This window comes from Mobula hypostoma, chromosome 9 (genome assembly GCF_963921235.1).
Source record: "Mobula hypostoma chromosome 9, sMobHyp1.1, whole genome shotgun sequence".
Taxonomy (NCBI): domain Eukaryota; kingdom Metazoa; phylum Chordata; class Chondrichthyes; order Myliobatiformes; family Myliobatidae; genus Mobula; species Mobula hypostoma.
In genome coordinates this window covers 110,004,809-110,148,987 of record NC_086105.1, presented here as the reverse complement: position 1 = coordinate 110,148,987, position 144,179 = coordinate 110,004,809, and the positions used below count along the sequence as shown (strand labels likewise).

General features: G+C 40.8%; 3 protein-coding genes across 7 annotated transcripts; 1 reads left to right on the top strand and 2 right to left on the bottom strand.

The window, feature by feature from the left end:
* Positions 1 to 24,914: 24,914 nt before the first annotated feature.
* On the bottom strand, positions 24,915 to 69,957 carry hagh (hydroxyacylglutathione hydrolase). 5 transcript variants are annotated; one of them, XM_063058881.1, is made up of 10 exons: positions 68,930 to 68,983; positions 61,901 to 61,986; positions 61,258 to 61,428; positions 59,578 to 59,638; positions 55,822 to 55,939; positions 55,045 to 55,153; positions 44,550 to 44,653; positions 38,025 to 38,126; positions 37,002 to 37,081; positions 24,915 to 26,560 (listed from the first exon to the last, which is right to left on the bottom strand). In XM_063058881.1, exons 3-10 carry the CDS (start codon positions 61,364 to 61,366, stop codon positions 26,461 to 26,463), a joined length of 783 nt encoding a protein of 260 aa, XP_062914951.1. In that variant the 5' UTR covers positions 61,367 to 61,428; positions 61,901 to 61,986; positions 68,930 to 68,983; the 3' UTR covers positions 24,915 to 26,460. The 5 variants fall into 5 exon arrangements, with proteins under 5 accessions (XP_062914951.1, XP_062914952.1, XP_062914954.1 ...); XM_063058882.1 differs by having other exon boundaries at positions 68,914 to 68,932; XM_063058884.1 differs by lacking the exons at positions 61,901 to 61,986; positions 68,930 to 68,983 and adding an exon at positions 69,910 to 69,957.
* On the top strand, positions 69,146 to 73,196 carry fahd1 (fumarylacetoacetate hydrolase domain containing 1). The gene has a single exon (XM_063058885.1). The coding sequence runs from the start codon at positions 69,350 to 69,352 to the stop codon at positions 70,007 to 70,009; it is 660 nt and encodes a 219-aa protein (XP_062914955.1). The 5' UTR covers positions 69,146 to 69,349; the 3' UTR covers positions 70,010 to 73,196.
* Positions 73,197 to 73,225: 29 nt separating this feature from the next.
* meiob (meiosis specific with OB-fold) lies at positions 73,226 to 132,163 on the bottom strand. Its single transcript, XM_063058879.1, has 14 exons — positions 132,143 to 132,163; positions 126,120 to 126,200; positions 124,332 to 124,389; positions 121,021 to 121,152; positions 117,649 to 117,721; positions 113,015 to 113,210; positions 110,688 to 110,788; positions 109,865 to 109,917; positions 109,674 to 109,769; positions 107,192 to 107,284; positions 102,538 to 102,691; positions 100,825 to 101,014; positions 78,259 to 78,345; positions 73,226 to 73,344 (listed from the first exon to the last, which is right to left on the bottom strand). The coding sequence occupies exons 2-14, from the start codon at positions 126,186 to 126,188 to the stop codon at positions 73,234 to 73,236; spliced, it is 1,413 nt and encodes a 470-aa protein (XP_062914949.1). The 5' UTR covers positions 126,189 to 126,200; positions 132,143 to 132,163; the 3' UTR covers positions 73,226 to 73,233.
* Between the last annotated feature and the right edge of the window lie 12,016 nt (positions 132,164 to 144,179).

The following is a 144,179-nucleotide window of genomic DNA, read 5'->3' as shown; positions in this document are numbered from 1 at the left end:
AAACAAAGCCATACCCGCCAGGGAGTTTTGCAATTTTATTTGCTCAGCACTTTACTAAACAAAGTTAGTAATTAACATTAATTGGTTTGTGTGTTAAAGGGGAGGGGACCGGGTCAGGGTGACTAATGTGTTTCACCATTAAAAGTGATGCTGCGACACTCTTGTTTGTGGAGCATCATTACTAACAGGTAAGTCATTAATACCCACATATGGTGCATCTGCCAGTCTCCTACTGGTCCAGGTACACTCTTAAAGCAAACTAATGTACTGGAATGTTATTTATCAGCGCAACTCTCAGAGCGGAACACTTCAGCACACGAAGAAAAACATTTAACGCTTTGCAGACTGAATTGTCTCTTAATTATCACCTTAATGTTTATAGTTAAATAATGAAAACCTTAGGAAGTTAAAATAGGAACAAATATTTATCAAGTGTGAATAAAAATTTAGAGGAACAATTCCTTGCTACATAATTAGCTGGAACACTCTTTTCTATAAATAATTTAGTCTGTTGCTGTAATTAGTTTTTGGTTACAGCCACCACGTAACATAAGTTTAGCAAAATACTTTATACTTTATACGTTATTGTCGACAAACAATTGATACTAGAACGTACAATCATCACAGTGATATTTGATTCTGCGCTTTCTGCTCCCTGAATTACAAATATTAAATATTAAAAATAGTAAAAATTAGTAAATATTGAAAATTTAAATTATAAATCATAAATAGAAAATAGAAAAATGGCAAGTAAGGTAGTGCAAAAAAACCAAGAGGCAGGTCCGGATATTTGGAGGGTACGGCCCGGATCTGGGTCAGGATCTGTTCAGCAGTCTTATCACAGTTGGAAAGAAGCTGTTCCCAAATCTGGCCGTACGAGTCTTCAAGCTCCTGAGCCTTCTCCCGGACGGAAGAGGAACGAAATGTGTGTTGGCTGAGTGGGTCGTGCCCTTGATTATCCTGGCAGCACTGCTCCAACAGCGTTCGGTGTAAAGTGAGTCCAAGGACAGAAGATTGGTTTGTGTGATGTGCTGCGCCGTGTTCATGATCTTCTGCAGCTTCTTTCGGTCTTGGACAGGACAAGTTCTATACCAGGTTGTGATGCACCCTAGAAGAATGCTTTCTACGGTGCATCTATAAAAATTAGTGCAACACATGTCAAAGTTGCTGGTGAACGCAGCAGGCCAAGCAGCATCTCTAGGAAGAGGTGCAGTCGACGTTTCAGGCCGAGACCCTTCATCAGGACTAACTGAAGGAAGAGTGAGTAAGGGATTTGAAAGTTGGAGGGGGAGGGGGGAGATCCAAAATGATAGGAGAAGATAGGAGGGGGAGGGATAGAGCCAAGAGCTGGACAGGTGATAGGCAAAAGGGGATACGAGAGGATCATGGGACAGGAGGTCCGGGAAGAAAGATAAGGGGGGGGGAACCCAGAGGATGGGCAAGAGGTATATTCAGAGGGACAGAGGGAGAAAAAGGAGAGTGAGAGAAAGAATGTGTGCATAAAAATAAGTAACAGATGGGGTACGAGGGGGAGGTGGGGCCTTAGCGGAAGTTAGAGAAGTCGATGTTCATGCCATCAGGTTGGAGGCTACCCAGACGGAATATAAGGTGCTGTTCCTCCAACCTGAGTGTGGCTTCATCTTTACAGTAGAGGAGGCCGTGGATAGACATGTCAGAATGGGAATGGGATGTGGAATTAAAATGTGTGGCCACTGGAAGATCCTGCTTTCTCTGGCGGACAGAGCGTAGATGTTCAGAAAAGCGGTCTCCCAGTCTGCGTCGGGCCTCGCCAATATATAAAAGGCCACATCGGGAGCACCGGACGCAGTATATCACCCCAGTCGACTCACAGGTGAAGTGTTGCCTCACCTGGAAGGCTGTTTGGGGCCCTGAATGGTGGTAAGGGAGGAAGTGTAAGGGCATGTGTAGCCCTTGTTCCGCTTACACGGATAAGTGCCAGGAGGGAGATCAGTGGGGAGGGATGGGGGGGACGAATGGACAAGGGAGTTGCGTAGGGAGCGATCCCTGCGGAATGCAGAGGGGGGGGAGGGAAAGATGTGCTTAGTGGTGGGATCCCGTTGGAGGTGGCGGAAGTTACGGAGAATAATATGTTGGACCTGGAGGCTGGTGGGGTGGTAGGTGAGGACCAGGGGAACCCTATTCCCAGTGGGGTGGCGGGAGGATGGAGTGAGAGCAGATGTACGTGAAATGGGGGAGATGCGTTTAAGAGCAGAGTTGATAGTGGAGGAAGGGAAGCCCCTTTCATTAAAAAAGGAAGACATCTCCCTTGTCCTAGAATGAAAAGCCTCATCCTGAGAGCAGATGCGGCGGAGACGGAGGAATTGCGAGAAGGGGATGGCGTTTTTGCAAGAGACAGGGTGAGAAGAGGAATAGTCCAGATAGCTGTGAGAGTCAGTAGGCTTATAGTAGACATCAGTGGATAAGCTGTCTCCAGAGACAGAGACAGAAAGATCTAGAAAGGGGAGGGAGGTGTCGGAAATGGACCAGGTAAACTTGAGGGCCGGGTGAAAGTTGGAGGCAAAGTTAATAAAGTCAACGAGTTCTGCATGCATGCAGGAAGCAGCACCAATGCAGTCGTCGATGTAGCGAAGGAAAAGTGGGGGACAGATACCAGAATAGGCACGGAACATAGATTGTTCCACAAACCCAACAAAAAGGCAGGCATAGCTAGGACCCATACGGGTGCCCATAGCTACACCTATAGTTTGGAGGAAGTGGGAGGAGCCAAAGGAGAAATTATTAAGAGTAAGGACTAATTCCGCTAGACGGAGCAGAGTGGTGGTAGAGGGGAACCGATTAGGTCTGGAATCCAAAAAGAAGCGTAGAGCTTTGAGACCTTCCTGATGGGGGATGGAAGTATATAAGGACTGGACATCCATGGTGAAAATAAAGCGGTGGGGGCCAGGGAACTTAAAATCCATCCACGGTGAAAATATTTTATTAACTTTGCCTCCAACTTTCACCCGGCCCTCAAGTTTACCTGGTCCATTTCCGACACCTCCCTCCCCTTTCTAGGTCTTTCTGTCTCTGTCTCTGGAGACAGCTTATCCACTGATGTCTACTATAAGCCTACTGACTCTCACAGCTATCTGGACTATTCCTCTTCTCACCCTGTCTCTTGCAAAAATGCCATCACCTTCTCGCAATTCCTCCGTCTCCGCCTTATCTGCTCTCAGGATGAGGCTTTTCATTCTAGGACGAGGGAGATGTCTTCCTTTTTTAAAGAAAGGGGCTTCCCTTCCTCCACTATCAACTCTGCTCTTAAACGCATCTCCCCCATTTCACGTACATCTGCTCTCACTCCATCCTCCCGCCACCCCACTAGGAATAGGGTTCCCCTGGTCCTCACCTACCACCCCACCAGCCTCCAGGTCCAACATATTATTCTCCGTAACTTCCGCCACCTCCAACGGGATCCCACCACTGAGCACATCTTTCCCTCCCCCCGTCTCTCTGCATTCTGCAGGGATCGCTCCCTACGCAACTCCCTTGTCCATTCGTCCCCCCCATCCCTCCCCACTGATCTCCCTCCTGGCACTTATCTGTGTAAGCGGAACAAGTGCTACACATGCCCTTACACTTCCTCCCTTACCACCATTCAGGGCCCCAAACAGTCCTTCCAGGTGAGGCAACACTTCACCTGTGAGTCGACTGGGGTGATATACTGCGTCCGGTGCTCCCGATGTGGCCTTTTATATATTGGCGAGACCCGATGCAGACTGGGAGACCGCTTTTCTGAACATCTACGCTCTGTCCGCCAGAGAAAGCAGGATCTCCCAGTGGCCACACATTTTAATTCCACATCCCATTCCCATTCTGACATGTCTATCCACGGCCTCCTCTACTGTAAAGATGAAGCCACACTCAGGTTGGAGGAACAGCACCTTATATTCCGTCTGGGTAGCCTCCAACCTGATGGCATGAACATCGACTTCTCTAACTTCCGCTAAGGCCCCACCTCCCCCTCGTACCCCATCTGTTACTTATTTTTATGCACACATTCTTTCTCTCACTCTCCTTTTTCTCCCTCTGTCCCTCTAAATATACCTCTTGCCCATCCTCTGGGTCCCCCCCCCAGTCTTTCTTCCCGGACCTCCTGTCCCATGATCCTCTCGTATCCCCTTTTGCCTATCACCTGTCCAGCTCTTGGCTCTATCCCTCCCCTTCCTGTCTTCTCCTATCATTTTGGATCCCCCCCTCCCCCTCCAACTTTCAAATCCCTTACTCACTCTTCCTTCAGTTAGTCCTGACGAAGGGTCTCGGCCTGAAACGTCGACTGCACCTCTTCCTACAGATGCTGCCTGGCCTGCTGCGTTCACCAGCAACTTTGATGTGTGTTGCTTGAATTTCCAGCATCTGCAGAATTCCTGTTGTTTGCGTATAAAAATTAGCGAATGTTTTAGCGGACAGGCCAAATTTCTTTAGTTTTCTCAGGAAGTAAAAGCGCTGGTGGGCCTTCTTGGCAGTGAACTCTGCTTGGTTGGACCAAGTCAGGTTATTTGTGATATTGACCCAAGGAACTTAAAGCTTTTGACCTGTTCCACTTGCGATGTAAATTGGGTTGTGCGATCCGCTACTCCTTCTGAAGACAACAACCAATTCCTTCGTCTTGCTGACGTTGAGGGATAGGTTATTGTCTTCACACCATACCACCAAGTTCTTAATTTCCTCTCTGTACTCAAACTCATCATTACCCGAGATACGGCCTACAATTGTTGTGTCATCAGCACAACACTAAGTATCATGTGCTTGCTATAGACGAACAATGACTAACTTGCCGGCAATACAGTAGTCAGCCAGATTTTAGTTAGGGTGAGTGAATCTATGTTCACCACAGCTGTAATTTTTCCCCCTGTCAGTGTACTGCTTAGACAGCAAGGGAGCACACAGCATTCCTGGCTATTAAACCTGAATTACAGAAACTCCAAGGGAATCACATTTTGACCATTTCCCTTGAAAATACAAGTACCAAGACTTGTGTAAGGTCACTCCTCTATGATCCCTTCCAGAAGTCCCATCACGACATAATGGAATCTCTGAATTAATATACTTAATTTACTCGTAATCGCCAATTTTCTCTCTAACTCCTGGAAAAATCATTAAGAAAATTTATGTGAAGGGGGTTTATTGATAATCCTGGTTAGAACAGTCACTGGGAAACTTGATGGTGAAGTTAATTATAGCATAATTCAAACCAGATTTCACTTGTTAATCCCCATGTTTTGAAGTATATGCTGCACCTACTTTTTGTGATGCAGAAGGGGGCTTTGCAGCCTATCTGGTTTAGCTGAGCTTTCAGTAGAGCAACCCCATCAATGCCACTCCTCCTCCACTTAGTTTCCTGTTACTCTCACTTACTGTTTCATTCTTTTGTCACTTCCTGCCACTAAGAAGTAATTTACAAAAGCAAATTAATCTAAAGAACTCAGTTCCTACTGCATCATAACAGACAAGAAAAGCTCTAAAAATCATCTCACTAGAGCCCTCGCCAACATCTCCTCCATTTCCCAGACATCCAGGCTGACCCCATCTTCCTGCCGCCTTAACCGTGATAGTTCCTCTTGTTCTTACCTACCACCACATGAGCCCCCGCATCCAACACGTCATTCTCCACAACCTGCACCATCTCCAAAAGGATCCTACCACCAAACATATCTTCACCTCCCCTCCCTCCTCCGCTTTCTGCAGGGATCACTCCCTCCATGACTCCCTTGTCCATTTGTCCCTCCCGGCATTTAACCCCTGCAAGTGTCGAAAGTGCGACACCTGCCCACTCACCTTCTCCCTCACCTCCATTCAGGGCCATAAACGTGAGGCAACACTTCACCTGCAAATCTGCTGTGGTCGTCTATTGTGTTAGGTGCTCCCAATGTGGCCTCATTACTGAGACCCGTCGTAAATTCGGGGACATTTTCGTGGAGCAGCTCCGCTCCATCTGCCAAAAGTGGAATTTCCCGGGGGTCAATCATCTTAATTTTGATTCCCATTCCCATTCTGACATATCTGTCTATGGTCTCCTCTTGGGTCATAATGCAGTCACTGTAAGGGTGGAGGAGCAACACCTAATATTCCATCTGGGCAGCCTCCAACCTGATGGCATGAATATAGATTTCTCCTTCTGGTAAAAAAAAATCCCTCCCTCTCCCCCCTTATTCTATTTCCCTTTCTGGTGCTTTACCTCTTCTCATCAGCCTATCACCTCCCCCGGGATCCCCTTCTCCTTCCCTTTCTCTTATAGTCCACTGTCCTATCTTATCAGTTTCCTTCCTCTCCAGCCCTTTATCTTTCCTACCAAACTGGCTTCACCCATCACCTCTTAGCTATCCTCCTTCCCCTCCCCTCATCCTTTCATTCTGTCATCTTGCTCCCTTCCTTTCCAGTCCTGGAGGGGGCAGTGTTGGGACTGTTTCTTTTCACGTTATATGATTAATGATTTGGATAATGGAATTAATGGTTTTGTGGCCAAGTTTGTGAATGATCAAAATATGGGTGAAGGACAGGTTATGGTCCTCCACCGGTAAGGATCATTCATAGATATTACACCCAAGCTGTCGAAGTCAATATGCAAACCAGGGCTGTGCAATATGGAGAGCGTGCTACTGCCCATACAGCAGGATTCCTCTCTCCACATAACTGATGGATTCAAAAGGAAAGGCAGAGAACTCAATGTAGGACTGCCTTAGGGACTCCATTTTCAGATTTTCCCTCAGGGTTTACTCCCAAAGCCTTCCCCATGAGTGAATATAGCCAGAAGGCAGCAGAGGTTTGAAATTAGAGTTTTTCTTCTCGTAGATAGGCTGCCAACCATGGCTGATAAGCCCTATCTGCCAGAAGCAACTGGTTTTAAGGCACCAGTAAGCCACCTTTGCCCCTTCTCCTGTCAGTGGAAACGGTTCCACTAGCTAAGTAGCTAAGCCACGTGTGAAGATCAGGAGATGAACTTGGTTGTCAGAGGCTAGTTAAGACGCACATGATTGGGAGCATTTAATAAGTAGTGGGAGCTTATCCCCATTACACCTCTGCCCTCCCAGTTATGACAGCCTTAAAGAGGGGCAGGTAGTGTTGAAGGGAGTCTGCAAAAGGACTTAGACAGACTAGAAGAATGGGTAAAGAAGTGGCAGATGGAATATAGAGTAGTGAAGTGCATAGGCATGTGCTTTTGATGAAGAAATAAAAGTGTGGACTGCGTTCTACATGGGAAGAAAATTCAGAAATCAGAGCTGCAAAGAGACTTGGGAGTGCTCATGTAGGATTCCCTAAAGGTTAACTTGCAGTTTGAATTGGTGGTAAGGAGGGGCAAATGCAGTGTTGGCATTCATTTTGAGAGGACTAGAATATAATAAATAGCAAGGATATAATGCTGAGGCTTTACAAGCTTTGGTCAGACCGCAGTTGGAGTATTGTGAGCAGTATTGGGCCTCTTATCTAAGAAAAGATGTGCTGGCATTGGAGAGATCTAGAGGAGGTTCACAAGTGTTTCTGGGAATGAAGGGGTTAATATAAGAGGAGCGTTTGATGGCTGTGCCTTTACTCGCTGAAGTTTAGAAGATTGAGGAGAGATATCACTGAAACCTATTGAATATTGAAAGGCCTAGATGTGGATGGATGTGGAGTGGATGTTTCCTATAGTGGGACACAGACTCAGAATACAATGATGTCCCTTTGACAAGGAATTTAGGAGTTGAAGAGGCAGATGATGGTATGTCTCTGGAACGCATTGCCAAAGACAGCTGTGGAAGCCAAGTCATTGAATATATTTAAAGCGGAGGTTGATAGGTTCTTGATTAGTAAGGGTCTCAAAGGTTACAGGGAGAAGACGGGAGAATGGAATAAAGAGGGATAATAAATCAGCCATGATGGAATGGCAGAGCAGACTTGATGGGCTGAATGGCCTATTTCTGTTCCTATGTCTGTGGTCTCATGGAATTGTTTACACTACCCAAAAGAACACACAGAGCCTTTGTGTAACATTTTTTAAAAATGGCAACCCTTAAATCAAAAGCACTCACTCAGCACTAGAATGTCAGTCTGGACTCTTGTGGGGTATGAATCACAAATCCTGACTTGTAGGGGTGGGAAGGGCGACATGTAAACGATTATCAACTGAGCAAGGATTAACGCTGACAGTTCTCCACAACAATTGCTGGGAATATTAACCCCCAGCGAAACCAAAGAATAAAAGGTAACCAATTTAGGAAAAATGCTGGGTACTTCTTTCTGAATAACCATACAGCAATCAAGCCAACTTTGGTTGCCTTTGATAGTTCACAAACTTAGCTATGTTATAGGCTCCATAATATTCTAAACCTGTGAGAATAACAATTAAAATTGAGCTTTGTTTTTGTCTTTTATACGCCTGTGTTTAAGGTATGATTTCCTATTAATCCACCCCATAAGGCATGGCTTAGATTTCTGAAGTTTTGTCTATCAGTTGTCAAATTTAGCAGAGGAGCATTTCTGCTTTTTAGCTTAATAAAGCCGGACGGCTGTGGTTCAAGGCAATGTTTTAATGGCACTTTCTTTGTAGTAATAAATACTGTCTTTGTTAGCAACATCCCATTCTTGAGAGCCAATGCAACATAAAACGTATTCACATAGAAGACTTAGGAAACATTTTTCATTGAAGTATAGGATTTTGATGGAAGCTGAAGCCTGAGAATTAAAAGCACCTAATCTTTGCAAGATTGTAAAATTGTTCAAATGTGATTAAAAAAACACTTTTTGAGAAATCTTAAACAACACAGGAAAAAATGGGAAATTAGTTTCAAATAACAAATATAGCCATCAGCATATAATTGTTTAACAATATTACCCACTTTACAGTAAATAAAATTATACGGTACATCAGTGTGTATCGTCTTTAAACAGGTATGAAGCAATTACATCTAATTATTGTGGCAAAAAAGGTGTTTGCTTCACATGTGCCTAACCCCTGGGAACGCCATGTCTTAAAGATAAATGATTATAATTTTGTTGATTAATGCATTGCCAATTAGTATCAATTGATATGTAACATCAACCACCTTGAAATATCTGCAGTGGTACACAACAATATTCTGATTAAATAGTTAAAATACAACAATTAGATGAGCTCAATTAACTTTATTAATGGCTGATGCTCGGAAAGTAAACATTGTGCAGATGGTTAAATCCTGCTGACATTTGCATTATTACAACCTTTTAAAATTGCACTTAATTAACATTAATTATTCTTCAATAACAGATTGCACACCCCAGCAATCTGCATTCATTGTTTCAGTAAATAGTTGGAAAATCAATATATTAAACCAACCTATAAATATTGATACATCTGGTTAAAAATGAACTGAAGTTAAAAAAAGTTCTCAATGTAAAGAGAGACGTAATAGTTGTCCTAACAACCGGTTCCTTTCTCCTCTTTGTGAAAAGAAGCTGCACTCTGCCCAGCAGCTCTCTGCTACTTCAACAAGAACTCATCAAGTAAGGAGCAATATTTACAAGTATAAATCATATTCTGTTAGCATTACACACTGAAATATTTACTAGGTATTATTCACGGTGATGTCTCCAAGCTAAATATGTCTTATCCAGTGCATTTTAAAATGACAAATTTTCTCACTTTTTGATCTGTTATCTGGTTTGATAAATATATTCCCAAAAGAATGATGAAACACAAATCTTGCATTTTAGATTATCATTATGAATGATTACCCAGTTATGCATTTCTAAACGATTACAGCTTCAAATCCACAGAAGTGTTATTAAGCTGATGCTGGTACTCTTTTTTTTAGCGGGTGAGGTAACACAGGGAACTGCAGCTGGAGCCAATTGTAAATAGAGTATGTAAATCATAGAATTAACCTTGTCATTTTGGGGAATGCAGAAAGGAGTTTGGAAAATTTGTGCTGGGGCACCAAGAAGCAATTTTAGAGCCTTGCTGTGACTCTGTACACGCTCTAACAAAAGCATTTCAGTACCTCGATGGCTAACTCTGCTTGAATCCTGATAATTACCTCCTAGTTTGGATTTACTTTCATGGATACCTAGTTAACAGATGTGGTACTGTTGGCTGGAAGCTTCATGACAGAATCTTTGGTTTGTAGCTGAAATCTGACAGGATTTCTTACCAGGCTCTTTTAAGCAAAGAAGTAGCGGTTGATGTACCTGAACTGTAGTGTGACTAGAATTCCAATATCATGTGCATACTTTATATCAAGAGTGAGTTAAACACTTATGCACTGCTGCAGTGTGGTATTACAAGCAAACAACTCCTGTCTTTACAGTTTATATAGAATCCGAATAAATCACCATTATTATCCACAGTAATCATCAAACATGTGGTCTTTGGTTAGCTTGGGCAAAATTCAGTTAAATTGTGTTCAAATTATTAATGTTAAAGATTCATTGATGCATTCTATAATCAGCCTCAGAATATCCACTGAAAATATGATGAAAGGAAAGGGCTTTAGAGGTTTAATTCAAATCTGCTTAAGCACTGTATATTCATCAGATTTAAGTTTGACATTTAGCGTGAAAATATTAATCCATTGATTTAGTGCAGTATATTAAAAACAAGAAAATGGAAATGTCAAACAGGAAAAGAAAAGTCAGTGAAATTGGTATACTGGCATTGCAATTATAAAAAATAAGAAATGCTGAAAATCTCAGCAGGCTGGGCAGTGAGAAGAGAAACACTTTAGTGGGCACTGTGCCCACCAACATTACAGCTAAAGACAAGGAACGCAAGTATTTGAGAGAAGTCCTGAAAGCTTGTGGCTACCCTGACTGGGTCTTCATCAAGACAGCAACAAAAACCAGCCGGAACATCAGCCCAACGCACAGAGGTAAAGAGCAAAGCAGACGGAAAAACATAGTCATCCCATATGTGGCTGGAGTTTCAGAGAAACTCAGAAGGATTTTCAACAAACACCACATTCCTGTGTTTTTCAAACCTACAAACACACTCCGACAGAAGCTTGTCCACCCCAAGGATTCTACACCCAAACATAAAGAGAGCAATATTGTATGTGCTATCCAGTGTAATGAGAAGTGCTCAGATCTGTATATCAGCAAGACAAAATAACCAATTCACAAATGGATGGCCCAACATAGGAGGCAAACACCTCGGTCAAGAGTGGGCTTTATATCTACATCTAAATTTGAAGGGACACTCCTTTGATGATAACAGTGTGCACATTTTGGACAGGGAGGACAGGTGGTTTAAAAATGAGGTTAAAGAAGCCATCTTTGTCAAACTGGAAAACCCATCCCATGGGGTACGATACCACCTAGCAGCTGCTTACTACGCAGTCCTAACGTCTCTACCCCAGCATCTCCACAACAGTTCACACCTCCATTCAACCAAAGGTAAGACTAATGACCCTCACATTACCTCTAACAATTCTTAACGACTGCTATACCTTTAAACAACTCACAGAGTTTATAAGCCGGAAAACTACCCACCGTGGATCAGAACTGAAGAAGCCTCTTGGGATGAGTGGTGAAACGTCTTCTAGACAACACAGCAAGTCCAGTTGCCTTAATTTACCATTGCTTGATATACTGATGCAAAATACTTATCCAGTTCATCTGCCATTTCCTCGTCCCCCATTACTAGCTCTCCAGCGTCATTTTCCAGTGGTCCAATATCTACTCTCACCTCTCTTTTACTCTTTATATATCTTTAAAAAAAACTTCTGGTTTCCTCTTTGATATAATTGGCTAGCTTAAGTTCACATTTATTCTTTTTCCCACATGGCTTTTTAGTTGCCTTCTATTGGTTTTTAAAAGTTTCCCAATCCTCTAACTTCCCACTAACTTTTGCTCTATTATATGCCTCCTCTTTTGCTTTCATGTTGGTTTTGACTTCCTCTGTCAGTCACAGTTGCATCATCCTGCCTTTAGAATACTTCTTCTTTGGGATGCATCTATGCTGTGCCTTCCAGATTGCTCCCAGAATCTCCAGCTTTGGCTGCTCTGCAGTCATCCCTACTAGCGCCCCCTTCCAATCAACTTTGACCAGCTCCTCTCTCATGCCTCCACAGTAATATTGAGACATCTAATTTTAGCTTCTTCCACTCAAATTGCAGGGTGAGTTCTATCATATTATGATCACTGTTTCCTAAAGGTTCCTTTACCTTAAGTTCCCTAATTAAATCTGGTTCATTACACACACCCAACGCAGAATAGTTGATTCTCCTACTGGGCTCAACCGCAAGCTGCTCTAAAAAGCCATCATGTATGCATTTTACAAATTCTCTCTTGGGATCCTGAACCAACCTCATTTTCTCAATCTACTTGCATACGAAATCCAAGACTATCATAACAATGCCTTTTGATATGTCTTATCTATATCCCATTTTAATTTGTAGCCCACATCCTGGATACTGTTCAGAGGCCTATATATAACTCCCATCAGGGTCTTTTTACCCTTGCAGTTTCTTAACTCTACCCACAAGGATTCTACATCTTCCAATCCCATGTCACTTCTTTCTAAGGATTTAATTTCAAGGTGTATCCTTGGATGTTAAGCTCCTAACTATAATCTTTCAGCCATGACTCAGTGATGCCCAGAACATATACCTGCCAATCACTAATTGGGCTACAAGATCGTCTACCTTATTCCATACACTGCATGCATTCAAACATAACACCTTCAGTCCTGCATCCACTGACCTTTTTAATTTTTGTTCCCCTTTTACACTGCAACTGCAATGTTCTGAAATCATCTGCCTGTCTTTCCTGACAGTCTCACTACATACTGCCTCTGCTTGTAAACGTACAAGCCCTATCACCCCGGTTCCTTGTTAGCTCGGTGAGTGCACCTCTGTAGCATAATTCTAAACACTGCAACATTTCACTTGCTCTCTGAGCATTTTTCCACTGTATTCTACATGCCTACATAAGTTGCAGGATCGTAAATGGTCTCATTTTTACTTATTTTCACATTACTGATGATTTGCGCAGACATAAAAATTGCTGATGATTTACACAGACATAGATTTAAACTGTCCAATTGTTGTGCCAATTGCTGCAATCACATGAGAGACAATTGTCAGCATCTGGTTTAAAAAATAACACCATTCTCTTTTTTTCCTGATCTGTTCTGTTTAATGATGCACATCCCAAAACTGTTCATCATTTAGCACCATGGGATTATTGTTAATTTGGCCAATTTTTTTTTTGCAATCTTTACATCCCTTCACCCTGTGCAGAACATCATGCTTTCCCACATAATTATCCTAAAAATCTAAATGCTATAAATACAATAATTTTATCAGGATCATTTGTAAACAGTATGTACAGCTAGACCCAAGGGCTGATCCCTGGAGTACTTTCCCAGTCACAGCAGCCCAATTAGACCTATTACAATTGATAACTACCCTCTGTTTCCTATTTTCTAACCAATTTGTTAGCCAATTTTCAGCTTCCTCTTTGGCCCTTATGGCCATTTTGTCTGTAAGTCTCCCGTGAAAGGATTAGTAAATATTTTCTGAATGTCAAGCAATATAATAAATCATCATTTCCCACCAATTCAATCCCTCATTTGTTAAATACTACCTCTCCTTCATAAATGTGGAATGACAATACATTCTTTTCACTTTAATAGACACTTAAATTGTTTCTCCTATGACTCAATCCAATATTTCTTCCTATGCAACGCTTAAACTAATAGCCCTGTAATAAAACTTGGGCTTCATTTGAAAATTAAAGAATATTAACTATAATCACAACCTGAAATAAATGGTGAAAACTTTCAAGTAGCACTTCCTACTTCCCTGATTTATGAAAATACTCTTGAATATTTTCCATTTGATCTGATTTTCTTGTCGATGTTGACCGTCTGCGACACCATGTCCTTGCTAAATCTGTGACCCCTTTTCGTCCAGCTCAAATACCAACTTCTACCTGATGTATGGTATGCCTGAGGTAGGATAATGCTTTACAAAATGCTTTGAAATTTGAGCTCCTGCATGCAGAGTGGAGGACAAAAATCTAGGCTGTATTATTGTATGAGTAAGCTGCACTGTCTGAGGAGTCACTGTTTGGATGAAATGTCAAATTGTATCTGCTTCTACTCTCTCAGTGCATAAAAGGTCCATTAGTGCAGTTTCACAGAGCAGAGCCCTCAGGTGCTGGCCAATTCATCTCTTGCCTCTAATCACATTATTGTTGCTGCACTTCCAAAGTACTCCATTGGCTGGAAAGGACTGTGAACATCCTGAAAAGATAACAAAACTGCTATATAGCTTTGCCTTCTTGCCCTTTCCTTTCCAGTCCTGATGAAGGGTCTCAGCTTCTTCACCATTCCTTTCAGATCCTGATGAAGGGTCTCGGCTCGAAACGTTGACCATTCCTTCCCACAGATGCAGCCAGACCCATTGAGTCCCTTCAGCATTTTGTGTATGTTACTCTGGATTTATATGTTATGTTATCTGTATCTGTATGTTATCTGCAGACTTTGTTGTGTTTATCAGTCTATAATGCCTGTTGTTAAAGTGTACATTAACAATGCTCAGCCTATTACCCTGTCTATGTCATCAGTCCATTAGCATATGTTTATTCCAGATAAGCCTACTTCATACTGGAAAATATTATTAATGTGCTATTAATGATTTCACATAGAAAACTCTAGATGTTGAATTGAATATGACAAATTGAAAATTTGAAATACTTTAAAAATTGCTTGTACCGAGTTCAACTCCTACTTTTTCCATCTTTATTTCTTGACATTAATTAAAGAATAATGTAAAACTCTTATCATATCCCTCTTCTACTTCCTCCATTCCATGGAAAACAAACTCAGTGTCTCTCATTTTTCTACCTAATTATAATACTCCATTCTATATACCATCCTCTTGAATTTTCTTTACACCCTCTCCAGGTTAATCATATCTTTCCTATGATATGCCAACCAAAATTGTAGACTTACACCAGTTGTGGCCTAAGCATATTGATAAAGGGTCTCAGCCAAAATATTGACTCTTTATTCTTCTCTGTAGATACTGCCTGACCTGCTGAGTTCCTCCAGCATTTTTTTTTTGGTGTGGATTTCCAACATCTACAGAATCTCCAGTTTTTCCTAATCAATATTTCATAAAGTTGTATCAGAACTTCTCTGCCTTTGTATTCTGTGCCTTGGCAAATAATGGTAAGAATCTCAGATGCCTTCTTCAGTAGATTATCTACCTATCCTGCTACATTTAGGGATCCCTAGACTTGTACACCAAAATCCCATTTAATCACTTCACCCAATCCACCATTTCATCATGGCTGATCCACGTCTCTCTCAACTCCATTCTCCTACCTGCTTCCTGTAACCTTTCCCTCCCTGACTAATTACGAACCTAACAAACAATCCAGTGATGTAGCCTCCACAGATGATTGTGGCAACGAAATCCACAGATTCACCACCCTCTGGAAAAATAAATTCCTCCACATCTCTGCTCTAAATGGAAGTCTCTCTATTTTTAGTTTGTGCCATCTGTCTCTAGACTCCCCCAATACAGGAAATATCCTCTCCACACCCACTCTATCTATGCCTTTCAACATTCGATAAGTTTCAATGAGATCCCCCTTCATTCTTCTAAACTGTAGTGAGTGCATGACTACAGCCATGAAACGCTCCTCATATGATAATCCTTTCATTCCTGGAATAATTTCCGTGAGCCTCCTTTGAAACCTCTCCAATGTCAGCACACCTTTCTTAGATATGAGCCCAAAACTGCTTGCAATACTCTCAAGTGAGGCCTCACCAGTGCCTTAAACAGCCTTAGCATCACATCCTGGTTTTTATATTCTAGTCCTCTCGAAATGAGTGCCAACATTGCATTTTTCTTTCTCACCTCTGACTCAACCTGAAAATTAACCTGTAGGGAATCCTGCACGACAACTCCCAAGTCCCTTTGCATCTCAGATTTTTGAATTTTTCTCCGTTTAGAAAATAGTCCACACTTTTATTCTTTCTACCAAAGTGCATGAGCAGACATTTCCTGATGCCATATTCCATCTGCCACTTCTTTGTCCATTCTGCTGAACTCCGTAAGTCCTTCTGCAGCCTCCCTGCTTCCTCAAAACGACCTGACCCTCCACCTACCTTTCTGTCATGTACAAACTTGTCCGCAAAGCTTTCAATTGTGTCACCCAAGTCACTTACATAGTACAATGTAAAAAGAAGTGGTTCCAACACTGGAACACCACTAGTCACTGGCAACCAATCAGAAAAGGCTTTCTTTATTCCCACTCTTTGCTTCCTGCTAATCAGCCAATGCTCTATCCATGCTAGTATCTTTCCTCTAATACCATGGACTTGCTAAGCAGTGTGGCATCTTGTCAAAGGTTTTCTGAAAATCCAAGTACACGACATCCACCAATTCACCTTTGTCTATCCACTTGTTATTTCCTCAAAGAATGCCAACAGATTTGTCAGGCAAGATTTCCCTTAAGGAAAGCCCTTAAGAATATTCTTCATAGTCCTGTTACTCATCCTCCCTATTCCACGCAGATGACAAACTGTTTAACTATCATAACTCTGCTGTCAGAATGATCATAAATGCTCCAATCACCAATCATCATCTCTTCTCCTTGATTTAAAACAAAGTTATCTAAAACCTCCCTCATCAAGTTAAACCTTAGATTTCCTCAGGGAGGAATAAGCAGTTAACATTTTGGGCCGATATCCTTCAAAGGGACTGGAAAGAAATGGAGGTGAATAAGGTGGTGGTGGGGGGTGTTGGTGGGAAGGAGTACAAGTTGGCAAGTGATTGGTAAAAGCAGAAGGTTGGTAGTTGGGTGGGGTTGAAGCTGGAAGATGACGGGCAGAAGAGGTAAAGAGCCGAGGAAGAAGGAATCTGATACGAGTGGAGAGTGGACCATGTGTGAAAGGGAAGGAGGATGAGCACCAGAGGGAAGTGATAGGTAGGTGAGGAGAAGAGAAGGTGTAAAAGGGGACCCAGAAATGGGAATAGAAAAAGAGAGAAGAGGGAAGTTACCAGGTTTGAGAAAGTAATGGTTATGCTGTCAGTTTGGAGGCTACCCAGATGGAATATGAGGTGTTGCTCTTCCAACATGGAAGTAGAGGAGACCATGGAGCATTGATTAATTTTTGAAGTAATTTTATATCCAGTCCATCAAAAGAATGTAAAAACTAAGCACTAGAAATTTCGGCATTCAGTAAAATAACAAAACAGAATGCTGGAAATACACTAAATCTATGGAGTGATTAAAAAGTGTATGTTTGAGATTGATGACAATTTATCAGAATCTTGGACAGTATTTAACATTTATTAAATGCTGAACATTCCTTAGATTTTTGATTTTATTAAAAACTTTCATCTGACAACATATTATAGAAACATAGAAACATAGAAAATAGGTGCAGGAGTAGGCCATTCGGCCCTTCGAGCCTGCACCGCCATTTATTATGATCATGGCTGATCATCCAACTCAGAACCTCGCCCCACCATTCCCTCCATACCCCCTGACCCCTGTAGCCACAAGGGCCATATCTAACTCCCTCTTAAACATAGCCAATGAACTGGCCTCAACAGTTTGCTGTGGCAGAGAATTCCACAGATTCACCACTCTCTGTGTGAAGAAGTTTTTCCTAATCTCGGTCCTAAAAGGCTTCCCCTCTATCCTCAAACTGTGACCCCTCGTTCTGGACTTCCCCAACATCGGGAACAATCTTCCTGCATCTAGCCTGTCCAATCCCTTTAGGATCTTATACGTTTCAATCAGATCCCCCCTCAATCTTCTAAATTCCAACGAGTACAAGCCCAGTTCATCCAGTCTTTCTTCATATGAAAGTCCCGCCATCCCAGGAATCAATCTGGTGAACCTTCTTTGTACTCCCTCTATGGCAAAGATGTCTTTCCTCAGATTAGGGGACCAAAACTGCACATAATACTCCAGGTGTGGTCTCATCATCTCAATCTCATGAGTATGCCTACTCTCATACCATCATGAAATTTTTGTACCTACATTTAGTTACAATCACAAAAAACTTGCATCACATTATACTTTCCTGATATATTATTACCATATCCATAATGACTGTTTCTACTATTTTTCCTATCACTGATGTCAGGATAATTGGCTAGTTTCCCTTTATCTATTCTCTTTCATTTCATGAATAGTGAAATTAAATTTCAAATCTCTGTAAACAGTTCTAAAATTTGGGGAATTTTGCTAGCTCAAATTCAAAACTTTAACTACAGAGACAATTGAAATCTTCAAAGGTAGTCATGGGATCTAGACTTCCCTTGTACTATTTCTTAAACAATATTAATTTCTCCAAGTTCTTTGAACTCATGAAACATAGAAACATAGAAAATAGGTGCAGGAGTAGGCCATTCGGCCCTTCGAGCCTGCACCGCCATTTATTATGATCATGGCTGATCATCCAACTCAGAACCCCGCCCCAGCCTTCCCTCCATACCCCCTGACCCCTGTAGCCACAAGGGCCATATCTAACTCCCTCTTAAATATAGCCAATGAACTGGCCTCAACAGTTTCCTGTGGCAGAGAATTCCACAGATTCACCACTCTCTGTGTGAAGAAGTTTTTCCTAATCTCGGTCCTAAAAGGCTTCCCCTCTATCCTCAAACTGTGACCCCTCGTTCTGGACTTCCCCAACATCGGGAACAATCTTCCTGCATCTCGCCTATCCAATCCCTTTAGGATCTTATACGTTTCAATCAGATCCGCCCTCAATCTTCTAAATTCCAACGAGTACAAGCCCAATTCATCCAGTCTTTCTTCATATGAAAGTCCCACCATCCCAGGAATCAATCTGGTGAACCTTCTTTGTACTCCCTCTATGGCAAAGATGTCTTTCCTCAGATTAGGGGACCAAAACTGCACACAATACTCCAGGTGTGGTCTCACCAAGGCCTTGTACAACTGCAGTAGTACGTCCCGGCTCCTGTACTCGAATCCTCTCGCTATAAATGCCAGCATACCATTCGCCTTTTTCACCGCCTGCTGTACCTGCATGCCCACTTTCAATGACTGGTGTATAATGACACCCAGGTCTTGTTGCACCTCCCCTTTTCCTAATCGGCCACCATTCAGATAATAATCTGTTTTCCTATTTTTGCCACCAAAGTGGATAACTTCACATTTATCCACATTAAATTGCATCTGCCATGAGTTTGCCCACTCACCCAACCTATCCAAGTCACCCTGCATCCTCTTAGCATCCTCCTCACTGCTAACACTGCCACCCAGCTTCGTGTCATCCGCAAACTTGGAGATGCTGCATTTAATTCCCTCATCCAAGTCATTAATATATATTGTAAACAACTGGGGTCCCAGCACTGAGCCTTGCGGTACCCCACTAGTCACCGCCTGCCATTCTGAAAAGGTCCCGTTTATTCCCACTCTTTGCTTCCTGTCTGCTAACCAATTCTCCACCCACACCAATACCTTACCCCCAATACCGTGTGCTTTAAGTTTGCACACTAATCTCCTGTGTGGGACCTTGTCAAAAGCCTTTTGAAAATCCAAATATACTACATCCACTGGTTCTCCCCTATCCACTCTACTAGTTACATCCTCAAAAAATTCTATGAGATTCGTCAGACATGATTTTCCTTTCACAAATCCATGCTGACTTTGTCCGATCATTTCACCGCTTTCCAAATGTGCTGTTATCACATCCTTGATAACTGACTCCAGCAGTTTCCCCACCACCGACGTTAGGCTAACCGGTCTATAATTCCCCGGTTTCTCTCTCCCTCCTTTTTTAAAAAGTGGAGTTACATTAGCCACCCTCCAATCCTCAGGAACTAGTCCAGAATCTAACGAGTTTTGAAAAATTATCACTAATGCATCCACTATTTCTTGGGCTACTTCCTTAAGCACTCTAGGATGCAGACCATCTGGCCCTGGGGATTTATCTGCCTTCAATCCCTTCAACTGACAGAGATGAAATAAGGTATCCCTATCCTGGTCCTTTACTTCCATTTTACACTACAACAATATTCTTCGAAGGATGTCCACATTCTCCTGCACAATCGACACAAAATTCTTTCTAAACCACCTTCCTGAAAGATTGGTTGCCAGCAATTTTCTAAGCAGTTAAAGGTTATAATATGGTTCTCTCCTGCTTGCTGTCTGTGCCAGATTCCCAGTGGAATTTCGCTGTAAACTTTTCAGCTGAAATCTGCACAGTGTAAAACTCTTTAGCATACACTGCAGACCATAGGTCTTTGCATGAGTAGCTGCCATGGTGGTAAATACTGGATACTTGAAATTTGCCAGGAAAAGCTGACATGATTCTTGCAGGCAATCGGTGACTCCTCTCCTTGGAAATATCAACACCTATCTTAGCAACTGCCCCATTCCTATTATACCAAGTATATAGAAAACAGTATTGAAAATAAGTTATTTTTCCATTATTTTTGACCTGCATTGTTAATCAACTGGCATAGTTGCCCTCCAATTTTAAGAGCTTCAGGGGTTTAGCCTTTTGTAGATAGTTTTTTTTATGTGAATGGTTTAGTTTGGTTTCCACAATATGCATCAGCCCTCATTTACCACAACTGCTGAGTAATTGTTTTGATTCCTGATATTGAGTTCGATCCTTAATATCCAGGAACCCACGTCCCAGCAGTTTTCATTGGATAGAAAATAACACTGCTGATTTTGTTCACCCCTGAAGTTTAGGAATGGTGAGAACAATTGCAAATTGTAATATTACACAGTTTTGTAATTTCAGTCTAGATCATAATCCAAGGACTAAGTGTAGGTGCTTTGTTATCTTTCCCTTAGTACCTGTCTAGGTCATTCTAGATCTCCTGGTATTCAACAGCTCAGTTGAGAGCATTTTCAGTGTCAGTGTTATCTATGTTGTTAATGGCAGGGACTGGGAGATTCTGCTTGGACCATGGGCTCTTTGATATATTGAGGCATGGACAGCTGCAAGGTGCGTAAGCAGGGCATATCCTCTTGTCCACTCTTCTTGTTCCACCAATGATCGCACCTTCTCCTGCAACTGCAAGAGCTGTAACACCACCCATTTCATCTCCTCCTTTCCTATTATCCAGGGTCTGTAGCACTCCTTCCAGCTGAAGCAGCAATTTACTTTGAAGTTAGAATATTCTATGCTCACAATGTGGTCCTCAGTAGATTAGCCAGGCATTCATTTAGACTGTAAGCTTCTAGTTGTCTCTCATGTTAAATCTTTATCACGTGGCTTCCTACAGTGCTCCAACAAAGCTCAAAGTGGACACAGGACTCAATTCTAAATTCAATAATTTCAGATAATAAACCATTATATTTCATATTTCAAATTTGGCTTTTTTTCTTCTGCTGGTATTTCAGATTTCATTTGTCTCCTATTTGCCTCTTCTCTATACAAACTCTACCTCATAAATTTGTCACAATCACTCCAACCCTTGCTGCTCTCTGTAATTTGTTTCATTTCTAATTTTGCTCAGTCCTAATGAAAGGCATTGACCTGAATATTAACTCTATTTCTCTCTCCATGAATGTTGTCTGGCCTGCTGAGTTTTGCCAGCATTTTCAGTTTTAATTTTAGACTCCCAGCACATGTGGTGCTTTACTTCTAGCTTGCGTCCATTTGTCCATCAGCTTATCCCGCTGATAAGCTGGTAAATGCCAGCAATAACTAATTTAATGCAACTGCCTACGATCTGTTGGAAGATATGGCCTGTATTACTTGTAAGCAGCATCAACAAGTTATCAGAAGATAGTGATAAATTGTTTCTAAACACTCTGTTTCATTTTGCAGAATTAATTATAAGAGAATTGGAGTTGTATGTTTGCAAAGTGAACAAATGACAATTGTTAAACTGTACATTAGTAACCACAGCTGCTTTTCCCTAATGCAATGAATGTTTGTCTACTCCATGTGACCCATTTTTGGTTTTCATCACCCCTCCAAGGGCTTCATCCAGTGAAAAAAACTTTTTAGTTACATTTTGTAGTATTTGAATTACAAATACAATAGTTGAGAAAAATGTTTAAACCATTTTAATTACTGTACTCCTAAGCTCCCAATATTTTCTGCAAATAGTGGGCAGGAAATTAATCTTTAATCCCTGTGGTCTTGAGGACAATCCTGGAAAGATACAAACATTGATGGACATTAATTTTTTCTTCATATTTTCTTAGCTGCTTTATAATTTTAAAATTACCTCGTTCCTTTCCCCTGTAAACAGTGGGTTCAATTGCAATGCCAAGATTATTTTGTAATTAGTTACACATTCCTTTCTCGTCTTATTTCACCAATGTGCTACCACTTGCATTGGCCCAATTGTCCACCACCGATTGGCCCAAAAGTGGCTGCTCACTCAGACCTTACTGTGCTGTCAGCTAGCCTTCATCTGGATTTGCAGCTCCAACTTGGTTAGTTCCTGTTCCAGACTATGCCTGGTTCCTGGGTTGAGTACTAAGTCTAGCAACAATGATTATCCCATTCGTATTTCACTTGCTGCCCACTTGCTCAATGCTCATTGATTCTCCCAGTTGTGTTTTGAACGAGCAGGCGATTGGATTGCTCAAATATCTGCTGGCAGGACATGGACCTGGAAAATCAGCTGATACTAGTCTCTCCAGAGATACCACCATTTTCTACTTTAGATTTGCAGTATTTCTAATATTTTACTCCCCTTGCTTCCATTTTTGTTTGCAGTATATGTAATATTGATTATGAACAATTATTTCTGCTTTAAGGCTTTCATTACTTTAATAATTGTCATGTGTCTGTCTCCAGGCTGTAACAATGTTGATAAAGTTCCAGACCAGCACTTGAATAAACAAGTATCCTGTTTTTCAGTCTGTGCACTTTATAAAGGACTGAATTACAGATTAATATCTGCCCACACATACACTGCTGTCTCGTCTTCTGTTTTTAATTAGAACACATAATCCAATTTTAATGTACAGTTCATAGAGAAAAACTGGATCCTAAAATATTAAAGTAATAGCGTAGGGATAAATATTGAAGAACTTATTGCTATCCTTGCATTGGATTACTGAAGTACCATTATCAAATGGCAGCACTAGACATGATACTTTGCCACATGCTTTATGGAGTGTTTTACAAAACGGATGATAAAACTTCAAGAATGAAGTCCAGAGCTTTAAAAATATAGCCATCAATGATGGCTTGAAGGCGATCAGGAATTCATTGAAGGTTAGAATTAGAGAAATGGAGAACTCTTAAAGGATAGTAAGGCTGGAGATGGCTACAATGTGGGAGACGGTGAGTCAATGAAGAGACGAATAGAGAATGAGAATGTTTTAAAGCTGAGGCTATACTTGATTGGGAGGCAATGTACTGTAGGTCAGTAAGCACAGGGATGGTGGGTGTACAGTATGTCGCTTTGAGAACTGGCAGCAGAGTTCCAGGTGAGTTGAATTTTGGAAGAGTGGATAATGGAAAAGTAGGCAGGAGAGGACTGAAATAGTTCAAGTTTCATATCTCTGTTGACATGTAACAAAGCAGAGGGTTTCAGAAGGGCAAAGACAGAAATTTATGTATCATGGAGTTCAAATATCCAAGGAGAGTGAAATATAATGCTGAGGTTGCCAAAGGTATAAGAACCTGTAAAGTTTATGGCTGGGCCAAAGTTTGATTTTTTTTGTTTGTTCATCTGAAAGGTACGTTGGAAAACCATTTAACAAATGTTAGCCAAGAAAGGGAGTATGGCAGAGTGAGTGGTCTTAGCAATCACATACTGGTTTTAAATTATATCACTGGAAGGTATTATTTAGATGAGAAACAGGAACAGCAGAATTGAAGATGTGGGAGTTGAAGAAACCAATGTCAAGTATTTCGGTTGTGGCCACGTCAGCAGAGATTGCAAGTTTCTAGTGTTCAGAAATGAGCAATTCCAACAGGACCATCTTCATTATCTATCTGTAGCTGAAAACAAGCTACACTGAATGTGTATGAAATCCTGTTGGGATGGTTTATGACTGCGAACAGATTAGCTGACTGCCTGGTGTTATAGTACAATACATTGCATAATTTATTAATAAGACACAAATTGTTAATGCTCACCATAGTTGAATTTCCTGTTGACATTTTTTCCTTAAAATCCAATTTATCCTTAAATACTTAATTTAATCTTTAAGTCTTATTCCTTAAGGTGCAGACCACACTGGGAGACAGTGGCACACTTGGACACAGCAGCTTCTACAGAGCCAGCCAAAGGAGTTATTGCTTTTTTTTAAAATGTATTTTTTATGATCATAAACTCCACTGGACATTAATAACTTAAAAGTACTGTAGGTTTACCTCATCAGCGAAATGCTCGTTGGCAGAGAAACTGAACGAGTTGGAATTTATGCAGCCTTTATGAAGAGGCCTCAGTGCCCGACGGAGGTATGCAGTCTTAACAGTGAGTGAGAGTCAGTCGCTTTTCTTATGATCTCGATACCCTGTTGGACATTAGTGGTGTGGAATTCTGTAAGTCCAATTCATTGATTTATTGGCAAAAGGTGGGGGAGCTGCGTGGCCTCGATTGTAGCAAGGACTAGACCTCAAGCCACAGTGTTGCCTGTTTGCAGCCGCCCAGGGGGAGGTGTCAGAATCAGATACTCCACCCACGTGCCGGGGCAGTATGACATGGTGTCCATGCTGGAGTTGGTGCTTGGCCGAAGACAAGCTGTACTGTGTTCAGCTGCAGACTGCTGCAACATTCATGAACTCAAGGACTTGGACTATTGATTTTTGCATGTGATTGTATCTTACCGCTATCTTACATGTGCCTTCTGCTGTGTATGATTTTCGGTACTGTGTTTTGCACCCTGGCCCTGGCATAACAATGTTTCATTTGGCTGTATTCATAGATATTCATGTACGGGATGAATGACAATTAAGCTTGAGTTTAAATCAGCAATTGAAATATTCTGATTTAATGTAAAAAAATAGCCTTCATATAATGAATAACACAAGATATTTTATTTACTCAATTATATTTCTCTTCACAACTTCACAAAATTAATATTATAATTCCAAAAATGTACAAAGAAGCGGAAACAATCACAGGTATATTGTCAACTGAGAAGTTCTTACTATACATTCCACACAAGGATGCCACTCTGAAGAGAACAACAAAATCTTTCTCTCAGATCTGGTTCTGCTTAGATAGATTGATGGAATAATAATAAATTCATGCAGAGAAGTCAGCATGTGCTGGTTTTATTAATGACTGCAAGGTCTTTGCTGAAGGCATTAACCTAGGTTAAGAAAAATAAGTTCTACAAGAGCAATAATTACAAGTTTTTACACAGAACCATTCAGTCAAGCAGCAATTAATTTTGGATGAAGTACTGCTTCAAGATACTTAATTTGTTGACACTTAGATTCTAGGGCATACCATTGAAAGCATCTGCTAAATATCTATATTACTTTATGTCTACCACAAAGAGATCTTGCATTTTTAAAATCAGCCCCTCCCTATAGCCCTTGACTTAACGCAAGCAATCCAAATACATTTTGTTATACAATTAAAGATGTCAAGAAGGAAGTCAAGACTAAATGTGATCTGCATCATAAAATACATTCTTATAGAAGATCTGTAGAACAGTTCTTTGTTTTTGAATGAAAGGTAGGAAAGTGTTCGTGCATCATTTTCAACTATATATTGTCCTTCTATTTGTTTTTCTCTCTATAAATGCCATTTAATGGTTTTAGTTCTAATAGTAAGATTCTTAACTTGTAGTTTAGTAATTAATAAGTCAACATTATATTACTTAAATTAGATTTTTACTTTTACTATTAACTTTTTTCACACTCACGTAACAGCAGGTCAAGAAAGTGCTTTTGAATTTAAGGATTTCTGGCACCTTCAAAGATTGTAAAACAAATAAAAGGTTGACGAAATGCCTGCGTCAAAAAAGGAATAGAATTATATTCTCAAACAAAGTGACTCCATGCAGTTTTAGCTAGAACCAGATTTAATTATTTTTTAATTTTTAAAAACTTAGTGATTTTTACAACCATTATCTTTCTCCAGAAGAACTTGGAAGGCCACTTTCAAATTTTTCATCCCTGGTAGTAGGATATCATTGGTACTTTCTACTTTTCATGCCTTGGTACAACAGGACAACTTGGTGATGTAACCCTGGGACGTTTGGTTGGGTATGAAATCAATTAAACTCTGGGACGTTTGGTTGGGTATGAAATCAATTAAACTGCTTGCCTTCCAGAAAATGGCAGCAGGTGAAATAAACTTACAAGCAGGCTAGAATGGGGAGAGAAACAGAGGAAACCAAATCACTGTACGACTAAAGTTAAAGAATGTGTTGATAACTTTCATTGACCTAAAATACAACAAAATTAAATATATTATACATATTCCATCTGAAAAGCAATTTCAATTTATTTAGAAGATTAATTACTAAATACACTTTGCTCCTTACTGTAATTCCAGGTACAGGAGATAATCTGTATTGAAGGAATGCTGTGGCCATATTCAACAATTAATCCGCTGGTACTTTAAAATGATCTTTTTCTTTTCTGATGGCGTCCATTGTAGAAATTGCATCTTTTTGTCCAGCATGGTCCTGAACACTCTTCTCCCTTTAAGGAAAATGTCATGGTTTACTGCATGTCCCTTAGCTTAAATGTCAATACTAACAATTGACCTAAATTTCAGCAAGAAGTCAGTCATGGAAAATGTGGCTTTTTTTTTTAATTAATTTTTTTATGCATTTCTACAAGAAACTACAGAGAAAAAACCCAAAATGGAGATTTATACAGTGCAAAACAAACAAATCCAATAAGTAATTCATAACAATAAGAAAAAAGCACCCAAAAGAAAATTATGTAAAATTATATTTCGGATTGAGTTCTCGGTATTCTCATGAGGGAGGGTGAGCAGCCAGATGTCGTGGTCCATGTAGGGACCAATGACGTGGGTAGGAAGAGTGAGGAGGTCCTGAAAGGCGAGTTTAGGGAGTTAGGTACCAAGTTAAAGGACAGGACCTCCAGGATAGCAGTCTCAGGATTGCTACCAGTGCCACGTGCAGGTGGGTTTAGATATAGTAAGATAGCGCAGATCAACACGTGGCTGAAGACATGGTGCAGGAGGGAGTGCTTCAGATTTGTAGATAATTGGGCAGTTTTCCAGGGAAGGTGGGACCTGTTCCGGCGGGACGGTTTACATCTGAACTGGAGGGGGACAAATATTCTTGCAGGTAGGTTTGCTAGAGAGGCTCTGGTGGATTTAAACTAGATACAAGGGGGGTGGGAGGAAACTAGAGTGTAGGAACAGATGTAGGGGAGATGGAAGAAAAAGAAAATAGTAAAGTTTTTTGCACCGTTAGTGATAAATACAGTGGTAAGAGGTGGAAAATTTCTTAAGTGCATTTATTCTAATGCTAGGAGCATTATAAGAAAGGTGGATGAGCTTAAAGCATGGACTGGTACCTGGAAGTATGATGTGGTAGCTATTAGTGAAACATGGTTACAGGAGGGGTGTGATTGGCAACTAAATATTCCAGGATGTAATTGCTTCAGGTGTTATAGAATCAGAGGGACAAGAGGGGGAGGTGTTGCATCGCTGTGCTCTGGCAGGATAGATTAGAGGGCTTGTCTAGGGAGGCTATTTGGGTGGAATTGAGGAATGGGAAAGGTGTAGTAAAACTTATGGGAGTGTATTATAGACCACCAAATGGGGAGAGAGAATTCGAGGAGCAAATTTGTAAGGGGATAGCAGATATTTGTAGTAAGCACAAGGTTGTGATTGTGGGAGATTTTAATTTTCCACACATAGGCTGGGAAGCCCATACTGTAAAAGGGCTGGATGATTTGGAGTTTGTACAATATGTGCAAGATAGTTTTTTGCAGCAATACATAGAGGTATCAACTAGAGAAGGGGCAGTATTGGATCTCCTGTTAGGGAATGAGATAGGTCAGGTTACAGAGGTTTGTGTTGGGGAGCACTTCGGGTCCAGTGATCACAATGCTATTAGATTCAATATAATTATGGAGAAGGATAGGTCTGGACCCAGGGTTGAGATTTTTGATTGGAGAAAGGCTAACTTTGAGGAGATGTGGAAGGATTTAGAAGGAGTGGATTGGGACAATTTGCTTTATGGGAAGAATGTAATGGAGAAATGGAGGTCATTTAAAGGTGAAATTTTGAGGGTACAGAATCTTCATGTTCCTGTTAGGTTGAAAGGAAAGGTTAAATGTTTGAGAGAGCCATGGTTTTCAAGGGATATTGGAAACGTGGTTCAGAAAAACAGAGATATCTACAATAAATATAGGCAGCATGGAGTAAATGAGGTGCTCGAGGAATATAAAGAATGTAAAAAGAATCTTAAGAAAGAAATTAGAAAAGCTAAAAAAGATACGAGGTTGCTTTGGCAAGTAAGGTGAAAATAAATCCCAAGGGTTTCTACCGTTATATTAATAGCAAAAGGATAGTGAGGGATAAAATTGGTCCCTTAGAGAATCAGAGTGGACAGCTATGTGTGGAGCCAAAAGAGATGGGGGAGATTCTGAACAATTTCTTCTCTTCAGTACTCACAAATGAGAAGGATAGGGAAACAGGTAGGGAAGTTATGGAAACTATGATGATTAAAGAAGAGGAAGTACTGGCGTTTTTAGGAATATAAAAGTGGATAAGCCTCCGGGTCCTGACAGGATATTCCCTAGGACCTTGAGGGAAGTTAGTGTGGAAATAGCAGGGGCTCTGACAGAAATATTTCAAATGTCATTAGAAATGGGGATGGTGCCAGAGGATTGGCGTATTGCTCGTGTTGTTCCATTGTTTAAAAAGGGTTCTAAGAGTAAACCTAGCAATTATCGGCTTGTGAGTTTGACGTCAGTGGTGGGTAAATTGATGGCAAGTATTCTTAGAGATGGTATATATAATTATCTGGATAGACAGGGTCCGATTAGGAACAGTCAACATGGATTTGTGCGTGGAAGGTCATGTTTGACAAATCTTATTGAATTTTTTGAAGAGGTTACTAGGAAAGTTGACGAGGGTAAAGTGGTGGATGCTGTCTATATGGACTTCAGTAAGGCCTTTGACAAGGTTCCACATGGAAGGTTGGTTAGGAAGGTTCAATCATTAGGTATTAATATTGAAGTAGTAAAATGGATTCAGCAGTGGCTGGATGGGAGACGCCAGAGAGTGGTGGTGGATAACTGTGTCAGATTGGAAGCCGGTGACTAGTGGTGTGCCTCAGGGATCTGTACTGGGTCCAATGCTGTTTGTCATATACATTAATGATCTGGATGATGGGGTAGTAAATTGGATGAGTAAGTATGCAGATGATACTAAGATAGGTGGGTTGTGAATAATGAAGTAGGTTTTCAAAGCTTGCAGAGAGATTTAGGCCAGTTAAAAGAGTAGGCTGGAAGACAGCAGATGAAGTTTAATGCTGATAAATGTAAGGTGCTACATTTTGGTAGGACTAATCAAAATAGGACATACATGGTAAATGGTAGGGCACTGACGAATGCAGTAGAACAGAGGGATCGACGAATAATGGTGCATAGTTCCCTGAAGGTGGAATCTCATGTGGATAGGGTGGTGAAGAGAGCTTTTGGTATGCCGGCCTTTATAAATCAGAGCATTGAGTATAGGAGTTGGGACGTAATGTTAAAATTGTACAAGACATTGGTGAGGCCAGATTTGGAGTATTGTGTACAGTTTTGGTCACCGAATTATAGGAAAGATGTCAACAAAAGAGAGAGTACAGAGAAGATTTACTAGAATGTTACCTGGGTTTCATCATGTAAGTTACAGAGAAAGGTTGAACAAGTTGGGTCTTTATTCTTTGGAACGTAGAAGGTTGAGGGGGGACTTGATAGAGGTATTTAAAATTATGAGGGGGATAGATAGAGTTGACGTGGATAGGCTTTTTCCATTGAGAGTGGGGGAGATTCAAACAAGAGGACATGAGTTGAGAGTTAAAGGGCAAAAGTTTAGGGGTAACATGAGGGGGAACTTCTTTACTCAGAGAGTGGTAGCTGTGTGGAACGAGCTTCCAGCAGAAGTGGTTGAGGCAGGTTCGATGTTGTCGTTTAAAGTTAAATTGGACAGCTATATGGACAGGAAAGGAATGGAGGGTCATGGGCTCAGTGCAGGTCAGTGGGACTAGGAGAGAGTAAGAGTTCGGCACGGACTAGAGGGCCGAGATGGCCTGTTTCCGTGCCATAATTGTTATATGGTTATATGTATCCCCCCCAACCTCCCACTGAAAACTGAAAAACCCAGGCCAACCATTTTGCATATAAAAGAAAAAAAAATCAGAGCATTCAACCCCAGAGAACTGTAAATATATATAGGAAAAAAGTATAATGCTGCCTATGAAAAGTGTAATGTAATTCACAAAAAAACCGTGTAACTTACAAAAAACAAAAAAGCTGAAAGTAAGGGATTGTAGCATACAAAAGCCAAACTTACTCTAAAGAAGAATTATGAAAATATTCAAGAAAAGGTCCCCACACCTTATGAAACTTTATGTCTGAATTGAATAGTGAATAATTAATCTTTTTGAGGTCTAAACAGGCTATAATACCACTAAGCCATTGAGCATGAGTGGGTGGGGCAGCATCTTTCCACCTAAGGAGAACCAACCGTCTAGCCAAAAGAGAGGCAAAAGATAATGTTCGGCATTTAGTCGGACTCAAGTGCAAATTTACATCACCCAAGGTGCCAAAAAGAGCAACCAGAGGGTTAGGTTCTAAATGGCAATTAAGAATATGAGATAGGTTTGAAAAAACTTCTCTCCAGAATTTCTCTAGACTAGGACAGGTCCAATACATATGACTAAGGGAAGCCTCAGCCCCTCTACACTTATCACAGACAGGACTAATGTCAGGATAAAACCATGATAATTTAATTTTAGACATGTGACCCCTGTGTACAACCTTAAACTGCAAAAGGTAGAGGCAAGCACATACAGAGGTTGAGTTGACTGACTTAAGAATTAAATCCCAAACCACATCATTTAAGGAGATATTTAGATCTTGTTCCCAGGTAGTTATAATTTTATTGAAAGGGGCACGCCTCAAAATCACTAATTTACTCCAAATAGCAGAAATTACACCTTTACCCAATGGATTGATAAAAAGAAACAAATCCAGAACATTTTTCTCAGGCACCTCAGGAAAGTTTGATGTCAGAGGGTTAATAAAATGTCTAATTTGAAGATATCTAAAGAAATGAGTATTAGGTAGATTAAACTTTACAGACAATTGTTGAAAAGATGCAAAATGATTATGTTTTTTATAGATGAGGAACTGTTTGTTGGGATGGTGATAGCCTGCAATAATGAAAAACTAAAGACAAGTGATGAATATACATGCGATTAGATTGCAAACGATGTCAGCTCTGTCTTCTGCACCCAGAATACTGATCAGTTGTTAACAAAAGCCTGCAAATATGCTCTATGCAAAAAAAATTAGCCACATATTATACAATTATGGTGAAACCAGTCAGCTTTGCCATGGGAGAGAGAGAGTAGTTGGTGGGGAAGAAGACAGTGGAAGGAAAGGCAGAAGCTAAGTGGAGAAGCAGAAGGGAGAGCAGAGGAACAGGAAAGAGGAATGCAGGGACTTAATAAAAGGGGGCTAAGAGAAAAAGTAAGATTGAGGTGAAAATAGGAATGGGAAATGTGATGGTATTGGGCTCACTGTCGCAAAGCCCTAAACTCAAATGAAAATTATAAGCCTTTTCCGATATCTAAGTGTACCCTTACTATAGGGAAGTTATATTGCATAAACCGATTCTTCAAAGACCAACTTAATTCCCTGTCTAGTCACTACAACGGAGTCCAGCTGCCAAAACCCAGTATTTGAGTTCCACCAAGGAGGAAATACTTCTGGCTAGCGAACTGTGTTTTTTTGATGCTATGTTTTTAAATTTAGACAAATAATTCGTAAAACACATTCAAAGCTCAGGGGATTTTTGATTTATAAAAATTTCCAGCTTACAAAAGATTTATAAAGAGTCTAACAGATTTCTAAATATAGCTAAAATTCTTACGAACTAAAAGAACATCAATGAGTTGCAGACGAATGAATCACCCAATGCAGAACCTGAAGGAATGAATTCTAGTTCACCTGTTACCCCATCTTTCTGTCATTTTCCTTGTCATTCCTAACAATCCCCAAAGCTTTCTAACATTTATACTGTTTTGCTACTAGTCAACATTTATTTGCATGTAATGTTTTCAGATACTTTTGCTGGGACAAAGTAATTCACACAGATAGTCTAAAAGTTTCTGGGGACAGAGATCCCAGGCACCCGAAATTAATGTTGTGAGGGCTGACTCAGAGTACACAAATATCACAACTATTGATTGATCAACTATACCTGTGACCATGCTTGGCATGCTAAATGACACCATCAGTCTGTCTGCAAACTTCCTTGGACTAAATAAATTAGCCAGTGTTGTCAGGTTTGATGCAGGTCAATTAACATAAACCCACTGTCCTATGTTTGGCTGATGCAGAAGAGAAGATCTCATGGTCACTTCACTTTGCAAACCACTTATCTTGAGCAGCCTGGACTCTGCTGTGGGCTGGCAGCCTGAGCTCGGTAGACAGTGCTGTCTGTCTGCAAAGCTGTCCTTACAACTTCAGACTGATTATTTTTGCAATTTACATTAAGAGCAGAAGACTGTTTTCCGTTTACAACAAGAAGCAGAGCAAGGAATACTAGTTAGAAGTTTAACTTTGACACAGACAACTCTGATCCTTTGTAAAGGTCATGCTCCTATGCCAGAAAGCTGAGGTTAGTAAAAACCTCTCAGACGCTGGAAAGTGAATATCTATCACAGGAGGAGGCAAAATGCAAGGAAGGGACAGGGTTAGGGGAAGACATGATAGCCAGAGCCTAACAAAGAATGCACCTACACATGTGCATATTAAATTAAAGTGGCAGAGCTTAATCTCTAGTGGTCTTGGATCTCTTAACCGTTGGACCACGGCCTTTGTCAATACTCAGCGATAGCTGATGTGCAAAGGACACCCCAGATTAAGAATTTATCCCTTCGAGGAAACGTGTTATCCTTCAAGTTGAGGGAGATTCTCTATCAATTCAGAAGCAAGCCAGGTAGCTTGCAATCTTTGATAAAAATAATACCGTAAGTCTTGGGGAGTTTGTTGCTTGAGGTTTAACTGAGTTTTTAAAATAGTGCATAGAGGGGGAAAAAGTTAGCATTTCAGACTGAAGACTCATTTTCAGTCCTGATGACCAAAAATGCTAACTTTTTATAGGTACTCCTGAGTGCTTCTCGATTTCCAGCATCTGCCACTTGATTATTTTCCTGCAGTTACACACTTCTTATAACATATCAATCCAAATACAATCAGTTTACTTGACTGTTCTTGTTAGCTAATCCTCATCATCTCAATCTCATGAGTATGCCTACTCTCATACCATTATGAAATTTTTGTACCTACATTTAGTTACAATCACAAAAAACTTGCATCACATTATACTTTCCTGATATATTATTACCATATCCATAATGACTGTTTCTACTATTTTTCCTATCACTGATGTCAGGATAATTGGCTAGTTTCCCTTTATCTATTCTCTTTCATTTCATGAATAGTGAAATTAAATTTCAAATCTCTGTAAACAGTTCTAAAATTTGGGGAATTTTGCTAGCTCAAATTCAAAACTTTAACTACAGAGACAATTGAAATCTTCAAAGGTAGTCATGGGATCTAGACTTCCCTTGTACTATTTCTTAATCAATATTAATTTCTCCAAGTTCTTTGAACTCATGAAACATAGAAACATAGAAAATAGGTGCAGGAGTAGGCCATTCGGCCCTTCGAGCCTGCACCGCCATTTATTATGATCATGGCTGATCATCCAACTCAGAACCCCGCCCCAGCCTTCCCTCCATACCCCCTGACCCCTGTAGCCACAAGGGCCATATCTAACTCCCTCTTAAATATAGCCAATGAACTGGCCTCAACAGTTTCCTGTGGCAGAGAATTCCACAGATTCACCACTCTCTGTGTGAAGAAGTTTTTCCTAATCTCGGTCCTAAAAGGCTTCCCCTCTATCCTCAAACTGTGACCCCTCATTCTGGACTTCCCCAACATCGGGAACAATCTTCCTGCATCTCGCCTGTCCAATCCCTTTAGGATCTTATACGTTTCAATCAGATCCGCCCTCAATCTTCTAAATTCCAACGAGTACAAGCCCAATTCATCCAGTCTTTCTTCATATGAAAGTCCCGCCATCCCAGGAATCAATCTGGTGAACCTTCTTTGTACTCCCTCTATGGCAAAGATGTCTTTCCTCAGATTAGGGGACCAAAACTGCACACAATACTCCAGGTGTGGTCTCACCAAGGCCTTGTACAACTGCAGTAGTACGTCCCTGCTCCTGTACTCGAATCCTCTCGCTATAAATGCCAGCATACCATTCGCCTTTTTCACCGCCTGCTGTACCTGCATGCCCACTTTCAATGACTGGTGTATAATGACACCCAGGTCTCGTTGCACCTCCCCTTTTCCTAATCGGCCACCATTCAGATAATAATCTGTTTTCCTATTTTTGCCACCAAAGTGGATAACTTCACATTTATCCACATTAAATTGCATCTGTCATGAATTTGCCCACTCACCCAACCTATCCAAGTCACCCTGCATCCTCTTAGCATCCTCCTCACTGCTAACACTGCCACCCAGCTTCGTGTCATCCGCAAACTTGGAGATGCTGCATTTAATTCCCTCATCCAAGTCATTAATATATATTGTAAACAACTGGGGTCCCAGCACTGAGCCTTGCGGTACCCCACTAGTCACCGCCTGCCATTCTGAAAAGGTCCCGTTTATTCCCACTCTTTGCTTCCTGTCTGCTAACCAATTCTCCACCCACATCAATACCTTACCCCCAATACCGTGTGCTTTAAGTTTGCACACTAATCTCCTGTGTGGGACCTTGTCAAAAGCCTTTTGAAAATCCAAATATACCACATCCACTGGTTCTCCCCTATCCACTCTACTAGTTACATCCTCAAAAAATTCTATGAGATTCGTCAGACATGATTTTCCTTTCACAAATCCATGCTGACTTTGTCCGATCATTTCACCGCTTTCCAAATGTGCTGTTATCACATCCTTGATAACTGACTCCAGCAGTTTCCCCACCACCGACGTTAGGCTAACTGGTCTATAATTCCCCAGTTTCTCTCTCCCTCCTTTTTTAAAAGGTGGGGTTACATTAGCCACCCTCCAATCCTCAGGAACTAGTCCAGAATCTAATGAGTTTTGAAAAATTAACACTAATGCATCCACTATTTCTTGGGCTACTTCCTTAAGCACTCTAGGATGCAGACCATCTGGCCCTGGGGATTTATCTGCCTTCAATCCCTTCAATTTACCTAACACCACTTCCCTACTAACATGTATTTCGCTCAGTTCCTCCATCCCACTGGACCCTCTGTCCCTTACTATTTCTGGAAGATTATTTATGTCCTCCTTAGTGAAGACAGAACCAAAGTAACTATTCAATTGGTCTGCCATGTCCTTGCTCCCCATAATCAATTCACCTGTTTCTGTCTGCAGGGGACCTACATTTGTCTTTACCAGTCTTTTCCTTTTTACATATCTATAAAAGCTTTTACAGTCCGTTTTTATGTTCCCTGCCAGTTTTCTCTCATAATCTTTTTTCCCCTTCCTAATTAAGCCCTTTGTCCTACTCTGCTGAACTCTGAATTTCTCCCAGTCCTCAGGTGAGCCACTTTCTCTGGCTAATTTGTATGCTTCTTCTTTGGAATTGATACTATCCCTAATTTCTCTTGTCAGCCACGGGTGCACTACCTTCCTTGATTTATTCTTTTGCCAAACTGGGATGAACAATTGTTGTAGTTCATCCATGCAACCTTTAAATGCTTGCCATTGCATATCCACCGTCAATCCTTTAAGTGTCATTTGCCAGTCTATCTTAGCTAATTCATGTCTCATACCTTCAAAGTTACCTCTCTTTAAGTTCAGAACCTTTGTTTCTGAATTAACTATGTCACTCTCCATCTTAGTGAAGAATTCCACCATATTATGGTCACTCTTACCCAAGGGGCCTCTCACGACAAGATCGCTAATTAACCCTTCCTCGTTGCTCAAAACCCAGTCCAGAATAGCCTGCTCTCTAGTCGGTTCCTCGACATGTTGGTTCAAAAAACCATCCCGCATACATTCCAAGAAATCCTCTTCCTCAGCACCTTTACCAATTTGGTTCACCCAGTCTACATGTAGATTGAAGTCACCCATTATAACTGCTGTTCCTTTATTGCACACATTTCTAATTTCCTGTTTAATACCATCTCCGACCTCACTACTACTGTTAGGTGGCCTGTACACAACTCCCACCAGCGTCTTCTGCCCCTTGGTGTTACGCAGCTCTACCCATATCGATTCCACATCTTCCCGGCTTATGTCCTTCCTTTCTATTGCGTTAATCTCTTCTTTAACCAGCAACGCCACCCCACCTCCCCTTCCTTCATGTCTATCCCTCCTGAATATTGAATATCCCTGAACGTTGAGCTCCCATCCCTGGTCACCCTGGAGCCATGTCTCTGTGATCCCAACTATATCATAATCATTAATAACAATCTGCACTTTCAATTCATCCACCTTATTACGAATGCTCCTTGCATTGACACAAAGCCTTCAGGCGCTCTTTTACAACTCTCTTAGCCCTTATACAATTATGTTGAAAAGTGGCCCTTTTTAATGCTTGCCCTGGATGAAACCTTTTGTTTCCTATTATTTCTAGACTATTATTAAATAAAGATCATTGGGGTGTTATCAAGATCTACTCATTTGAGGTGCATCTTCTACTTCAGCACATCATACCTTTGTGATAATATTTAACAAAAATTACTTATATTCATAGAACATCCATTCATTAAAACAAGCTTAATAATACATTATGATTGATAAAAAGACCTATTTTTCCTAACTTGGCAATAATTATACTCTGTGGAAAGGGATGCAAGGATATTTGAGATTCTTAAAGTGGATTTCGCCATACCTGACTCTCATGAATGGGTTATAACTAAATTCCTCTCCAATGGTGGAAGGGATGGTAGGATTTCCAAGATTATAGTGTTCCTAAAATAGATTAAAGATCAAAGTTTAAAATGAAAATTTATGAAACATTGGGTACGAGTTACTATTATAGCTTAATACATTACATTTAACATATGAATACAGATCTAGGAGAAATCTGAAGTCTTGCCTCGGAGAATTGGTTCTGAAGATTCACAGAAGGCAAGGACAAAACAAATAACCTTCAAACTACTTAATCCACACGTTTTCTTGACTTTTGTTTATTCTCAGATGCAAATGGCATCAGGCCTGTTTTTAACTATTTTCCCCAAATTAAGATTCATACCTGCTAGAAGAGGAGGCCGTGGACTGACATGTTAGAACAGAAAAGGCCACCAACCATTTGAAATGGTTGTTAACTAGTGCTTTTGGCCATCAACCATCTGAAATGGTTGTTAACTAGTGCTTTTTCTAGCAATGGATGAACAAGAAACAAAAATATTATTAAGGTGTGTATGAAGTTATACCATCTATATTTTGTTCATTTTGTTTTTGAATGAGACTTGCTTCTTAATTAACCATATTGTAACAACACATCATTAACATGGCTGTTTTTTTTAAAATATTGTGCTTCGATCCTCAGTGATGCAGATTCAAGAAGTAGTGAGTCATGCAGATGCTTTGACTTGATCTGTTATTGTGAAACATTTGGACTTGCACACATTACAGCCCCTGTTGTAATTAATGGACATTGCAGAAAGCCTATCCAAATATATATGTAGCATTGGGCTCAATACATGTCAGGTATTTGAACCTGTTAAGCCAGCACTGGACCAGCAAGTTCATAAGACGAAGTAAACTGCTCAACTATTAGAACTGGAACTGGAAACAGCAATCCTACCAACACAGACAAAATGCTGAAGGAACTCAGCAGGTCAGGCAGCATCCATGGCGGTGAATAAACATTTGACGTTTTGGGCCAAGACCCCTCATCAGGCAAACCTACCTTAGCCCAAGCCAATTTTTGTTTGATCACTTCATTGCTTGGTTCAACATGTCGCGCAAATTTAAGATTGTTGATTGTATACTCGTGCCCACAGAATACCCTCTGAAAATAAAATAAAGTCACTTCAATACCTCAGGTACAAACAACATGTCAAAACAGACACCAAACTAATTAATGACAGCTACAGAAAGCCACAAGAAAGGAACTGTTATGTTATTGCACCCATTAACTGAAAAAATATATCTTAAAATTTGTGGCACCACTCTTTCCTCGGCAATATTCTTGACAATTATTGTGTCTTTGAATTTGGTAACATTATGGCATGAGTGAGAAGTTAAGATACTCAAGGCCCACAGCAGAGTCTCAGGCTGATTCTTCACTTGTAGGATTGACGGGGCTTTGAGCATCAGATAAGATATTAAGGGAAGGGCAGGCTGAATTTCTCAGTGGAACAAGGTGATATGGATAACCAGATGCCATCAAAGATCAACAAAAGGTGAGGTATCACACAGGCTAACATTTTCTTCCACACTCAGCTTCTTCCTAAAATAAACATTAACTAGATCAGTTCCCATTTGTGAAACGCAATGAAATAGTGTATAAAGCAATGATTCCGCCTAAGATTAAGAGGTGAATGATCTGAGACAACCAAAAAAATGATGACGTGCTAGATAAATACAGTTTTGTTTCTGAAAGCCCCACTTGTACGTTTTCACTTCTGTGTAAAAGTAACAAAGTAGCACATATTAAAGCAGTGCCACTTGAGGGCTGGCTCCAGATCCTCATGTCGCCTCCAGACTTGAATGTCCTGTTTTAAATGATGTTCAACTTGCTGTATGTGGTGGAACAGAGCTTGAACACAAATATATGCCAAAGACCTGATGTCCACAGTCTTGCCATTGAAGAAAATCAAGAAAGTCGGTTAGAGTCCAGTTTGGGGATGGGAGACGTGTGTTACTGTTGACAGATGATTAGGATGGGATAACCAGGAGGGTGATGAGGTGCATCCAACAATGGAAATGGTCTGAAGGAGGTGAAAATCAGATGAACAAAATAGTCTGTGTGGAGAGATGATCTGAGAAGTTGGAGAGGATGGGGGTTGATCAATGATGGTGATCAACCAGGATCACAGACGGTGGAGATTTTGTTTTGGGGAAAGAGGAAAAAGGGTCGGGGTGACAGGCAGACTGAGAATATCAGCAACCACATTAGGGGTTGGAACATGGGAGTGAAGTGCATTTGATACTAACAAAGAAAGGACTTGCCTGGAAGGTGGTAGATGCCGCCAATCCCTGGGCAACTGCTCACCTAAAATCCAGCCATTGAGGCATCTTTCAGTTGAGGCCTACTTCAATTGGCAAGACTTCTATCACTCAAGAACTTAAGACCACACCATAACTTTTTGTAAGCAAAGTCAGTTATTGTTTGCATTTGGCCATTTTTAAAAAATTTTTTTTTAGTACAGTTGAAGAGAAATCCTTGCATAGCACCTAACACAATCTGCAGCTGAATATTTGGGTCACTATTTCTTAAATTACAAGAAATGGTAATTTAGAAAGGGTCAAAATAAAGTGCCCTGTTGCTTCTAATAGATGATTACAACTGAAAAAGACAAATTTTGTTCCAACATCTGGATGTAAGTACAAATTCTTTTTAACTCTCTTTATTTTAGAAAATGCTTATTTTAAATATGCATCTTGCGACTGTAATGGCAAATAGTTTTATAAACTCACTTTCAATACTGAAACTTTTTGAAATTTAGAGAATACACAACCCAACTTCCCTGCATTGTTCTGAAAACAGATCTTCAAACCAAAACTATGGAAATCTGAATGCAGTATTGCATTCTCACAAAATTTAAAAGAAGATGAAGAAAACCTCATTTAGTGGAACTCAGAGTTAGTAGCTAATTGAATAATACACCATTCACCATCTGCGTTGTGACTAGCCAAACTGTACAGTGTTTCTCACCTGGGGAGAAATGTCTCCACTTGAGAAATGTCTCAGTATTAACACTAACAAGGACACAAAGGAGGAATATGTGGAGCACATCTGAAGAGAAATAGTTTGTAAGTTTTGAAAGAAAATGAGGCAATATGACTTGGGGAAAATTGTCCAGATATCCAGTTTAGTTTCTCAAAGTTTAATTACTGATACTGCATAAAGAACATAAGTAAAGCTGTATTAGAATATTGCCGAAGCAATTCACTCAAGTAGAGGAGGCAAGACTGCAAAGGGTTAAAGAAAGGGAACGATGCACTAGAAACCCTGCGTTAGAGAGACGGTGCCAATGGAAGCTGATTAGGTCCAGATACCTGGAGTGCTCATGTATTATGCACGTGAATGTCTGCAGGATGGACATAGGGAAGGGAGGAGCCGGGCTGGAGGTTACAGGGGATGATCTGAAAGAGGTTATTAAAATCATTCCTAGCTGTGATGAGTGCAAGGTGAGAGTTTCATGCCCTCATCAGAGGGGAGAACTGACAATGTTTTCCAGCTGGGAAATATCAGCCGAGGAAACTGCCTATGGGAACTAACAGGGAATAACTAATCCAGCCTGACTGCACAGCTGGGGTTATTTATGGAGGGGTGCCAAAGGTTCACAGGTTTGACATTGCCAATATTGAGCTGGAGAAGATCAAATCCCTGGTGTCAGATACTTAGAGGTAGGAGTTCCATTGGGTAGGGGGAATAGTAAGTTATGTTGACCAAAGAATAGTCTTGCAGAACTCAGCATCTATCTAAACCTTTGAAAAGAGGCCTCATGGTGAGCGGCTGACATAATGGAACTGAACTCCAGACAGCAGCTAAGGTTTCCCCAAAGTAGATAGGGCAATGGTTTGGACATATGGGTACCAAGAGGTAGAGATTTTTTAAAAATTACATGTTAATGGAAGTACTTTTTGCACAAATATAACAGAAAAAATAGATGGCACAAAATTATAAAAGATTTGTAAAGCTCAAGTCTAAAACTAACTGTTAGTTTTAACTGACAGTTTCTCTGATGACTTCATCTGAATTCCCAGCTTCCGCGCCTGAGTGACCGGGTCAAGGAGTTGGAGCTGGAATCGGATGTACTCCGGATCATTTAGGCGGCTGAGGGTATCAAAGATGAGACTTTTGAAGAGGTGGTCAAACCCAGAGTACAGGCTTCAGACAGTAGATGGGTGACGGAAGAGGTAAGGGGATCAAGAAGTCAGTGCGGGGTCCTACTGTGACCATTCCCCTCAGCAACAAGAATACCCCTTTGGATACTGCCGGGGAATATGATCTATCAGGTCATGGCAACAGTAGCCAGGCTGATGGCACTGTGGCCAGCTTTGGGGCTCAACAGGGAAGGGTAAAGTCAGGCAGTGCGGTAGTTACAGGGGACTCAATAGTTAGAGGGGCAGAAGGGAGATTCTGTGGCTGTAAAAGAGACACCAGGATGGTATGTTGCCTCCCGGAGCAGCTGCAGAATATTCTCAAGTGGGAGGGTGAATGGCCAGAGGTCATGGTGCATACTGGCACCACGACATGGACAGAAAGGAGGAAGAGGTCCAATGCAATGAGTATATAATGTTAGGAAAGAGGCTGAAGAGAAGGACCTCCAAGGTTGCAATCTCTGGATTACTCCCTGTGCCACGGGCTTATGCAGGTAGGAATGGGGTAATAGCATGGATGAACGAGTGGCTGGGACAGTGCAGGGGACAGGGTTGCAAATCCTTGGATTATTGGAACCTTTTCTGGGGAAGGGGTGACCTGTACAAGAGGGATGGGTTGCATCTGAACTGGAGGAGAACCAACATCCTGGCCAGGAGGTTTGCTGATGCTACTCGGGAGAATTTAAACTAGTTTTGCAGGAGGCTGGGAACTGGAGCCCCAGCACAGTAAGGGAAGGATTGGATCAGAAGGTAGATGCCAGAGTTTTTGAAAAGATAGAAGTGGTGGTAAAGGTGTGGGGGGGGGGGGGAAGTTGCACTAATCGGGGACAATATCACAGCTGCACTCAGGGGAGACATAATGGAGGGGTCAGACGACGAGCCCATTTGAATGTAACCCAGGAATAGGAAGGGTGCAATCACACTGATGGGAGTGCATGACAGACCCTCTAACAGTCACTGGGACATTGAGGAACAGAAATGTAATCAGATTAAGGAAATGTGTAAAAATAAAAGAGTTATTGTCATGGGGGATTTCAATTTGCCCATTTTAAACTGATATTTTTAGTGTAAGGGGTTCAGATGGGGCAAAATTTGTTAAGTGTATTGAGGAAGATTTCTTAAATCAATATGTAGATGGTCCAATGACAGGAAGGGTTGTGCTGTTGAGTAATGAGCCTGGCCAGTTGTCTGACTTTTCAGTAGGTGAACAGTGACCACAACTCCTTAGCTTTCAAGACAGCTATAGATAAGAAAAGGTATGGTCCTTGTGGAAGAGCTTTAAATTGGAGTAGGGCAAATCACGCGAGCAACGTGCAGAAACTAAGAAGCGTTGAGAACACCTTTCCTCTGGCAAGTCCACACCAGACATGTGCAGGGTGCTTACAGATCAATTGCACAGAGTACAGGAAAGGTATGTTGCTGTTAGAAGGACGGACAGGGACGGAAAGATAAGAGAGCCTTCGATGTCCAGAGAGGTGATGAATTTAGTCAAGTAGTAAAAGGAAAAGTATGTAAAACTTTCAGAAGTTATGATCAAACAAAGCACATGAGTATAAAGAATCCAGAAAAGAATTAAAGAAGGGAATTGGAGCCATGAACAGTCCTTGGCAGGTAGGATTAAGGTGAATCGCAAGGCATTCTACACATACGTCAAGAGTAAGAGTATAACTAGAGAGGGTGGGACCACTCAAAGATAAAGGGGGGATTATTTGAATACTTTGCTTCAGTACTTACCATGGAAAAGGATAAAAAGGATATGGAGGTCCTCAGTGTATAAATACGTCAGGGCATTTAGAGGTCAAGGAGGAGGAAGTGTTGGGGCTCCTTAACAGAGTTAAGGTAGATAAGTCCCCAAGACCTGATGGGATTTACCCCCCAGGTTATTAAATGAGGCAAGAGATGAGATTGCTGGGCCCTAGATCAGTATCTTTGTGTTATAGCCACTGGCTATGTCTCAGAGGACTGGTGGGTGACTAATGTAGTACAGTACCTCTGTTTAAGAAAGGATCAAGGGAAAATCCTGGAAACTATAGACCAAAGAGTCTCATATCAGTTGTAGGGAAATTGCTGGAAAGAATTCTTAGGAATAGGATATATGAGCATTTGGAAACGCATGGTCTAATTAGGAAGAGCCAGCACCGCAGGTTGTGCCTTACCAACTTGAGTTTTTTTTTGACAAAGTGACGAGAGGGATTGATGAGGATGTTGTCTACATGGATTTTGGTCAAATGTTTGACAAAGTCCCTCGTGAGGCCCACAACAAATTGGCTATCTGGATTCAGAACTGGCTTGCATAGAAGGCAGAGAGTAGTGGTCAAAGGAACTTATTCGAGTTGGAGGTCTGTAACCAGTAGAGATCTGTGCTGGGACATTTGCTGTTTGCGACCTATATAAATGACCTGGCTGAAAATGTAGATGGGTGGGTTAGTAAATTTGTGTATGGTACAAAGATTGCTGGAATTGTGGATGGTGTAGAAGACTGGCAAAGAACACAGCACAATATAGATCAGTTACAGATATGGGCTGAGAAATGGCAGGTAAATGTGAGGTGTTGCACCTTGGTAGGGCAAATACAAGGAGACAGTCCACTGTAAAGGAAAAATTCCTTAACAGTGTTGCTGAGCAGAGAGATCTTGGGATCCAAATGCACAAGTCCTTGAACGTGGCTACACAGGTCAATAAGGTAGTTAGGGCGGCTTATGGAATGCTCGCTTTTATTAGTTGAGGCATTCAGTTTAAAAGTCAGGAGGTTATGTTGCAATTTTATAAAACTCTGGTAAAGCCACATCTGAAGTATTGCTTACAGTTCTGGTCGCCCCCACTATAGGAAGGATGTTGAGGCTTTGGAGAGGGTGCAGAAGAGGTTCACCAGGAAGCAGTCTGGTTTAGAAGGCATGTACTATCATGAGAGGCTGGATAAACGTGGCTTGTTTTCTCTGCAGCACCAGAGGCTGAGGGGAGATCTGATAGAGATTCACAAGATTATGAGTGAGAGGCATAGACAGAGTGGACAGAGAGTTCCTGTTTCCCAGCGTTGAAATGCCTAATATCGGAGGGCAGGCACTGAAGGTGAGCGGGGGTAGGTTCAAGGGGGATGAGAGTCGTGAATAACTGGTATGTTGGTAGAGGCAAATACATTAGAAGTTTTTAAAGAGATGTTTGGATAGGCACACGGATGTAAGGAAGGTGGAAGGATATGTATATGGTGTAGGGAGGAGGGATTAACGCTTGGGTGTTTTTGATTTGCTTTTTAGCTTGTTCGGTACAATATTGTGGGCTGAATGGTCTTCTCTGTGCTGCGCTGTTCTATGCTGAGGTAAACAAAGTGTCCAACATTAACACCTTAGTATTTCAAATAGTTTCTGAAAATTGAACCACTCACAGTCTCAAGTGGCAGGCTTCCCAGGATGTCAATTAGAGCTCGATACATCTCCTCACCAGATCCTTCAAAGAATTTGCCACAGCCACCAACAAAGAGTGTATCACCTGTGTGTAAAACCATGACAAACCTATGAATCTGCAGACTGAACACTGGACTTTAAGACAGGCCTGCAAAAAATTACCCTTAAAATGATGCCGAAGGACACAAGAGAAACCAAGATAATCAATTAAGAAAATTCAACAGGGGACACAAAAAGTGAAAAGATTTAAACAGTGGGCAATGAAGTTTGTATCACAGTTCAACTTGCATTAAAATTCCTGTATAACTAGGGTTTAAATTAGTCAAGAATGATTTCGATACTGTTTGAACTTGTGTTTAAATCAGTGAATGTTGATAAGGGAATAATCATTGCAATCATAGCTTAAATCTCCTTGCCAGTGTGTGATTTGACTTTGGAGTACATTTTCACAATGATGCTCAGTGGACCAGTCCATTGCAGTTTATAGCTACTCCACTGACAAATTAAATGCTCCAGTCATGGGTGTACAGGAGACAGAAGTATAACTGAAGCAGTCTCATCTGTAGAGTGAAAGCCAAGCCTGGATAAGCAGTGGGGAAGCCAATAAACTGAAGCCAGATATCCTGTAATTCTTCAGAATAATTTTTGTTCATTAAAACTACCAAATAGCAGGAGTTTCCTGGTGCAGTAAAATCAAAATAGAAGTCTCTATCTGTCCTTTTAAGATATTCTAGCTTGTAACTTTTGTGTTACTTAACAGAATTTTATTTCAAATCAGATTACCAAATACAAGCTGAAACTGTGTACACATGTAAAATACTTCCAACAATTGTAGCTTCCTCCTTTATAGTACTCTGCAAAAGCCTTAGATTTTTTTAAAATATAAATTTTGTTTTGGATGTTTATTTTCTGCCTTCTGCATTAGTGTGTCAGTAGAAAAGAGCAGATTTTAGATATCCAGAAATACATTTTTCAAAAAATTAAATGTTTTCAAATTTTTATATTTTGTTGAAGAAAGTAACATATTAAGTAATAGACCACTTTTCAAATAAAGACTTGATTACTTTGTAGATATCTAGCCCAGTGCATGATTAAACAAAGAAACAGGATGATAATGATCAACAACATAATGAGTTGAATGAACTACGCTGATTAACTAAAACAGAAGTGGGTGCAGAAGGACAATCAAACTAAAAGGTGAGATTAGTCATAGTCATACTTTATTAATCCCGGGGGAAATTGGTTTTCGTTACAGCTGCTCCATAAATAACAAATAGTAATAGATTAAATAGTTAAATAGTAATATGTAAATTATGCCAGTAAATTATGAAATAAGTCCAGGACCAGCCTATTGGCTCAAGATGTCTGACCCTCCAAGGGAGGAGTTGTAAAGTTTAATGGCCACAGGCAGGAATGACTTCCTATGCCGCTCAGTGCTGCATCTTGGCGGAATGAGTCTCTGGCTGAATGTACGCCTGTGCCCACCCAGTACATTATGTAGTGGATGGGAGACATTGACCAAGATGGCATGCAACTTAGACAGCAACCTCTTTTCAGACACCACCGTCAGAGAGTCCAGTTCCATCCCCACAACATCACTGGCCTTACGAATGAGTTTGTTGATTCTGTTGGTGTCTGCTACCCTCAGCCTGCTGCCCCAGCACACAACAGCAAACATGATAGCACTGGCCACCACAGACTTGTAGAACATCCTCAGCATCATCCAGCAGATGTTAAAGGACCTCAGTCTCCTCAGGAAATGGAGACAGCTCTGACTCTTCTTGTAGGCAGCCTCAATGTTCTTCGACCAGTCCAGTTTATTGTCAATTCGTATCCCCAGGTATTTGTAATCCTCCACCATGTCCACACTGACCCCCTGGATGGAAACAGGGGTCACCGGTACCTTAGCTCTCCTCAGGTCTACCACCAGCTCCTTAGTCTTTTTCACATTAAGCTGCAGATAATTCTGCTCACACCATGTGACAGATTGTGGCAGATGTTGACAGTTTAATCTTCAAATCATCAATTCTTACACCATGGCAAAGGTGATCATAGCAACAAGACACAAGGTGATCATCCTGCACTAGCAAGGTCTCTCCCAGAAGTATCATTGCAGCAGACAGCAATTGCAAGATGTGCTATCTGAGCTCTTCTGCAGAAGCACAAAGAAATGGGCACGGTTGAGGACCACAAACGCAGTGGTCGTCCACAGAAACTGAGTGCAGCAGACTAGAGATACATCAAGCTGACATCCCTCCTAAATCAGAACAAGTCCAGCACTGCTGTCAGCTCTGAACTCACAGAGACCAAGTATACCCCTCTACAGTCCGGAGAAGTCTTGTCATAAGTGGTCTTCATGGAAGAGTTGCTACCAAAAAGCCATTCCTCTGAAGTGGAAACAAAGCCAAGGGACTCACCAACATGCAAAAGCACAAGGACTGTGCTGCTGAAGAATGGCAAGTGCTCTGGACTGACAAGTCAAAATTTGAAATTTTTGGCTCAAACAGGAGGCAGTTTGTCCGCAGAAGAACTGGAGCATGCTACATGGATGCAGACACGCAACAGTGAGGTTCCCTGCAGATCTGGGGCTGCATTTCTGCAAATGGAGTTGTGATCTGGTCAGAGTTAACGGAATCCTTAATGCTGAGAAATAAAAGTGGATTCTCATTCATCACGCAAGATCATCATGGCGGTGGCTGATTGGTCCAGCTTCATCCCGCAGCAGGACAATAACCCCAAACACACAGCAAGGTCATAAAGAACTACCTTCAGCGAAAAGAAGAACAAGGAGTTCTGCAACAGATAGCGTGGCCTCCACAGCGCCCTGGTCTCAACATCAAGGCTGTCTGGGATTACCTGGAGAGACAGAAGCAAGCCAGACAGCCAAAGCCTGATGAAGAAGTGTGGCAAATTTTCCAAGATGCCTGAAACAGCCTATCAGATGATTTGCCTATAAAACTGCACAACAGTGTAGCAGAGAATTGATGCAGAAACAGGCAAAGGGTGGTCACACCGAGAATCAGTTGATTTGGCATTTTTTTTTTTTTACTGTTCACTGCTTTTTGTAGTAGTTCTTGATGCTTAGAAACTTTTCATTTCATTATATTTGAAAACATCTTTGCTTTACAGAATTTCTTATATAAGTGCCTAAGACTTTTGCACAGTACTACTTAACAGAATTTTATTTCAACTCAGATCACTAAGTACAATCTGAAACTGTGTACTCATGTAAAATAAGCTCTCCTTGGGCTTTCAGCCAGGTACAGGTATCGATTATAACCAACATTTTGATGAGAAATTCTGCCATCTTCATCAAGGATGATGCTGGGGCATGTCGAGTCCAGCAGTATTACCCAGGCATCATCCCTGATGAAGACGGCAGAGTTTGCCATCGAAACGTTGGTTAGTATCGATAAATGTACCCGGCTGGAAGCCCAAGAAGAGTTTATTTATCATATATGCTGGGAAAGTACTCGATCCTTTTTCAAATGCAAAATACTTCCAGCAATTTTAGCTTCTTCCTCTGCATCACCAATGCTTCTAATCGATCTCCTAATCTATTGGTACTCATCTCTAAACCTTCGAAGACCTCCATTTCCCTTCCCTAAAATAAAGCCTGACCTCAATCTGTTCCAGCTAGGATGCTTCTAATAGTCAGTCTTCAAGATAAACTCTGTTTACTAGGATGTGGTGACCTGATCACCTCCAATCTTTGCCCCTTATGCCCAGCTCATAGCGCAAAAACCTGTTGAGTGTCAGAAGCGTCTGCTACTGGTAACTCTTAATCCCTACGCGTTGGATGCAACTTCCTCCCAACCTCCATCAAAAGCAGCCCCACTAGGTTAAGCACAGGTTGCTTTAAGTGCAGGCACTGCAATGGGAAGGCTATGCTACTACCCTAATTGCGAGGCTATCAGTTTGTGAGTGATTACCCACAAAGCATGGGTCCTCTTCTGCATATTTGATCTACTCCTGGTCTCAGTAACATTTGTTGTGGACTCTGAATGAAGCATTTTTTCCAGTTATTGAAGGAGAATGTCTGCCCCCTGGGTTAGGGATAAGGCCATTACAATGCATGCTGAGAGGGAGTTAAAATTATCAGCGCCAGTAGCAGCACCAAAATGGACATGAAAAGAAAAGTTTAATCAGCTCACTAGATGGAGGCAAATATATTTCAGTCTATCCCATGTTAAACTGGTTGAGACAATGAAAAAGGAGGTTGGAGTATGTTAGGCGGTAGATTGGGCAGCATGATCAGAGTTTTAACTTCTTGCCTATAGCTCCAAGCTTGTTTAAATAATATTGAGAGGAGTCAAGCCTTATTCATAGCAAGGGTTGAATTAACAATAAAATGTTCACAAATATTCACAACATCTTGGTTCCCAAATAAAAAAAATCAGTGAAGTTGCAAAAATCTTCACAGCAGGGTCTACAATCTGCAGACAAATATCCAACCACATTCTATAACTGAAGTCGTAATTATAGAGCATTAGTGAGATCACCGATGGAGTATTCTCTATAGTGTTGGCCTTGGATTTAAGGAAGTATGTTAGTACTCTGGTAGTCGTTCACAGGTTTTCGAGATTAGTACCTGAAAGTATGGATTTTTTAAAAAAATGAGGAATGGCTGGAAAGACCAGGATTTAGCCAATGGAGTTTCAAACAGCAAGAAGGGTCCTGGTGGAAACATAGAGGATCCTGAGGGATTCTGCCATGGTGGACGTGGAGAGTATTTCCTTTTATGGGAAATCTAAAACTAAGTGTCTTTGAAATTCTCTTCACTGTAAGTGGCAATCTTCCTTCTACCACAAGTACCTTTTGCCTGTAAACATAATGTTGCTAATGCTGGAACATACTGTTCACATTTTATGCATCGTTACTGGAGGAGATGATGAAGAAGACTACTGACTGAGCACATTGAACTCTTACTTTTATACAAGTGATTAAGACTAATAATAAATATCTCCAAAATCCTTGATACTCTGCAACTCGTGTATTAAGTGCCTGCTTATAAATTTCAGAAAAGACATTACTAAGTCATGGAAATTTTATCATGCTGTGCTCAGAATGGGATGCCAAATAACATGCGGAGTCTCTTCAAGTTCAAGTTTATTGTCATTCAATGGTATACATATATACCGCCAAACGAAACCCCCATTTTACCTTGTCATAGCCCTTGCACTTTACTACGTGCTATTCAAGAAGGCATCATCTACCAAAGACCCCACTGACAATGTTGTGCCATCTACATGCAGCTACTGTCGAGCAGGAGGTACAGAAGTCTTAAGTCTCACACCACCAGGTTCAAGAACGATAAACTTGACTTTGATTTGTCTGCATGCACTGCAATTTCTCTGCAACTGTGGCACAATATTCTGCATTGTTTTATTTCTCATACCTCAAGGTGTTTATGGCACAGCCTTCCTCTGAATGGCACCCAAAACAAAAAGCTTTTCACTGCATCACAATACATGTGATAACAATAAAACAATGCTAAGTGGGCTGCCCCCAGGAAAATGTGATCTACATGTGGCTGAGCCAGTACCCGAATCACAACCAGGATAATCTAGCCAGCTAACAAGCATTGTGCTCAGTCTCCTCAACTGTTGCCAATACTGCCCACCTCCACCCGCAGAACAATTACTGACACTCTTCCAAATCACTGCTGCTATCTGTGATTGCTACTTCTGACCACATCTCCCTGCTGAAAGACAACACAAATTAACCACGATTGCTGTTTCTGATCCCCTTTTGCTAATCAATACAACCAATACCTCATCAGTTCCAATCCTAGCCATTAACTTGTCAACAATCTCCAATCTCCAACCTCAAATTCAGATTCCCATTTCCAGCTGGCTCTCTTTCAGATTTACCCAAGTTGATACTGAGGTCTTCTTGATTGCAATCTCACCACCTTATTATACATTGCTTCCATCCGGTCCATATAAATGAGGCCCCGGACATCACAGACAGGGTGTCCTTGAATTTACTAACCAGGGATCAGGGTGTCCTTGAATTTACTAACCAGGGATTGAATTGATTCTTGGTGCCACAGCTCCCATCATCAGTGCAATTTCAAGTCTATGTGCCCTCCTTTTGAAAAATTAAACGCTCCATTAATTTGGATTAGCAGTTTTGAATTTTATTACACTTTTTTTTAAAAAACACAATGGTAAGCAATCAAACTGAAAAATGTTTTCACGCAGATTTAATCTAGCAGATACAAAATTCTTAAGGTTATCAGGTCTGATGGGAAAACACTGATTTGAACATCAGATCTTGCTGGATTGGTAGTTAACCGAGACCAAGGTCACAATCTCAGAATCAAGTTGATTATTACTGGCATGTATCGAGACATTCGTTAACTTAGCAGCAGCAGTTCAATGCAATACATAATATAGAAAATAAATAAGTAAATCAATTACAGAATATATATCAAAGAGACTAAAAATCATGCAAAAACAGAAATATATATTAAAAAAGTGAAGTAGTGTTCACGAGTTCAATGTCCATTTAGGAATCGGATGACAGGAGAAGAAGCTGTTCCTGTATCACCGAGTGTGTGCCTTCAGGCTTCTGTACCTCCTACCTGATGGTAACAGTGAGAAAAGGGCAGCCCTGGGTGCTGGGGGTCCTTAATAAAGCCCTGGTGCCTTTCTGAGACACCACTCCATGAAGATGTCCTGGGTGCTTTGTGGGCTAGTACCCAAGATGGAGCCGACTAAATTTATCACCCTCTACAGCTTCTTTTGGTCCTGTGCAGTAGCCCTCCCCCATAGCAGACAGTGATGCAGCCTGTCAGAAGTGATCTACTTCCCAGCGTAGGTCAGAGTGAGTGCCACACTACCCAGGAGTGGGTAGGATACTAAACCTCAGGTAGGTTTAAAAGATTCTATGGCACTATTCTGAGGAGGAACATGGCAGTTATTTCCTACAGTATGATGAGTAATGGTGAATCCATGTGAATGGTGGCAGAGAATTAGCAGTTGACTCTAGGAGACTCGATGGCTAAGAACATTCCCTTCCCCAATGACGGCGAGGCTCCAGCACGTGAATGTCAAAGACGGGGCAGAAGCAACAGCAACCTTTCAGCAGAGAGTGCCAAGTCGTTGATCCACCTTGCTTCTTTCTGGGGATCACACTAGCCTTCAGTTCACTTCCCTCAAAGAAAAAGCTGAAAGCACTGGATCCAATAAAGATAATACAACTAGACATCAGATGTAGTAATGCAAAGATGCACCCCGGATCTAGCTGTATTTTTAGACAAACTGGCATCTTACCTGAAGATCTAGAAAAGTAATAACACATCTAGTCCATAAAAAGAATAGTTCCAATCCAGCTACCTCCCTGTCTACTCTCAATTGACAAAACAATGGATTCAGCAGTGCTTTATTGGGTACTTTCTCTCCAATAACCTGCACACAATACTCAGACTGGATTCCAGCAGGACTGCTTGGCTCCAGACCTCATTACAGCCTTTGTTCAAAGAGCTGGTGATGACAGAGTGAGTGTCTGTCCTTGATATCAAAGCAGCATTTGACACTGTTATGTCAAGGTGCGCTGGTAAAATTACAACCAAAGAATATCAAGATGCAAAGAAAATCACTCCAATACCTTGCACAAAGGAAGCTGGTGGTGATAGATTACAGCTCAGCATTCAACACCATCATCCCCTAGGAGGGAGGGGGAGGGGAGGGAACGTCGACTCAGACCATGAGAGGCCTGTGTCGGGCATTTTCATGCCTTACAAGGCGCAGATTGGAAGTCTGTGTGGGGCGCCACTCCTCTAGAGCAATGTGAGATTAAGTGCCTTGCTCAAGGACACAAACATGCTACCACAGCTGAGGCTCGAACTAGCAACCTTCAGATCACTAGATGAACGCATTAACCACTTGGCCATGTGCCCAACACAACATCATCTCCTACTAATCAACAAACCTGGTCTCTGTATGCAACTGGATCCTTGACTTCCTCATTGCGAGACCTCAATCAGTGCAGGTCAATAATAACATTTCCTCATCACTGACAATCAACACGGGCAAACATCAAGGATGTGTGCTTAGTGGACAGGACTATTCTGTCTACAGTCATGACACAAACACAATCTACTAATCTGCCAGGGACAACACCATTGTTGGCAGAATCTGAGATGGTGACGAGGTGGCATACGGGAGTGAGATAGATCAGCCAGTTGAATAGCAACAATGCCCTTGCATTCAACGCCAGCAAGAACAGGAATTGATTGTGGACTTCAGGAAGGGAAGTGGAGAGAACACACACCAGTCCTCACTGAAGGGTCATCAGTGGAAAGGGTGAGCAGCTTCTAGTTCCTGGGCGTCAACATCTCCAACAAACTTCTATAGTTGCACAGTGGAGAGTATCCTGGCTGGATGCATCACAGCCTGGTTTGGGATCACCAATGCTCAAGAATGGAAAAGCCTACAACAAGAGGTAGATACAGCACAGCCCATCACAGGAAAAGCTATCCTCACCATTGAGCAGGTCTATAAGGAGCAGTGCCACAAGAATGCAGCATCCATCACCAAAGAACCCAAATATCCAGGTTATGCTCTCTTCTTGCTGCTGCCATTGGGAAGGTGGTACAGGAGTCTGAAGCCACACACCACTAGGTTCAGGAACAGTTACTACCTTTCAAACATCAGGCATCTGAACCAGCGTGGTTAAGTTCACTCACCTCAGCAATGAACTGATTCCACAACCTATGGACTCAACAACTACTGTTCTTGGTATTTTTTTTTGTATTTATAGTTTGTCTTTTGCACATTGTTTGTTTTGTCAGTCTTTGAGTGCAGCTTTTCGCTTGCATTTCTTTGTTTTACTGTGAATGCCAGCAAGAAATCTCAGGGTAGTATGTAGTGATATTGACATACCTTGATAACCAAAGTTACTTTGAACTTTAAGGTTCTAACCTGTGCTCAACACGTTAATGCAATCATGAAGAAAGCATACCAGCAGCTCTACTTCATTAGAAATTTGAGGAAATTTGGTATGTAACTAAATATTCACAAGTGTACCATGGAGCACATTCTGAGTAGTTGCATGGAGGTTAGATCAAAAGCAGCTGAATAGGTTGAATCTACCAACTCTATCACAGACACAACCTCCCCCATCATCAAGGGCATTGTCAAAACACAGAGCCGCTAGAAGGTAGCATCCACCATTGAGGATCCTCCCCGTCCGGTACGTGCCTCTTATTCATTACTGCCATCAGGCAGGAGGTAGAGGAGCCCGGGGACTCACACAGTACTTCAGGGACAGCTTCTTCCTTTCTGCCGTCAAATTTCTTAATGGTTCATGAACCCATGACAGTAGCTTACTGTTCCTCTCTCACATAATTCATTAGTTTATTTATTGTAACTTGTGGTAACTTTTATATTTTGTACTGTTACTGCAAAGCAACAGCTTTGACAACAGTGATAATAAGCTTATTCAGGTTCATAGGAAATTCCAAAGGCCAACCACTTTCAGCTGCTTCATAGATGATCTTCCTTCCATCATAAAGTCAGACAGTGGCAGTGGTAATGGCCAAACTAGTCGACCCGCTCTCCCACATTCCCTAAACATATAAATGTGAGGCCTTCCGCTGGTCGTGTCCTAGCTGTATACACAAGCCAGGGCAGTATTATATGGAGAGCAAGCAGTCTCCCCCTCTCTACGCAGCTGATGAATCCAAAAAAAGGGCAGAGACCAAAACAGTTTGGCACCAGCAGCATCGCTGGAGTTGCCAGTCAGTGTTGAACTCAATGTAGGACAGGTCTGGATTTTCCCAAAGCCTTCCCCATGAATGGGTATAGTTCGAAGGCAGCAGAAGTTTGAGATCAGTTTTCCTTCTCTCAGATGAGCTGCCAACTATGGCTGATGAGCCCCATCTGCCTGAAGCGACTCGTTTTAAAGAGCCAGTAACCTGCTTTTGCCCCTTTCTCCTGTCAGTAGAAACAGTTCTGCTGGGTTTAGTAGCTATGCTCTACATGAATGCCAGGAGCTGGACTTGATCATCAGAGGCTGTTTGAGATTTTGAGATGCACACCATTAGCAGCATTTAACAAGTAGTGGGAGCTTATCCTCATTCATTCCTCCCCACCCCCAGCTATGGTAAGGAACCACATATAAATGAAACCTAGCAATACTTACTTCTTAATGTCACTAAAAACAATTACTTGATTATTATCACATAACTTCCATTAGAGGTATATAGTGTGAGCTAATTGGTTGTGTTTCCTATATTATGGCAAAATCATGACTAAACTATTTTCGTCAGTTGGATTTTGTGAAGATTTTATACAAATTAAAGTCTATCTTTTTAAATAAAAACTTAGCATGTACTATTCACTTGCAAATGTAAATCATTTTACATGAGAATCAAAGTAGTTCCATTGATTCAGCTCAGACCAGAACTATCTGTAGGTTGAAGGATGACATTGTTACACTGGCAAGGGAGGTTCCAACTACACTCACCAGTGAATACAGCTGGTGCTTCAGTACCATTTTCCTTTGTCACATAGTAGCAGATATGTCCTGATGTATGACAGGGTGTAAAGAGGCATTCCACATTCAAAGAGCCAACCTGAATGGTTAAGCACAATAAAAATCTTGCAGTTAGTTCAAATTTTAAACATAAATCACTGTATTGATTATTAAAAGAAATACTTGTATCCTCTTCAAAACAATATTGTTTTAATCACTCAATCAAACTACAGATGAACTTTATAGAAAACAGGTTTAGCACAGAGAAAATAACCTGTTAAGGAAAGTGAAACTAGGGGAGATCGGATGCAAAATATGGCCCATAAAACAGTATATTTTTAAGCCCATGAGCGCCAGTCACTTACTCACCATATCTGAAGAGCTTTTGGCAAGGCTGCTGGATGTGCCAACACCCGAACAGAAGAGGGTTGGGAGAGGGGAAAGCAAGTAGAACTTACTGCAATCATTATTTCCTGCTAATCAGATTGTCATCAAGCACTCTACAGGCCTGACCAGGTAAAGCTTGGAATTGTGCCCATTTATCAGCAGTCCCTCCAGCAAAATGAAAGATAATGGAAAAATTGTTTTTTGAGAATGCAATTTAAAGATTATTTGAGTCCTCTTCATAACTGCTACTGAATGTAATGCACAGAAGCAAATAAATACTTTCATTACACTGTGATCTTGGCTGTAAAAGAAAGCTACAGCAGTAATCATTAGAGGTGCATGTGAATCTTCCAGCACCCCTTCATAGATATCAGTGTCTACCTGGAACTTTTTCTTATGCGATACTTTGCACGTGAGAGCTCCAATGCGGTCATCACCACCGTAGACGTGGAGGCCAGGTACTTTCTTTAACAGATCCACATTCCCTCCAGCATGGTCCCTGAAAACAAAAATACACCACAATTATCATGAAAACCAGATGTAAATGATAAAAGAAAATAAGCTTTGCTATCAGTGTGGAGTATAGTGGAAATGAGTTGCGACGGTTATAAAGGTGAGACAGCACTGGGCAAATAGAAAGCTGACATCTCGTGAGGTTATCCCAACAATGCACCATCCTGGTGTTGGTTTTCATTTATCTTTAACTGCTGTCAAAAAATTCAAATGCTTAGATGGGAGACCGTTGTGGATTCAAACTAACTGGATATACAATTCTCTATTTCTTAGCAATTTAGTATCGTGTTCTATGGTGATACAACTGTGTCAAATCGCATTGATTCAGAACAGATCTTTTAGCTCAAAACTGAGCAAACCCCGAGGCACAATGAACCACCTGTAGTCGCAGAAATATAGCCCACAACTATCAGTAGCCTATTGGAACAGCACATCCCTCACTCTACCACTATAGCAATGCGTGCTTCAACAAGGAATTCACAAGGCCAGGTCCACACTAGGGATACCTAAAACAAGGTGCCAACCTGGTAAACATGCAGCAAAATGGCACAGCACTGCACACGCTTCACAGGCCCTTGTTCAACCTGGAGCTTGACTGCTATCTGTGCAGAGTTTGTACGTTTTGTATGTGACCATGTGGGTTTCCTGCAGGTACTCTCATTTTCTCCCACACCTCAAAACACAGGCTGGCAGGTTAATTGGCCAGTGTAAATTATCCATCGTGTAATGGGACAAAGAATTGATGGGCATGTGAAAGAATAAGTTGTAGGGAATGGAACTGATTGGAATGCTCTGAGGGCTGGCATTGGCTCAGGGACCCAAAAGGCCTCTTCTACCTCAAACAAATGGACAGAAAAGTAATCCCACAACCAATTGCTCACATCAAGCTCTACAGAATTCCCACATTTAATCATGAATGGTACTTGGTAATCAAATTGCCAATGAGAAAGAAAAAATCTCAAGAACAACCACGTCCCCCATGATGGCAAGACCCAGCACGTGAGCACTAAAGATAAAGGCTAACCGTTTATAAACATGATCAGCCTGAAGTGTTAGTCCATCCAAGATTACAGCCAGCAAAGAAGCCAATCCAATTTACTTCATCTGATAACAAAATTTATGAGAGCACTGGATACTGCAAAAGCAACAGGACCAGACAAAATCCCGTTTTTTTGTACCGAAGACTTGCTTTCCAGAAATAATTACGCCTCTAGTCAAGTTATTCTAGTACAGATACGACATTGGTACCTATATGACAATGTGTAAAATTTTCTAGGTATATACAGCTTGCAAAAACAGTACAAATCCACACCAGCTAATTACTACCTCATTAGTCTAATCTCATTTTTCAATAAAATGATGGAAGGTGTCCCCATCGACACTCTCCAGCAAGATTCACTCTGTACTAACCTACTTACTGAAACCATTGCAGTTTCAACAGAATCATTTGGCTCTAGATCTCATCCCAGGTGGTTCCAAACATGGAAAGAAGAGATGAATTCCACAAGACAGGTGGGATGGTCTATAACTATAAACTATTATGGAGCTCTGGCAACGCTGAGAGCTTGAACAGGGTGGGACTGCAGGGCTTCAGTTATGAGGACAGACTGGTCAGAGTGGGCCTGGTTACCCTGGAGCAAAGGAGGTTGAAGGGTGATCTTACAAACATTTACTAATCATGAGGGACATAATACAGCTTAGATAGTCCTAGCTATTTTCCCCAGGGTAGAGCAATCTAAAACTCTAGGACTTAGGTTTGTGAGAGGGGAACATTTAAAGGGGACCCGAGAGGCAAATTTTTCTGCACAGAGGGTGCTTGGTATATGGATTAAGCTGCCTGAGAAAAGAAATGAGTTGCAAAGATAAAATATTTGAAGGCATTTGGACAGATACATGGATAGGAAAGGTTTCGAGCAATATGGGCCATGTGCAGGCAAATGGGACCATCTCGAACAGGCATCCTGGTTCGGATGGATGAGTTTGCCTGAAGGGCCTATTTTGGTGCTGTAAAACTCTACGACCCTTTGAGAGTCATCTTTTAAACAAAGGAAACTGGCTGTGGTTGTGAGAGGTCAACATTCCAGCCCCAGGATATCACTGCAGGACTTCCTAAGGGTAAACTCTTGCTTAACTATCTTCAGCTGCTTCACCGAGACATTCTTTCCACTGTAAGTTGTGAAGTGAGGATGTTTGCTTGCGGTGGCACAATGCTTAACTCAGCAAATGAAACAGCCCACCTTCAGGTATGGCCTGTAAGTGACAGGCAACACTTGTGTCACATAATGAACAACCCAGTGGCACTAGCATTGCCAAGTTCTTTCTCAACAAATTTCCAGAAACTCATCAGGTCTGGCCACATCAATGTTATGGCTACAGGAGCACTGGGCATGCTATGTAAGCTACTCACCTTCTGACACCCAAAGTTTCCTCACTGTCTGCAAGGCACAAGTCGGGAATGTGATGTGATGTGATGGGATGGAATACCCTCTACTTGCATGGATGAGTGCAGCTACAACAACACTCAAGAAGCTTGAGTTATCAGTCAAAGCCATTGGCTTGCCTGATATCCCATCCACAACTCTGAATAGGTCTTACCCCCACCACTGTGGCTGTACAGTAAACCACTTACAAAACTCATGAGTTGATTTCCCATGGTACTCTGCCAGCACCTCCCAAAAACCAATCTCACCATCACTACTTGTAGCATTCCCTCGAAGGACTTGAAGACACATACCGTACTGACTTTGAGACAATGACACTGTTCCTTCACTGAGTCTAAATCCTCCATCTATGTCCTCACCAGTGTTGTGGCTGCACCTTAACCAGAAGGCCTGTGGTCGCTCTCTATCACCTTCTCAATATCAATAAGTGAAAGGCAATAAAATGTTACCAGCATTGCCCACATCCTGAGAAATGATAAACAAAATGCACATATGAAAGCAGTATACAGACTACAGTAGTTTTCAAATAGGCCAACTAGCAGATCCTTGTAGCTTTAGTCAGATTACAAGACTTAGCTGGTTCTTCTGCAAGTTCCTGTTCATCAACTCAGTCCCTTCATGCATGGTGATGAGCTTCTGCTGAGTTTATCTAAAAGTCCTTTGGTTTCCTGTGTTTTATTGTCTGAACGTTTCTATCCCGAATTACAACTTTGTCTTTTCTTGCCTTCTTACTAATCCAGCCTCCTTCCTATCTAGATCCAGAAGAGGAGTGGAAAACAGGAAGAAGCAACATTAGTCCAGATGATCAAATACAGAAACACCAAGACTCGTTAATAAACCAGTCGGAAGTTCACCACCGACAAGGACAAACACTGCTTGACCCACTGGGTTCCTCCAGCAATTTGTTTTGTTCCTGCATCTGCAGTCTCCCGAGTCTCCTGTAGTCAATTTCAGTATCTTGTTCAACACAGCTGAGCTTCAAACCATACTATGACCAAATCGTGCCATTACCACCTGAGCAACATTACTTTCTATCACTCTGTCCTCATTTCCATTGTTTATTCTGCTTTAATCTCTCACGTTAGCACGGGGGATGTGGGGAATACAAGAGCACAAATGCGCATCAATGTCAGGGTATATTTTTCACTCCTGTGCAAAAGTTTGCTTTAAAGAGCTTGCTTACCAGTGGTGGTGTGTGGTAAGGACAGAGGTCAGTTTTACTCCATGTTTCTTAACTGCTTCAACTACCTAAACGAGGGAAGCAAAAGCAAGATAAGTCATGAGAGACCAAACCTTATTTGTAATGTTTGCAGCATTTGTTCCCAAAAATAAACTTCAGCGATATTATGTGATATACAAAGGAAACTGAAACGTTGCCTGTTAGAGAAGACAGGCAGAAAGTAAGAGTATTAGTGATTTAATCAACTTCTCATCCCACCCATAGGATCAGCCAGAGGACTTGCTACCATTACAGATTTCCCCGTAGTTTATGAATTCAGAGAACTGAAATTCATAATTATGCCCGTACAATATCCTGCTCCCACTAGTAGCCCCTGAATGATCCTGGGGGGGGGGGGGGGCCCAAAGAGAAGAGAGAAGAAGGGCTGAGGCTGACATCCTACCAATAGGCTTGCAGCATTTCACAGAGACGGTGTTTTGAAATGTCTGGTACAGCGTACTAGGTACAGAGTAGTAAATATTATAGGTTAATACTGGGTCTGATCTTTGAATGTGCTTTTTCCTCAGCTGGCCAAAGGCTTTTGGTGCAGCTTGATGCCAATGGCCTCCCAGTGTAATTTAATGACAATTCACCATTGCTTCTAGGGCTAATCAGAGTCTCTCTGTGGACCTTTATTGTCAGGGGACAGTGATGTGGTACAGGAGCAAATTTGTAAGACTTTTTTTTTGGAAAAAAAGGGATGTTTTATATATGGTTCACTTTCTTACACACTTCAGTGCAAGTGTTAATGCTTACTTGAGCTCAGCCTATAATCATGCACCTAAAAAGAAAAGTGATGTATATACTGCAGTCCAATGACAGAGGCTGGAAAGATCTTGGTTCTGGATGGGTGGTGACAGTGGGTGAACACATTCCCACTCCACATGTAGATTTACTTTACAACAGGAGAAATCTTGCTGGAGTGAAGGTTAAATACCTCAACAGCATCATTACCAAATATGGAAATGATAATAAAACCAAACTGGTGGTTTTTAACCCATTTGCCTTCTGTGCCTTGACAGCAGACCCCAGACAACTTGCTTTCTGAGGCAGCCATTCAAGTTGTGTATCAATTGACAGAAATACGATACAAGTTCATTGCCCCTCTCATTTCTATACTTAGCACATTTTAAGTAAGCATACTGTGGCGACCCACTTTCTAGCACACACAAACCGGCACGCGCTGGCAGAGAGGCCGGCCCCAAAAAGGGCACCAGGCCGTCTTCACCAGCGGGGGAAAATCCCGCGCACGGAAAGGGTCTGCGACTATGCATTCCCCACAGCAGTCCTGTCCAGGGAGGGCGGGAACAGGAAGGCTTTAAAGCAGGCAGCGAAGTCTGAATAAATCTTTTTTTATCACAACTCTAACTCACCGATTACGTGTGGTTATTTTAGCGCTGTGTGTAGCACACCGCTACAATGCTATATTAATTGTTAAAATAAATTCGGGTTCAAACTCACAGCACTGGGATGTCTGGAAATCCCATCTTTTCACAGTGGTCCTGCTCTACAGATGACAAACTGCAAGCATCAATCTTCACTTTTTTTTAAAAAAACTGAATGTCACATGGACAACTGATTGAGCTCTTGGTTGAGAATTACAGACCTAACTGGTTAAAATATGTATATATTTTTTTTCCACACTTGCCTTCTTTGGCTCCACTGGATCCACTATTGCTGCTTCTCTGGTTTCATTATCAATGAGAAGATACATGTAGTTATCCGTCAGCGCTGGCAACAGCTCAATCTTCATCTTGGCCTTGATGAGAACGTCAGATTTTCTAATGGCCTCTCCAGAGTAAAAGTAATATGAACCTGTGAATAAGTAAGGAAATAAACAAAGATTAAACTGTACACATTACTTCTGAATATTATTTATTTATTGAGTTACAGCTTGGAAAAGCCCCTTCCGACCCTTTGAGCCGAACTGCCCAGAAACCCCTAATTTAACCCTTGCCTGATCACGGGACAATTTACTATAACCAATTAACCTACCAACCAGTACATCATGCAGTCATGGGGAGAACACTATATTGGCTTCTGCAGGAACTGAACTAGGATTGCTAGTACTGTAAAGCACTGTGCTAACCGTGTTGCCCATGGTCAATTAACTGCTAAAAATTGTCAATGTATTATACTTTGTATGGGGGCCTCTAATTATATGTGGAAAACAAATTGAATTAATCAGAAGTAATATTTTCTCATGTGTTTAATTCCCCGGCAAAATTTTCCATTCTCCCCATCTGAAAGCTTAATTTTACCAGGGCAATTTCCCAAAAATACACACCTTTAAAGTAGATTGAGTTTTAATGAAGGTTCTTTCACGTCCTCACTTCAAACTTTGAGAAAGGCCAACAGGAAGATCTCTCACCTCTCCAGAATATTTTCAGAATCATTTTTAAACAAAAGGGTGAAAAATTATAGAAGTTGGATTAGGTAAGTAATTCCTGTGAAAAGTCTAATACTAGGTTAGATAAGTAGCTCCCTTTTTTGGACATAATCTCTATGAATACTATTCAGACAATAAAGCGATAAGACATAGGAGCAGAATTGGGCCATTTGGCTCATTGAGTCTGCTCTGCCATGTCATCATGGCTGATCCAATTTTCCTCTCAACACCAATCTCCTGCTTTCTCCCCATATCCCTTCATGCCCTGACTAATCAATAATCTATCAATCTCTGCCTTAAATATACATAAAGACTTGGCCTCCACAGCTGCCTGTGGCAAAGTATTCCGCAGATTTGCCATTCTCTGGCAAAAGAAATTCTTCCTCATCTCTGTTCTAAAAGTACGTCCCTCTATTCTGAAACTGCGCCCTCTGGTCTTAGACTCTCCCACCACAGGAAACATCCTCTCCACATCCAGGCAACACACATCAAAGTTGCTGGTGAACGCAGCAGGCCAGGCAGCATCTATAGGAAGAGGTGCAGTCAACGTTTCAGGCCGAGACCCTTCGTCAGGACTAACTGAAGGAAGAGTGAGTAAGGGATTTGAAAGCTGGAGGGGGAGGGGGAGATCCAAAATGATAGAAGACAGGAGGGGGAGGGATGGAGCCGAGAGCTGGACAGGTGATAGGCAGAAGGGGATACGAGAGGATCATGGGACAGGAGGTCCGGGAAGAAAGACGGGGGTGGGGGTGACCCAGAGGATGGGCAAGAGGTATATTCAAAGGGACAGAGGGAGAAAAAGGAGAGTGAGAGAAAGAATGTGTGCATAAAAAAGAGTAACAGATGGGGTACGAGGGGGAGGTGGGGCCTAGCGGAAGTTAGAGAAGTCAATGTTCATGCCATCAGGTTGGAGGCTACCCATACGGAATATAAGGTGTTGTTCCTCCAACCTGAGTGTGGCTTCATCTTTACAGTAGAGGAGGCCGTGGATAGACATGTCAGAATGGGAATGGGATGTGGAATTAAAATGTGTGGCCACTGGGAGATCCTGCTTTCTCTGGCAGACAGAGCGTAGATGTTCAGAAAAGTGGTCTCCCAGTCTGCGTCGGGCCTCGCCAATATATAAAAGGCGACATCGGGAGCACCGGACGCAGTATATCACCCCAGTCGACTCACAGGTGAAGTGATGCCTCACCTGGAAGGACTGTTTGGGGCCCTGAATGGTGGTAAGGGAGGAAGTGTAAGGGCATGTGTAGCACTTGTTCCGCTTACATGGATAAGTGCCAGGAGGGAGATCAGTGGGGAGGGATGGGGGGGACGAATGGACAAGCGAGTTGTGTAGGGAGCGATCCCTGCGGAATGCAGAGAGAGGGGGGGGAGGGAAAGATATGCTTAGTGGTGGGATCCCGTTGGAGGTGGCGGAAGTTACGGAGAATCCCTTACTCACTCTTCCTTCAGTTAGTCCTGACGAAGGGTCTCGGCCTGAAACGTCGACTGCACCTCTTCCTATAGATGCTTCCTGGCCTGCTGCGTTCACCAGCAACTTTGATGTGTGTTGCTTGAATTTCCAGCATCTGCAGAATTCCTGTTGTTTGCGTCTCTCCACATCCACTCTATCAGGGCCTTTCACCATTCGATAGATTTCAATTAGGTCACCAGTCATTCTTCTAAATTCTAGTGAATAAACGCCCCGAGCCTTCGAAAATGCTTTGTATGACAAGCCATTCAAGGCTGGAATAGTTTCATATACCACCTTTGAACCATTTCCATTCTCAGCACTTTTTTTAAGCTAACAAGCCAAAACTGGTCACAATAATCTAAGTGAGGCCTTACTAGTGCTTTATAAAGTCTCAACATTAAATCCTACTTATACATTCTAGTCCTCCTGAAGTTAATGCTAACATCACATTTGCCTTCCTCAGCACAGACTCAACCTACAAATTAACCTTTAGGGAATCCTGCACAATGACTCCCAAGTCCCTTTCACACCTCAGTTTTTTTTTTGTATTTTCTCTCCATGTAGAAAATAGTCATCCCTTTCATTTCTTCTAACAAAATGCATGACCATACATTTCCTGGCACTGTATTCCATCTGCCACTATTTTGCTGATTCTCCTAATCTATTTAGATCCTTCTGTAGCCACCCTATTTCCTCAAAACTATCTGCCCCTCCACCTATCTATATATCATCTGCAAACTTTGCAACAAGGCCAACAATTCCATCACCAAAATCAGTGACATATTATGTAAAAGGAAGAGGTCCCAACACAGACCCCTGTGGAACACTACTCACCTGCAGCCAACCAGAAAAAGCTCCCTTATTTCCATTCTTTACCTTTTGCCAATCAGCCACTGCTTTATCCTTGCTAGAATCTTTCCTGTAATACCATGGGCTCATAGCTTTTTAAGCAACTTTATGTAAACCATCTTGTCAAAGGCCTTCTGAAAATCCAAGTACACAACCTCAACAATTCTCCTTTGTCTACCCTGCTTGTTATTGCTTCAAAGAATTCCAACAGATTTGTCAGGCATGATTTTTACCTAAGGAAACCATGCTGATTACAGCCTATTTTATCATGTGTCTTCAAGTACCCTGCGACCTCATCCTTAATAATCCACTCCAACGTCTTTCCAACCCAAGGTCAGACTAACTGGCCTATGATTTCCTTTCTTCTGCCTCTCTCCCTTCTTTACAATTTTGCAATTTGCCAGAACCATTCCAGAATCTAATGATTCTTGAAAGCTTCTCTCTAGTAATGATAACTACACACAAAATGACCCCTGACACCTGGAACTTCCACCACACTGTTAGTGTTTTCCACAGTGAATTCTGATGCAAAATACTTATTCAGTTTGTCCACCAACTACTTGTCCCCCACTACACCTCGCCAGCATTATTTCCAGGGGTCCGATATCCACTCTCAGCTACCTTTTACACTTCATATATCTGAAGAAACTTTTAGTATCCTCTTTAATATTATTGACTAAGACCAGTAGATTATATGATAATAGAATCAGAATTAGGCCATCAAGTCTGCTCTGCTATTTCATCATGGTTGATCCATTTTTCCTCTCAGCCCAAATTTTCTGTCTTTCCCCATGTATCCCCCTTCATGCCCAGACCAATCAATAATCTATCAACATCTGCCTTAAATATACATCAAGTCTCGGCTTCCACAGCTGCCTGTGGAAAGAATTCCACAGATTCACCACTCTCTGGTTAAAGAAATTCCTTTTCATCTCTGTTCTAAAAGGATGTCGCTCTATTCTGTGTCCTCTGGTCTTAGATCTTCCCACAACAGGAAACATCCTCTCCACATCCACTCTATCAAGGCTTTCACCATTCAACAGGTTTCAATTAGGTCACCCCCTATTCTTCTAAATTCTAGTGAATAGTGGCCCAGAACCATCAAACACTCCTCGTATGACAAATCATTCAAGCCTGGAATTATTTTCGTAAATCCCCTTTGAACCCTCTCCAGTTTCAGCACATCTTTTCTAAGATAGGGGCCCCAAAACTGTTCAAAATACTCCAAGTGAGGTCTCACCAATGCTTTATAAAGTCTCAACATTACATCCTTGCTTTTATATTCTAGTCCTTGTGAAATGAATGCTAACATTGAATTTGCCTTCCTCACCACAGACTCACCTGCAGATTAACCTTTAGGGAATCCTGCGCAAGGATTCATAAATCCTTTTGCACCTTAGAATTTTGTATTTTCTTTGCATTTAGAAAATAGCCAACCCTTTCGTTTCTTCTACCAAAGTACTTGACCACACACTTCCTGACACTGCATTCTATCTGCCATTTCTTTGCCCATTTTCTTAATCTGTCTAAATCCTGTAGCTTCCTTATTTCCTCAGAACTATCTGTCCCTCCACCCATCTTCAATCGTCTGCAAACTTTGCAACAAAGCCATCAATTCCATCATCCAAGCCATTGACATATAATGTAAAAAGAATCAGCCCCAACACACTTACAGGCAGCCAACCAGAATGGGCTCCCTTTAATCCCACTCTTTGCCTCTTACCAATCAGCCACTGTTTTATCCATTCTAGAACCTTTCTTGTAATACCATGGGCTCATAGCTTGTTACACAGTCTCATGTGTGGCACCTTGTGAAAGGCCTTCTGAAAATCCAAGTACACATCAACCGATTCTCCTTTGTCTATCCTGCTTGTTATTTCTTCATAGAATTCCAGCAGATTTGTCAAGCAAGATTTTCCCTTGAGGAAACCACACTGACTATGGTCTATTTTATCATGTGCCTCCAAGTACCCTGAAACCACATCCTTAACAATCGACTCCAACGCCTTCCCAACCACTGAGGTCAGACTAACTGTCCTTTAATTTCCTTTCTTCTGTCTTTTTCCCTTCCTGCGGAGTTGAGACATTTGAAATTTTCCAGTCTTCTGGAACCATTCCAGAATCTAGTGATTCTTGAAAGACGATTACTAATGCCGCCACAATCTCTTTAGCCACCTCTTTCAGGACTCTGGGGAGTACGCCATCTGGTCCAGGTGACTTATCTACCGTCAGACCTTTCAGTTTCCCAAGAACATTCTCCCTAGTAATGGTAATTTCACAGACTTCATGACCCGACAACTTCCACCATGCTGCTAGTGTCTTCCACAGTGAAGACTGGTGCAAAATACTTATTCAGTTCATCCACCATTTCCTTGTCCCCTATTACACCCTCTCCAACATTGTTTTCCAGGGGCCCATAATCCACTCTTGCCTCTTTTACACTTTATGTATCTGAAGAAACTTTTGATATCCTCTTTAATATTGGCTAGCTTACTTTTGTATTCCATCTTTACCTTAATTATTTTTTTGAGCTGCCTTCTGTTGGTATTTAAAAGCTTCCAATCCTCTTACTTCTCACTGATTTTTGCTTTATTATATGCCTTCTCTCAAGGGCTTTTATGTTGTCTTTGACTTCCCTTGTTAGTCATGGTGTGTCACCCTGCCTTTAGGATATTTCTTTCTCTTTGGGATTTATTTATCCTGTGCCTTCCAAATTGCTTTCAGAAATTCCAGCCATTGCTGCTCTGCTGTTAGCTCTGTCAGTGTTCTTTTCCAATCAATTCCGGGCAACTCTTCTCTCATGCCTCTTTAATTTCCTTTACATCACTGTAGTACTGATACATCTGACTTTAGCTTCTCCTTCTCTAATTTCAATGTGAATCTGATAGTATGATCACTTACTCCCAAGGGTTCTTGGGCCCTCTAACCAATTCCAGTTTATTACACACCACACAATCCAGAATAGCAGGCTCAACCACGAGCTGCTCTAAAAGCCATCCCATAGGCATTCTAGATATTTTTCTTCTTGGAATCCCGCACCAACCTGATTTTCCCAATCTATCTGAATATTGAAATCTCCCATGACTACTGTAATATTGCCTTTTGGCATGCATTTTCTATCTCCCTTTGTAACTTGCAGACCACATCTTTACTACTGTTTGGAAGTTGTATATAACTCCCATTAGGGTCTTTTTATCATTGCAGTTCCTTACCTCTATCCACAAAAATTCAACACCTTCCAACCCTATGTCACTTCTTTCTAATGATTTAATTTCATTTTTTACCAAAAGAGCCACACCAACCTCTCTGCTTTCCTGCTTGTCCTTTTGATACAATGTGTATCCTTGGACATTCAGCTCCCAGCTACAATGTTCTTTCAACCATGATTCAGTGATGCCTACAATATCATAATTGCCCATCTGTAACTGTGCTACAAGTTCATTGACCTTAGTCCTGTATTACAAAAGTCAATGAAAAAAGTATGAAGAAATAAATTGGGGATCTAATAGACTATTGTACATTGCAACACAAAACCTGATTTATTTAGAAACATTTTAATGTTTAATAGTGCAGTTTTGTAATGGTATTGTTCACATAAACCAGATTGTGTTCTTTTATGATGTAGAGAATGTAGAGATTTAAGCAGGTTTCCAGAAACTACAAATTGTCAAACACTAGAACATTGGTTTATACCACCTGTGGTATAATATTTTTTGTTAAACCAGAAATATCATCTTGTTATGAACATTTTCAATGCTCCATAGTTTCCCAAAACAACTTCTCTTCGTTTACACAATTAGTTCATGAATATTAAGTACACACGAGAAATCTGCAGATGTTAGAAATCCAAAGCAACACAAACAAAATGCTAGTGATTAAGAGTCTGAGCCCGAAACGTCTTTTCCATAGACGCTGCCTGGCCTACTGAGTTCCTTCAGAATTTTGTGTGTGTGTTGCCTAGGTAATAAACTGCTACTCTACATTCACCCACCAGGACTTTTCAAGAAGTTGTTTAGGTTCTGCCCCCTCCCACCGTTTATCCCCGACTCCAATTCCAAAACACACATTGTTCCTCGTGGGCAGCTGAGTTAACAATAAGAGCTTTAATTGAGACAATTTCAGAAAGTATTGTTAATTTAAGAATTCCAGCATTTGAATGCGTCCTAGTGCACTCCACTCGTTACTTGTAAACATTCAATGCAGATAACGACTACCCACCAGCAGCGACGTCGCTGCTAATTGACAGACACAACAAACACTGGAGGCGACAACTATCAAAATATGTCGCAGTCTTTTATCAAATTAAATATCCAAAACGGCTTAATTAGAAAAAGTTTAAAAATACTTCGAGGAGTACCATAAAGATATCGATGTTTTAAACTAGTCTAAGGATTAAAAATATATTGTCCCAATCACCTCCCCCCCCACCAGAGTTTTGGAATATGGTGACAAAGCCTGAGGTAATAGAAATAGAAAATGCTTGCAAAGGAACACCTGAGGTTGCAATTAAAGAGTTAAACATCGCTTGGAATCCACATTAGCTGCAATGACAAATGCATGTTGAAATGCAGTTTGATTCATGTGGGAAGAAGCTGTGTCATACCCACACCGTATCCTACCGAGTCTCCAGGCAGCAGCTCCCAACACAGAGGCAGTACTGATTCGGCGCAATAAAACGCCCATAACTGAAGAACTGGGAGAAAGCCCACAGACAACTGAGCAGGGCAGCCTTTAACCTCCAACCTTGAGCCGCTCCCCGCCCCGATTGGGTGTTCGTAACCAATTGCAATCTTACCCCTGCAACTGTAGGAGGTGTAGTCACTACAAATGTTAAACTGCAAATTAAAAATATATGTATTGATATTTTTAAAAATATATTTTAAAAAGGTGTAACGTGTTTACACACATTTGGGATTTTGGGAAAATGCAAACGATTGTAAAGGCGTTCAGGGTGCCAGCAGGAAATTAACCCCTCCGTGAACGGGGCCCCAGGCTCCGTCAGTCACTGCCGGCTTCCGCCATTCCCGAGCGACGGTAGGATGGCTTCCATGCACCTGAACCGCTTCTGGGAGTGGGGGAGAAAGATCGTCTGTGTGGGGAGGAACTACGCTGATCACGCCAAAGAGCTGAAGAATCCGGTGCCCACTGGTGAGCCGCTGCTTTTCGTCAAACCGCCTAGTGCCTATGTGAGGGAGGGCTCGCCACTTCGTCTTCCCTACTATTGTCATAATCTTCACCACGAAGTTGAACTAGGGGTGGTGCTGGCCAAGGGGGGCAGAGAGATCCCGCAAGCAGATGCCATGGACTACGTGGGGGGCTATGCCCTGTGCCTGGACATGACGGCCAGGGATGTTCAGGACGAGTGCAAGAGGAAGGGCCATCCCTGGACACTAGCCAAAGCTTTTGACTGTTCTTGTCCCGTCAGCGATTTCATTCCCAAGGAAAAAGTCCCCGAGCCGCATCACCTGACACTCTGGCTAAAGGTTAACGGCCAGCTGAGGCAGCAAGGGCACACTTCGCAGATGATATTCCCCATTCCCTTTCTCATTCATTACATCAGCGGGATTATTACGATGGAAAAGGGCGATCTTATTCTCACCGGCACACCTGCAGGAGTCTCTGCCGTGAAGGAACACGATGAATTGCAAGCTGGGATTGACGACCTTATTACCATGAAGTTCAAAGTGGAAAGGCGTTAATTTTACATCAAGTACATTTACGTGAACGTGTCATGAGCAGGCCAGAAACACACTGCATTTTTGAGTACAATATTGCAGCGTGCAAAAGCGTCTGCTGCATACTGAATAAAATACAATAGCAGCCCCATTGGCTGAACTTAAATTTTATACTCTAACCAACTGAATCAGCAATTGATCCAAATAATTGTAGCATTTGAAACTGTCCAAAACTAAAATAAATGGTTCAGTGTCAGTATTTTGATGAATACTAATCTGGCACAACTTCATGTCTACCAGATACGTTATTTACTAAATTTTGGCCTAGAAATTCTGTGCAATGAGCGTTGTAATGACCATTTTGGACGTTGCAGCAATTACTGCATGAATGTCCTGCCCAGTCTGAGTGGGGCTCGTAGGGGTGAAAGAGCAGACAGTTATGAGTGAGGAGTGGAATCAGTTTTAGAGCAAGGTCTCTTCGAGAGACATGGGGTAACCTAACTAAGATTGTGTATAAGGCAACGGATTTGCTGATTTTGACTATCAGGTGTGTATGCAAAATCGGCATCTCTAACATTGGTTTTGTCTAATTAGAGATTAGAGCCTAAACTAAAGGCTTGGCTAAATTTTATCTCTTCATTTAGGAAATATAGAAATTACAGCTGAATCAAAATCAGGTTTAATATCACTGGCATATGTCGTGAAATTTGTTAACTTAGCAGCAGCAATACAATTCAATACATGATAATACGGGAAAAAATAAGTAAATCAATTACAGCAAGCATATGTATATTAAATTAAAAATAGTTCAAATACAGATATAATTAAAAAAGAGGTCATGTTCATCGGTTCAATATCCAATGGCAGAGTGGAAGAAGCTGTTTCTGAATTGCTGAGTATGTGTCTTCAGGCTTTTGTACCTCCTTCCTTACAGTAACAATGAGAAAAGGGCATGTCCTGGGTGATGGCTTTATTAATGGACACCGCCTTTCTGAGGCACCACTCCTTAAAGATGTCTTGACATCCAGGAGCTTGAAATTGCACAGTATGATCCCACTATGAGGATTGGTTCATGTTCCCTTATCCTACCCTTTCTAAAGCCTCACTTCTTTGGATTTACTGACATTGAGTGCAAGGTTGTTGCTGTGACACCACTCAACTAGTTGGTATATCTCGCTCCTGTACGCCCTGTCGCCTCCATCTGAGATTCCGCTAACGATGGATGTATCATCAGCACATTTATAGATGGCATTTGAGCTGTGCCTAGTCACACAGTCATGGGTATAGACAGAGTAGAGCAGTGGGCTAAGCACAAATTCCTGAGGAGTGCCAGTGATGATTGTTGGTAAGGAGGAGCTACTATTACCAATCCGGACAGATTGTGGTCTTCCACTTAGGAAGTTAAGGATGCAATTGCAGAGGTGGGTACAGAGACCCGGGTTCTGTAGCTTTTTGATCAGGACAGTAGGAATGATGATGTTAAACATTGAGCTGAAATTTCTACATTTCTTAGATATAGAGATAAAAACAGTTAAAGCCTTCACTGCTAAAAGTCTTAATGCTATTCTCCATGATATTTATAACTGGTTCCATAAATTGGCCTTTGCTGAAAATGTGTGAAATGATATGAGAGACCTAAATTTTCTAACACTGAATCCAGTGCTAACAATTGGAAAGAAAAATCAACATAGTAACAATATAAATTAATACAAACCACAGCATTATTCATTAAAGAAACTATTTTTTCTTCTTTTTAAAATACTTCTAATTCCATCCAAAAATTAGACTACAGGCAGAACACACATATTTAATCGCCTTGTTTCAGTCCTAGCATTCTGTTATAATTATATTTCAATTCTGTACAATTTTATAATGAAAATTCCAATGCACGTATGTCACACTATATTCTAAGATCAACGGTGGTATTGAAAACTTTACCACTAGGTTTTAGGATAAATTAAAATGTGTTACTGAAACCGATTCCATTATAAATACAGGAATTTAAAATTAAATATCTAGCAGGAAATATGTGTGGCAAAAGATCTTTAATATATTTCAGAAAAAAATGCTCTGAAAAATTTCAAAGCTATTTGCAAAATAAATATCTACATTGGAAATAACATTTACCTTTGTCAACCTTGTTGAGAAACTGCCAAGGATAATGAAACTTCAAAATAAACCATTAAATTGGGATTTAATAGAAGCTATCAGATGCCAACTTCATGCCACGCTGCTCGGATACATAGGAAGTCTGCACTATTCCTTGGAGAGTGACATTTAATGGGGAGAAGCTGGGAAAATAGGTTTGCATTGGGCTAGATATCTATTGCTCTACAAAACCCATTATAATAGTACAGAAGACAACCTTTTAGGAAAAAAATTACACTGCTTACCTTTAAAGTTTTGGTAATCAAATTTTCCAAGTCAATTTTAAAGTTAAATTTTTTTATTGTTTTTTAAGATATTTAAGACTGGTTTACATGAGTGAAAATAACATGGTAACAAATGCACTTTTGAGAAGAACAGAGTATTCAAATATTTGAAGCAAGTAGCATTACTAAGATATGTCCCAGAGTGTTTATAGCCATATTCATAGCACAATTAAAATAGATTGACAAACAGAAAAATACTGTGAGAATTTTCACTTACTGACTACTTCAAGATAAACTGCCAAATTCCAAGTTGTAAATGTAAATCTTTAAGATGTTGTGATTATTGTGACATCACAAGAATTTAATTATCACAAACATTTTAAAATAACTGTCATCAATATCTATATAGTGACTTCTAAAAGATCAGTACCAACTCAGCAATATCTAATGAGAAATTTTGTGTTAATAGTGATAAAGACCAATCAGATTTTATGATATCTTCAATCATACTGAATGAGTGTGAAAAGTACAAAGAAATTGGATAATTCAAGGAGGACCAACTAAGCTCTAAGAATTAACAGTAAACTTAATTTAACTCTTTAAACAACATTTTCTTGTGGAAAATGTGAACTTAGGAAAGTGCGACCATAGGTTTCAGTATTACATGTCATTCCCTTGCCAGTAAACTGATTTGTCAGACGACTTCACACATATTTGAAATATGAAGTTTGATAACTTTCATCTAAATCAAAGTAATAGTAAGTACAATACCTATTTATATAAACTGCATCAGAATTTTTATTTAAGGTTTTGGAGACTATTCTTGCTAGGAGGCAAATATTTGAACTTCAGTTCATCTCCATAATAAACAGTCATTCAGGAAATTGATATGTTGGACAAAGTCAGACTTGCCTCTTCAGGATCGGCTATTTTGCAGGAAAGCAAACTTGTTCTTATTCCATTTCTTGCATTGCCTGATGGAATCAACTACATGTAGAATGATAGAAATAAGTTTGTATTTTTATGTTGATATGGAAAGCTACATATGAGAAAAAACTTAAACTTCGCTGAAATTTGTGTTTTAATACACAACAAAATAAATAGATAGGTTGCCAATTCTCAACAACATATTTAATGTCCAGAATTTTTTCAGCTCATTGTGCCAGACAGAATAAAATATCAAAACTGAAGTTAATTGTACAAGATGCAGCATACATGGTTTGTCAGTATAAAACTACCATTGTGGTTACTTCAAACAATTAGAATGTGATAAGAGAAAATCACAGAAGCTACACACATCAAAGTTGCTGGTGAACGCAGCATCTCTAGAAAGAGGTACAGTCGACGTTTCAGGCCGAGACCCTTCGTCAGTACTCAGTTTTTATAGTTGCTTTATCCAAAACTGAGGTGTTGGTGGGGATTTTTGAGCAGCAAAAGGCAACTTCAATACAAGGCAAAAGGCTTTGGGAAGAAGAGGATCTAGCCTGGAATACAGGGCCATAATACAGAGGACCAAGTCTATTTATATTAATAACTGACATGATATATTCATACACTAAAGATAGTCCAAATTGTGACTTTTAAAAATTAAGTTGTACAGTATATAAAATATTGCTGTGATCACCCTCACAGACATAAAAATCTCAATCCTTTTCAAAATTGATTACATCTGGTCATGGGGTTCTCTCAAGTTGCATACATCATTTTGGAAAAATGAACGTTGTATTTTAGTTTTTGATCTTCTTTGCCAAAAAAAAACTACCTTAAAAAATAGAGGATGAACTTCCAAACTAATTACAATATGGTCACAGATTCTTGTCACTTGCCAAACTGCTGCTGCACAGCAACCTTCCTAGCTCTGCTACAGTATTTTTTTTATTGGTTTATTGGATAATTCTTGCCTTCTCCTATTGCATTTTTTAAAAGTAATTGCAAGGGTTCAAATGGGCTAATCTTACTTTTGCTGTTAAATAAAAACATCTGAAGTAACAGGAGGCACAGGCCAACAGGCCCCTTGCATCTACTCCACCATTCAATTAAATCCTAGCTGATCCCATCTTCATATTCCTTGATTCCCTTAATCCAAAAAAAAACTGAATTTATTCTTGAATATATTCAAACACTGAAACTCCACAGCCCTCTTAGATAGAAAATTTCAGAATATTTGCTATTCTTTGATTGAAGGTATTTCTTCTCATCTTTGTTTTGAGCTGTTACCAATATTAAAATCCTTCATGCCACATTTAGTAATATACATCTGCATTTTATGACTCTTATTGACTCTGTTGACAGAACTATTTGAGTGATTGGTAAATTTGGATATGCAACATCCTATTTTAGTAATATCCTTAGGCATTCAGCAATACAGTGTATCACATCAATCAAACTTATAACACATGATTTCTGCTTTGCAAATTCATGTTGCTTCTCAGATCAGTTCAAATGTTCAAGATATACCCGGATAAGAACATAATAGATGTAATTTTTAATTTGAAACCTTTTGATAACGGCCCAATATCTTATATTTATGGTCTGTTGTTGGGACTGAGAATGGCTCCTTTAGACAAAATTAAAAAAGATTGGGAAAAGGATTTACAGACTTCATTATCTGATGAGACCTGGAGGGCTATTTTCAAAATGGTTAATTCTTCATCATTCCCTCCTACAATTTAAAGTGGTACATAGGGCTCATATGTCTAAAGACAAGCTCTCTTTTTTTTTGCAGATATATCTCCCTATTGTGACAGATGTAATAATGGAGAGGCTTCATTAATTCATATTCGAGCCTTGAAAAATATTGGAAAGATGTATTCCAAACTTTTTCTGTACTTTTTAAAGTTAATTTTAAGCCCAATCCTTTGACTGCCTTATTTGGTATTGTTGAGGAAAGAGCTATAACTTTGGAGCCTTCTCATTTGTGGGTACTGGCTTTTATTTCTCTTATGGCTAGGAGGGCTATCTTGCTTAAATGGAAGGAGGTTGCCCCCCATACACATGCTCAATGGTTATGCAATGTTATGTCATGTTTAAATTTAGAGAAGATTCATTGTTCGATTTCTGATTCTAATCAAGATTTTCAAACGTTATGGGCAATACAGAGAATATGCTGGAGGAACTCAGCAGGCCAGGTAGCATCTATGGAAAGGAGTCCTGATGAAGGGTCTCAGTCCGAAACGTCGACTGTGTACTCTTTACCTGCTGAGTTCTTCCAGTAATTTTGCGTATTATATTCATCGGACATAAAAGGTTCTAAGGGAATACAGATAGATGTGTGAGTGAACAAATGAATGCAATAAGGGGAAAATGTGGATTAGTCCATTTTGGACTAATCTTTTACTACCTCACTTTTAAAAAAATATACAGTATTGCTGTTTTTGCATTTTTTGAAATTTATTCAATATATGTAATTGATTTACTTGTTTATTTATTATTATTGTTATTTTTCTTGTCTGCTAGATTATATATTGCATTGAACTGCTGCTGCTAAGTTAACAAATTTCACATCACATGCTGGTGATAATAAACCTGATTCTGATTTTGGGAGGAAAAATCAAGAAAAAGCGTATTATCTAAATCACTCTGATATGTAGAGGGAACTGAATAAAAAGGTTATGTTTCAGCTAAATTGGGTATTGTTGAGACCAAACCTTAAGTGCAAAGTACAGTTTTGTTCTCCTTATTTAAGGGATGATTTTAATATATTGGAAGCAGAAAAGATAATTACTAAATTAATACAGACAGTCCCTGGCTTATCTAGAACTTTTGTTCCTTAGAATTGTTTGTAGGTTGATTTCTCCTTAAGTCAGAAATATCTGCTGTGTATAGTAACTCATATTGTATTGCTCTATGCACACTTGCTATAATTCTTTCATTTAATTGAATAATCACTCCAACACTACCCATAATGAAACTAATTGAATTTATACTGTATCCAATCATTAATGAATGCAATGAAATGTTTTATTATACTTTTTACTAGCTTGAAAACTTATTTTTAAAATGTATGGGAGAATTTCTGTCTAGTTGGATTTCTGCAAGCAGTTACTTCACTCATAATCTGGGGAACCCATGAAATGAGGGGGTTGTTTTATGAGAAGGGACTTGATTGAAACAAATTCCAACAGAGTGATTGTGAAGATGATGTTTCCATTTGTGTGAGAATCTAGAACTAGGGAACCACTATTTTTTAAAAACAAGTAATTTATAATAAAGGTGAGCTGATTCTTTTCCTCCAATATTATCATGAGTCTTTGGAACTATTTTCTTCAACAAACAACGGAAGCAGAGTATTTGAATATATTTAAGGCAGAGGTACACAGAGACTTAATAAGCTAAGTGAAAAGACATGAATGCAGAATTGATTTTATTAAATGACAGAGCAGGCTCAAGGGGCCAAATGTTCTGCTCCTAATCCATAAATTCACACATTTGTTTGTATAATCCCCCTTGCATCTTTGTGAAATACTGAAGTGACATATACTTCCAACCTAAAAGAATGGATTCTGCACTGAGAGAATTTAAAAGGTTATTAATACAGCTACAGCAGCTTCCATTGTTACCCTTTTTTAGCATTGGAACTATCCAAGAAAAGGAACTTTTCACCCTTCAGTGCCTCTATTTTCTGCAGTGCTGCTAATTAAATACTAGTTTTGGTGAATCCTTATTCCTAATTGAACAATGAGTTTTTTTTCACATATTTGACAGTGAGTATACAGAACATGTTGCCAGAGGAAGTGGTAGACATGATAATTACATTGTTTAAAAGACATTGGAACAGGTACATGAATAGGACATGAATGGCATGAACATTGACCTCTAACTTCCGTTAATGCTCCACCTCCCCTTTGTACCTCAACCCTTATTTATTTATTTGTCTGTCTATTATTTACTTACTTTTTTCTTTCTTTTTTCTCTGTCTGTCCCTCTCACTATAACTCCTTCCCCATCCTCTAGGCTCCCCTCCCCCTTTCTTTCTCCCTAGGCCTCCCATCCCACGATCCTCTCCCTTCTCCAGCCTCGTATCCATTTTGCCAATCAACTTTCCAGCTCTTGGCTACATCCCTCCCTCTCCTGTCTTCTCCTATCATTTCAGATCTCCCCCTCCCCCTCTCACTTTCAAATCTCTTACTAGCTCTTCTTTCAGTTAGTCCTGACAAAGGGTCTCGGCCCGAAATGTCAACTGTACCTCTTCCTATAGATGCTGCCTGGCTGGCCGTGTTCACCAGCGTTTTTTTGTGTGTGTTGCTTGAATTTCCAGCATCTGCAGATTTCCTTGTGTTTATGTTTTTTTTATGTGTGTTACATGAATAGGAAATGCTTTAAGGAATATGGACAAGATGTAGATAAATGGGACAAGCTTAGTAAGACATCTTGGTCAGCACGGGTGAGTTGGGCTGAAGAATGTGTTTCCCTACTGTATAATGCCATGAGTCTATGGTTTTAAGTTTTTAACTGTCTCTGATATTTAGGTGAATTTAAAAACTACCAAAGGTAAGTTTTGAAAGAGTTAATTAATGTCATATAAACATTTAGAAATAATTAAAAACATTAAACAAATCATAATAATTGACAAAAAATCCCCATTGCTGCCTAAATTGAGGACTAAAATCTTTGGGAGAAGGGTCTCAGATCCTGCATTAATTCTGACAGATGCAAAATTGGAGAGGCAATTTCCCTAATGTAATGTTCTGGAATTCCAGCAAGACTGGACAAGTATTATACTCTACTGATAGTCTAAAGATATCTGCTGGATTGGTTGAACCCAGAATTTCCCTTTGGAACTTTTGGCCAAGCCCAACGACATTAAGCCCAATAGGATAAGAAGTAGACCCAGTAAATTGTAAATAGTCTTGGAGGATGTTCTTTTAAAAAGTATATAGTTAAGATACAGAAAATTCAAACCTTTAGATAGATTTTACACCTCTCCAAAAGGAAGTTCCATTTTAATGATGTTTTTTGTTCTTCTGTTAAACTGCGAAACTCTTCTGTCTATATAGCATAAAATATAGAAAATAAATCTTGTATTCCAAAATCTTCAGGGAATTAATAAGTTTCCTCATGTTGGTCTACCAAGGGAGATAATTTAAACAGATTCTCTCCAGTCATCCATTCTTTGTTGCTGCTCCGAACTTAAAAAGATTTTTAATTCATACAAACCTCTGCTAATTAAACATAAAACTTAAGTAAAGTGCAAAGAAAATGTCCCAGCTGCAAATAACAGCTGAATTACGTCCTTTATGCTATTCCTTAAGAGCTTGTTTCCAAACCTTTGGAATCCACCTAAAATCATAATGCTCATCTTAACTGTCCCTTCTACTGACACTTGTATTTTAGAAATTCTGATGGTACTTCTGATGACATAGCAGAATGGAATTCAAGTTTAAAGCCCTTATATTGCTTCTTTACAAATCTAATTATGATACTGCCAGAAAAGAGTTCCACTAGTATATGTAGTATGACAACACATATTTGGTACCTTGGGCACATCTTGTGTAGAGAGAGTGTTAATTTTCATGCAATGGGTCCATAGCATCTGCATCAAATTACTAATCTGGGTTCAGAGAATTTTCTGCTCCTAAGGATAAAACAGTTCAACATTCTTCTGCTATTAATAAATGTGGGCCAATGTATTGGTGCTTGATGCCAAGGCTATCAAAACTAGTGTTAGGGAGGGACTAAAAATGAACCACTTAAACTCATTTTTAGGCACCATGTGGACAGGGGTGAAAGTAAGGCCATTACAGGGTGGTAAAAACAGTGGTCCCCAACCTCCGGGCTGTGGAACGATACCGATCCGCAAAGTATGCAGCGGTGCAGCGTAGCCAGGACACACTCAGCACATCTTTAAGAAAAAAGCCCAAATAAACAAGTTAATTAATTAGGTACCGCCCGGCATGTAAATGTCAGCCCAGATCAGAAGCGATTGTCATTGATTTGAGCTGATTTGAGTCTAATGCAGCTATTCATTTACTTTTTCCAGCATTCTAACTAAGAAGTTCTCTTAACCTTGCACAGCTGAATAAGATGAAAGAATTAAAAAGCTCTACCATTCTCCTTCAGTTACATTAATTAAGAGGGATGATGAACTACTTATAACTTAATTGCTATATTTTTTTCTGGTAGTTAGTCAAACTACCTATTTTTGCAACTCTTCAAAATTTGGGCAAAATTTCACGCTCAGTTACTTCGTGATTATTCCACAACTGAACTATACCAATGGATGAGTTAAGAAAACTCAATGAAGGAAATGGACAATGTAGTCTAAGACTAGTAAGATAACTATGGTTCTTAATTATGAGGAATGCTACTCCTTCAGAGAAAACTATTACAATTAAGGCAACTTCTTGCATAAAATATCTCCAACCTTCCAAATAATTTTATTTTCCCTTTTCCGAGAGAAATAGGGATGAAATGATGAGAGATCTTTAGAAGTTCAAGAGCTTGGAGGAACTTAGTTGCTGAGTATACTCAAGAGAGAACAATATATGTCAAGATATTAAGAGAATTATGACATATGAGATAAGCATAAAACACTGAAATTATTTTCTATGAACCTATTGAATACCAAGTGGAAATGGCTGAAAGGCGTGCCCCGCTTCGTTTTTTTATATCCTTGTATTTCATATTCTCTCACACCTGCTGGGTGAATTAGTTTCTCTTGAATTCCCCACTGGATTTCACATCAACTCGCCTGTAAGATATGTTACAGGAAGCAGTTCATTTTTCCACTGGCTTCTGAGGAGGCCATTAAGTGGATTGACAGTCTGGACATTTGAGTCTGAAGCTTTTCATGTTATATGACAGGAGAAGAGTGATGTTACTGAAAGAGCAATTAATTACATGAAAGTTTTATATTTAGATTCAATGTTAGCTGAGACACGAAAAAGATTCTCATTTACTGAGCAACATCAATGTTTTGGGTAGGTATTTTTCCATGTATGTACTTAAAACAAAGAAATTTGGTCAATGTCTTTCTCTTTAAAAATAATGCTACAAACTAATAAATAAACAATCTTCTGTTTAATTATAATAATTAAAGGAAGTAGCAAAACATATCACAGGTATTGCTTTCATTTTCCTTGGCATGAATGAATAACACTGAACGAAATGCCTCCCATGTACGTAAAATAAATTAACACAAAATGTAAAGGAAAATGATGGAAAGTGACATTGGAACAAATAGTAGCAAATGTTATGATAAAGAGGAAGGATTATTCAAGGGCAGCAATGCAACTGAAGACACTTAAACCAGTATGAGCTATAGTTTCTACATAAAGAGCAAGCCTGTAAGTCTACAAATCTAATGTACACAACAGCAAAGACTAGAAACAGTATTTTAAATAGAACTTTACTATTCTTTCCTTAATCTTCCAGAATTCTTAAAAATACACTTCTTATAACTAGATTTTTGTATGCTCTGCTACATTTTTCATAAAAGGGTAGTATATCTCCACATATTGTGCAACTGGATAGTCAAACAATCAGGATGGCTGATTAATTGGTACATTTTTCTTTACTTCTATAATACAAATTTACTGATGATAAAATTTACATATACGAAGTTCACTACCCAGATTCTGTAATCAGCTATCAGCTTGAATCTCATGTTTCCCAGTTACATCTAAACAGTGCCACAGATTATTTTCAGGATTTATTTTTAATAATTTTTCAAAGGATAGTGTCATAGAACACTACTGCACAGCAACAGGCCCTTTGGCCCTTCTACTTAGTGCCAAATTATTAATCTGCCTATCGACCTGCACTCAGACCACAGCCCTGTTTACCCATGCACCTATCCAAATTTCTCTGAGATGTTGAAATCAAATCCGCATCCACTAGCAGCTCGTTTCACACTCTCACCATTTTCTGAGTGAAGAAGCTCCCCGCTCACGTTCCCCTTAAGCATTTCACCTTTCACCCTTAACTCGGGACTTCTAGTTTTAGTCTCACTCAACCTAGGTGGAAAAAGCCCACTGCATTTACCCTTTCAGGTAGGTAGGTGACCAAACCTGCACACAATACTCCAAATTAGACTTCACACAGGTTTTATACAACTCAACATAACGTCCCAATTCCTGTACTCAATACTTTGATTTCTGAAACCCAATGTGCTCTTTACAACTCCATCCACCTTTGATTCCTATTTCATGGAATTATGTACAAATTTCAAAGTAATTTTACTATCGAAGTACATACATGTCACCATATACAACCCTGAGATTCACTTTTTTGCAGGCCTACTAAATAAATCCGTAATAGAATCGTTGAAAGACCACACCAACTAGGGCGTTCAACCAGTATGCAAAAGGCAACAAACTACAAATAGAAAAATAAGAGATAAACGTTGATAACATGAGATGAAGAATTCTTGAAAGGGAGACCATAGGCTGTGGGAACAGTTCAGTTATGGGGCAGGTGAAGGTGAGTGAAGTTATCCCCTCTGGTTCAAGAGCCTGATGGCTGAGGGGTAATAACTGTTCCTAATGTGGTGTCAGTCCTGAGGCTCCTGTACCTTCTTCCTGATGGCAGCAGCAAGAAGAGAGCATGACCTGGGTGGTAAGAAACCCAGATGTTTGACGCTGACAACAATAGTCATAGTAGTATAGTCATAGTCATACTTTATTAATCCCGGGGGAAATTGGTTTTCGTTACAGTTGCTCCACAAATAATTAGTAATAGAACCATAAATAGTTAAATAGTAATATATAAATTATGAAATAAGTCCAGGACCAGCCTATTGGCTCAGGGTGTCTGACCCTCCAAGGGAGGAGTTGTAAAGTTTGATGGCCACAGGCAGGAATGACTTCCTATGAGGCTCAGTGCTACATCTCGATGGAATGAGTCTCTGGCTGAATGTACTCCTGTGCCCACCCAGTACATTATGTAGTGGATGGGAGACATTGACCAAGATGGCATGCAACTTAGACAGCATCCTCTTTTCAGACACCACCGTCAGAGAGTCCAGTTCCATCCCCACAACATCACTGGCCTTACGAATGAGTTTGTTGATTCTGTTGGTGTCTGCCACCCTCAGCCTGCTGCCCCAGCACACAACAGCAAACAAGATAGCACTGGCCACCACAGACTCATAGAACATCCTCAGCATCGTCCGGCAGATGTTAAAGGACCTCAGTCTCCTCAGGAAATAGAGACGGCTCTGATCCTTCTTGCAGACAGCCTCAGTGTTCTTTGACCAGTCCAGTTTATTGTCAATTCGTATCCCCAGGTATTTGTAATCCTCCACCATGTCCACACTGACCCCCTGGATGGAAACAGGGGTCACTGGTACCTTAGCTCTCCTCAGGTCTACCAGCAGCTCCTTAGTCTTTTTCACATTAAGCTGCAGATAATTCTGCTCACACCATGTGACAAAGTTTCCTACCGTAGCCTTGTACTCAGCCTCATCTCCCTTGCTGATGCATTCAACTATGGCAGAGTCATCAGAAAACTTCTGAAGATGACAAGACTGTGCAGTAGTTGAAGTCCAAGGTGTAAATGGTGAAGAGAAAGGGAGACAAGACAGTCCCCTGTGGAGCCCCAGTGCTGCTGATCACTCTGTCGGACACAGTGTTGCAAGCATACGTACTGTGGTCTGCCAGTCAGGTGATCAAGAATCCATGATACCAGGGAAGCATCCTGTCAGCTTCTACCCCAGCAGAGCAGGGCGGATGGTGTTGAATGCACTGGAGAAGTCGAAAAACATGACCCTCACAGTGCTCGCTGGCTTGTCCAGGTGGGCGTAGACACAGTTCAGCAGGAAGACAATGGCATCCTCAATTCCTAGTCGGGGCTGGTAGGCGAACTGGAGGGGATCTAAGTGTGGCCTAACCATAGGCCGGAGCAGCTCCAGAACAAGTCTCTCCAGGGTCTTCATGATGTGGGAGGTCAATGCCACCGGTCTGTAGTCATTGAGGCTGCAGGGGTGCGGCGTCTTCGGCAAGACGAGGCAGGACGTCTTCCACAGCACAGGAACCCTCCGGAGCCTCAGGCTCAAGTTGAATACATGGCGAAGTACTCCACATAGCTGAGGGGCACAGGCTTTGAGCACCCTGGTACTGACACCATCTGGTCCTGCAGCCTTGCTTGGGTTGAGACGTTTCAGCTGTCTTCTCACCTGTTCGGCTGTGAAGCCCACCGTGATGGTTTCGTGTGGGGAAGGGGTATAGTCATGAGAGCAATCCATGTAGATCTGCTCAATGGTACCGTTTGGAGTACTTTACCTTTGATGGACCAGCCTGTGTTCACTACTTTTTGTAGGATTTTCCATTCAAGGGCATTGGTGTTTCCATACCAGGCTGTGAAGCAGCCAGTCAATATACTCTTTACCACTCATCTACAAAATTTTGTCGAAGTCTTAGATGTCATACCAAATCTTTGCGAATTCCTAAGGAAGTAGAGGTGCTGCCATACTTTCTTCTAATTGTACTTACGTGCTGGGCTAGGACAGGTACTCCAAAATAACAGAGGAATTTAAAGTTCCTTATCCTTTCCGCCTCTGACCCTCTGATGAGGATTGGTTCATGGACTTCTGGTTTACTCCTCCTGAAGTCAATAATCAGCTCTTTGGTCTTGCTGACATTGAGTAAGAGGTTGGTGCTGTGAAACCTCATAGCCAGATTTTCTACCATTGATTTGGCCTATGATAGTGGTGTCATCAGCTAACTTGGATATGGCATTGGCGCTGTGTTTAGCCAGATAGACAGAAGTGTAAAGTGAGTAGAGCAGGGAGCTGAGCACATAGCCCTGTGGTGCATTTGTGCTGATGGAGATTCTGGAAGAGATGTTGTTGCCAAACCAAACTGACTGGGGTCTACAGGTTAGGAAATTGAGGATCCAATTGCACAAGGAGGTATTGAGGCCAAGGTCTTGAAGCTTATTGATCAGCTTTGAAGAGATGATGGTATAGAATGTTGAGCTGTAGTTGATAAAGAAGAGTATTCTGATATACGTATCTTTGCTGTCCAATGTTCCAGGCAGGTGTTGTGTTTCTACAACCACATATCAAATAAATAAGGGCACGCACTCGGAGAAGTCAACCGGTATATTCACTTTACAGAGAGAGCAACGAATCAATGCGCACGTGTAAGTTATCAGTCAATAATTGCGCTAAAAGAAATTGATCCATACATTCCTTCCCCTTTAATGTAACAAAACATTCAACTTCCCATTCATAGCTCCATATTTCAAATAAACATACTTTCACGATAATAGTCCATAACTAATTTCACAATACTAAATGATTCAGTCTTTTGGGTGGCGCTCTGTTTCTTTCAGGATAGCACCTTTGGACCTATGGAGTGGCATCAGGTTTGGCCGGTGTTTTGTCAAAGACAACTATCTCTGTTTTAGGTGTCACATTGCTGTTGGTGACATGATCATCACTGAGAGGCAAGTCCGGTGGCTTTAATGTGTCCTTGTTGGATGCAGTCAACTCAGGCATGTTCTTTGGCTGAGCATCCAGTATCTGGTCCACATGACGTCTCCGTGTATGATCTCCAACATCCACTTGTCTTTTCAGTACTTATGCACTAGGACTTCCTGTCCAACCTCAAAGCTCCTTGCTGATTTACATGGAAGCTGGCTGAACTGTTTATTCCATACCTCCCTCCTTAGATTTGGTTTCAGGTCTATATGAGATTTCAGATTCCTACTCATGAACAGCTTTGCAGGTGTTTGATTTGTCATCGCATGAACAGAGTTCTGATACACAAAAAGGAAGTTGTGCTATAGAGAAATATCCTCCTTGTCCATAGCTTTAATGGACTTCTTGAAGGTTTGGTTAAACCTTCCAGCAAACCCATTCATTGCTGGGTGCTGAGGAGCTGACTTCAAATGTTTGATGTCATTTTTTTTCATGAATATTTTGAACTCTTCTGATGTGTATTGTGGTCCGTTGTCACTCATAATTTGTTCCGCTAAGCCATTTCTGCAGCAGATAGTGCTCAGAGTGAAAACAGTCTTTTCTGATGTGGTTGGCTTCATTGGTATGACCTGTGGCCACTTTGAATGAGCATCCACAGCAATCAGAAACATGGAGTTCATGAATGGCCCAGCAAAGTCAATATGCACTCTTTGCCATGGTGAAGATGACTACTCCCTTGGGTGTAAATGTGCCTGTGGGGGTGCATTTTGAACTTTTTAGCATCCTGATCAGCTTTTGGTCAAGTCTTCAATCTGTCTATCTATTCCCAGCCACCACAATAGCTCCAGACAACTTTTCATCTTGACTGTAACCAGGTATCCTTCATGCAAATTTTCTAACACTCTGGTGTGCAGTTTAGAGGGAACCACAACGTGAGATTTAGACATACAGACAGTTGGTTTAATCTCACTGAGAAATCTGGAAACATAGGGTTACCATGAGCTGGTCATCCTAGCATGGTGATGTCATAGACATTTGACAATGTCAGGTTATTCCATGTTTCTTTTTGTATTTCAGAATTAGTTACCAACAACTGGTCCAGCTTAGCTGGGTCAAAAAATGAAGACTTCTTCTTCAGTTGCCAACAGTGGAAGATGTGGCAAGTCTTCACTGTTGCTGTCTTGTTCGGTACCCTTGAACTGTGTCATAAGAGTAGACTGCTAGGAAAATTGAATTAAATTGAATTGACTTTATTTCTTACATCCTTCTGTTACGAGAATACACATAAAATTAAGATGTTTGCTGGCCTGGGTTAGCATCAGTGGCATCAGCAGTTGGTCTGCCACCTGCCCTCAGGGGAAGGAGAGATAAGGAACAATGGAGCAGCGTCTGGAGATGTGTAATGAAGGAACGGGGGAGAGAGAGCTGTCTGGAGCGGCTCCCCTCTTTGAACCTTGAACTGTTTGAAGTGATGGACAGGCGATACCCCAGCAGGGGGATAAAAAGGGACAGGTTCGCTAAGACAGACACACACGCCACCCGAGGTAACGAGACCCTGGAAGCGGTGCACCTCTCACGAGGGGGTGAGAAGTACCAGACAACGGCCAGGGTGGAAAGGTACGATCAGCGGGAACCCGGTGTGTGTCCGCCCTTGCCTGGGTGCCGGGTTCACTGCAGAGGATCGACCACATCTGGAGGAGGGGTCACAGTCGGTGACCTCAGGTGACATCACCAAGGACCCGCCCAAAAGTTGCTTGTGAGCAATCTCGCCGGTCTGTGAGTGAAGCTGTGCTGAATGATCAGTTGTTCCTGTTCTCTCTCTCTTCCCCCACGTTGTCCATCGCCATGGCAACGATTACTGCGAACTGAACTGGACTGAACTTTGAGTCATTTTGAAATTTGGTCATTTACCCCTAGACAACGATAGAGCTTGATTGATGCTGTTATCTTAATTCTGTGCACATGTGTGTTTATCATCGCTGAACTGTTGCATTTATTATCCTTTCGATTACTGTGTTGCTTGTTTCTTTAATAAAACTTTCTTAGTTCTAGTACTCCAGACTCCAACTGAGTGATCCATTTCTGCTGGTTTGGCAACCCAGTTACGGGGTACGTAACACTTCACATACATGAAGAGTAACGATTTTTATGTTACATCTCCATCTAAATGTGCCATGTACAATCATAGTAATTTATAATAAATAGAACAGTTAATGTAATATAGAGTATTATTAAGTCAGCGTGAATTCATCAGTCTGATGGCCTGGTGGAAGGAGCTGTCCGGGAGCCTGTTGGACCTGGCTTTTACGCAGCGGTACCACTTCCCGGATGGTAGCAGCTGTAATAGATTGTGGTTGGGATGGCTTGGGTCCCCAATGATCCTACGGGCCCTTTTCACACACCTGCCCTTGTAAATGTCCTGAATAATGGGAAGTTCACATTTACAGATGCCCTGGGCTGTCCATACCACTCTCTGCAGAGTCCTGCAATTAAGGGAGATAAAGTTCCCATACCAGGCAGTGATACAGCCAGTCAGGATGCTCTCAATTGTGCCCCTGTAGAAAGTTCTTAGGATTTGGGGGCCCATACCAAACTTCCTCAACCGAGTCATCACTGGGTTTCCCTTCCTGGGATTAAAAATGGACACAAGGGGGTTGGTGGTCTGTCACTAGAGTCTGTAAAGGTAGTGGTGGAACTTCTTTATTCCCCATACTAGACTAAGGCCTCTTGGTTGGACTGCATAATTGCATTCTGGGCTCATTAATGATCTTGAAACAAATGCAATCGGACAAACAGATCCATATTGACAAAATAGCACCAATGCCATAAGGGTCACAATGCCACAAGAGTGTTGATTGTAAGGAACTTCCTGCTTGACTTCTCAATTTCCATTGGCAAATAGACTTGTGACAAATAAATCTTTCAAAACCTCTCCCTGTCTGCCAAATATGCAAAAATGTCTTCTATTCACGGCAGGGGATACTGCACATTATGCAGCACAGAGTTGATGCTCACTTTGAAGTCCCTGCATATGCGAACAGCTCCAGCCTCCCTTTCTTGATCATGGGACAATGGGCATGGTCAAATCGCTCCACTCAACCTCGGAGAGAATGCTAGATGCCTCCAAGCTCTTAAGTTCAGCATCCAAGTTTAGGACATAGTGCGTAAAGGCACTGAATACATTTTATGGAATCTTGGTGTTGCTGCTTCATCCAGTTCAATTCTGGCCTTCATGCCCTTTTGTTTAGCACTACCCTTCTCAAACACCTTCTCATAAGCATTAAGCAGCTGTGACAGTCTCTTGTTAGTGCTACCATATGGGCTGCAGTTGCCTATTGACGTCACATTGAGAGCTTCAATTATGTGCCAGTCTAGTTAGATTTTTCTCAACCATTCACGTTTGAAAAGTGCTGGCCGTTCACTTTTCAACACATAAAGCTCTAGCTGCTGAATTTGACCTCTGTACGTCACATTCACTTTCAGCTTGCCTTTGGGAGACACTTTTTGGCCTGTGTAGTCCTTAGCATCATTGGGGTCTTTTCTGAAGGTAGATTAAAAAACACTGTTGTAGGTAGCCTCTAAAATTAGACAAAGCTGACCCTGTATTCAGCTCCATTTTCAGTTTTACACCAGACATTTCTGTTGTGATCCATATGATTTTGTGATCTGCTTCAGTAATTCTTTACAGTTCTAGGCACGACAGCTCACCTTTGTCAGACTCCATGTTATCTAATTCAGTGTCACATTCAGTCACTTTATACATTTGTTTAGTTTTGTGTTTGAAACTTTTCCCTCTGGGTTTTCTCTTTAGGTGTGCTTTTAGTCTGACTTGTAGACTGTCTCTATGTGGCTTTGTCTGTGATACTTTCTGCAAACTTTTTCTTTGAACAGTCATTTGCATCAAGGGAGGATTTGCCACATTAATGACATATTTGGTTGACATATAATGACATATTTAGAATTTCACATTCTAAATCCTTTTTCAGTGGTTCTGAAGTGTCCTTTGCTGCAGTCTCTAATGGTATTGCAAAGGTCAATGCCTGTTCTAAGGTTTGGTCTCTTTCTGACAGTAACCTCTTTTGAATGCTTTGGCTATGCATGCCACATACAAGCCTGTCCCTTAATGCATCAAGAAGTCCATCTCTAAAGTCATAGTATTGGGAAAGTTTGCGCAGTTCTGCAATGTACTCAGAAATGCTTTCATCCTTTGACTGGTTCCGTTTGTGAAACCTAAATCTCTCAGCTATTACTTGCGGTTTTAGGCACAAGTGATTTTGCAAAATTGCTATAATTTTGTCGAATGTCTTGTTTGCTGGCTTTTCAGGAGTTACTAAGATGCGTAGGAGTTACTAAGTTGTTCTAGCACCCATTAAGCTAAGAAATGTGGAGACTTTCTTTACCTCATCCATATCGCTAGCATTACAATACAGCTCAACCCTCTCGATATATGATTCCCAGTCCTCATTAGCACTATCAAATTCATCAATTTTCCAGACTAAGGCCATCATCATGTTATTTTTACTTTAGCTTTGCTAGTTGTGCGTCTCTCACTGTGTACTGTGCACTGTAGTCACACACCCTTTCCTAGCCTCTGCAACTGCCTTCTCCATATTGGTTCACTCTTCCCGCTCACTGTCTCTCTCCCTTCCTCCGAATTCTGTTGTCTTATACCTGTCAGTGTAGTAGGTGATATTCGCTGACTTCCAGGTCTGTAGTCGTCGCCAATTTGTTGTGTCTGTAGAACTAAATATCAAATAAAGGCATGCATTTGGAAAAGTCAGCTGGTATGTTCACTTTGCAGAGAGCAACAAGTCAACGCGTAGGCGTAAGTTATTAGTCAATCATTAGTGCAAAGGGGTGTCATTGCACTAAAAATAAATAGATCCATACATTACACCAGGGTTGGGTGAAGAGCCAATGAGATGGCATCTGCTATGGACCTGATGCACAGGAGTTTCATCACCAACCTCTCAAAACACTTCATCACTGTTGATTTAAGTACTTTTGGATGATTGTCCTTGAAGCAGGTGCCCTTTCTTCTTTAGCACCAGTATAGGTGAAGCCTGTTTGAAGGAGGCAAGTATCTCACACTGCCAAAGCAAGAGTTAAAGATCTCAGTGAAAGCTGCAGCAAGTTGATCAGCACAGGTCTTTAGTACTTGGTCAGGTCTGGGCTGGATGCTTTTCAGGGGTTCACCCTCCTGAAGGCTGCTCGCATATCGGTCCCGGAGACTGAAATAACAGGATAACTGGGGGTTGTGGGAATTCGTGATGATTCTTCCAAGTTTTGACAGTCAAAGTGAGCATTTAAAGCATTGAGCTCATCTTGAAGCGAAGCCCTGTTGCCACTTATGTCACTTGATTTACTTTATAAGAGGTGATGGCATTCAAGTCTTGCCACAACTCTTGAAAATCCTTCGTTGATTCAAATTCAGTTCAGAATTGCCACTTAGACCATAAGACAAAGGAGCAAGGTTGGGCCATTCAGCCCATCGAGTCTGCTCTGCCATTCCAACATGGCTGATCCACTCAACCGCATACAACTGCCTTCTTGCCATATCCTTTGATGCTCTGGCTGATCAGGAAACTATCAACTTCCGCATTAAAAATACACACAGATGTGGCCTCCACTGCAGTCTGTGACAGAGCACTCCACAGAGTCACCACTCTCTGGCTAAAAAAATTCTTCCTCACCTCTGTTCTAAAGAGTCACCGCTCAATTTTGAGGCTCTGCCCCCTAGTTCTGGATACCACTACCATAGGAAACATCCTCTCTACATCCACGTCCTTTCAACATTCAGTAGATTTCAATGAGATACCCTTGCATTCTTCTAAATTCCAGTGAGTACAGGCCAAAGGCTGCCAAATGCTCTTCATATGTTAACCCCATTCATTCCCAGAATCATCCTCGTGAACCTCCTTTGGACTCTCTCCAATGACAACACATTCTTTCTGAGATATGGGGCCTGAAATTGTTAATAATACTTCAAGTGCAGCCTGATTAGTGTCTTATAAAAGCTCAGCATTATCTCCTTGCTTTTATATTCTATTCTCCTTGAAATAAATGCCAATGTTGCATTGTCTTTTTTACCACAGCTCAATCTGTAAATTAACCTTCTGGGAGTCTTGCACAAGGACTCCAAAGTCCCTTCTAAACACCTGTTGTTTGAACCTTCTCTCCATTTAGACAATAGTCCGCAATATTGTTCCTTTTACCAAAATGCATTACCATATATTTCCCAACACTATTTCAATGCCACTTTTTTGCCCATTCTTCCAGTCCTGCTGCAATCACATTGCTTCCTCAGGACCACCTGCCTCCCTACCCATCTTCGTATCATCCTCACACTTTGCCACAAAGCCATCAATTCCATTATCTAAATCATTGGCAAACAACGTGAAAAGCAGCGGTCCCAATACTGACCCCCTAAGGAACAGCACTAGTCGCCAATCAGAAAAGGCCCCTCTTATTTCCACTCACTGCCTCAGCCATTCTGCTATCCATGCCAGTATCTTTCCTGTAATGCCATAGGATTTTATTTTAAGTAGCCTCATGTGTGGCACCTTATCAAACACCTTCTAAAATTCCAAGTAAATGATATCCACTGCCTCTTCTTTGTCCACCCTGCTCCACTTAGCCCATGAGATGGCTTTCCAGAGATCGTATTGGACCTCTTGTAATTTCCTTGGTCACTAGACTTGAATGCCTCCGACCTGGCCCTCAGGAGATTGCGGATCTCATGGTTCATCCAGAGCTTCTGGTTGAGGAAGATACTGAATGACTTTGAGGGGACACACTCGTCTACAATTGTTTTTATAAAGTCTGTGACAACCATGATGTATTCATTCAGATCTACAGATGATTCTTTAACCATGCCCCAGTCCACCGACTCAAAGCAATCCCGTAGCCACTCCTTTGCCTCCTGCGACCATCTCTTTGTTGTCCTAATCTCTGGAGCTTTTCTCTTTAGCCTCTGCCTGTATGCAGGTAGGAGGAGGACAGTCATGATCAGATTTCCCGAAATATGATTTGGGCATGAAACAGTAGGCATTCCCCATCTTAATACAAGTGGTTTAGTATGTTGGGACCTCTGATGCTACAGGTTATATGCTGATGGTAATTGGGCAATAATGCCTTCAAACAAACCTGGCTGAAATCCCAGACTATGATTTGAAATGTGTCGGGATGTATTGTTTCTTGTTTGGAGACGACATCATACAGTATCTCAAGTACTCGATTAGAGTCGGCCACTGGTGATATGTAAAGACTGGTAAAGATCACAGATGAGAACTCTCCAGGTAAACAGGATAGATGCCATTTGATGATACGTATTCAAAGTTGGGGGAATCTTGTTCGACAAAACCGCCACATCAGAGCACCACCAAGTTTATCATGAAACACACACCTCCATCGATGCCTTTTCTGAATCAGCAGCTCAGTCGATCCTGTGAATCAAGAAGCCTTCGGGTCTGATAGCCATATCTGGCGTGGTGGGAGTAAGCCATGTCTCAGTCAAACATAAAACACAACAGTCTCTCATTTCCCTCTGATACAGCAATCTTGCTCTTAGGTCCTTAATTTTGCTCTCCAGAGACTGCTCATTTGCCAGCAAGTTGCCGGGTAGAGGGGTGCGTCCATTCCTCTGTGTTTCAGCCTGCCTTGGAGACCTACTCCTCCTGCTTCCAGACATGCAGATGACCTTTGTCCACTTCAAGGTGCCGTACCTGTTTGTTCGAGAGTTAAGTCTGGCTAGTCCATCAGAAGATCATGAAATCTGCAGCTCATTAAGTCAATTCCAGAGATCCAATCAGTGTTGGGAGTAGAGCACTTTGAAAAGGTTACTCGTTGGTCGATGAAGCTTGTATAAAAGGATAACTTCGCGGGTGTTTGAACATTCCAGAGGTTCAATCAGTGTTGGGAGCAGAGCACTTTGAAGAGGTTACTCACAGATTGGCAAAGCTTGTATAAAAGGAGAGTTTTGAGGGCGTTCGGATGTTACAGAAGTCCAATCAGCATTGGGAGCAGAGCATTGCGAATTAAATAAAAGTACAGAAGGGGCAAGCAGGGCGGCCATTGTTGGGAGTAGCCCAGCAGTGAGAGTTGGAGCTTCAGACTTTGGCTCAAGAAGCTTCAATGAGAAGAGGCAGAGGCCAAAGAAATAAGTTAGAGGATTTGGACTTGGTTGCCCATTGTACAGTGCAGGTAGACATAGCAGTGGAATGCTCCTCTTGTAGGATGTGGGAATTCATGGAACCTTATAGTTTCCCTGATGTCTCCAGCTGCAGGAAGCTCAGCCAACTCCAGCTCATGAAAGACTGCATTAAGGAGCTGGAGTTGGATGAACTTAGGATCATCTGGGAGGCAGAGCAATTGATAGATATGACTTTTGAGCAGGTGGTTACACTAAAGTGCAGAATTCAGGGAGTAGATGGGTGAACACTGAGACAGGTAAAGGGAGAAGGAAGTCAGTGGAGGTTCCCCCTATGGCTATTCCCCTCAGCAACAGGTATACCCCTTTGGATACCACTGAGGGGGAATGACCTACCTGGGCAAGGCAGCAGCAGACACACCAATAGCACTGTGGTTGGCTCTGAGCTTCAGACGGGTAGAGTGAAGTCAAGCTGAGCAATAGTCATAGGGAACTCAATAGTTAGGAGGACCATTAAGAGATTCTGCGGCAGCAAAAGAGACACCAGGATAGTGTGTTGCCTCCCTGGTGCTAGGATCCAGGATGTCACTGAGTGGTTCCAGAAAATTCTTGAAGGGGAGGGTGAGCAGCTGGAGGTTGTGTTAAGTATTGGTACCAATGAGATAGGCAGGAGAGGGGTAGTGGTCCTATGCAGTAAGTTTAGGGAGTTAGGAAAGAGGCTGAAGAGCAGGACCCCCAAGGCTGTAATCTCTGGATTACTCCTGGATACATGAGCTAGTGAAGGTCAGAAGAGGAAGATAGCGCAGATGAATGAGTGGCTGAGGAGAAGGTGCAAGGGGCAGGGTTTCAAGTTCTTGGATCATTGGAACCTTTGCTGGGGAAGGGGTGAGCTGTACAAGTGGGATGGGTTGCACCTGAACTGGAGGAGAACTAATATCCTGGGAGGGAGATTTGCTAATGCTTTGGGGACAGTTTTAATTAGATTTGCAAGGGGGTGGGAACTGAAGTGAAGAGGCAGAGGATGGGGTGGTTGGTGCACAAGAAGTGACAGCTTGTAGGGAGTTCATGAGGAAGGATAGGCAGACGATAGGACAAAGAAGCACTCAGCCAGATGGTTTGAGATGTGTCTCTTTTAATGCAAGGAGTATCATAAGCATGGTGGATGAATTTAGAGCATGGATCGATACGTAGAACTATGAAGTCGTGGCCATTACAGAGAATTGGATGCCTCAGGGGCAGGAATGGCTGCTGAGTGTGCCAGGCTTTAGATGTTTCAAAAAGGACAGGGAGGGAGGCAAAAACGGTTTAGCACTGCTAATTAGGGATAGTATCACGGCTGCAGAAAAGGAGGAAGTCATGGAGGGAATGTCTACTGAGTCATTGTGGGCGGAAGTCAGAAACAGGAAGGGGGCAATAATAACCCCCCCCCAACCCAGTAGTAACAGAGACATCGAGGAGCAGATAAGGAGGCAGATTCTGGAATGGCGCAATACTAATAGGATTGTTGTGATGGGTGATTTTAGCATCTCCTTAGAGCAAGGGTCTAGATGGGGTGGAGTTTGTTAGTTGTGTTCACTAAGGTTTCTTGACGCTATATGTAGATAAACCAACTAGAAGAGAGGCTGTACTTGATCTGGTATTGGGAAATGAACCTGGTCAAGTGTCAGATCTCTCGGTGGGAGAGCATTTTAGAGGTAGTGATCACAGCTCTATCTCCTTTACCATGATGCTGGGGAGGGATAGGAACAGACAATTTGGGAAAACATTTAATTGGGGTAGGGGGAAATATGATGCTATTAGGCAGGAACTTGTGAACATAAATTGGAAGCAGATGTTCTCAGGGAATTACACGGCAGAAATGTGACAAATGTTCAGGGAACATTTGCATGGTTTTCTGTATAGGTATATTCCATTGAGGCATGAAAAGGATAGTAGGATTAAAAAAACATGGTGTACAAAGGATGTAGAAAATCTAGTTAAGAAAAGAAAAAGCTTACGAAAGGTTCAAGAAACCAGGTACTGTTAGAGTTCTAGAAAATTTCAAGGGCGCAGGAAGGAGCTCAAGAATGAAATTAGGAGAGCTAGAGGAGGCCATGAGAAGGAAAACCCCAAGGCATCCTACAAGTAGGTGAAGAGCAAGAAGATAGGCCGTGTGAGAACAGGACCAATCAGGAGCGAGAGTGGAAATGTGCATGGAGCTGGAGCAGGTAGCGGAGGTACTTAATGAATACTTTGCTTTGGTATTCACCAGTGCAAAGGACCTTGGCAATTAGGGGATGACTTTCAGCGGTCTGAAACATTTGAGTGTATAGACATTAAGAAAGAGGATGTTCTGGAGCTTTTGAAAGGTATCAAGTTAGATAAGTCACCAGGACTGGACAAGGTATACTCCAAGCTACTGTGGGAAAAACGAGGGAGGAGATTGCTGGGCCTCTGGTTCTGATCTTTGCATCATCAATAGGTACAGAAGTACCACAGGTCTGGAAGGTTGCAAACGTTGTTACCTTGTTCAAGAAAGGGAGTAGAGATAACCGAAGAAATTATAAACAAGTGAGTCTTACTTCAGTCATGGACAAGTTGTTGGAGAAGGTCTTGAGAGGCAGGATTTATGAGCATTTGGAGAGACATAATCTGATTAGGGATAGTCAGCATGGCTTTGTAAAGGGCAGGTCATGCTTTATTCTTTGAGGATGTAACAAAACATATTGATGAAGGTAGAGCAGTAGATGTAGAGGAAGTAGAAGGGTGGGTTAGTAAGTTTACTGATGACACAAAAGTTGGGGGTGTTGTGCCTAGTCTGGAGGGTTGTCAGAGGTTACAGCTGGACATGAATTAGATGCAGAACTGGGCAGATGGAGCCCAACCCAGATAAATGTGAAGTGGTTCACTTTGGTAGATCAAATTTGAAGACAGAATATAATATTAATGGTAAGACCCTTGGCAGTGTGGAGGATCAGTGAGATCTTGGGGTCCGTGTCCATAGGACACTCAAAGCTGCTGCGTAGGTTGACAGTGTTGTTAAGAAGGTGTATGGTGTGTTGGCCTTCATCAACTGTGGGATTGAGTTCAAGTGCCATGAGGTAATATTACAGCTATTTAAGACCTTAGTTAGACCCCACTTGGAGAACTGTGTTCAATTCTGGTCACTTCACTACAGGAAGGATGTGGATACTATGAAGAGAGTGCAGAGGAGATTTACAAGGATGTTGCCTGGATTGGACAGCATGCCTTATGAAAATAGGCTGAGTGAACTTGGCCTTTTCTTCTTGGAGCAATGGAGGATGAGAGGTAACGATAGAGGTCTATAAGATGATGAGAGGCATCGATCATGTGGACAGCCAGAGGCTTTTTCCCAGGGCTGAAATGGCTAACATGAGGGGGCATAGTTTCAAGGTGCTTGGAAGTAGTTTCAAGGGGACGTCAAAGGTAAGTTTATCACACAGAGAGTGGTGGGTGCGCCGAATGCACTGCCAGCGACGATAGTAGAGGCGGATACAATAGGGTCTTTTAAGAGACTCAGGTAGGTACATGGAGCTTAAAAAATAGAGGGCTATGTGATAGAGAAATTCTAGGCAGTTTCTAGAGTAGGTTACATGGTTGGCATAACATTATGGGCTGAAGGGCCTGTAATGTGCTGTAGGGTTCTATGTTGCAATTTGAAAGTACATTGCTTAAAGGGAAATTACATGATGCAGACTGCAGTGGTAGTAATTCAAAAGAGGAATATTTAGGTGTATTGTACAGAGTCCATAAAATGTTGCCGTGGTTCACCAACGCTATCTTACAAAGATGATGGATTATGGATCTGTATTCCCAGATCTCACTGCTCAACCGCATTCTATAATTCCCTACTGCTCACTGTGCAAGTCCTACCTGATTGGTCCTCTCAAAGTGCAACACCTCACACTTGTCTGCATTAAATTCCATTTGACATTTTTCAGCCCATTTTTCCAGCTGGTCTAGACCCCGCTGCAAGCTTTGATAATCTTCCTCACTATCCACTACATCCCCCAATCTTGGTGTCAACTGCAAATTTGCTGATCCAGTTTACCACATTATCATCCAGACTGCTGATATACAGTACTGTGCAAAAGTCTGAGGAACATATACTGTATATAGCTAGTGTATTGCACAGAACTTTAGCAATTTTATGTATTGCAATGTACTGCTGCCACAAAAAAAAAACAAATTTCATGACATATGTGAGTGATGATAAACCTGATTCTGATATGGGTCTCTATTTTGGATTGTGAGTGGGAAAGGGGCAGGGACAGGGGTGGGAGTGGGAAGCACCAGACAGACATTCTGTAATGATCAATAAACTAATTGTTTGGAATCAAATGACCTTGCCTGGTGTCTCGGGGCTGGGTGTGTCTGTACCTATGCCACCCCCTATCCCTGGCACTCCTTCTCTGCTACCTATCCCACACCCCTCCCATTGTGCTCCACTGGTGCCACTCCTAACATTCTTTACTTCTGCCAGATTTACCAACTCTCTCTCCGCTCCACTTTGACAAATACAGTACTATGCAAAAGTCTTAGGTACCATATACAGTCACAGGCCTCCAGTCAGAGAAGCAACCATCTACTACCACTCCCTGCCTTCTCCCCAGCTCGCTTTCATCAACTTTCAAGATAACTTCCTCAAAAAACTCTTTAAGATTGTATACAGGACCTACTATGCACAAAGACATGTTGACTATTCCTGAATCAGTCCTTGTCTATCCAAATACTTATATATCCAATCCCTTAGAATACCTTCCAATAACTTACTGATGTCAAACTCAACACCTAAAATTTCCTAGCTAATTCCTAGAGCCCTTCTTAAATAACACAGCAATGTTAGCTATCCTCCAATCCTTTGGCACCTCACCTGTGTCTAAAGGCATTTTCAATATCTCTGCTAGGTCCCCTGCAATTTCTTCACTAGCTTCTCACAGGGTCTAAGAGAACACCCTGTCAAGCCCTGGGGATTTATTCACCCTAATATGCCTCAAGACAGCAAATATTTCCTCCTCTGTAATTTGAAAATATGTTCCATTAACTCACTGGTACTTTGTCTCACTTCTATAGACTCTGTGTCCATCTCCTGAGTAAATACAGATGCAAAAAAAATAATTTAATGTCTTCCCTATCTCTTTCAGCTCCATGCATAAATGATCACTCTGATCTTTCTGAGGACCAATTTTGTCCCTTGCTATCCCTACCCTTTTGCTTTTAATATATCTGTAGAAGCCCTTGGTGCATGGCCAAGTGGTTAAGGTGTTCATCTAGTGATTTGAAGGTAGCTAGTTCGAGCCTTGGCTGAGGCAGCGTGGTGTCCTTGAGCAAGGCACTTAACCACACGTTGCTCTGCGACGACACCGGTGCCAGGCTGTATGGGTCCTAATGCCCTTCCCTTGGACAACATTGGTGGCGTGGAGAGAGGAGACTTGCAGCATGGACAACTGCTGGTCTTCCATACAACCTTGCCCAGGCCTGCGCCCTGGAAACCTTCCAAGGCGCAAATTCATGATCTCATGAGACTAACCGATGCCGATAAGAAGCCCTTGGAATTCTCCTTCATCCTGTCAGGTACAGCAACCTAAAGCATTCTTTTAGCCCTCCTGATTTCCTTTTAAGTGTTCTTTTGTATTACTTATACTCAAGTACCTCATTTACTTCTTCCTGCCTATACATATCCATTTTTTCTGAACCAGGGCCTCAATATCTCTCAAAAACCAAGATTCCCTTAACCTGTTATCCTTGCCTTTTATTCTGACAGGAATATAAAAACTCTTTCTGTATTCTTAAAATTTCACTTTTGAAGGCTCCCATTTACCAAGTTTATCTTTGCCAGAAAGCAACCTGGCCTAATCCACTACTGTCAGATCCTTTCTGATACCATCAAACCTGGCCTTTCTCCAATTTAGAATCTCAGCTCCCAGGACCAGACCTATCCTTCTCCATAATTATCTTGAAACTTATAGCATTATGATCACTAGATGCAAAGTATGCCCCTACATAAACTTCTGTTACCTGCCCAGTTTCTTTCCCTAATAGATCTATTATCACACTCTATCTGGTTGGGATCTAAATGTACTAAATAAGGAAACTTTCCTGAACACATTTGACAAACTATCTCATCCAATTCAAGTTTAATTGTCATTCAATCATACATGAATACTTATGAATAAAGCTAAATGAAACAGCGTTACTCCAGGGTTAAGGTGAAAAACACAGTACCAACAGTCACACACAGCACAAAGCACACACAAGACAGCAAGCACAAATTGTATCGACCCTTCAGTCCATTGAAATCTTCAGTTGACCACAACAGAGCTTATCTTCTGCTGACCACCCTCTATCCTGGTGACTGTAAAACAAGTGACCCTGTGGCTTGACGCAGAGTCGATTCAGTGCTCCCAAAATCTGCAGAGGACAGAGCTCGTCTTCTGCCAAGCAAAACACTGGAAGGGCAGCACCGACTCGGTCCTGGATACCGCACCACTCCATCCCTGGTAGAGCGCACTGGTTTCAATGCCCCTTTCCTGGCAGCTGCAAAAAGGCAACATCGTGGCTTGAGGCTGAGTCCTTGTTACGACCGAGGTCATGAAGCTGCCCACTATCTGCCCTGCTCTTAGCCAATAAATCAGCGAATCAAAATTGTGGCATACCAGATCAACAAAGTCCAAAAGGGTCTTGCGATCACAAGAAAAGTGACCATGATGGCCACTCACTATTAGATTATAAGCCTCCATTGTCTCAGGCAGAAGCACATTGCACATCTCCTTCATTTTCTCCTCCTGTGAGCAACTCACTGATGGTGTAGACCTGCAGTACTTTAAGTTCTTGATATATAGCAGAACCTTGCAATCATTAGAAATACGTTTAAATAGGGCAGTAGCACTTTTTATTGACCCCGTAGAAGCCACTGAGACTGAATGCGCTATCATCTTATCAGAAGTTGAATTGAATTGGTGTTGCTGTTTACTCAATTTTTTCCCATGGGGGGGGGTTGATGTTTTTCTTTGAACTACTCCATGTTTTTTTTTGTTTCGTGGCTATCTGGACAAGACGAAACTCAGAGTTGTATACTACATACATTGATAATAAATGAACCTATGAGTAGTATAGCACAAGAACAGACACTTCAGCCCACAATGTTGTGCTGAACCAGTTAAATTAGTAATTGAATGGCCAACTGTACTAATCTCTTTTGCCTACACAGTGTCCATATCCATCTATTTTCTTCACATTCATGGGCTATATAAATGAGTCTTATTCATGAGCCTTAAAAGTCCCCAGTAAATGTGCCTCTACCATCACCACAGGCAGTGCATTTCAGGCACCCACCACTCTCTGTATAAAAATATGCCCCTTATATGTCCTTTAAAATGAGCCATTCTGACCTTAAAAGCAATTCCTTTGGTATTAGACATGTCAACCCTGGGAAAAAGATGCTGTCTGCCTACTCTTTCCATCCCTCTCATAATCTTATAAACCTTTATCAGATCTCCCCTCAGCCTCTGCCACTCCAGAGAAAACAATCTAAATTTGTCCAACCTCTCGTTATAGCATATGCCCTCTAATCCAGGCAGCATCCAAGTAAATCTCTTCTGAACTCTGAAATATTACAAGCTCATGTAAAATTTTGGAACGAATGATAAACATTAAATTTAACTTTTAAATGAACAATGCATAAATATACAGCACTTAAATTCTCCCTTGCATGTCTGGGAGTGGTGAGAAAGCAAATTAACCATTTAATTTAATATGAATGTACAATGTTATATAAAGCCCATACACTTTCTTAACACATACATTACTTTTCCCCAGCATAAAAGTCAAATATAATAAAAGCTTTTCATAAATGTGTGTTGTAGAACAGAGAACTCTTGAAAATACAGTAGCTATTACATTTATAGTTCTTATACTGCAACTTTAACCTAAAAATTTCAAAGTACTAAATACTTACAGTGTAGCCAAGAATTTTTTCAGCTGTACTTCCTGTTAAGTTACATGACGGAAGAGTGCCTGTGTGGTCAGACACATCCACCCAGAATTCAAAATTGGTAATGATACTTGAAGAGTTCATTGCGCCAAATGAACAAGAGGGATTTGTACATATGTTTGAACCAATATCGATCAAAAATCTGCACCTACCACTACAATAAACATAAAATTAATGTATTTTAAAATTCTCATTGAACATTTTTGGAACTTCGTAATTAGTACATCTTCAGATATTTACACTTTTTTAAATCACTATTATCCTCGGCCACTTCTGGTTTCCCTTTCTTACCTTAAATAAATTTTAATGGTATTAAAAAAAAATGCAACTCTACATTACTAAGAGTTTACTCTTCTTCATACAGATTGAGGTTAACTTAAAAAGCATTGAATGGCTACCATAAAAACAACTGAACATAGTAGCATACGAAGGAATATACACTCAATAACCACTTTAACACATGTACGCCTGCTCATTAATGCAAATATCTAATCAGCCAATCACGTGGCAGCAACTCAATGTTTACAGAAATGGTCAAGAGGAACAGCTGTTAAGACCAAACATCAAACTGGGAAAAAGTTGTGATCTAAGTGATTTTGACTGTGAAATAATTGTTGATGCCAGATGGGATGGTTTGAGCATCTCAGAAACTGTTGATCTCCTGAGATTTTCACACTCAACGATCTCTAGAGTTTAGATAATAGTGCAAAAAAAAACACCCAGTGAGCAGCAGTTCTGTTTGAGAACTTGTTAATGAGAGAGGTCAGAGGAGAATCGTCATATTGGTTCAAGCTGACAAGAAGGGGACAGTACTTCAAATAACCACACGGTACGACAGCGGTGTGCTGAAGAGCATCTCTGAATGCACAACACATCAAACATTGAAGTAGACGGGCTACAGCAGCAGAAGACCATGAACATACATTCAGTGGCCACTTCATTAGGTACAGGAAGTATCCCTCTACTGAATTGGTTTGCATTGTTAAACAACGGAAAGTATCTAATAAAGTGGCTACTGAGTGTTTATTTAAATTGAAGAGTAAAGGAAACAGGGAAACGAGTAAGGAGATAGCACGGAAATCACTGCCCTTCAGGTAGCTGTATGAACTAGATGGGTCCCTTTGTAATTCACGTCAATTCTAATTTTAAAAAAATTGTTGACAGGATACAAATGTTATTATAAAATTCTGGCATCTATAGTTCACCTCTGTCTGCCTTTGAGGCAGTTGTGTGCTAATGCTTTGGTGAGTACATAATCACGTATAAAGATAACTTACTCCCTAACCTGAAAGACAATAGTGAACCATAAGGTAACCTCAGTTAAATTTAATTTCTTAAGCATCCAAGTTAGTTTACAACCTCTGGAATGATGCTCAAGAACTCTGATAGTCCAATATTATACAACCTTACCTGAAATTCTATGATTTAAAAATGCAAACTGATTCTGTAGAAGGATACATCCTGTAACATGAAAATGTGAACTGTGCCTGAGGCAAGCAAAGACTCAGAATCAAAGAACTAGCAAGATCTTCCAGAATGTTTTCTCAAATCTACTGACAGAAACTATTACTCCCCACTATGTACAAAGCTATATACTTAGATTATTACGAAACCCACAAAAATGTACCTCTGACTCTGATGAATAAATTTACAATTAAATAAAAGTATTATTCTTACCATCTGGATTTTATTATCTTTGAATTGTCAGAATCAACATTAAACATTGTAATGTAAGCATACATAATTCCGTAAACAGGTTCTGATTTGCCACCGTGGTCTATAGCTTTATTTTTGAATTGCTGCACTGTGAACACATCCACAATAGAATTTACTGGAAAGATACAATGAAAATATGTAAAGTGTGGGTTGAGTAGTTTCAAACCGTAATAAATTATTCCCTGCTACATAAATGAAATATGTAAAAAGGAAAAGTGTCAGCTGTCCACTTAATTTACTCCAAAGATGAAATAAAAACTTGTGATTTTTTCTGTTATGTACAGCAAGAAATCTTTTGATAAAATAGGGAATTAATGATTTTGCTTTGATAAATGGATTTTGATAATCTGGTACAACCTCTGAATGGAATTAGGCCTGTCTCAAAAAGATTGGTGTTACTTATTGACAAAAAACTTCTAATATTTTAATAAGGGATACATGTTAGAAGCTTTCACCTTGGCTGGCGTCAACATCACAATAATTCAAGTTCAATTTTAATTGTCATTCAACCAATATGAATACCCATGAATACACCCAAATGAAACAGTGTTACTCCAGGGCCAAGGTGCAAAACATAGTACCAACAGTCACACAGCACATACAAGATAGCAAGCACATATTAGATATCAGTAAAATACAGTCACATAAACAAATATAGTCCAAGTCCCTGAGTCCAGGAATGTTGCAGCAGTCACCAGTCAAACACAAAATAGGTTGTTTTCTGCCGAACAAACACTGGGGGGCAGCACTGACTCCTGCTTGGACGCTGTATCACACCACCTCCAGTGGAGTGCACCAACTGCGACGTCTATTTCCTAGGAGGCTGTAAACAGGTAACACTGCGGCTCGAAACCTAGTCCTCGCTACGACTGAGACCACACAGCTCCCTCGCCATCTGATAATAAATCAGTGAATCGTACTTGCAGCATTCCACATTAACAATGTTCAACAGGGTCTTGCAATCACAAGAAAGGCGACTAAGATGATCTCTTGCTGTTAGATTGCACACAACCTTTGTGCACTAAGTGACTAAGTCCTCCGATGCCTTTCTGCTGCAGGGAGCATGTTTGCACCAAGTCCAGCTCCTTCAGTTTCTCCACCAACGAGCAACCCGCTGATGGGGATACCCCTGCAGTACATTAAATTCTTAACGTCCAGCAGGTCTTAAGAAATACATTTAAAAAAGACAATAACATTTTTGGTTGACCCCATAGAAGCTGCTACGTTTGAACACATAGCCATCTTACTGGAAGTGCTACATACAGAAATTAGTCAATGCCATTCTTAAATGCGACTATAGTTGGGCAAGCTCAAACCGATCAGTTTACCACAGCTCTACTCCCTAAGATGACAATGTTTCAGCAGGTCACAAATGACATCTGTAGACACTTTCTCGTTCCTTCACATTTATAGCTTTTCATTGTACTGACTTAAAACATCAACTCACTGGTTTTGCTACTTTACTCATCAATTACCATAACTTTTGATAAATCCAAATTTATTTGAATCTCAGAAGGGGTCATGAGAAGGCCTTGACAAGCAGGATTAAAAAAATCCCAAGGCATTCTACAAGTATGTGAAGAGCAAGAGGATAAGATATGAGAGAATAGGACCAATCAAGTGTGACAGTGGAAAAGTATGTATGGAACTGGAGGAGATAGCAGAGGTACTTAATGAATACTTGGCTTCAGCATTCACTATGGAAAAAGGTCTTGGCGATTGGAGGGATGATTTACAACAGATTGAAAAGCTTGAGCATTTAGACATTAAGAAAGAGGATGTGCTGGAGCTTTTGGAAAGCATCAAGTTGGATAAGTCTCTGGGACCAGAAAAGATGAACCCCAGGCTACTGTGGTAGGCGATGGGAGGAGATTGCTGAGCCATTAGCAATGATCTTTGCATCATCAATGGAGACAGGAGAGGTTCCGGAGGGTTAGAGGGTTGCAGATGTTGTTCCCTTATCAAGAAAGGGAGAGATAGCCCAGGAAATTATAGACCAGTGAGTCTTACTTCAGTGTTTGGTAAGTTGGTGGAAAAGATCCTGAGAGGCAGGATTTATGAACATTTGGAGAGGCATAATATGATTAGGAATAGTCAGCATGGCTTTGTCAAAGGCAGGTTGTGCCTTACGAGCTTGAATGAATTTTTTTGAGGATGTGACTAAAAGTGTTGATGAAGGTAGAGCAATAGATGTAGTGTACATGGATTTCAGCAAGGCATTTGATAAGGTACCCCATACAGGGCTTATTGAAAAAGTAAGGAGGCATGGGATCCAAGGGTACCTTGCTTTGTGGATCCAGAACTGGCTTGCCCACAGAAGGCAAAGAGTGGTTGTAGAGGGTCATATTCTGCATGGAGGTGGGTGACCAGTCGTGTGCCTTAAGGATCTGTTCTGGGACCCCTTCTCTTCATGATTTTTATAAATGACCTGGATGAAGAAGTGGAGGGATGGATTAGTAAATTTGCTGATGACACAAAGGTTGGGGGTGTTGTGGATAATGTGGAGGGCTGTCAGAGGTTATAGAGGGACAGCAATAGGATGCAAAACTGGGCTGAGAAATGGCAGATGGAGTTCAACCCAAATAAGTGTGAGGTGGTTCATTTTGGTAGGTCAAACATGATGGCAGAATATACTATTAATGGTAAGACTTCTGTTATTGTGGAGGATCAGAGGGATCTTAGGGCCCGAGTCCATAGGACACTCAAAGCTGCTGCGCAGGTTGACTCTGTGGTTCAGAAGGCATATGGTGCATTGGCCTTCATCAACCATGGGATTGAGTTTAAAAGCTGAATGGTAATGTTACAGCTATATAGGACGCCGGTCAGACCCCACTTGGAGTACTGTGCTCAGTTCTGGCCACCTCACTATAGGAAGGATGTGGAAACTATAGAAAAGGTGCAGAGGAGATTTACAAGGATGTTGCCTGGATTGGGGAGCATGCCTAATGAGAATAGGTTGAGTGAACTTGGCCTTTTCTCCTTGGAGCAGTGGAGAATGAGAGGTGACCTGATAGAGATGTACAAGATGATAAGAGACATTGATCATGTGGATAGTCAAGAGGCTTTTTCCCCAGGGTTGAAATGGCTAACACGAGAGGGCACAGTTTTAGGGTGCTTGGAAGAAGGTATAGTGGAGATGTCAGGGGTAAGTTTTTTTTTTAAACGCAGCAAGTGGTGAGTGCATGGAATGGGCTGCCAGTGACAGTGGTGGAGGTGGATACGATAGGGTCTTTTAAGAGACTCCTGGATAGGTACATGGACCTTCAAACAATATAGCTATGGGTAACCCTAGGTAATTTCTAAAGTAAGTACATGTTTGGTACAGCATTGTGGGCCGAAGAGCCTGTATTGTGCTGTAGGTTTTCTATGTTTCTATTTTTACCCAATCAGGTTGTAGCCTAGATTAAGTTTTCAGTGGAATTGTATCCTTCTTCAGAGGAACACTGAGTAACTAATCAATGAGCTAACCAAAGTTTAATTAATTCGTACCATAACCTCTCTACAATAGTGATTCAGCTAATGAAGTCAAGTATCCTGTTTAGCTTCTTTAACACATTCATTTATGCCATTACATTCAAGTATCCTCAGATTTATAAACAAATTTCCTCTGTTCTTTAACACAGCCTGAGGTCTTGACATTCATTAAATATGTCCTACCCTTTGCTTAAGAGAGTTTGCCATCTAGTGAAGCACCTCACAATTATCAGGATTAAGTTTTTTTTCCTGTCTTTGGTCTACCGATTTTACCTTCCGGACAATATCATTCTTTTCCTGTAATATTACCCTCCTCACTATCGCCAACACCAAAAACTTTGTATCATCTGCAAGCTTTCCAATTATACCTCTGTATTTTGTTATTTCTCATTTTCCTGACTACATAGGACATAAATCTGTTCAACTGTTCAAATCAACCTCATCCCCCCACTTGTTTCCATGTAGACTATTCTTTATCTGTCAATCAACTCCACCCTGATTTTTCCTCACCTACACTACCTACACTCAGTAATTTAGAGAAACCAATTCACCTATTAACTAGCAATTCTTTAGGATATGAGAGGAAACTGGGCACTGAAGGGAAACTCAGGGAGAACATGTAAACTCCACAGACAAACAACACCAGAGTCCAAAATTGAAGCCAAGTTAATAGTTGTGAGATGATTGTGCCACAGTGCTTCTCATTAAAAAGTCCCAAACATTTTATCAGATAAACATTGAATCATCATTAACTTGTTTTCCATAATCATTTCTACTTGACTGTACAATATTAGAGGACATATCATATTTTGTTTGATATATGATGACTTTGATGCTCTTCAAAGAAATAAATGCTGCATAGAATGACAAATGCTCTGGTGGCAAAGTTAAAACTTAGTTAAGACTGTTTAAAATTGTGAAGTTGATAAAAAAAATGCTTCTTAGAATATAAAAATTTTCTAATCTTGAAATCATAGCTAATATTTTAAATGAAGATTTTACTTTATATGTGGAAGTATTGATAAGCTATGCTTATTAGTTAGGTAAAGCAAGTAATGTAACTTGTTATACATTTTTTAGCCCACAAATAATGTAATAACTAAATTAAATTATACTTAAAATATAAAACTCAGAGACTTACAGTTTATTAACTCATTAATCTGTTCAGGATCTTCATCATCATTTCCTGCATGATCTTTGGCAAAATTGAACAACAGATTGGCCTCCTTTGTGTCTTTACATTCCCAGAGCATAAAGACAAAATTCTACATTAATACATATAATTATCTAATTACTCTAAAAATTAAATTTAAATCTTTTCTCATCAATCGATGAAGATTTTGATTATACAATAGTTGATAATTTAATTCAATCAACACACATAGGTATAAACATAACCTTCTAATTTCTTGATGAAACAATGCAGAATGATGGTAGCTGATTGAATAATCAGCTAGAAATTTATTATCTGCCTTATTCAACTAGTATGGTTAGCAGATAATGGATACTTTCGTTATGAAAAGTTCAGGATTCACATGTTGAACTTCAGGAAGTACACCTTACCATTATATCCACACGTTCACTCCTCCAGCTACCTTCTAGAAACATAGAAAATAGATGCAGGAGTAGGCCATTCAGCCCTTCGAGCCTGCACCGCCATTCAGTATGATCATGGCTGATCATCCCACTCAGAACCCTGTACCAGCCTTCCCTCCATACCCCCTGATCCCTTTAGCCACAAGGGCCATATCTAACTCCCTCTTAAATATAGCCAATGAACTGGCCTCAACTGTTTCCTGTGGCAGAGAAATCCACAGATTCACCACTCTCTGTGTGAAGAAGTTTTCCTAATCTCGGTCCTAAAAGGCTTCCCCTTTATCCTCAAACTGTGACCCCTCATTCTGGATTTCCCCAACATCGGGAACAATCTTCCTGCATCTAGCCTGTCCAATCACTTTAGGATTTTATACGTTTCAATAAGATCCCCCCTCAATCTTCTAAATTCCAACGAGTATAAGTCTAGTTCATCCAGTCTTTCATCATATGAAAGTCCTGCCATCCCAGGAATCAATCTGGTGAACCTTCTTTGTACTCCCCCTATGGCAAGGATGTCTTTCCTCAGATTAGGGGACCAAAACTGCACACAATACTCCAGGTGTGGTCTCACCAAGGCCTTGTACAACTGCAGTAGTACCTCCCTGCTCCTGTACTCGAATCCTCTTGCTATAAATGCCAGCATACCATTTGCCTTTTTCACCGCCTGCTGTACCTGCATGCCCACTTTCAATGACTGGTGTATAATGACACCCAGGTCTTGTTGCACCTCCCCTTTTCCTAATTGGCCACCATTCAGATAACAATCTGTTTTCCTGTTTTTGCCATCAAAGTGGATAACCTCACATTTATCCACATTAAATTGCATCTGCTACGAATTTGCCCACTCACCTAACCTATCCAAGTCACCCTGCATTCTCCTCACAACTAACACTGCTGCCCAGCTTCGTGTCATCGGCAAACTTAGAGATGCTGCATTTAATTCCCTCATCCAAGTCATTAATATGTATTGTAAACAACTGGGGTCCCAGCATTGAGCCTTGCGGTACCCCACTGGTCACTGCCTGTCATTCTGAAAAGGTCCCGTTTATTCCCACTCTTTGCTTCCTGTCTGCTAACCAATTCTCTATCCACATCAATACCTTACCCCCAATACCACGTACTTTAAGTTTGCACACTGATTTCCTGTGTGGGACCTTGTCAAAAGCCTTTTAAAAATCCAAATATACCACATCCACTGGTTCTCCCCTATCCACTCTACTAGTTACATCCTCAAAAAATTCTATGAGATTCGTCAGACATGATTTTCCTTTCACAAATCCATGCTGACTTTGTCCGATCATTTCACCGCTTTCCAAATGTGCTGTTATCACATCTTTGATAACTGACTCCAGCAGTTTCCCCACCACCGATGTTAGGCTAACTGGTCTATAATTCCCGGTTTCTCTCTCCCTCCTTTTTTAAAAAGTGGGGTTATATTAGCCACCCTCCAATCCTCAGGAACTAGTCCAGAATCTAAAGAGTTTTGAAAAATTATCACTAATGCATCCACATATTTCTTGGGCTACTTCCTTAAGCACTCTGGGATGCAGACCATCTGGCCCTGGGGATTTATCTGCCTTTAATCCCTTCAATTTACCTAACACCACTTCCCTACTAACATGTATTTCCCTCAGTTCCTCCATCTCACCGGACCCTCTGTCCCCTACTCTTTCCGGAAGATTACTTATGTCCTCCTTAGTGAAGACTACTAAAGGAAAACCAGATTACCACCCATCTCTTTGAACAGAATTCTTCTGCTCTGTCACAAAACTAGTGGTGTGCACTTAGCAGGCAAATATCTGCTTCCACTTCCTGATATAATCCAGAAGTACTACAGAAGGACTGTGACCCTCGCCTATTTAGTTAATATGTTAAGGTGATCTGATTTAGTAGGTTCAACAACCTCTGAAAAGGCCACCTACCTATGCTGCATTTTCATTGATTCTATTGTGTTTCAACTGTGCAAAACAGATTTCAGATACTCAATTTTTTGGTTTTGACACTAAAGCTTTTAAAAAGAAACTTACCAGGATTTGTTGTAATGATAGTTTTAGCAATCACTGTGGCAGTCATGCTGTTGCGAAAATTATCAAAGTTGACTCGTACATCAGCTATGAAGAGTACTGCACAAGATAAAAAACATTTAACTTATAAAAAGTGTTAAGGCATTCTGCAGGATAAGGTAGATATACTTCAATCAAATTAGCATATACTGTACCTGTTTCCCGGGGTATCCACGTCTGTGCAAGTTGTATAGATTCATTATCCCAGCTGACAGAATCACAAATATAGTCAGTTAGATATTGAACAAGTAACTGAATGTTTATATTTGTGAAAGCTATGTTTTCTTTCATGTTCCAGAACTAATAGACTTGATGTTTTAAATATTGAGTTGAAATATTATCCTAAATTCTCACAGTAATTATTCTTACGTTCAATAGGAGTTGTACAAAAATTTTCAAAGTTGTATGGCAACAAAGTATCAAAAGTACAGGAAACTTGAAATAAAACCAAAAAAACTGCAAAACAATCAGACATAAATACTCCACAGTAGTATTAAAATTGGACAGGGTGCTAATCAGGTATCAAATAGATACCATGTCCAGTTCTGCTTGGAGTAATGTGAAATAGAAATTTTCAGGTGTAAGACATGCAGAGAGTAACTATGAGGTTCACTGCTATTAGCAGAGGATACAAAAGATTAAATTTATAGGGGAGGATTTTTCAGCCCCAAGGGGGTGTTAAGAGAGGGTATTCACAGAACAAGGTAAAGAGTTACTGAGACAAATAATAAGCATTATATAACACTACGTAGTGGGACAGAAGGACAAAAGCACACATGAAAATTAAGAATTTTTAAGTACTTTGTGTAATTGATAAATACTGGAATGATTGTCAGCAGTAATAGTACAGAGTATTCATCTCTGTGAGATTAATAGCCTGAAATGAAGTAGATTTTATAACCCGTTCTAATCATTATGATTCAAGATCAGAAGCTTCCAAACTCATAAATTTACCGAAACATTTACATATATACTGACCAGTTCATTAAGAATGAAGGTACAGTTTCATCAAATAGTTTTACTTCACAACGTTGTCCCTTTCTTTTGTCAGCTGTGGTAAAAAGCTTCTGCTCCCCTACCTTAAACAAAAGTATTTTGCTAAATGTTAAACTGATATAATGTCATACACTCCAATATAAACATCAAGAAATTTAAATCAAAATGATATTCTTTGAAGGTTCAATCTTATTTTACTTTAACGTATTTCCTGAGGCTTTGCTTAAAACCAAGATTAATTTATTATATCACAGCAATAAATACATCAATTATTGATAATAAATATGCTTAGACAAGCTCCTTAGTTCAGAAACAGTTGACAGGATGAGTTCTCCCTTTGCTGCTTCTTTTGATTTATGAAGTGCAGCTAAAGTAGATGTGGATACATAGAAAGAGTTCCAGTTGAAAAAGGAATGTAACTAGACACTAAAAAACACAGGTTAGTTAGAACTGGGAGAAACTGTGCAGCTTAAAATAATATCTGAATAAAAATGGAAGTTAATTGTAAACATAATTTGTCCTTGGTTGTCTGCACTAACTGTCCTACTTACAGGGTAACAATCTGCTGGAGAATATTATGAGGTCGAGTAGCTTCCAAATGGAAGAGCCAAGCAAGCTCCTTGAATACATGCCAATCATGAGAAATCTCTTGCTATAGTTGTGCACTTATTGTCCAACTTTAGGTTCCCATGGGGATCATGAAACACCATGCAAATACACCATATTATTCCTGTAAGTTTAGGGAACTATGAAATATTCACAATCCATGTTCTTATTCTCTTTGCTGATCACTGTTCAGTCAAACTCTTTTACTTGAGTAAGACCATCAGTAGCCTTTCTAATACTACAATGTGCAGCAAAATGAAATATATAGGATCATCAATCACCACCATTTGGGATGATGTGGTGGCTGGCATGAGCAGAGTGATAGTGACATTGATTTTTTAAAGGTGGACTAGTTTGGTCATTGGAGCATGGCCATATTAGGAAAACTTCCCTTGCAGATACATTGCTCCTCAGGGAATTGAAAGTAAGAGCACAGAATTCAGACCATCTTTTGTTTCCTCTATAACAGGGATTCCCAACCTGGGGTACATGGATTCCTTGGTTAATGATAGAGGTCAATGATATAAAGATTAAAATTGGACAGGGTGCTAATAAGGTATCAGATAGATATCATGTTCAGTTCTGCTTGGAGTGATGTGATTAATCATAGAAGTTTTCAGGTGTAAGACATGCAGAGAGTAACTATGAGGTTCACTGCTAGTATCAGAGGATACAAGCAGTGGGAAACCCCTGTTATATATGGTTTATGGCAATGTCGACTCTGTTCCACTGCCTCTCCAACAGGACCATCAAAGAATCACTCAAAGTAAAGAGGTAATTATTTGAAAATCATAAACACAAGAGATTTTTCAGACGCTAGAAATCCTGAGCAACATACAAAGTGCTGAAGAATCTGAAAAAGTCAGTAACTATCGAGGGGAATAAACAGTCAATGTTTCAAGCCGAGATCCTTCATCAGGACCAATGAAAGGTCTTGGTCTGAAAATGACTGCTTTGTCCTCTCCAAGATGTTGCCTGACTTTCTGAGTTTCTCTAGCAGCTTGTGGGTGCTATATTAGTTTGAAGATAGCACGTGCACCACAAAGTCAGACACAATCTGCAGCAACTTCCTGTGTCCACAGGTGGTTCACAAACTGTAGTTGCACACTGCAGAAGCTACTGTAATTATGGTTGAATACCATTTTAAACAGAATTGCTTCAGAAAATAGAGGACTACAAAAATCTGGTTTCCATCGTGTTTTTAAACCAGAAAAATCTGTTTTCAGCTTTAAACTCTCCAATAGTTTCCTATATGCATTTGTGTATATTGCATGGAAGTGACAGATTGAACTTCTGTATTTGTGTCATTAATGCATAAAAACATGTAAATGTTGCACAGTGGTCAAAAACAAGGTGCAATATGATTGAATTTCGAATCTAGGGTGCTACTAATGTAAACAGCATAAATTTTGGGAAGTTTCAGACAAATAAAAAAAATCACCTGGAAGTTCATCCCTGGCTTGTGGCTAAGCTCTCACAAATAGTGTTCTTTCTATGAAATTTATACTACTAACGTCAATAAAAGGGGAAGTACAACATTGCTATGAGTATAACCACATGATGTGTACTGTCAAATGGAGTGATGAATTTCAATGCAAAGTTTTCTTATAATAAATTTATATGGAATGACACATTAGTGAACTTATTCTGCTGTATATCATAAGAAAAAAATAGATGTTTTGATTCAGTTACAAGAAACCCACCGATCTGACTGATGCTAGAATATTGATAAGGCATCCATTTAGGCTTTGCCCATTATGGGTAATATCTCCAAGGGAATAGTAATCCTGGTGGTTTTTCACAGGCAAATGCAACAAGGCAAGAAGCCTAGTTTCAATCTCTAGATCATGACATATCTTGACTGTTGAAAAGTTCTCACTGACCAGAAGTTTATAGCAACTAAATATGAAACACAAAAAAACGTTAATATCTGATATTTATCTGTAGAGAAAAAACTTTAATGATCTAAACATTACTTTCAAAATTATTCTGTAATAATACTGCATTAGGAAAAAGTCAATTCTATTTATTCTGATTAATTTACACGTTATAAATCTGTAAAACCCCATTGTTGAAAAATGATTAAATTTACATTTCAGCACTACTTTAATGGCAATTAAATAAACATGAGACTACTGTACAAGTCTATACATTCAAAAGCACATGAAATAAACTGTAGTCATGTATGTTGGAATGATATTAATGTAGTACACAAGGAAGATTTCAGATTCATTTATATAACACACATACATAGAAACATACAGTGAAATGACTTGTTAAGTTATTGCCTCACCATATCATAATTCACTTCTGGCTAAGGCCCAAAGACCTTGGTTAGTCGGCTTGGGAATATACTTACAAGACCATTAAAGCTTAACTTATAGCATTGGCAGAGCGGTCTTGTGAAGTAGAGTGGGGGAAACTGGCAAATTAAGGATGACGTGAAGTTGGGCAACAGCCAGGGGGCAGAGATAGCAGTAGTTCAGGAGGGGGGTGAATTAGTATGATAGCCAACATGAAGAAATAAGTGGGGAATATAGGAAGCACCATGGAGAGATGGAGAAGTGAAATTAGGTCAATATTTTAAATGGGAATGAAGTTCGAAGTTCAAAGTAAATTTATTATCAAAGTACATACATATCACCATATGTTACCCTGAGATTTCTTTTTCTTGCAGGCATTCATAGTAAGTACAAAGAAACACAATAGAATCTATGAAAAACTGTACATCAAGACAGACAAACAACCAATGTGCAAAAAAACAAACTGTGCAAATACAAAAAAAAAGCAAAATAGTAACAATAAATAAGTAAGTAATAAATATTGAGAACATGAGCTGTAGAGTCCTTGAAAGTGAGTCCATAGGTTGTGAAATTAGTTCAGTGTTGGGGTGAGTGAAATTATCTACTCTGGTTCAGGAGCCCAATGATTGAGAGTAATAACTGCTCCTGAGCCTGGTGGTGTGGGACCTAAGGCTCCTGTACTTCCTTCCTGATTGCAGCAGCGAGAAGAGAGCATGGACTGGATGGTGAGGGTCTGTGATGATGCATGTCACTTTCCTATGATAGCGCTCCTTGTAGATATGCTCAATGGTAGGGAGGGCTTTACTTCCCCACATAGAATGCAGTATTTGTTGAGAGAAGGAATGAGGAAACTGCTTGTAAGTCATGGAAGGGGAATGATAGATTTGGGGTTGGAGTGAGGACTCAGGGGCTGGGGCAAAAGGTTTAGGTCAAGATTTTATTTACCACCAGGGCTCATGGATTTACACCATCAGCTTATGAACACATCGTCTTAGGAGCGTCCAATTTCATTCCTAATGATAGATTCCCCTATATACGAATCACTGCTTGGATATTTTGGAAATGTTCCTGTCTCAAGACACATGGCCCTGTCAAATTTCATGATTTGACCTGAAACACTGTCACACATACAACTTACTCAAGATTAAGTCAATTTTCAGTTGCATACAGCTGATAAGAAAGTGATATGAGATGTAGTTTCTAGGGGGTTATCAGACTTGTCATTTCCTCTCTCTTCAATATAAGCCAGTATCTCACAATGTGTATTTCTTTAATTTTTGTAAGCTTCACATACACATCTATATTATTCCAAATTTGAATTACACTGAATTTGATGATCAACCCAGGTATAATTTGAACATAAATGTCTGTTGTGTGTTCTTTATGCTGGATGTTGGAGTCCTGGGAGACCCAGAGTCCCCTAGGGAACTATATCTGCGTGAAGTGCACCCTGCTCCTTGAAGACCATGTTAAAAATCTAGAGCAGCAGCTGGATGACCATTGGCTTGTACGGGAGAGTGAGATGACAATCGATCAGAGTTACAGGGAAGTAGTCACCCCGAAGTTGCAGGAGGCGAGTAGCTGGGTGACTGTCAGGAGAGATGGAAATGTGAATAGGCAGTTAGCACAGAGCACCCCTGTGGTCATTCCCCTCAATAATAAGTGTACTGCTTTGGCTACTGTTGTGGGAGATGACCTTCCAGGGGAATGCCACAGAGACCAGGTTACTGGCACTGAGCAGGGGTCCGTGGGGCAGAAGGGAAAGTGAGAGAAGGAGGAAGTGGTAGTGATAGGGGACTCAATATATCAGGGAAACAGACAGGAGATCCTGTGGATGAAAATGATTCACACGGATGGTATGTTCTTGGTACATATTGGTACCAATGACATAGGAAAGAAAAGCAGAGATCCTGAAAGGAGAATTTAGAGAGCTAGGTAGAAAGCTGAGAAGCAGGATCTCCTGGGTAGTAAATTCTGGATTGCGCCTGTGCCATGCGCTAGTGAGAGCAGAAACAGGATGACCTGGCAAATCAATGCGAGGCTGAGAAACTGGTGCAGGGGGCAGGGCTTGGAGAGAACATTGTTGGAAAAACATTATAAGATACTTCAAGACCCCATATCAGGAAAAATATAAAGATACAAATGTGATGTGTTGGAGAAGGTGCGGCTCTAAGGAGGCAAATCATTTTCATATTTTCTGGGATTGCCCTAAATTAAGTCTATTTTGGGAAGGTACTCATAGAACATTAGTTAAGGTACTTAGGTCCCAGATACCTCTGAACTTTGAGACGCTCTATTTGGGGCATGTATTGTTCCTTGAACAGAAGGAAGATATAAAGTTGCTGCAGGCCTTCTTAGCGGCAAGTAAGAAATCAATCACTAGAAAATGGCTAAATCCAATACCACCTACATTAGAAGATTGGTACGAAATTATCTTGGAAATATTTAAAATGGAAAAGTTGACCTACTCCCTGAGAACTCAAAAAGAAACATTTTATCAAATCTGGAATAAATGGATTGAATATATAACCCCAATGCGAGCAGACTTTAGATGACTCTCCTAATGATTTATATTGCTCTTCTCATCAACACAGTAATATTGCTAACGTAAGCACCCCTAGTCTAAATGTTTGTTGTTGTTTTTTTTTGGAAAATAGAGAATTAACACAAGTAAAGGGAAAGATTTGGGAAAGGGATAAAAAAAATGAAAAAATTAAGTAAGTAAGTACATAGGGATTGGATAATTATGTCTGCGGGCAGGAACAAGCACGAACAAATTGGGATATAAACACCTACAATGGTTGGTATATAGGCTTGTATGCAACATTTTGGACCAGTGGAAATGGTCCAGAAGGGTTGTATGGAAACTATTATTACCATTTTTCTTAACAACTAATTTCATTACTTAGCCTAATAGGTTAGATTTACCACAATACATAATTATCTATTTAAATGTTTATTTTGCTTTTATATCATCTCAATGTGTACTTAAGAATGTATAAATAATTGTAGTTTTATACATATAAAAAAAATGGAAAAGGTTATATGTGTGAAAAAAGTACATGATAATTGTGAACTCCTTATCCAAATAAAAATAAAATTAAAAAAAAAAGAAGAAAATTCATCAACTGATTCCCAGGATGGTAATTGTTCTCTCGGGGAATTGAGAGGAATGGACTTATATTTTCTATAAATAAAGATCGAAAATGCTGGAAATACTCAGTGATGTTTCATCAAAAATAGTAATTTCATCAGAAATAATTTCTGATGCAGGTTCATTGATCTGAAGCCCTATATCTCTCCTCAGATGGACTCTGGCTGTTTTACATTTCTTGCATTTTCTGTTATTATTTCAGTTTTCCAGCATCTCCTATTCTTTGCTTTTCTTTAGAATCTAGACTGTAAAATTCTTAAAGGGTTTAACAGGATAGATGCTAGAAAAATATTTCACAAGGCTGTGATGTATGGAACTCGCAATTATGGTCTCAAAATAAGGAGATATTCTTTCAGAACTGAGATGAGAAGAAATTAATAAATTTCTAGAACTATCAATCACAGACGGTGTGGAGACTTAAGACATATTCAATTACAAACAGGGGAAATCTGCAGATGCTGGAAATCCACGTAACACACACAAAATGCTGGAGGAACTCAGCAGGCCAGGCAGCATCTATGGAGAAGTGTACAGTAAACGTCTCAGCCCGAAATGTTTTTTTCCATATTAAAAGAAGCAAAGGAAATTGTGTGAGTAGAGGAAAGCTGTTCCAAGGTTATATCAATTATATTTACTGAAATTCAGAGTAGGTGAAGGTGAAGGGAGTGATCTTATACCAAAGAAGCAACATCTCAGTGTGTGATCAAGAATACGGTGGTTGTAATTTTTTGGCGATGTCTTGCACTCCACCATAGTGAAGATAAAGCATTGTAGGTATTTTAGTTAGATATAACCTATAACTAAATATATTGTTATTAATAACTTACCAATTAAAATTATAAATGTTATATTTATATATAAAGATGCACCTTTAATATACCTTGAAGTAGATGGGCTGAATCTTTCTTCCTTTTCTGGATCTTTAGTTTGTACTAATGGATTTTCAATTACAACTACAAGAAAATATCACCATTAAAAAAAAACCTGCAGATACTGTGAATCTAAAATAAAAACATGAAATCCAAGAAACACTCAACAGATTAGGTAACACCTTTGGAATGAAAAACAGTCTGTGTGTTTCAGACCCTCCACCCTTCATCAGAATTGTCTTCTTATCTCAGTCCTACAATGTTTACTACCCAAGCTACTGAATATTTACAAGATTTTCTATTTTGTTGTATAGAAATAAAAAGGATTTTATTAGTAAACACAGTTACAATATCTTTTAAGAGTCAGTGACATTTTAAGGTCACATATTTAAGAAGGAGGTCCCAAAGAACATTAAAAAAAAATTACTGCTAATCATCCTGGGATGTTTGAATACATCCATATGGAGATTTGTGCTTCCTACCTCTGGAACACTGTCACTGGGTGGTAGTGGGGGGTGGGGGGGTGGGGGGGTGGGAACCAAGTGAAGGGTGGATAAGTCTAAGAAACGCAAACCTAGCAGGGACAAAAGAGAACCAATCAGAAAAATACTTCTTAATCTACAAGTAGTACTATATAACCATTTCACCTGGGAAAACTGTCTAGCCACTATTCACCAGTGACCAACTTCTCCCTCTACATGGTTGATTCTGCCCACAATCCTCTCTCCATCTGATTCCATCTATCACTTACTACCCTCTATCTCTCCCTTGGTATTACTAAAACAAGGGAAACTTTCCTGTTCACTTCTAGTCCTAATGCAGAGTTTTGATCTGAAACATTGCCATGTACCTTTTGCCTTCACAGATGCTGCTTGATCTGCTGAGCTCTTTCAGCATTGTATTTTCTTTGCTTAGATTCCAGCACCTTCTGTCTCTTTTGATTTAATGTTATATTCCAGGTTGCTTATTAAGATACTTGCTTGTTTACCAAATCGTTTCCTAAATTGCTTGCCCATGTTTTATCCTGCATTCTTGAAACCAGGGGTCCCCAAACTTTTTTGCACCACGGACCGGTTTATTATTGACAATATTCTTGTGGACCGGCCAACCTGGGGGGGGGGGGAAAGAGAGGGGGGAGAAGAGGGTTGCCAATGGACAAGAGTAGCAGTCAAATACGTTCTGTTTACCCCGAGAAAGACTACCATGACCATGAAGCCTTGCGCGGGCACCTGTGTGCGCATGCGTGACATGCACGTGCCGATTTTTTTCTACAAATTGGTTTTGGCGATTCTGTTCAGTGAAACAACACTGTACATACATTATTTCTACTTTATATAGGCTGTGTATTTATCATATAATTCCTAATTTTACTATGTGTTATTTTAGGTTTTGTGTGGTATTTGATATGATTTGGTAGGCTATTTTTTGGGTCTGGGAACACTCAAATTTTTCCCCATATAAATTAATGGTAGTTGCTTCTTCACTTTACTCCATTTCAACACGAAAGGTTTCATAGGAACACTCTACCTTAGCGGGGGAAATACGGACAAACCAATTTAGCCCAATGTACAGGATGTCCCAGCTAATATGGGACAGCTGGCAACCCTGGGGGGGGGGGGGTGTTAATCACAACGGAAATATAGGTGATAAGTCAACTATAAGTCACTTATAAGTGGCTATTACACTCAATTTCGTTTCTAAAAGGGTTTATCTAATGAATTTAATATTAAAAACACAGCGCATATTTTCCTCGCATGAATATAGTGATAAGTCAATTATAAGTCAATAGCATCATAACATTTTAAGTAACATTTGGATATTAAACACACAGCGCATATTTTCCTTCTATGAACATATAAAATCATTGCAACACACCAATATTGCTGAATCAGTGGGAGCCCTGGGCTATTTCCCTGCAACAAGATGGTGACATCGAGGGGTGATGGGAGAAGTGATACTCAAAAGGGTTCCTTATATCTAGTCTATTCCGCAACTTAGTTTTCGTTGCATTCACTACAGAAAACCCCGCTTCGCAGAGATATGTTGGAAATGGAAGCAACATTTTCAGTGCTTTCGTGGCTATCTCAGGATATTTAGCCTTGACTTTGGTCCAGAATGCTGGCAGAGATGTTATGTCAAACATACTTTTCAGCCCGCCGCCATTTGGAAGCTCGAGGCGTTGATCTTCTTCCCGCGCTGACATGGATGACGCGTGGGTAATGACCTCACGTGCGTTCAAATTCAACAGTGGGCGTGACAGGGAATGAGGAAAGGTGCAGCTGACTCATATCACCAAATCATATCGTTTCCTCACAGCCCAGAAGTGCATGCTTTGTGGCCCGGTACCAGTCCACGGCCCGGTGATTGGGGACCACTGCTTTAAACCCAGAGTGGATGGACTGGATCACAGTCCAAATTTTTTTAAATGCCGACTTCAAACTTACTACATCTTACCCATTTTAGGGCTAATATTCAGCCCAAGGACTAAGTTATGTTAAGATGTTTGAAATGTCAAAACAGGGATAAAACTTAAATTACACTGCAGAGAGCATGTTAAAAATTACACATAATATGCCATTGGTCAAACACTGAACAAATAAAATGTTTTTCTCATTCTTTCCTCTCTCTTTTTTCCAGTCTTCACCTGCCCCCTCTACTGTTACTTCTTCAGTCTCCCTCTTTCTCTTTCTATTCTGGCATCCATCTGCCTCTCCTCTTCGTTAACACACTTTACCCTTTCCCCTCTCTAAATAAGCTACTCTTTCTTTCTGCCCCACTTCTTCCTGCATTCTCGGCACCTTTGCCCTCTCTAATTCATTTTACTCCTCATGTCCAATTCCCCATTATTCTGCACATTTCAAAAATATTGTTTCAGTATCCAAATAAATCTGCAATTCAGAATTCTTCTATAATCATGCAAATAATCATTAATTTTATTGATTTCTCAATAAATTATGTAATATTATCCATATCTTCGTCATATTATAATGAGACCTAGTTATAATATGATGAAGTAGATATCAGAGCATTATATGTTGTAGTATTATAATGGTCACTATGAACATAGCAACTAATAAAATATATACTTTCCAACTGGTGTGAGTACTGTGTTTTCCATCAAATATTTTATCTCAACTTTTTCAATATTGTTACATTTTTCTTTGATATTGAATTTACTTAAAATATCCTTTGAGTAAGTTGGTTTCAAGAAGAGTTAACAGATTAAGTTGGCAAAAGTTACAATATTTGATTATGAGAGTACCTTAAGGAAATTATTTATGAAAGAGCCAACAGGCACATAGATTATCGTAAGTACTGTAGTAAGTTCATTAGCTACAAAATGCTTTAAATATTTATCAAATAATTAAGCTAATTAAACATACCACAATCGCCAATTCTGAAACTGTTTGATAGACTTCTCACATATTCTTCTCTCCCCCAAGAAACTACATTGATGAAATGGTTTGGAGCATCTCGTATTGTGAAAGTGAAAGTGTATCTTTCTGTTCCAATGTCTAAAAAAACAAAAAATGTCAAATTGTATTTCTTTGTAGATTAAGATAAATATTTGTAATACAGTCGGCCCTCCCTATCCGTGAGTTCCACATGTGCGAATTCAACCAACTGTGAATCAAGAAAACCCGGAAGTGCTCTTCCAGCACGTTGTTCGAGCACGTACAGACTTTTTTTTCTTGTCATTATTCCCTAAACAATACAGTATAACAACTACTTTACATAACATTTACATTGTATTAGGTATTATAAATAATCTAGAAATGATTTAAAGTTTACGGGAGGATGTGTGTAGGTTATCGTGGATCAGGATCGAAAAAAACCCATAAGTTCTCTTACTAAGTCAGAACAGGTACATCCGTTATTATGTAGCGTCAGTTAGTCAAACGTTTGTCTTAGTATATAGTATATATTTTACCTTTCTATGCAGATAAAACACTTAAGAAACGTTTGTTTCAGCGCCGAGTTTGATCCAGAGACAGACCGCTCCCGAGCGCGCTCTCAATCCGTGCCGGCTTGATATGGAGGATCAAAAACCCAAAACACCAAAACCCAATAATTAAACCACTGCGTTGCTTAGTAATAATTGTAGCTTTCATCGGGGCAGGGCCTTTCTTGCTTTATCCTTTAAAATTGTTCCGATCGTTGACTGATTGCAGCCTAACGCTTTTGCAATGACCGATGGCGTTTCACCTCTTTCCGATCGCTTTATTATTTCCACATGATTTTCAATTGTGATCATGATTATTTTCGTGAACAGAAACACTGCAGATTCAGAGCTCCGCCGCCGGGTCCTAATGTCCACCACACTGAGACAGTTTAAATAAGGTCTGGAGTTCCGCTGGGTCCTAAGGTCCACCTCATTGAGACTTGAGCATCCACGTTTTTTGGTATCTGCGAGCGGTCCCAGATCCAATCCCTCGCGGATAAGGAGGGCCGACTGTATTACAAGTTAACAATAAAAAATGTATTTCTAAGGCATAAAGCTTCAAAAGTTCAATGTCATGTCAGGCTTGGAATTCAATGAAATGACGACTACGGGGAATGAAACTGAGGTCTTGGTTGAAAGCCCATTATTCAGTTTGGAGAGGGATCATTCAAAGTGTAAATTATGCTTGAATTCAGTTGTTGAAGTTTGACATCCGAGAAGGTGAAATAAAATCTTTTGTTAAAATACCAAATGTGGTAAAACGTGTGTGAGTGGGAGTGAGAATGAGTGTACTGATTCATGGTATTACATATGGATCTCAGAATACACCAATAATGACCATTTGAGAAATCTTAAATATCCTGAAGGTATTTATAAACATGCATAAAATGATGCAGTGCTCCTTCAACACACACACACAAAATGCTAAAGGAACTCAGCAAATCTGGTAGCATCTAAGGAGGGGAATAAGCTGTTGAAGTTTTGAGCCGAGACTCTTCATCAGGGTTCTGGCCCACAATGTCAGTTGTTTATTCCCGTCTTTAGATGCTGCCTGACCCCATCGAGTTCCTCCTGCATTTTGTGTACGTTGCTCCAGATTTGCAGCATCTGCAGAATCTCCTGTGTTTTTGTAGTGCTCCTTTCATTCTCTATCGTAATGTCATTCTAGGTCAGGGGTCCCCAATCTGGGGTCCATGGATCCCTTGCCTAATGGTATTGGTCCATGGCATAAGAAACAGCAGTGAACCCCTATTCTAGGTTATGCAGAGATATATCTTGATCACTACTTTTCCATGTTAATGAAAAATATAAGAGTCCATCCAAAAGTCAGCAAGCCTAACTGTAAAATTCTGAAGGGGCAAGGATTAATTGAAAAATTGAGCAACGTAATATGTATCCTCTCCTTCAAAAATGGTGGACAGATGAGTTTTAATAAGTACCCAAAATAAACTATTTATTTTCAATTACTTTTCATGGTTGCTGAAGTCACCAATAATTTGAGCCTACTATTATGGGATCATTATACAATCATTAAAGCAGGACTTAAAAGTAAATAATACCAAGCACAAATAAAATGGAACTACCAAAATTCTACCTAGCATACTTCATTTAGCATATGTCATATGTGAATGGATGTTCCAATTAAATGCTCCAAATGTTCAAAGATGTCTAATTAGACAGTCTGGTGGCCTTTTGTAGATTACAAGAACATCATGTTATTTACATGTAAAGAGTTTACCCCATTAACGATGTATCAGTATTTTTTTCCAGTTTCATTTGTTGAATCCAGTAGGCTCCTACACTGATAATTTTTTTGCAGAATTTTGAATGACACTTCAATCGAGAAGCCCTGTACACCGAAGATTGTACCCTTATGGCCCACACAGAAGTCTATCTTCAGCTGCTTGTCGATAGGTTTGCAGAAGCCACTTGGCTGTTCAGCTGAACCATCAGCCTACGAAATACGGAAGTCCTATTCCAAACCGGTCCAAAACTCAAGGGGTACAAAGCAGTCATCCTTAGCAGCCTATTATATGGCTGTGAAACCTGGACTGTATACAAAAGACATCTTAAAATGCTGGATCCCTGCCATACACATAGCCTGAGATCAATCCTGGGCATCAACTGGTAGGACCATATCACCAACCTGAAAGTCCTCAAGAGAGCAGAGAGCACAAGCATAGAAGCAATGATCCTGCAATCCCAGCTTTGCTGGACAGGGCATGTTATACACATGGAGGATTCCAAAATACCCAAATATAATTGCTATATGGAGAGCTATCACAAGGAAGAAGAGAACCTCGTAAGAGGTTTAAGGACTGTGTAAAAGCCACCTCAAGCATGCTAACATTGCACCTAAGCAGCTCGAGAGAGTGCTCAGGACCAGACTGGATGGCGTGCCCTGATAAGATGAGCCTCCAACAACTTGAAGAATAATCGCCGTGCAGATCTGGTCGCTGCTCAAGAAAGGAGAAAAATGGCCACATCAGTTGCTCTAACAGTGGTTGGACAGTTCACCTGCCCTCACTGTCAAAGCTCACGCCTTTCTAGAATCAGACTGTACAGCCACCTCAGAACGCACAATTGATGAGATGCACAGACAAACATCATCGTCCGAAACAACAGACAATCAACAATGAATTATCTTAATATCCAGTGTTTGATTGGAAATACTATAAAGTTGTTTTTAACAAAATGAGATTCCATACAAACTATTTCATAAGAACACGAGTAGCAATATAAATACTCAACTCTTTCGGTCAGGAAATCCTTTAGCATCAATTTTTCCAATCACTACTCCAGCTACACTCTGAAATACACAAAACAACAAAATGAACCAAGAGTCTGATACCAATATCAACTAAATAACTATGGAAGAAATTAAGTAACTAGTAGCATGAATATTAGGTTTACTGGTACAAATGTACAATTTGCAGTCTGCATATATTTGGCCATTTCAATGCCATACCATGAATGGATGACTGATCATACCATTTGATTCAAATTTTACTCCAATTCCTGAAGGGACAGAAGCTAAACAACATTAAGGATATTCCCTTCATTTTTCTTCACTAGCCCTCCCACTATCCATTTTTCTCCCCACCTCCTTCAATCACCCTCACTGCCATACTTCCTCTCCAATTTTCATGTAATTCTATATTGGTTAACTTTAATAGTTGGTACAGCTAAACCTCTGGTCAATGCAGCTGTCTAAATTTAGTATTGATTCTAAAGAAAGAAAAGACAGTATTCTCTGTATTCCCATTTAGAAACAACCTTTAACAAATGAAAGTTAATGCCAGCAGACTTAAGGAGGAGACACAGTACTTTTTTTCCTGACTGACCATGTGAAGTAACAACATCCCTTAATCTAACTTTAATCAGTTGAGATGAAGGGCCTCAATCCAAAATGGCAACTATTCATTTCCCTCCATAGGAACTGAATGACTTGCTGAATTCTTCCAGCATTTTGTTTGTTACTTTAGGTTCCAGCTTCTCCAGTCTCTTGTGTCTCATCTTAACTTTAATCTCTTTGGTCATGTATCATACTCCACAAATACCTGTCTCAGACTTCATGGTGTAAAAGTGCACCATGAAAATGCTTTCATTGTTGCAAAATTAGTGTCATAACCTCAGAAACATTGTGGATAACTTTCACTTCGGGAGAAGATTGCAAATTATGTGGACCCAACAACCATCCTGTCTAATTTTCTGTTTCAGTTAAATCAGTGTGCCTTTTTGTCCACTAGAAATTCCTGCATCTGTTTAGGATAGTATTTTGTTTGTTAATCTACTCTGGTGTAATTATGCTGCCTTTCAGTAGAAATAAATAGGAAAGCCAGATTCAACATAGTGTAAACAGAGGACTGCAACATTCAAAAAGCTCCACACCTAATTATCACCTCCCTGATTTTTTTTCCCTAAAAAATGATAGATTCCTTTTTACAGTATGCCAAGACTGTAGCTCACGTTTCTCTTCAGGTTGAAACTAAAGTACAAATGCTTATCCAGAAATTCTATATGGATTACGGGAGGTAAGGGAAGCCAGGTGACATTACAAAATGTTGTCATCTGGAGCAAAACCCAACTGCTGGAGGAACTAACTGAGTCAGGCATCATCCTTGAGGGTGATTGGATGGCGGACATTCAGGTCGAGACCCTGTACTGGATATCCCTCTGTCCCCATAGATGCTGCATAACACACTGAAATCCTCCAGTAGTTTGTGTTTTCCTAAGGAAAGACAGGCAGACAGTATATGGAGAAAATTATATTTCATTTCTTCCATTATTAAATGATCAGCCCTAGATGTCCAATCCATAAATGAAAGCGATTTAAAGCAATGAAGTTCGATAACTCCCTCAGTACTGGAGAAAGATTTAACAAAAATAAATATTGACTATTTTATAAAGGGGATAACAAAATATTAATATTTGCATAAAAAACAAATTTCAAGCAAATGTTCAATATCTGGCTTCTAAATAATTTTCTGAACAAAATAGACTTTTGAAATTGGACAAGATTGTATAACTATCACCTACGGGACGTGCTGAATTTGGATGAAGATCAGAGATAGGTACCAAGCTCTGGCCAAAGGATCCAAAAGCCATTGTCTTCTTTGTCTGAAATTTTAAAATAAAGGAACTCAGATTTTAACCAATTTTAAAATACTCAAATCATGCAAAATTGCTTTTGGGATCACAAAGGTGAAAAGGATGCTGCAGATTCCTATCACCTATTGCACAAATAAAAATTTGGGCACCCTAAACCAAACAAACACATCTGTTTTCCAGCTAATGTATCTAATTGGAAACAGAAGATACTCTACACATTTGAAGGATGTTAAGTGTCACTGCTATAGCAGCTGTTGGCATTGGGCTTGCCTGACAATACCTCACCTAAAGGTTGTAAATGCCATACACATTATATCAACATGCCCAGAGAGTGACCCAGCTGTCACTATACAGTAACTGATATCACTCCATTAAAAACAATTGCCTACAGCAGCAGAGCGCAATTGTTAAATAATCTGACTGATGCCATAGCTGTCATGCTATTTTTCAATGATTGAGTATTGCCTTTGCTGTGAAGTTGATTCTTATCTCATGATCCTACTCCCCTGTTTAGTCTGCTCTTAGAATACTTTTCATTGCAACTTGTGAGAGGCAGACACTAAAGAGATGCCAAGAAAAATTAGCAAAGTTGGAGGGTGAAATGAAACATCTGCTCTGCTTTGATCATTGTCTGGATACTCCTTTTATGGGTAGGATTGAAAACAACAAAAATAGGTCAAAAACCATTAGTCAGAAGTGATTGATCACACCAAGTTATTGTAAACTGTCTGAAATGCTGTGCTATACTGCTGAGATTTCATTAGTTATTCCCCAGTAAGCATCTTGAAATAATGGTGGCTTAAAATGAATCACATTTAATGTTGCATGAAGGATGTCTCATTACTGAATGAGTTTGGACTTAACTGCCTTGTAACATAGCCGTGCACTGTCTCTTGATCCACTGTATGTCAACCTGAACAATACACTTTGATATTCAGTATTTTCAGCTGCACTAAGTACAGCCACTGTTGAAGCTAAACGGTGGGCTAACTGCTCAAGATCTCAACTACTGGTTACATCTACAAAGGAAAACAAACAAGTTTCTGCAAAACCAACTGTCAGTCATGGGTACTTAAGTAAGCAACATCATTTTAAGACAATTAAAGTATCTATAGATGCACAAACCGACAGACCCTGGATGGCAGACTTAGGATGTGAGTGCAGTTCACCTTTAAGAAAAGGCCTTAGATCCCTCACTCCTGACTATTCTGCTGGTGAATATACAATCTCTGGAAAAAAAAAATTAAAGACCTCAGAGCAAGATTGCAGTACCAAACGGACATTGGGGACTGCCGTGTACTTTGCTTCATGGAAAGATGGCTTACCCCTGTCATTTCGGACACAGCACTGCAGCCTGAGGGTTTCAACATCCACCGCAAAGACAGAATCCAAGTCATTTAAAGGTAGAAGAGGCAGAGTATGCTTTATGATTAATTCACAGTGGTGGTTCTATGTCAATCCTGCTCACATGACCTGGAACATACAGTGCTCAAACATTGTTCATTTTATCTACCAATAGAGTTTTCTGTCATCCTGGTATCAGTGTACATTCCACCTCAAACCAACAAGAGGCAGCCACTGGAGGAGCAGAGCACCATGATCAGCAGTCATGAAACAGCACACCCTAATGCCTACTCAATCAATGCAGAGAATTTCAACCAGGCAAGCTTGAAGAAATCTTTGAACAACTACGTACTACCAACATATATAAAAGTTACTGGTGAACACAGCAGGCCAGGCAGATTCTCTAGGAAGCGGTACAGTCGACGTTTCAGGCCGAGACCCTTCGTCAGGACTAACTGAAAGAAGAGCTCGTAAGAGATTTGAAAGTGGGAGGGGGAGATCCGAAATGATAGGGGAAGACAGGAGGAGGAGGGATGGAGCCAAGAGCTGGACAGAATAAAGGGAATTACAGAGCATGAGAGAGGAACTGGCCAAAGTTGATTGAAAGGGGACACTAGCAAAGATGATGGCAGAGCAGCAATGGCTGGAGTTTCTGAGAGCAATTCAGAAGGTGCAGAGGATACATTCCAAAGTAGTATTCTAAAGGCAGGATGATGCAACCACGGCTGACAAGGCAAGTCAAAGGCAACGTAAAAGCCAAAGAGAAGGCATATAATAGAGCAAAAATTAGTGGATAGTTAGAAGAGTCAGAAGATTTTAAAAACCAACAGAAGGCAACTAAAAATGTATAAAAAGGAAAAGACAGAATACCAAGTTAAGCTAGCCAATAATATTTAAGACACCTAAAAGTTTCTTCAGATATATAAAGAGCAAATGAGAGGTGAAAGTAGATATTAGACCACTGGAAAATGATGTTGGAGAGGAAATAATGGGGGACAAGGAAATGGCGGATGAACAGAGTAAGTATTTTGCATCGGTCTTTACTGTGGAAGACAGAAACAGTATGCCGGAAGTTCAAGAGTGTCAGGGAGAAGACACGAGTGAAGTTGCCATTACCAGAAAGATGGTGCTTGAGAAACTGAAAGGTTTTAAGGTAGATAAATTACCTGTACCAGATGGTCTCCACCTCAGGGTTCTAAAAGAGATGGCTGAAGAGATTGTGGAGGTATTAGTAATGATCTTTCAAGATCAATAGATTCTGACATAGTTCTGGAGGACTAGAAAATTGCAAATGTATCTCCGCTCTTCAAGGGAGAGGTAAAAAAGGAAATTATAGGCCATTTAACCTTCTTATTCTGAATTCTCCCCTTCCTTTCCCATCCTGATGAAGAGTCAATGCCCGAAATGTTGACTGTTTACTTTTTCCCACAGATGCTGTTTGGACTACCAAGTTCCTTCAGCATTTTGTGTACAGGTACATTGCTTTGGATTTCCAGCATCTGCCATTTAGTCTAACCTGAGTGGTTGGGAAGATGTTGGAATCAATTGTTAAGGAGATGGCTTCCGGGTACTTGGAGGCACATGGTAAAATAGGCCATAAGGAAAATCTTACCTGACAAATCTGTTGGAACTCTTTGACAAATTAGCAAGCAGAATAGACATCAGAGAATCCACAGATGTTGTGTACTTGGGTTTTCAGAAGGTTTTTGACAAGATACCACACGAGGCTGCTTAACAAGTTAAGAGCCCATGGTATTACAGGAAAGATACTAGCATGGACAGAGCATTAGCTGATTGGCAGGAAACAGAGTTGGACTAAAGGGAGACTTTTCTAGTTGGCTGCCATTAATTCATGGTGTTCTACAGGAATCTGTTTGGGACAGCTTCATTTTACATTATATGTCAATGTTTATATGATGGAATTGATGGCTATGGCCAGGTTTGCAGACAATACAAAGACAAGTGGAGGGGAAGGCACAGTTGAGGAAGCAGGGAGGCTACAGAAGGACCGAAAGATTAGGAGAGGAATAAGTAGCAGATAGAATACAGTACAAGTGTATAGCCATACAGTTTAGTAGACAAAATAAAAGCATAGATTATTTTCTAAACAGATAGAAAATTCAAAAATCTGAGATGTAAAGGGGCTTGGGGTCCTCATGCAGGATACTGTAAAAGTTAATTTGCAGGTTGAGTTAGGTGTGAGGAAGGTAAATACAATGTTAGCATTCATTTTGATTGGACTACAATATAAAAAGCAAGGAGGTAATATTGAGGCTTTAGGAGTGTCAGGGCACTGGATCAGGGATCCAACTGCAGACCCAGTACTGTGCACACAATGATAAATAAATTAAGTGACAAATCTTGAGGTGTAAACAAAGTCAACATCAAAGTTCAGGCAGCAATCAAAACATCCAGAGAAATCCAAAAAACCAGAATCAGGAAACAGGCAGAGTCACTATTCAGACAGTCAGCGTAGGGATACAAATGCTGAAAAGGCCCAGGAAAATTCATTGGTACAATCTGGCAACAAACAAGTGAAAACACAGGACTAAAATACACTGAGCAATAAACAGAGAGGCAGATGATAGGTAGAGCACAATGAGACAGAAGTGGCAGCAAAACAGGTAATAATGAGAAACAGTGAGAGGCAGAGTACTCAGTAATACAGGGGCCGGAGTAGAGCAGGAGCCAGACAGGAGCACATGGCAATACAAAACCATGACTGACAGGCACACACAAAAAGACAAAGTTCAACTGGAGGTATTGACAAGAACGCACTAGTGAAGCCTCACTTCGGAGTATGGTGAGTTACCAACATTGGAGAGGGTTCAAAGAATGATTCTGGGATTGAAAGGCTCACTACATGAGGAGCGTTTGATGGCTGTGGACCTGAAATCACTGGAATTCAGCAGAATGAGGGGAATCTCATTGAAACCTATCAAATGTTGAAAGGCCTCAATAGAATGGATGTGGAAACATGATGTCCTGTAGTGGGGGAGTCTAGGACCAGATGACACAGCCTCAGAATAGAGGGACATCCATTTAGAAAGGAGATGAGGAAGAATTTCTTTAGCCAGAGTGTGGTGAATCCGTTGAATTCGTTAACACAGATGATTATGGAGGCCAAGTCATTGGGTACATTAGGGCAGAGGTTGTTAGATTCTTAATTAGTCAGGGCATGGAGGGTTACAGGGAGAAGGCAGGAGTCTGGGGCTGAGGGAAATGGATCAGCCACGATGAAATAGCGCAGCAGACCTGATGGGCCAAATGGCCTAATTCTGCTCTTATATCTTATAGCAGCAAACAAAAACCCTTAGTCTAATTTCTTATTCAGCGCAGCGAACTTTTTAGGCACTATGGGACCGAAAATTGATTTTATCCAAAAATGGTCACCGCTAAAATCTACTCCTCAAAAATTGAGCAACACACACAAAATGTTGGAGGAATGCAGCAAGTTAGTCAACATTTATGGAGGGAAATGAACTGTTGACATTTTGGGTTTTGGTCTGCGCCGGAAAGACCAATTGTTTACTTCCCTCGATATATACTGCCTGGCCTGCTAAGTTCCTCTAGCATTTTGTGTGAGGGTGTGTATGTGTCGCTCAAGTTCGCAGCATCGGCAGAATCTCTTGTGTCTCCAACAAAGCTGACTTTGGACCACGCAGTGCTTAGAAAAGAGGTGATACTTGATCCAATTTTTAGTTGAATTAATCCATTAAGTTAAAAAGTCAATAAATATATGGAGAGGTATAGTGAAGCAGAATATTTTGACCAGTGTGAAGATATTATAAAACAAAATAAGATTATTATATCCTTAAATGGTAACAGCATTGATTAAATCTAGAGTACTTATTATTATACTTAAATTTGCATAAACACATCTGCCCTGCTTTGTAGACCCTTTCCACATTAGTGACAAAGTTGATATCTTTAGTAATTGCATTTACCTTTGTTCTTTCTTTCCTTTCCTTTCTATAAGTGTATACCTCAGATAAATATGTGGAGATTTGTAACAAATATGACTATGATATATATGTACAGTATCTGAACTACATCTTATGGAAAGTTTTGTTTGATGATGAACTTCAATAAAAAATAAATTACAAAAAAAATCAGAACTATTAAATATTTCGCGGGGGCATTAAGTGTTCGGTGACTAATAAGATTCACACTTCGATGAGGGGGGCAGCAGAGCATATTACAAGAGTTATTTTTTATTTCATTGCCTTGTTTTAGTTGTTTCTCAGATAGAAACAGGTGATGGGCAGCATCACCCTCCAAGTCCCGGGGTTCTTTCGGTTACAGGGGAAGACATTTCACACCCGCCGTTCGGCGAGGTAATGGTAAATGATTAGGACACGGGGAAGCATCGGCTGCCGATCTCTCCTCCACGAGGCGAGGCGCGTCAAGGCGAAGGACACGAGGAACCCGCGCGCCAGGAGCTTCGCCTTCAGGTCGGCGGTGAGCGCGCCGACTCGCCAATTCCAACCGTGGGAGAGGGTCGCCCTTCGCCTGGCACCCCAGGAGCCTAAGTAACCGCCGGATACGGGGCACCTTTTACTCATCTTTCATTGTACAGTACACGTTTCACCAGCGATAAACTTTACCTGATCACCACAGGGTGGACAGTACCCGATGCGCGAGAATTGGCCGGTTGCCGGTCGATGACGTCACGGCTCCCGGGAGCACGTGACTGATTGGTCTGCGCAGGTGGGATTTGTCCGGTCGTGGGATGCAGTGGGTGCCGGAGAACATGGTAATATATAAACTAATACAGGGACAAGTCATTTTATTTATCTTGGTGTTGGGAAGACATTTGTTTGTTTTATTTTTATTGTTTCCCTGCAGTCACATAAGTCTTCTGTTCTGTATTAAGTTATGCGCCCAACATCTTTCAAAATCTAGATACAGTGGTATAGTCAATATCCTTAAGAGTACGGATCACGTTGGTTGCGCGATTGCAGGTTCAGCAGTTAGTATGAGAAATTCGGTTCCCAAGCTGGTACAGATTGAATTCGAGACGTTTGGCTCTCTGGTACTGTGAGTTAAAGTAATAATCTTCTTCCTATCTCTATTCTGTTCAGAGCTCTTTTTTAACCCCTCCCCAATGCTAAATTCTGAGGTCACAGAATTAAATCAATGACTGGGAGCATTATAACAGTACATATCAGTAGAGTTATTGGGTATATTACCAGCAAAGCTCTTATATTCAAGTAACTTCTTTTGGTTGTTTGATATGCTCAAATAAAAACATGCTAGATAAAAGAGAAATGTGTAACTAAATGGTCATACTTGTACTAGGCATTCTTAAAAAATATTATGGTTACTTTTAAATTTTACAATTGTCCTTCACATTTAACTGAATGTAATATTGAGATTAATGTACACAAAATGAATGAGGAAGTTGGAAGTGAGGCAACCTCTGGAAATGAATAAACAGTCAATGTTTCGGGCTGAGATCTTTCATCTCAATCTGAAACATCGACTTTTATGCGTTTCCGCAGATGCTGCCAGATCTGAGTTCCTCCAACATTTTGTATGTGTTGCTCTGATTTTCCAGTATCTACAGAATCTCTTGTGTTTATAATATTAAAAAATTGCCAGTTGTGTCTTGCCCAGAAAAACTTGACAAAATCAATGTAGCTAATTATTGCCTGTTGAGTCTACTTTAATCATTAGTAAAGCTATTGAAGCTGTTGATAGTGCTTTCAATAACCAAGTCAGCAATGACCAGTTTGTAAACAACAGGAATTCTACAGATGCTGGAAATTCAAGCAACATACATCAAAGTAGCTGATGAATGCAGCAGGCCAAGCAGCATCTGTAGGAAGAGGTGCAGTCGACGTTTCAGGCCGAGACCCTTCGTCAGGACTAACTGAAGGAAGAGTGAGTAAGGGATTTGAAAGTTGGAGGGGGAGGGGGGGATCCAAAATGATAGGAGAAGACAGGAGGGGGAGGGATAGAGCCGAGAGCTGGACAGGTGATAGGCAAAAGGGGATACAAGAGGATCATGGGACAGGAGGTCCGGGAAGAAAGACAAGGGGGGGGTGACCCAGAGGATGGGCAAGAGGTATATTCAGAGGGACAGAGGGAGAAAAAGGAGAGTAAGAGAGAATGTGTGCATAAAAATGAGTAACAGATGGGGTATGAGGTGGAGGTGGGGCCTTAGCGGAAGTTAGAGAAGTCGATGTTCATGCCATCAGGTTGGAGGCTACCCAGACGGAATATAAGGTGTTGTTCCTCCAACCTGAGTGTGACTTCATCTTTACAGTAGAGGGGGCAGTGGATAGACATGTCAGAATGGGAATGGGATGTGGAATTAAAATGTGTGGCCACTGGGAGATCCTGCTTTCTCTGGCGGACAGAGCGTAGATGTTCAGCAAAGCGGTCTCCCAGTCTGCGTCGGGTCTCGCCAATATATAAAAGGCCACATCGGGAGCACCGGACGCAGTATATCACCCCAGTCGACTCACAGGTGAAGTGATGCCTCACCTGGAAGGACTGTTTGGGGCCCTGAATGGTGGTAAGGGAGGAAGTGTAAGGGCATGTGTAGCACTTGTTCCGCTTACACGGATAAGTGCCAGGAGGGAGATCAGTGGGGAGGGATGGGGGGGACGAATGGACAAGGGAGTTGTGTAGGGAGCGATCCCTGCGGAATGCAGAGGCGGGGGGGAGGGAAAGATGTGCTTAGTGGTGGGATCCTGTTGGTGGTGGCGGAAGTTACGGAGAATAATATGTTGGACCCAGAGGCTGGTGGGGTGGTAGGTGAGGACCAGGGGAACCCTATTCCTAGTGGGGTGGTGGGAGGATGGAGTGAGAGCAGATGTACGTGAAATGGGGGAGATGCATTTAAGAGCAGAGTTGATAGTGGAGGAAAGGAAGCCCCTTTCTTTAAAAAAGGAAGACATCTCCCTCGTCCTAGAATGAAAAGCCTCATCCTGAGAGCAGATGCGGTGGAGACGGAGGAATTGCGAGAAGGGGATGGCATTTTTGCAAGAGACAGGGTGAGAAGAGGAATAGTCCAGATAGCTGTGAGTCAGTAGGCTTATAGTAGACATCAGTGGATAAGCTGTCTCCAGAGACAGAGACAGAAAGATCTAGAAAGGGGAGGGAGGTGTCGGAAATGGACCAGGTAAACTTGAGGGCAGGGTGAAAGTTGGAAGCAAAGTTAATAAAGTCAACGAGTTCTGCATGCGTGCAGGAAGCAGCACCAATGCAGTCGTCGATGTAGCGAAGGAAAAGTGGGGGACAGATACCAGAATAGGCACGGAACATAGATTGTTCCACAAACCCAACAAAAAGGCAGGCATAGCTAGGACCCATACGGGTCTATGTTCCGTGCCTATTCTGGTATCTGTCCCCCACTTTTCCTTCGCTACATCGACGACTGCATTGGCGCTGCTTCCTGCGCGCATGCAGAACTCGTCGACTTTATTAACTTTGCCTCCAACTTTCACCCTGCCCTCAAGTTTACCTGGTCCATTTCCGACACCTCCCTCCCCTTTCTAGGTCTTTCTGTCTCTGGAGACAGCTTATCCACTGATGTCTACTATAAGCCTACTGACTCACAGCTATCTGGACTATTTCTCTTCTCACCCTGTCTCTTGCAAAAACGCCATCCCCTTCTCGCAATTCCTCCGTCTCCGCCGCATCTGCTCTCAGGATGAGGCTTTTCATTCTAGGACAAGGGAGATGTCTTCCTTTTTTAAAGAAAGGGGCTTCCCTTCCTCCACTATCAACTCTGCTCTTAAACGCATCTCCCCCATTTCGCGTACATCTGCTCTCACTCCATCCTCCCGCCACCTCACTAGGAATAGGGTTCCACTGGTCCTCACCTACCACCCCACCAGCCTCCGGGTCCAACATATTATTCTCTGTAACTTCCGCCACCTCCAACAGGATCCCACCACTAAGCACATCTTTCCCTCCCCCCATCTCTCTGCATTCCACAGGGATTGCTCCCGACACAACTCCCTTGTCCATTTGTCCCCCCCAATCCCTCCCCACTGATCTCCCTCCTGGCACTTATCCGTGTAAGCGGAACAAGTGCTACACATGCCCTTACACTTCCTCCCTTACCACCATTCAGGGCCCCAAACAGTCCTTCCAGGTGAGGCATCACTTCACCTGTGAGTCGACTGGGGTGATATACTGCGTCCGGTGCTCCCGATGTGGCCTTTTATATATTGGCGAGACCCGACGCAGACTGGGAGACCGCTTTGCTGAACATCTACGCTCTGTCCACCAGAGAAAGCAGGATCTCCCAGTGGCCACACATTTTAATTCCACATCCCATTCCCATTCTGACATGTCTATCCACAGCCTCCTCTACTGTAAAGATGAAGCCACACTCAGGTTGGAGGAACAACACCTTATATTCCGTCTGGGTAGCCTCCAACCTGATGGCATGAACATCGACTTCTCTAACTTCCGCTAAGGCCCCACCTCCCCCTCGTACCCCATCTGTTACTCATTTTTATGCACACATTCTTTCTCTTACTCTCCTTTTTCTCCCTCTGTCCCTCTGAATATACCTCTTGCCCATCCTCTGGGTCACCCTCCCCCCCACACTTTGTCTCTCTTCCCGGACCTCCTGTCCTATGATCCTCTTGTATCCCCTTTTGCCTATCACCTGTCCAGCTCTCGGCTCTATCCCTCCCCCTCCTGTCTTCTCCTATCATTTTGGATCTCCCCCTCCCCCTCCAACTTTCAAATCCCTTACTCACTCTTCCTTCAGTTAGTCCTGCCGAAGGGTCTCGGCCTGAAACGTCGACTGCACCTCTTCCTACAGATGCTGCTTGGCCTGCTGCGTTCACCAATGACCAGTTTGTGTTACTCCAGGACAACTCAGCAACAAGTATATCACAGCCTTGGAACAAATAATACAATGCCAATAAAAAGTATTCACCCATCCCTTCCCCTGCCCCAGAAATTATATTTTATTATTTTATAACATTGAATCACAGTGGATTTAATTTGGGTTTTTTTTGACAAAGACTTTCATTTCATTTGTGAAAACAGATCTCTACAAAGGTGATCAACATTAATTACAAATATAAAATACCAAATAATTGATTGCATAAGTATTTACTCCCTCCCTTTTAATATGATACATCAAATCATCACTGGTGCAGCCAATTGGCTTTAGAGGTCACATAATTAAATGGAGATCACCTGTGTGCAGTCAAGGTGTTTCAACTGAATGTAGTAAAACACCTGTACCTAGACAACCCAACTGCTGGTGAGGCAGTATCCTGGCCAAAACTACAACATGAAAACACAAAAACACTCCAAGCAGCTTTGAAAAGGTTATTGAAAAGCACAAGTCAGGAGATAGATACAGGAAAATTTCCAAGTCACTGAATTTCCCTTGGAGTACCGTTATGTCAATCATCAAGAAATAGAAAGAATATGGCACTGATGTAAATCTGCATAAAGCAGGCTGTCCTCAAAAACTGAGTAAGAAGGGAACTAGTGAGGAAGACCTATGACAACTCTGGAGGAGTTACAAGCTTCAGTGCCTGAGATGGGAGAGACTGCGCGACACCAATTGTTGCCTGGGTGCTTCACAGGTCACAGCTTTATGGAGAATGGCAAAGAGAAAGCCACTGTTGAAAAAACTCACCTGAAACATTGGCTAGAATTTGCCAGAAGGCATGTGGGAGATTCAAGTCAGCTGGAAGAAGGTTCTATGGTCTGAAGAAACCAAAATTGAGCTTTTTGGCCACCAGACTAAATGCTATGTTTGGAGTAAGCCAAACACTGCACATCATCAAAAACTCACCATCCCTACCATGAAGCATAGTGGTAGCTGCATCATGCTGTGGGGATGCTTCACTGCAGCAGGCCCTGGAAGGCTTGTGAAGGTAGAGGGTAAAATGAATGCTGCAAAATAAAGGAAAATCCTGGAAGAAAACCTGATGTGGTCTGTAGGAGAACTGTGACTTGGGAGAAGATTTGTTTTCCAGCAAGACAATGACCCCAAGCGTATAGCCAAAGCTGCACAGTAATGGCTTAAAAACAACAAAGTTAATGTCCTGGAGTGGTCAAGTCAGAGTCCAGACCTCAATCCAATTGAGAATTTGTGGCTGGACTTGAAAAGGGCTGTTCACTCATGATCCCCATGCAATCTGACAGAGCATGAGATGTTTTGTAAAGAAGGATGGGGGAAAATTGCAGTGTTCAGATGTGCAAAGCTGATAGAGACCTATCCACACAGACTCAAAGCTGTAATTGCTGTCAAAGGTGCATCTACTAAATACTAACCAGAAGGGGTGAATACTTTGCAATCAATTATTTTGTGTTTTATATCTAATTAATTTAGATCACTTTGTAGAGATCTGATTTTACCTTGACACAAGTCTTTTTCTGTTGATAAGTGTCAAAAAAGCCAAATTAAATCCACTATGATTCAATGTAGTAAAACAATAAAACATGAAAACTTCTGGGGAGCTGAATATTTTTATAGGCACTGCATGTATCCAGTTGTCCTGAGAAATAAAGCGTTCTGTGACATGGGGATGATTTTGAGGTTCATTGCTATTGCCATACATCCAATTAACTGAGTATCTGCGGAAAGGAGTACTGTTGATGTTTTGGGCCAAGACCTTTCAGTGGGACTGAAGAAAGATAAGTAGAGTTAAGATGGAGGAAGGGGAGGGAGAAACACAACCTTGTGTTTTATCCTCCCCCTCCTTCCACCTTTTAACTCTCATCTTTCTTTTTCCAGTCCTGCTGAAGGGTCTCGGCCCGAAACGTTGATTGTACTCTTTTCCATAGATAGTCATAGTCATATTCATAGTCATACTTTATTGATCCCGGGGGAAATTGGTTTTCGTTACAGTTGCACCATAAATAATTAAATAGTAATAAAACCATAAATAATTAAATAGTAATATGTAAATTATGCCAGGAAATAAGTCCAGGACCAGCCTATTGGCTCAGGGTGTCTGACCCTCCAAGGGAGGTGTTGTGAAGTTTGATGGCCACAGGCAGGAATGACTTCCTATGACTCTCAGTGTTGCATCTCCCTGGAATGAGTCTCCGGCTGAATGTACTCCTGTGCCCACCCAGTACATTATGTAGTGGATGGGAGACATTGTCCAAGATGGCATGCAACTTGGACAGCATCGTCTTTTCAGACACCACCGTCAGAGAGTCCAGTTCCATCACCACAACATCACTGGCCTTACGAATGAGTTTGTTGATTCTGTTGGTGTCTGCTCTCCTCAGGTCTACCACCAGCTCCTTAGTCTTTTTCACATTAAGCTGCAGATAATTCTGCTCACACCATGTGACAAAGTTTCCTTCCGTAGCCGTGTACTCAGCCTCATCTCCCTTGCTGATGCATCCAACTATGGCAGAGTCATCAGAAAACTTCTGAAGATGACCAGACTCTGTGCAGTAGTTGAAGTCCAAGGTGTAAATGGTGAAGGGAAAGGGAGACAAGACAGTCCCCTGTGGAGCCCCAGTGCTACTGATCACTCTGTCGGACACAGTGTTGCAAGCATACGTACTGTGGTCTGCCAGTCAGGTAATCAAGAATCCATGACACCAGGAAAGCATCCACCTGCATCGCTGTCAGCTTCTCCCCCAGCAGAGCAGGGCGGATGGTGTTGAATGCACTGGAAAAGTCAAAAAACATGACCCTCACAGTGCTCGCTGGCTTGTCCAGGTGGGCGTAGACATGGTTCAGCAGGTAGACAATGGCATCCTCAACTCCTAGTCGGGGCTGGTAGGTGAACTGGAGGGGATCTAAGTGTGGCCTAACCATAGGCCGGAGCAGCTCTAGAACAAGTCTCTCCAGGGTCTTCATGATGTGGGAGGTCAATGCCACCGGTCTGTAGTCATTGAGGCCGCTGGAGTGCGGTGTCTTCGGCCCAGGGACGAGGCAGGACGTCTTCCACAACACAGGAAGCCTCTGGAGCCTCAGGCTCAGGTTGAATACATGGTGAAGTACTCCACATAGCTGAGGGGCACAGGCTTTGAGCACCCTGGTACTGACACCATTCGGTCCTGCAGCCTTGCTTGGGTTGAGACGTTTCAGCTGTCTTCTCACCTGTTCAGCTGTGAAGCCCACCGTGGTGGTTTCGTGTGGGGAAGGGGAGTCATGAGAGCAGGGTGGGGGACTGTGAGGATGGGTAGGAGGGGAGAGTGGAATATGTGTTGGTTGGGGGCTGACAATAGATGACTCATTTGGGGGATGGGCAGGGGCCACAATGTCAAATCTGTTAAAGAACAGGTTAAATTCGTTGGCCCTGTCCTCACTGCCTTCAGCTCCTCTGTTGCTAGTTTGCCGGAACCCAGTGATGGTCCTCATCCCACTCCAGACCTCTCTCATGTTGTTCTGCTGGAGTTTCTACTCAAGCTTCCTCCTATACCTGTCTTTAGCCTTCCTGATCCTGGCTTTCAGGTCCCTCTGTATTGCCCTGAGCTCCTCCCTATTTCTATCTCTAAACACCCTCTTTTTAGTGTTCAGGATGTCCTTAATGTCCTTTGTTACCCATGGCTTGTTATTTGAATAACAAAGGACAGTTCTGTTGGAACATTGCAGTCCACACAGAAGTTGATGTAATCAGTGATGCACTCTGTGAGCCCATCAATATCCTCTCCATGTGGCTCACAGAGTGCCTGCCAGATACTGCCTGGCCTTCTGAGTTCCTCCAGCATTTTGTGTGTGTTGCTTGGATTTCTAGCATCTGCATATTTTCTCTTGTTTGGAACTGAGTATCTATGGAAGCAAAGCTCAGATCTACAACCACCGGATATATATTGAATGTAAGCTCACTTTTTAAATATTTTGAGACCAAGATAGAAAAGCAAATTCCACTGCTTTGCCACCCAAGGTCAGTAAGTGAAGAGTAATTTCTTACCCACTATACCTGGGCACAGCCAAGTAATCTAGCAGCCAGGATGTTTCAAGGTTGAATTGAAATTTCTAAAGGAAGTTTCTGTTTTCTGCTAGCTTCCTCAACTCTACTGACATCCTCCCATAGGTATAGACCTATCTCCACCCCAGTGATCATCTCCTCTATTCTCTTCCATGAATTTCTCTGTGGTATTCTTGATTTATTTTACCCTCTGAACTAATCATTGATGCCCTTCTTTGTCCCTACTTATTAATCACCTGACCATCTTCGCCCAATCTTCTCAATAGTCACTCACCAATTCATCATAGCACTCGCCAATCTCCTCTTTACTGCTCAAATGCTAATTTCTATGATTTTATTCATCAGTCATCTCCCCTAAACCACACCCTCTGACCTACTCTTGACCACACTCTACCCATCCCCAGTTATCCCCAGTTCTTCTCCCCAGCAAATTCCAAATGTCAGCAGTTACTCTCCTGATTATTTCTCCCCAGCTCCAAAAAGGAGGTCATAGAGATAGGATACTTCTAAGATTTGACTGCACATAAGCAAGAGGACCAACTAATTATTAAAATTACTTGCCAGGAAAAACTGAATACAATATTAGGGAAAGTATGCTTCATTTACAAGGAATATTAGTGACCACAACTGGTCTATCAGGCACAGTATTATCTTGTTATTTAAGTAACATTGATGTCATCTAGGTAACACTGAGTGCCTGGACAGCCTTGTAGCATTTAGTCCATAGCTTTCTGCCAGAGTGCAGTGACAGATGCTACTCCAAAAATAAGCCTATTATAGAGATAAAGCTTTTTGTGTGTGTTTATGGTAAGACACTTCAAATTTCGAAGTAAATTTATTATCAAAGTATGTATATGTCACTATATACTACCCTGGGATTCATTTTCTTGCAAGCATTCACAGTATAACAAAAAAGAAGCTGCAGAGGGTTGTAAGTCTAGTCAGCTCCATCTTGGGCACTAGCCTACAAAGTACCCAGGACATCTTCAGGGAGCGGTGTCTCAGAAAGGCAGCGCCCATTATTAAGGATCTCCAGCACCCAGGGCATGCCCTTTTCTCACTGTTACCATCAGGTAGGAGATACAGAAGCTTGAAGGCAACACACTCAGCAATTCAAGAACAGCTTCTTCCTCTCTGCCATCCGATTCCTAAATGGACATTGAAGCTTTGGACACTACCTCACTTTTTCTTAATATACAGCATTTCTGTTTTGCACATTTTAAAAAATCTACTGAATATAAGTAATTGATTTACTTGTTTATTTATTATGTTTTATTTTATTAATTGTTTTTTTTTCTCTCTCTGCTAGATTATGTATTGCATTGAACTGCTGCTGCTAAGTTAACAAATTTCATGTCACATGCCGGTGATAATAAACCTGATTCTGATTCTGAATCAATGACAAATTACGCACAAAGACTGACAAACAACCGATGTGTAGAAGAAGGCAAACTGCAAATATATAAAAAAAAGCAAATAAACAATACTGAGAGCATGAGCTGAAGTTTCCTTGAGAGCAAATTCATTGGTTGTTATTGCTTCCAGTGTGAATCAAAGCACAGTCTTCTTACTGAAAGCCAGATACCAGCTGACTATAAGTGGCTGGCTATTATCCCAAAATTGTCTTGACAGTTGGCGAGGTTCTGCATCCAGGTTCACTGACCGTCAAAACTTTTGTTTAAATTGAATGCATATAAATGTCATGGAAATTCACAGACATTCAAAAGCACTCACACTATTGAAATACAAAGATACTATTAGAGAAATTACAATGATTAAAATATGATCAAAATAAAATGTTAAAAACAAACCTTAAAACTATAAAATGCATTTTATCTAACAATTTAATTCGTTTTTTTCCTCCCTTTTTCTTCCTTTTTTTCTACTGACTGATATCTTGCGCTTAACAGCTGGCAGATAGAAGAGAAAGATTTGCTTCAATAATTTTGGAGTTTAGAAGAATGAGGGCCAGCTTGTTCAAAACATAAAAGACTCTGAGGGGTCTTTACAGGGTGAATGTGAAATAGATGTTTCATCCTATGGGAAAATCTAGAATTAAGAGACACAGTTTAACAATGAAAGGTCACCCGTTTCAGACAGAGATGAGACATTTTCTTTCTCTGAGGTTTATAAGTCTTTCAAACTCTAGGGCAGTGGAAGCCGAGTAATTTGAGTATTTTTAAGGCAAAAGAATATAGAAAGGTCTTTGATAGACAAGGTTAGCACTAGTGCCAGGAGTTGTGGTTACAATCTGATCTTTTTAAATGGCAGTGTAGGCTTGAAGGACTATGTGACTTCCTGATTTGTACTTTGATACTTTACTGGTAATCCAGATGCTTGGACATAATTCAGAAATACAAGTTCAAACTCCAGCTCACATTTAGTTAAATTTTGAATTAAAAGCTATAATCAGTATCATGACTTGAATCTATGGAATGGTTGTAAAATCCCATCTGGCTCAACTATTTCTTTTCATGCAAGAAGATTTGGACTAGATTTCTTCTGGTATCATCCACAGAATGCAGCTGATAATTAACTGCTCAGGAAGTGGCCAGGCAGGATATTCAGTTGTGTCAATCATTAACAGAAGCAAAATGAATACAAAGACAAAGGCAATTAAGGATAGCATATGCATGCCTTACCTGCATTATTCAAATCCTATGAAAGATTTATTTTAGAAACTAAATAAATTCTAGTTGGATGTTTTGAGACTTTAATGAAATGCAATCATAAAGTGATAGAAATAACTGCAGTATTGTTAGCAAGTACTCAGCAATTACCAGCATTTAGTTCAGTAGCTTTCAATGTGTTGAACAGACAATGTCAAAACTTCAAGTTGAGCATTCACTGCGCAGAGCCTTCTGGAACTCATTGCAAGAACTGGCTTAAAAACATCTGAGGATTGTCAAAATCATTTTATTGTATTCAAAGTAATAGCCAGTGTTTCATTTTTTTAATTTAACTGCCCACTGGACAGATGTGGGTTTCTTTTGCAAAATGTTTGGAAATTATTTTTGAGACAATCTCCCATTCTTTGATTTTAAAAAAATCATGCATATTATGGGAGGGAAAATTTTGAGCAGTAAAATTTTTGTGCATTAGATATTTGTATACTATTTACTTTGAATAATATATTGTTTATGAAACTTGCACATTTTGGCCATTATAAAATTTCTCCTCATTAAACTAGTTTACACCTTCTTAGTGTGTATCCAATGCAATTTTTGGCATCAATATCATAATTATCAATGAAAAAAGTTGTAAGTTTACTTTGAATAGGAATTGTGTTCAACAGCAGGAGAGTTTTACTGAGGCCACTTTTTGAACTTGGGAAAACATTTGAAGTGTGTCAATAGAAATTCTAAGTCAATAAAATTCATCTTGCTGCAGGGTGAGGAACAATAGAGTCCATGCTAATTTTGTGAGAAATTTCCACGAAGAATAGGTGAATCAACTCGCTCACCAGACTTTTGTCTGCCATCTCATATCATTTCAGATAGTGGAGAGGAAGTGAGTGTCGGAACACTTTGTTGGTAGTAGGAGTTAAGTTGATCATAGGAGAAGAGATTATCAACAGTGGGCTGGTATATGTGTTTTTAACAGTTGTAGAGTTAATTCACGTGGAGGGGTAGAAGATTGTGCAGAATTGGTTTTTGTCAGGTAGATAGCCAATGCTTTTGTATGGTGGGTATGATTGCTCAGTGCTCCAATTTAAACAGGAGCTTATTTTCAAGAAAATGCATACTCCAACATT

Coding starts and splice junctions, on each gene's coding strand:
- hagh (XM_063058880.1), bottom strand. CDS start 68,993: ATGGGCGTTTTATTGCGCCGAATCAGTACTGCCTCTGTGTTGGGAGCT. Junction 59,639..61,257: donor AGTGGAGCCAAAGAAGGCAA/GTGTGGAAAAAA, acceptor TCGTTTAGGTAG/TTGAAGCAGTTAAGAAACAT. Junction 55,940..59,577: donor CTTACCACACACCACCACTG/GTAAGCAAGCTC, acceptor TTTTGTTTTCAG/GGACCATGCTGGAGGGAATG.
- fahd1 (XM_063058885.1), top strand. CDS start 69,350: ATGGCTTCCATGCACCTGAACCGCTTCTGGGAGTGGGGGAGAAAGATC.
- meiob (XM_063058879.1), bottom strand. CDS start 126,188: ATGGCTTTTGGATCCTTTGGCCAGAGCTTGGTACCTATCTCTGATCTT. Junction 110,789..113,014: donor TTCTAGCATCAGTCAGATCG/GTGGGTTTCTTG, acceptor CTTTTGTTTAAG/GTAGGGGAGCAGAAGCTTTT. Junction 101,015..102,537: donor AAGATAATAAAATCCAGATG/GTAAGAATAATA, acceptor TGTTTATTGTAG/TGGTAGGTGCAGATTTTTGA.